This window comes from Malus domestica, chromosome 04, assembly GCF_042453785.1.
Source record: "Malus domestica chromosome 04, GDT2T_hap1".
Lineage (NCBI taxonomy): Eukaryota > Viridiplantae > Streptophyta > Magnoliopsida > Rosales > Rosaceae > Malus > Malus domestica.
In genome coordinates this window covers 1,911,697-2,054,350 of record NC_091664.1, presented here as the reverse complement: position 1 = coordinate 2,054,350, position 142,654 = coordinate 1,911,697, and the positions used below count along the sequence as shown (strand labels likewise).

The following is a 142,654-nucleotide window of genomic DNA, read 5'->3' as shown; positions in this document are numbered from 1 at the left end:
CTCGGCGGCGAGGTGGCACACCCGCATCAACCACAAAAAGGACGTAGTTAATTCTTAGTTACTTGGCATGCACGTCACGTAAGTTTGATAATTTTTAGAATCAACAGCAATACAAGAAAAGGGAGCAATAGCCACAAAGCAAGCGTGTTGTTGCTAGAGTAGCTATTACTAAAATCGTGACAACGGTCATGCCACACTTTTTGTACTTTTTGGCATGCTCACCTCTCCTATAAATACGTCATCAATCGTTGTTATCAAACGAAAGTTAGTGTGATGCAGCTAGACCAATCAATTTTAGTGTGATGCAGCTAGACCAATCAAACTCGGCATATGATAAACGGGGCCCTAGGCCCTTAACTGGAGAAATCACAAATTTGTATGTGTGTATTAATCAGTTTGTGGTTACCAAATTCGCTCGTCTCTCTGACCACGTCAAACCTACTAGTCCAGGTTATGTACTATGAACTTTATGAGAAATAGAAAGTGAATTCATGCACTCATCATGCATGCTTGACTGAAGTCAATACTACAACCATCTAGCTTAATTAGGGAAGTTAGTCTGACTAGGAATCTTACCAGGATTAAGAATTTAGGATAATGTACTTATAAGATGAAAGATATCTAAAGCAATAGATTATATAAAATAGAGTATGAGTCCCACGGTTGAGGTATTTCATATTCCATTTCACCAAAACTATTTGGTTGCTTATTATTTTGCGCTTCATATCGCCTTGTCAAATTATAAAAAATAGGGGATGAAGATCAACTTCCAGCAATATCGATATTGTCTCAAACTTGTTAATTAGCACTTGCACAGTTTAATGTGTGAGGTTTTTATCACAAAAAAACCTCAATATTAATTGGAGTAAAATTATGATATTTGAACTCTTATTTTCTCCTTCATTGTGTCGATGTAATAACATATTTCAACACGCCTCCTTTCGGCTTAGGACCACAAAAAAAAAAAATTGGTCCTTTTAGTTTTAGGACTTTAGTTTTAGGGTGCGGAAGCGTGCCACCATCAGATCGTGTCTTGGTCCTGAGTTTTTTTCTAGTATTGAGGACAAGACCTCAAGGTGAAGTTGCTCACATCTATGATGAACCGCATAGGCTCCTTTGTAGGAACCCAATTATTCATGGCCTCGCTGACGATTACGAAGCCTAACTTAACGAGGCCTAACATTATTCATGGTCAAGTTACTCACATGTGTATTTATCAGTTTTTCGGTGATAGATTAATATGTATATTATACCACATTAGATTGGATTTAGTCCATGTGATGTGCTATGAAGTTTAATGAAACCAATTTTAAAAAAGTAATGTTAGGTAAACTAATTTTTTAGACTAAATTTGTACATTATGTGAGGTGTAATTATAAAAAATAATCACGAAAATTAACGCTTAAGTAATAATCAAATCATCAACAATTACATCATATGATTTACAAAATATGATATAAATAAGAATAATGCTACACTTACCACATTTTGTATAATCTCTCAAAAGATAGGATCCACAAGAACATGTGGATCTCATCATTATTATAAAAATAATACAAATGATGGTATAAATATGTAGTGAGAGTATTATTACCCATAATATTATATGCATGCATCGAGATGACCACAAATTACAATTGTCCTTCTCATCTTTGCTTTGTCTCCAGCGCCTTCAATTCGTCAGCACAAACGTAACATTTCTGCCCCCAAGCCCCTATTTAAGCCTTACCATCCTCTCACCGCATTCCCCACCTTGAATACGTACTCCCACAAGAATTTCTACTTCACTAAGCTAATAAGCCCACAGCACCAAATTTTCCACCAGTAAACTAGGTACCTACTTATTCTACTTCCAACAACTCCACGCTCCACCGCGCACCTCCGCAATCGCATACGCTGCCATGGTGCAACACCGCTTTCTACTTGTCACATATCCGGCTCAAGGCCACATCAACCCTTCCCTCCAATTCGCCAAGCGCCTTATCAACACTACAGGTGCGCACGTCACCTTCGTTACCAGTTTCTCAGCCCATCATCGCATAGGCAATGGCTCAATTCCAGATGGATTGACTTATGCGCCCTTCTCTGATGGGTACGACGACGGGTTTAAGCCCGGCGACAACATCGACCACTACTGGTCGGAGTTGCGGCGCCGCGGAGCACAAGCCATCACCGACCTTGTAGTCTCAAGTGCAAACGAGGGTCACCCTTATACTTGCCTAGTCTACACAATACTTCTCCCTTGGGCCGCGGACGTGGCACATGAACTTCACCTCCCAAATGTGCTGCTTTGGATTCAACCAGCCACGGTTTTCGACATCTACTACTATTACTTTAACGGGTACAAAGATCTCATCCGGGATAATACTAGTTCTGGTACGAACGATGCCCTTCCATGTGCAATAGAGTTACCAGGTTTGCCATTATCTCTTACAAGCCAAGACCTTCCCTCCTTCATGGTGGATACAAATCCGTACACTTTCGTCCTCCCGTTGCTTCAAGAACATATGGATCTGCTGGAGAGAGAAACCCACCCGACCATTCTAGTGAACACGTTCGATGCACTAGAGCCGGAAGCCTTAAAAGCAATTGAAAAGTACAATTTGATTGGAGTCGGGCCATTGATTCCGACCACTTTCTTGGACGGCAAGGATCCATCGGACAAGTCATCTGGAGGCGATCTTTTCCAAAAATCAAAGGACTCTCCGTACCTGGAGTGGCTGAACTTGAAGCCGGAAGGGTCGGTGATTTATGTGTCCTTCGGAAGCATTTCTGTGTTGGAAAAGGCCCAAATGGAGGAAATCGCCAAAGGGTTGTTGGATTGCGGCCGTCCGTTCTTGTGGGTTATTAGAGAAAAAGTCGATAAGAAGGGAGACGATAATGAGTCGAAGGAAGAAGAAGAGATGTTGAGTTGCAGAGAGGAATTGGAAAAGCTAGGGAGGATAGTGCCGTGGTGTAGTCAAGTGGAGGTTCTGTCAAGTCCTTCGTTGGGTTGCTTTGTGACACATTGTGGGTGGAATTCAAGTTTGGAAAGCATGGCTTCGGGGGTGCCAGTCGTGGCGTTTCCTCAGTGGACGGACCAAGGAACGAATGCCAAGTTGATAGAGGACGCTTGGAAGACAGGAGTGAGGGTGACACCAAATGAGAAGGGGATTGTTACGGGTGAGGAGCTCAAAAGGTGTTTGGAGTTGGTCATGGGAAGTGGGGAGATTGGTGAAGAGATGAGAAGGAATGCTAAGAAATGGAAAGATTTGGCAAGAGAGGCTGTGAGTGAAGGTGGGTCTTCGGACAAGAATCTAAGGGCTTTCTTGGATCGGATAGATTGACGTTATCCTAACGAATGGCTATTCTTTTTTCTGTTTCTTGGTTTGGTAGTAGCTTTTATATCTTTATATATAAAGCCAATGGCTCGATGAATAGGATTTTTTTTGGTATCACAAGATTCATAAAAATTAATTGGATAGAAATGCCCCTCAAACAAAAAAACTTCAAAAACAACCCAAAATAATGCATTAAATGTTGAAGAGGTATTATGTCATTTTAGCAGTATTTTTTTAATAATTATTTTTTTGTATAATTTTTTTTTTAATAATTAGTACCTCACAATATACTAGCAATAATGTGATTCAATCAGTTGTTCATTAAATATTATTTTCTCTATTTTTAAACATGTTCAAAACATCTTAAGAGGAGTGTAATGCCGGTTATAAAAAGTGTTTTTCTCACACGGATAATAATGTGATTAAATTAGTTATCAAATGATTTTTTTTAACAAACGATATTATCTACAATAAGAGGAAGGGGGTGAGCTTAGCCTCACAATGATCAAGCAATAATATGATTCAATCAGTTATTTATTAAATATTATTTTCTCTATTCTTAATCTAAATTCGTAGAGGCCGATTTTATTATGTGGATTCAGCTGTTTTAATTGGATTATGAGGTGGAGCATGATCTAAGATTATTTTCTTTATTTTTAATGTAATTCAATCAGTTGTTCATTAAATATTATTTTCTTTATTTTTAAACATGTTCAATGTCACATCCTGGCGCTGGCCCCCACCTCATCCCTGGCTCGACTCCGCCGTAGCATGATATTGTCCATTTTGGGTCCCGACCATGCCCACGAGAACTTCCCAGTGGGTCGCCCATTATGGGATTGCTCTCGCGCGAACTCGCTTAACTTCGGAGTTTCGATGGAACCCAAAGCCAGTGAGCTCCCAAAAGGTCTCGTGCTAGGTAGAGATGAGAATATACATATAAGACTTACAGGATCCATTTCCCTGGGCGATGTGAGATGTTCCATTCAAACCATTTAAGAGGCATGTAATACAGTTATAAAAAATGTCTTTCGCACGTGCATAATAATGTGATTAAATTAGTTGTTAGATGATTTTTTTTTTTGAACAAACAATATTATCTACACTAAAGGGATGAGCTTAGCCTCACAATGAGCTAGCAATAATGTGATTCAATCAGTTATTTTTTAAATATTATTTTCTCTATTCTTAATGTAAATTTAATAGAATGTAGATGGAAATTGAAAGACCGATTTTATTATGTGAATTCAGCTGCTTTGATTGGTTTGTAAGGGGTAATGTTGGTTATAAAAAAGGTTTTTCGCACACGCATAATAATGTGATTAAATTAGTTGTCAAATGATTTTTTTTTTAACAAACGATATTATCTACACTAAGTCGGTTGGCTTAGCCTCACAATGGGCTAGCAATAATATGATTCAATCAATTGTTTATTAAATATTATTTTCTATTATGTGAATTCAACTATTTTAATTGGTTTGTAGGGATTTTTTCTAGCATGATATAAGATTATTCATTTACTTCAGATATTTGACTTTCCTTTTGTCAATTCACACATATAAATACATTTAAAATTTATAAGTAACGTGTAGCACGTCGTAATTCAAAAAAATGTTTTATGCACAAGCATGAGTATGTGCATGAAGGCTAGTATGTAGAATTTTAGACAGATACGTAAACACAACTGCTCAACTTTTGGAATTGTAATGTCATATATGAACAATACTTGGCTACTCAAAGATAAGTAGAAACTCCTACTTAAAATTTCTCAAAATTATTCATTGTCAATTTATAGAACTTTGTATTTATAATCATAACCGTTCATATTATAAATCACTATATAAAGATTGTCTGCAAAAAATCAATTAAAACTAAGGTCGTTTAGTCATCAAATTGTTTAAAAACAAATGAACGGTATTGGTAAAAGCATTATGAACCGTCTATGTATTTGCTACAATAAATTGACTAAACGATCTTAATTTTAAGTTATTTTTTGCAGAGATGATTTTCACAATGTGAAATGAAATTGATATAGTGAAATACGAATAAATAAAAACCAAACTGACTAAGAGTACTAGGTAAGATAAAGTGCAAGTGACGAGATTTAGCGTAATTACACATAATCAGAGCATAAGTAGCCTAAGTGCAGTCCGACAAGACAAGTACTAATTATATAATACCCAAAGGTGATCCTACATTGGTGATAATCTGTCAGAACCTCCGTCAAATCCTCGTAAGCCACCAACACGCACTCTTACCTAAAACCTAGAGGGGCGCAAATCAGAAAGTGTGAGTGGGCAAAAACAAAGCTTTTCTAAACCATTTCAATTATCAAAGGTAGTAACCCCTCGCAGTAAAACCCGTATAATTTCCCAGAAAATAAAATATATAAACATAACTCAATACCATGCTCAGAAAACTATATTCATAAATATGCCATGTCAAATATCTCAAAACAACAGGGTAAGTAACTCAGGTGAAATAAATTCATGAGAAATAATATATCAGCCGGATCCACCTAAAGTGCATGTACGGCTGAATCTATAGATCAACAAGTATGCATGCACACGAGTCTGAACTACCTATAGTGGTCTGTACGACAAGACTAGGTGTAAATAGATACGCTCAAGTGCTACGATCACGTGAAGACTGTGCGAATAATCGCGGGTTACCTACGAGTCGGAACCACCTAAAGTGGTATGTACGACAAGTCTGTGCACCTAACTTGGATCCATGATGAGCATATGGTGCGGGAGGTGAACATCACGTGAAGAACTGTGCCCTAACCACGGGCTAGAGCACTAACACCGGGGTGCAGGTTTATGAGCTCTCAATGCATCTCTAAATAATCATCAACTCACATTAACAATCTACAACTCACCTAGCACTTACCTGAGCATCCACCGCTTCGAACATAGATATATGCAATTACAATACTAATTCATAATCTAAGTATAAATCAATAGGCATGGCACTTCAAAACATAATTTCATTTAAACACGCTTTCTGGAAAAAATACTAAGTATATAAGTATATACTGAAAACCAAAAGCCCACTCACTGATATGTGGAAGGGTCGTAGCCCAAGTCTCGCTTGATTGCGCTTGTCCTCTGGATAGGTCTCACCTATATGCGAAACAATTATTTAAACGTTATTTTAAGCACATAACCAAAACTAAGTAATAACTTCTCACACATTGCTCAATTAGGGTGTTTGAATATACCAACATGATCTACTTAACCCCACGAACATCCCCATATTTGTAGAAAAAATTTCCGATGTCCCACGCGCCATCACGCGCAGGCACGTGCCTGGCACACCAAACGGAATCCCTAACGGCGTTAGGGAATATTCCGTTAAAAATCAACATATACCATTAAAGATACCTGACGCCATTAGAATATTTCGTCAACTTTGACAGAATATTCTCCTCCTTCTTCCTTGGTTCACCAAAGTCTGGTGCCGGTCACCTCTGCGACTGTCAGATTCTGGAAAATTTTCAAATCTTAATATCTTCTTCATTTCAACACCAAATTTCATGAAATTTGTACCAAAATGAATCTTAGGATGAGAAGAACACATTCTTATCACTTTGGGGTCCTAAATCCAACGAAATCTCGCCAGAAAAAATCAAGGAACCGGCCAACCCTGCAACTTACTTAACCCGAGTATTTCTACGTCAAAACTCTTCCAAAATTAATCCAAATTGCTAGAAAAGCAAGAATAGAACCTTCTTAAGTCTCAAAACTACATGAAATCTTCGTGATCACGTCGAGTGAATAGTGCACCTCACCGGAGCTTTTAGCTTCAAAGGTTTCCGAAGTCCTCACGTCCAACCAAGGGTAGGAATCAACTCCTGGGCATGCAAGGAACATGAAAACACCCTCCACAGCCTTGATCTGTGAGTGATGAAGCTCGTTGAGAGTTTGACCGTACAATTGTACAGATAAGGGAAAAATCCAAGAGGGAGAGGAAGAGAGAGGGTCAACGGTTTGAGGTGTGTGTGTGAGTGTGTGGTCCAGGTTGCAACCAACCAAAAACAAGGAAAACTTAGTTCTAATTGGGTCCAAACATTTAGGATTTAACATATTTGGTCCACATCCAAAACTCAAACCACACAACCCCACACAACGCTTAAGGGTAAAATCGTCATTCCATGCTATTGAAGATAAAATAGATTATTTTTTGGGACGGGCTGTCACATGAACGGTTTTGATCATAAGCACAAAGCTCCGCGATTAAAACACTAAGAATTTTGAGTAGGAGTTTCTACTCATCTTTGAGTATCCAAGTATTGTTTGTCATGTATATTGCATGCACTTGACTTTTTTTTATTTTTCTTTTAAAATGAGCAGTTGTCTCCTTTGTTATTGCAAATAAGAATATTAGTCAGAATAATGTGTACTCCCTTCTACACTCAAGTTCAAATTTTTATTAAAAAAAAAAATTATGGTGTAACTTTGTTTTAATGTAACTTGCAATAAAAATGCTAGGAATGACTCGAAACCCACATTTATGTAAGAGAATTTTCTTTATGAAAATCCAGTTGTGGAGAAATTTTAAAGTGTGCCGAAAACACGACCTAATATACCAAGAAAATTAGCAAAGCCTTTAAATAATGATGCCAAATGCATATAGCAACACCTGATCAAGAACTCACACTTGAAGAAAATTCTCAAATGCTTCCTATCTGGCTCAAAGCTCTTAGTTTTGGACGTAATAAAACACAAGAACATATGTAAACCTACAACCCTTTCTAACCAACAAAACAACACTATAACTCAAAGTATATATACTATAGGAAGTCGAACTCACAAACCAACCCATTCGACTCACATGCACTCTTACATATATCTCTAGTGATTTAGGAACACATGCAGAAATAAATCTGGGAGATGCAGAAGGTTAATGATTGTTGTTATTAGTATATATAATGCCACCAGAGAAGCAAGAAGTATACGAAATCATGTTTGGCTGATCAACTTTCATAACACAGACATGTGACCAAGTCAGACTTCCAGTTGAAAACAAACTCTCCAGTTTGTTATCAGTCCTTATCCAAGATGAAGTCTGTTAGGTCTTGTTTAAATTCAAATGTTTGTTACCTGTGGTGTTTGAAATTCAAATGTGTTGATACCCAACGTGTAAATAGAGTTTTGAAAACCTGTTGTAATGCTGATGTAATCTATACAGTATAAATACATCAAGTGAAATATTTCCCGAGTGTTCTAAGTTTTACATGGTATTAGAGCCCTTTGTCTAACAACATAACGATCCTACAATTTTTTCTCAGCCCATCGCCTTCAACCATGTCTGACAACAACAACATCATCATTGTTGAAGTGTAAGCATTGTTGCAGATGGAATGAAGAATCGAAGGCCGAAGAATTTTGGTTTTCTGGATTTCTTAGCTCAAGTTGTTCATACTTTGTAATTGTTCTTAGTTGTAATAGACGGCTAGGATTAAAACAATTGTAATCGTTAGATGTACGATCGTTATCATAGCAGCTGAAGTGTTTAAGGCCATCTCCAACCTAAGAAGGGCCAAATGGTCATATTTAGCGTTATAGCCTTACAAGAAATTATATTTTAATGAATAGTATCAGATCATATTTTTTTACTATCTCCAACTGCGGGGGCCAAAGGGCCATAGGCCAAATATAGCTCTTTCGCAAAAAAAGCATCTCCAACCGAGAGGGCCTAAGGGACATAGGCCAAACATAATTAATATACATTTTATTATTTTAATTGAATTAATATGGTTAATTAAATTAAACTACCATATTAAAATAAGGTTTTCGAACATATTTTGAGTGTCACTTGTTACTAAATGAATAAGCCTCTGGATTTCTTATATTTATATAATCTCAATAATTTTTCAAATAGGATTTCGGGTCACACATGTCGATAACATGAGTAACTCTTCAGATTTCTTATCTTTATGTAATCTCAATAATTTTTCGGATAAGACTTCAAGTGACACATGTCGTTAAAGTGAGTAACTCTCCAAATTTCTTATTTTTATGTAATCTTAATCATTTTTCAGATAGGATTTTGAGTGCCACGTGTCGAGATGTAATTGGTTGTGCAAATTTTAGATATGATTCTTATCTACGTGGCACTTCTTATCTTCAGCTTCCAATGTTAATAAATTTGTTGGATATTGGGATAGAATTCACACACCTTCATCTTTGCCCTCTCCAATATCTCTTTCAATTCAAGTTTGCAATGAATTCTAACTTTGGATTCTCTTCGCATTCCAAATGGGGGCCTCATCCAATTCTAAATTGGAAGATAAATGGGCGTAAATTAGACGAGAAGATGAGGAGTTCGATGAAGAAGATGAAGCATGGGGCAACACAACATATATGACAGTAATGGCTAGGGTCATGGTGTGTGAGGAAACTGAAGAACAACCTCAATGGGGTGGCTCTATTGCTGGTCGCTCTTATAAACCACGAAATAGAGAGATTGCTCATCAGACTCTGATGAACAACTACTTCAACTCCAACTCGGTGTACACATAAGAGAATTTCAGACGTCGCTTCCAAATGAGGCATCATGTCTTCAAGCGTTTACTTCATGATGTCCAACATGTCAATCCATACTTTCGACATAAGATGGATAGAGCAGGCCGCCCTGGTGTCTCACCTCACCAAAAGGTTACTATTGCACTCTGAATGCCGGACTGATCCTTCCCAGCTGATGCGATGGATGATACATATGGTATGTCTGAGTTTACATTCCTTGATAATCTTGTTGAATTCTGTCACACACTGTTACACAGTTGTTCAAATTTACAAAGAGGAGTATCTCCATGAACCAAATTAAGCAGATTTGGCTCGGCTCTTTTGCAAAGCTAAAGATCGTGGCTTTCCAAGCATGATAAGGTCTTTAGATTGCATGCGTTGGTAGTGGAAGAACTGTCCCACCGGATGGCAATAAGGATTTAGCGGAAGATTGAGAAAGCCAACTATTATGTTAGAGACGGTTTCCTCGTTTGACACATGGATCTGACATGCTTTCTTTGGAGTCTCAAGATCCCAAAATGACATTACAGTACTCGGGCGTTCACCCTTCTTTAATAACCCGATGAAGGGTAAATCACCTCAACTTGACTACTACATCAACGAGCGTCAGTACAATATGGGGTATTACCTGGTAGATGACATCTACCCAAAGTGGGCGACACTTGTCCAAGCAATTGCAAACCTTGTGGATGACGCCTAAATATGGTTTACCATACACCAAGATGCGTACCGGAAAGATGTTGAGAGAGCTTTCGGTATTCTACAAGCACAGTGGAAGATCATTAAGGAACCAACAAGAAGGTAGAGTCGAGATAAATTGAACTTTCATCATGATGTCGTGCATCATATCACACAACATGATTGTGGATGATGAGTGAGATGGCTATATTGATGGAGAGTCTGATGACGACCAAGAAGATCCAAATAGGTCAAGGAGGGCTCGTGCGTAAATATATGATGGGTCTAATTTGTCTTTGGATCCAATAACTGGTAATATCTCTTTAAACAAGTACATAGGCCTCATAGGATGATACGTTCGTGTGCCACAAACAAGTACCTACAACAGGATCTTGTTGCACATCTTTGGGCCAAAAGAACAATGGAGTAGGCGTTTAAGTTTTACGTTGTTAAATGTTTTGTTTAATGTTGTTTAAGTTTGAATAACTCCCTCAAGTAGTACTAGGGTGGAGATTGTGTTGTTTAATGTTGTTTAAGTTTGATATTGTTAAATATTTTTTAACTTCAATTTAATGACTCAAATATTAAAAAGTACAACAACTTAAATATTAAAGAGTACAACTTAAATTTAAAGATTCAACAACTTCAAGTTAAAGATTCAACAACTTCAATTTAAAGATTCAACAACTTAAATTTAAAGATTCAACAACTTAAATTTAAAAACTACAACTTAAATTTAAAGACTAGAACTTCAATTTAAAGACTACAACAACTTAAATTTAAAAACTACAACTTAAATATTAAAGACTACAACAACTTAAATTTAAAGACCATAATCATCATCTTCATCCCCCATTGTAGGAGCATAGTCGGATGTAAACAACTCCCGTCGAGCCATAATTTCTCTCTTTTTCCTATCAAAATATGCCTTACTCATTGGAGTGTACTCCAAAATGTTCCTTTGCATGTTCCTATCATCCATCTCTTCTTGTATTTGTTTTGCCCGTTCTTCGTGCCTACGCTTCCTTTCTTCCATGACAATGACATTTTGCTCTGTCATTAATCGCAATGAGGACGCCATTTCCTCTCGAAAGGCTAAATCCTCCTTTGCCTTGCCCTTTTCCTTCAATTTTCGGGCCTTGTTTTGTCCCGTAGTTCTAGGTATGGAAGATTGACCTAGAGACATATTTTCTACCCTTGTTTCTTGAATGATAGGAGATCCTTGTTCATCCCCAACTGCATTTATGGAAACATTCTGAACACCGGCGTAGGACCAAATCTTTCTTAAGGTGGATCTTGAAATAACACTCACCCTTTACAAATTTCCCAACAACCGTGATGAGTAAAGGGTTTTTTCATGTCCTCCATATACAATTTCACCACTTGGCGTACCTAGAAAATATAATTACAAAAATTAAAGGAAATTAATTTATGAAATTAAATGTAATATAATTAAATATTTAAAATAACTTGTGAAAACACTTACTTCGTCGTAGCACCTTCACTTGTTTGAGAACTACCCTTGACACTATCTTCCGAGACCCATTTATAAGCCTTACAAAGAGCCTCATCTTCTTTTCAGGTCCAAACCCTTGCTTTCATTGCAGATGTGACCATCTAAAAATTATTGAAAAAAATTAAAGGAAAGATTATTGGAAGAGGTAAGAGAATAGAATGTGAAGAATTGAAATAAAATGAGGTAAGATAGTATGGAATGGTGAAAAGTATGTGAGAAATGGTGTAGGAATGACTTAGGTATTTATAGAAAAAAATATTAGAATTTTTTTTTTTTTTAAATCCGTCCAAAAAAAAAATTCAAATTCCAACGGCTACTTAGCGTCAGCATGATGCCAGCTATCAACAACTAGCTGACGTCAGGTTACTGTTGGAGTGCAAGTGGGCTGGGCTCATCGGGCTGGCGACTGGCTAGAAATGGCCAGCCCGCTGGCCTGATTTGGTGGTTTTGGCCTGGTGGGGCCCACTAGCCCTTTGGTCGGGTCGATTAGAGATGGCCTAAGTTATCCATGTTCAACTCACTTCTCTAGCCTTAGCTAAGGTGTGAGCTAGCAACGCTTATTTCACACACATTTCTTGTGTTTGTTTAACTAAATGCAAGATAATCTAACGAAGATTCAGATAATCGTTTTCGATTTTGCTTTCTCCTTTCTTCTTCAACCCATCTTCTGCAACTTGAAGATCAAATTCTCTTTGATTTTCTTTAGCTAACAACCACTCAAATTTTAAATACACAGACTCAAATACACTAACATGGTTTCAGAGCTTGGTTCGATTTTAATCAAGGGCGTGGATATGTGATTTTGTTTTATGGGTTTTCAACGAAGAACTCAGTTGAATTGAAGGAAGAAATGGTTGGTCTGGAGTTGAGCTTCGAGTTCCGATCTTTACTGGAATCAAATCTATCAGGAATTTACACAACCACATGTACTAGCAACACATAAATTTTTAAAGTTATACGGGAGATTTTTCAGTTTCTCCTCTTCGATTTGGGAGGTTGCTGCAATATATTCTCTTAATTTATATCTTATTATGGTTTTGAAAAATTTCAAAATCAAAACAATTTCACAAATTTTTAGAAGTCAAAAGATGAATAATTTCGACCAATAGATAAAACAATCAAAGTGTTTAAAAATGTATAACAGATTGATAATTATAAACTTACATATTGAATTGATTTGTGATGGCAGTTTAGGTAGTAAAGTTAGGTTTAAAAAGATATTGGTAGTTTAATTAAAAATTACTAGTATATGCCTACACATAAAGTATGTGAAAGTTTTTTCTTTTGGTTTTAAAATTGAAGGAGAGAGGAAGAGAGTGAGAGAGAACGTGGGAGTAGGGAGAGAGGTTGTTGCCCCTAAAAACTACTTAGCCTACGTGGCGCACAGGCTGAATAACTAATAAGCTAACAATGTCCTTCGGCTGAATGCTGGGTGTGCTAACTCGTTGGCCAAGCTTGGTCAAGGAGTGAATGAATGTTGATATGGCATTGAACGCGTTGATGTCTTCTGAATCTTGTGATTGTAGCCGAGAAAGGAACACGTCTTGGCCTTAGGGTTTTAGAGTCTAAAGACAAGACTGCTAGTTCTAAGAAGTTCAATATCAAATTTGGCTTTTAGTGTGTCAAATGTCATAATTTAGTAACACCTCACTTCACCAAGAAGGTTGATGAGATGACCTCTTCTAACAAGGATTCAAAGATTCCTTGCTGGCCAAAACTTTGATAGATAACCAATTGGTCTCGAAGCAGTGCTACTTATCCAAATTGAAAATGCTCCTCAGTTGGTTGTGTGAAATCCCCGTTCCTGGATTTCATTATTATAATCTACGTATTGGTATTATAGAGATTTTATATTATTTTTCGGGAAATTAATTATTTAAATTCTGTAGACCATTCGAGGTCACCATTTATATTGTTGAATAGATATCGAGATCATGAACGCATAGGCGAAAGCCGTTTGCGAGTCTGGATTATAACAATATAGTTACGGACGTTTGAAGTTGTTGCTAAAAAATGAAGAAAAGAAAAGAGAAGAAAAAGCCACAGGAGTGGCTGAAAAAAGAAAGGAAGGAAAGAAAGCCACATAGGTGGTGAGAGAAAAGAAGAAAAAAAAAGGGAACGGACCCCCTCTCCGCACACACATACCCATTCCGTCGAACCGGTTAATTCCGGTGGATTTCTAGCTATTGTCAAATGAATTTCACCTAATCATCACCTGAAATCACCACCACACTCCTTCTCATTTGATATTCATTCAAGATTGGACGAAAATTGGGTTAAATTTGGTGAAACTCGCACCGGTGGGTGCAAGGATTCCTTGTCTTCAATCCGCCATTTTGGAAACAATTTCCTTCGATCTCCACCGCCATTGGACTTCCCTTGAGCCTTGGAACAAAGAATCAGTTGTAGGGGCAACGAAACATCAAGGAGGTCAAATTGAAGCACATTCAATTTTTAAGGTTCTGGCGGGTTCGTTGTGAATTGAGGTGTTTCTCGGCCAAATTGACCTGAGTCACAATTATGAAACTTCATCTACTCTTCATAATCTTCAAGTTGGTATGCTTGGTTCGTGCTTTCGTATTCATTTTAGTGTTAAGTGTTTAGAATCGTAGAAATCCGGTTTTCTCCGGTGAATTTGGACGGTTTCCGGTTAGAATTTATCGTCGGCCTAGTTGTGAAAAATGTTTCCCTTGTTAAGCTCTAGCTACCACGTAAGTTTGAGCTCATTTAGTTAATATTGAAAATTCGGGTTTTCAAAACCCTCCATCTTGGCTACCACCGCGTGTGGCGGTGCGTGGGACCGTCCACGAGTGTTGTCTAAGTACTAAATACCTTCTAGTGACCCTATGAAGCTATGTCTATCTCGGTTTCCCGAAATTCAATTGTTTGATGTGGTGATCAAATTGGACCACCACTTGTTTGTATGATTGATGATAATCCGATCATTGGATGGTCGAACAATTTTGTGAGCACCTTAGTTATCAGTTGTTGGACCTTTAAGAACTTACGGATCAGAAATCCTATGTGCGGATCTTCCCATTTGAATAACCTTAAATTGTTGATCTTAATGGACCTACCTTATCGATGGTTGACGTTCTAATCAACGTGCTATACTCTAGAGTGTCGTTTATCTCTAGTTTGTTGTTGAGGCTTGATGGAACTTAGTTGGCTCATCACGATGACGTGTCATTCTCGGTTGACATGTGTCTCGATATATGTATTAGTGGCATCATATTGAGTTATACTTGTTAATTAAATGTGCTTTCTATTGAAGTGTTATTTTATTTTTAGCATTGATTTATGTTTATTAATTGTGATTCAACTGTAGCTTGGGAACGTTTATGAAATGTGGTTAGATATGTATGATCAGTATGATGTGTATGATTGTTTTTAGGATGATGTGAACCCAAAATCTTATGAGAAGTATTATGTATAACTTTCATGCTTGTATGATAAGATAGTTAGTGGTCTTGAGAAGTTGATAGTGCAAGTGATTCCATTGAGTGATGGTCCAGAATCGTGTCCTTGTTTGGATTCCGTTGAGTGATGGTTCGGAATCCCTTCTATTTCGCGATTCCATTGAGTGATGGTCTGAAATCGTTTCCTGGTTTAGATTCTGTTAAGTGGTCCAAAGTTGCATCACTTGACTTGTTGGTTTCTTAGATTTGATATCAGCTTCAGAGATGTAAGCTTGGCTTAACTGTGTCACTCTAGCCTTAGTTTTAGAATATTTGTGAGCAATGGTTTTAAGAATCTTGTGAATTGAATTAGAAAAGATGTTGGACGTTTGGGTGACTCCTTCAGGATTTTCTATGATTCGATTATGATTTCATAAAGTATGAATTTAGAAGATATGGTTATAGTTGTTATTATTTTGGGCAAATTAGTTAATTAATGTGGCTAGAGAATTGTATTGTGCTTTGTCGGTTCCTTGATATGATATATGTTGTGAATTGCGGTATCTTGTTGCGACATAATGACTTATATAGAAGATGGAAGGGAAATCATGATTTTCATATGGGTTTGTTATGTAACCCTGGGTCTAGTAATTTCATGATATTGATTGAGAAACATTATGCCTTTCGGCTTAAATGGACTGTGACATATGTCAATTATAGTGCATGACGAACTATGAATGACTTTATCCCTATTTAAGGTACGTAGGCAGTCTAACGAGGAGGTTAGATGCAGCCATAAAGCATACGAAAAATTACTGTGTGATTCGATTATCGAATTGTGCTCTGCCCATATCTCGAAGGCGGGGTATGATAGATACGGGTATTAGGTGACATCACGTGTCGATCCTAGACGTATGTCGGGATTGGGGTGTGACATGCTGATTTTATGGCTCCAATGCTATTTACCCAAACCAAAGGTGTTACCGGTTGCCAACACAGTAATGTTTATCTAAACAGAAGGTATGTTGGTGGGAAAAAAGGCAATAAAAATCTCAAGATGTTTGAGAGGTTTCACGTAGAGCGAGAGTTTGAGCAGGGTAATTCTGTGTGTTGATTTGGGGAGACTTGAATGATGTACTCTTCTATCTATTTATAGTAGTGATTCCTCACAGTCGAAGTAGAACCCTACTCGGACCTCAATTCCTTGATTAAATCCAAATGGGCTTCGGTCAGTCCTGGTTCATGTGGGATTCTAAATCTAGCTTTATTATCACCCAAATTGAACCCTTGATTCTTGACATCTTTTCCTATTTAGAGCATAACTGGTCTATAAGGATTCTTTATTATACTAGGACTCGGCCACTCACCCTTATCCAAATGAAACCATTTCCTAATAGAACTCGACCGTATCCCTATTGGGCGGGGCCTTTGGTGAGAATATCCTGAAATTCATAACACCTTTCTTATTGGACCGAAAGTGATTATGGGCTCAACCCAAAAACGTCATTTTGGGCCCAAACAGAGGTTTTATTTATTTATTATTTTATTCATTATTTTTAAATAGAGATGATCAAATCAATTGTAGGCGAGGTTTAAAAAAAAACCAACATTTTATTCTTTAAAATTACGTTACTGTCCTTAACATTTTTGTCGTGATAGAAGACAAAAATGTCTTTTGACTCTCTTTTGGTTGACAAATAGAGTTTCAATAATATGTAGTTTAGATATGAGTGTTGAGAATAAGTTGGCATAGAAAAAGGTTCAATAAAATTCCTACACTTTCTATCAATGGCAGAGCTAGCATGGAGTCTATGGTTATTCTTGACCCCAACACTTCAAATGCCCCATGTATTTTATTTGTGTATTATGTTTGACTTCTATAAATAACTAAGACAAATTAAATTACAACTTCCTCCTATTTCTTATATTTTATTCTATCATATTTGGCTTTCTTTTCTCTTTTATTGTGTGTGACTTTATTAAGTGCATCATATGCTCGATAAAATGCCTTATTTGACAAGTCTTGACAATCTTTAACATTACTTTATAGTATTCTGCATTCACCCTTGACAAGCCTTTATAAATAATAGTAGTTGTCGACATATGTTAGCATAAGTTTTCGACATATATTAGCATGAATTGACAAGTGTCTAGTAGGTGCTCAACGAAATTACTCAATGAAGTATTTTTGGTTAGTATTATGACCTATTATTTGAAAATCATGACTCCACCGCTCTGTTTTTATACAGGATCGTACTTTCAGCTCACTAAAAGAATTCTCAAAAAATGAGAAGCTTGGGCTTTACGTGAAGTTCAAACGAGCAATCCGCAAATGGCGTTAATTAACGCGAAACTTCGGAAATAATAAACCATCGGTGTGATGACGGAGGGATCGTATTTTCTGCCGTTTTGGTGAACTTGAAACGGTGGGAGGTCCACGCGTTATCAGTGAAGCACCAGCTCATTCTCACGTGGGGGACCCACTACCACTTCAAGTCCAGAGTGTATCAGTTTGCGTCTGTGGGCCTCTCATCTACAATCTACATGTACATATATATGACCCACATCAACCTTTTTTCTCTTTTCCTTTTTTTTTCTTTCTAAAAGCAAAAAGCTTCAATTTTTTTAGAGCTTATTATTATGGAAGATCGAAAATTGCTCTCTAATATACAATAATATTTCTTATTCTTCTTGTAGACTCGTTTTGACTTTATTTTTAAAATTGTTGAAAGTATTTTAAAAAAAATTAATTTTAGGTTCTTAAAGCATTTCAAGTATTTTCAGAAAAAAATACCATATATGTGCTTCTTAGAGAGATATACTTAAATTTTTACTAATAATTGATTTCAAAAACATTTTACCAAAAAACACTTTCATTCATCTCTCAACGCGCTTTCAAACAATGCGCTTTCAAACAAGCTCTTTATAGTAAGAGAATAATTTAACTTCAAATTCATCATCCATGAAATCTGAACCTAACCCCTCTTGTTTTTACTAAGCGGCTACATTTCTCATTCATGAAGGGATTAATTGAAAATGGGTATTTATATACATTCTATAATACAAATTTAAAAAAGAAAAGAAGATTGATAAAGGAAATAAAAAGTAAAAAATTAAAAAAGAAGAAAACCTAAGGCTTCAACAGCCGTAGCGAACAGAGGCAGCATCCTTCCTTTCGTCGTCTTTCTGTACAAAACGCCTCCCTCTCTAAACCAAAAACAGAAACACCAAACCAAAAAACCAGACCCCCTCTCTCTCTCTCTCTCTTTCTCTCTCTAGAAACCCAGAAATGGGTAAGCAGAAAATCCTACAAGCTCTCATTCTAGCTCTCTCTCTCCTTCGCCTGATCGCCACCGCCCCCACCGCCGCCGACGACTCCGACGTCATGTCAAAACTCACAGCAAGCCTCAACCCCGCACCCAAAGGCTGGTCAACAAGCACCGCCTACTGCAGCTGGGACGGTGTCAACTGCGACACTTCAAAGAGAGTCACCTCCATCAACTTAGCCTCCAAAGGTCTCTCCGGCTCTCTCCCTTCAAATCTCAACTCTCTCTCCCAGCTCACCACTCTCTCTCTCCAGAGCAACTCTCTCTCCGGCGCCTTTCCTTCTTTGGCCAACCTCTCTTCCCTCCAAGAAGTCTACCTCGACACCAACAACTTCACCTCCATTCCCGCCGGCTGCTTCACGGGCCTCTCGAGCTTGCAGATTTTGAGCATGAGCCAGAACATCAATCTCGACTCTTGGGTTTTCCCCTCGGAGCTCACTGAAGCTTCCAGCTTGGTCACTTTCGCTGCAGGTAATGTGAATTTATATGGGTCGTTGCCTGATGTGTTCGATTCGTTTCCGAACTTGCAAAACCTGAGGCTTTCTTACAATAACTTTACTGGTCCTTTGCCCAAAACGTTTTCTGGATCTGGGATTCAGAACCTCTGGCTTAACAATCAGCTACTTGGGTTGTCTGGCTCCATTGAAGTCTTAGCAAACATGACCCAGTTGTCCCAGGTTTGGCTTCAAAACAACCAATTCACTGGTCCGATCCCAGATCTCTCAAAGTGTGTAACTTTGTTCGATCTTCAGCTCCGCGATAACCAGTTTACGGGCATTGTGCCCGCCACATTGATGTCCATATCTTCTTTGAAGAACGTTTCTTTGGACAACAACAAGCTGCAGGGTCCAATGCCGGCTTTCAGGTCCACCGTGGAGAAATCCACAGTTGATGGTAATAGCTTTTGTCAAACGACTCCAGGGACTTGTGATCCGCTGGTCACCACGCTGCTTGAGGTTGCAGGGGCTTTCGGATATCCGGTTTTGCTTGCTGATTCTTGGACAGGAAACAAGCCTTGCAGTGGATGGAGCTTCATTGTTTGTGATCCACAGGGAAAGGTTTTCACAGTGAATTTTGACAACAAGCATTTCAATGGGACCATTTCGCCTGCTTTTGCCAATCTGACATCTTTGAAAAATTTGGTGTTGAGTCGTAACAATTTGGTTGGGTCGATACCGGATAGCTTGTTAAGCTTGACTCAGCTTCAGCTTCTTGATGTTTCCAACAACAATCTAAGTGGGGTAATTCCGAAATTTCCATCTACGGTGAAGTTAGTTACAACTGGTAATGTGTTGATTGGGACAACTCCGAGCACTGGAGGTGGAGGAGGTACTCCGTCGGGTACTGGTTCTAATGGAACTACTCCTAGTGGGAGTCCGGCTCAGGCATCAAATGGTCCTTCGGTATCCCCTGGTATGATTGCTGGTATAGTTATTGCCGTTGTCATTTTCATTGTGGTAGTATTGTTTGTGTCCTACAAATGTTATGCTGGTAAAAAGCATAAGAAATTTGGAAGGGTGGCTAATCCATTAACTGGGATAGAAATTGCTAAGAGTGATGTTATGAGTAGCGCAAATGGGTACAATGGAGTTACAAGTGAACTGCAAAGCCAGAGCAGTGGTGACCTTCATGTTTTTGAGGGTGGAAATGTTGCGATTTCGATCCAAGTTCTAAGACAAGTGACAAACAATTTTAGCGAGGACAACATATTAGGCAGAGGAGGATTTGGAATTGTTTATAAAGGCGAATTGCATGATGGGACTAAAATTGCCGTCAAACGGATGGAATCTGTGGCCGTAGGCACTAAGGGATTGAACGAGTTTCAGGCAGAAATTGCGGTCCTTACTAAGGTCAGGCATAGGCATTTGGTTGCGCTTTTGGGATCCTGTATCAATGGCAATGAGAGACTTTTGGTCTATGAGTACATGCCACAAGGGACTTTAACACAGCATTTATTTGAATGGCGCGAGATTGGTGTGCCTCCACTGACTTGGAAGCAGAGAGTAACAATAGCATTGGATGTGGCACGAGGAGTGGAATATTTGCACAGCTTGGCTCAACAAAGTTTCATTCACCGAGATTTAAAGCCCTCAAACATACTTCTGGGCGATGACATGAGGGCCAAGGTTGCTGACTTCGGACTGGTTAAAAACGCGCCTGACGGGAAGTATTCGGTTGAGACAAGGTTGGCAGGGACATTCGGGTATCTCGCACCAGAATATGCAGGTAAGAGAAACCCTCTAATTTTTAGATATTCATCTATTAATTGAACAATCATGCATGTACCTAAGCTTCAATCATTCCAGACTTACAGCATATCAAGCTAACTTATATATGTATGCAGACCTGCAAGTTAATATTGCCACTGAATTGCATTGAACATGTCAACCAATTCCTTTGGAGGAGGAAATAGTATTTGTCTCCACTGCATGTTTTGTTTTGTTTTGTTTTGACTAGATTCTAGAACTCAAAAAGAGCAAGGAAAAGAGACAATATAATACCCTTACGTAATTTGTTGAACTGGACTTTTGAATTCACTGGGAACAGATGCTACGATTTAAGGGTTTAGTAAATTTGTTGTTCACTTTGAAATTGTGAAATTACGTTTTTCTCTATGATTTAATTGTCGTTGTGTCGTTATTCTAGAACGTTGATGTGATTTGTGTTCCTATAATCAGCTACTGGCAGAGTCACTACAAAAGTAGATGTTTATGCGTTCGGAGTGGTTTTGATGGAGTTGATAAGCGGTAGAAAAGCTCTAGATGATACAATGCCAGATGAACGGTCTCATTTGGTCTCATGGTTCCGCAGAGTCCTTGTCAACAAAGAAAACATTCCGAAGGCTATTGACCAAACTCTTGACCCCGATGAGGAGACAATGGAGAGCATATACAAAGTTGCTGAGCTGGCAGGACACTGCACTGCTCGTGAGCCGTACCAGAGACCAGACATGGGACATGCTGTCAACATCCTGGGTCCTCTTGTTGAGCACTGGAAACCTACCACCCATGAAGAAGAAAACTCTGGCATCGACCTGCACATGAGCCTTCCGCAAGCGTTGCAAAGATGGCAAGCCAATGAAGGTACTTCTAGGATGTTTGATGATATGTCCTTCTCTCAAACTCAATCAAGCATCCCTTCAAAACCTTCCGGATTTGCTGACTCATTTGATTCAATGGATTGTCGATGATAAAAAAAGAAATAGACTATAACATTTTGGAACCAAGAAAAAGAAACTTGAAAGAGTTGGGATGGGGAAGATATGATCAAGTAAAGCAGCAGGTATCACAAATTTATTGTATTTATTGTTTTTTTTCTCGTTCTTTCCGCGATCTTTATGTCACTAAATCTCATGCGTGCCTGAACCTTCAGTTATTGATCCTTGTATTGCTAACAGCTTGATTGAGTTGCTACCGATCGTGAGAAAGAAAAAAATTAAAGAAATTAAAGAATGTTTGTTGTATGATATTTCACATACTCATTAGTGATTGTTTAATGATATTCCTCTTTCCGTTTTGCTTTCTTCTTTTGACAATTCATTCATTGTGTTTGGTATAAGGCTTTGTTGGCGTTTGTTGGCGTTCTGGGATTCATAAATCCGACCCTATTTAGTGGGATAAGACTTTGTTGATGTTATATTCAGTGTGTTGGGTATATCTGTTTAGTTGATGCCCTAGGCTGTAGAACAACATGGCTGCTTAGGATTCTGGTCATTATGCTTGCAAGATTTAATCAAAATAAACAAAGATTTTGGTTATTAATGGGGTAGGTTGATATGATTGGATTTAAAGCTGGAAGAGAGAGAGAGAGAGATCTTGATAGAGACAATTGCACATGGAAGAGAGCAAGTTAGATGGAAACATGTTAGGTTGGTTGTAAGGGTGGACCTTTTGTTTGAAAGTGACTTTTGTAGTGCTGCACATGTATTAGGAAAGTGACGGGGATGAGTAGTGGAGTCCACGCTACATCTAACTTCATCTATTTAAACTATCTATTTTTCAAATTGCACCTCTTACATGATTCTTGCAAAATATTAGCTAAATTGTAAATATTTGAGGCATCTAATTGAGTTCAAAGAAATTGACAATCACTATGATCTAAGAAATATTAAAATTTCATCGTGACAATTGAATGAGTAAATTGTTTCGAATTGAATTGATTTTTGCAAAGATGACCTATGAATTGAGATTTATAATATAGATAGTTTGAATAGTTGGAATTTGATATGAAATGGGTCCCGCAATTAATCCTCGTTCTTTCTTTTTTCAAAATTGTAGATCCCTCCCCTAAAAGGCTTGTGTACATACAAAACATACATCTATATACATACATACATCTATATACATATATATATATATATATATATATATTCTTTCATGTTTACCAATTGTTAATAATTTAGAAACGTAAGGAGGAGACGGAGACCATAAAACCAATCTGATTGATTGTTTACGTGGAAAGATAGTGAACGATTTTATATACGGTTGAATGTCAAAGCCGCATTAGGAGGTCATGTAATTCAAATTGCAGTTGTTACAGCTAGATGATAGGCCGGGCAAGGTGCCATCTTCTATGTTCTTGCTCAAGTTGTAATAACTAGTGTTAGGTGCTTCGAGTGGTAGTGTTGTCTTTGAGTGTAATGGCCCCCTCGAAAAACGTAACCACTTTGACGATGTGAAAAAAGTGCACACATACTGAAGAAAAACCGGCTGTTGTGTAGTATCAGTTGATGAGCAAACAGAGAGATGCGAAAAATCACTTCAAACACTACTACAAGTAGGTTCGTGCTCTTAAACATGTCCCTTCACGACTAACATCTCTCTAAGTCAAATACATAATTAAGCAACCACCACGGGTGACTCTGTGGTTTGCGATGAATTTACGGCCATATTCTGGGCTTGATTTTTTGTGCTGGTGAAGCACACGATGGTGGCTAAAGAATGAAATGCCTCTGTGAGTCTTTCCAACTCCCTAAAGAGTGGACCGCTGTGGCGAAGTCACCAGCTAGTTCTTTAAAAATATATATAATTAAGCAACCCATGCATAATAGCATGCTTCATTAGGTGATGTTGAAGCACGTACGGTGTGGTCCCTCAATACGTAAATAGCATATTATAACGTGATCATCCTAACATGTTTTTAAAACTATAATGCAAGACTTAATTTCCGTTATACAGAGGATACTAGTGTGGACATGTATTGAAGAAAATTTGTACAACAGCGGATAACAGCTCATAGAGTTAGTTTATTCGGTAGTTAGGATTGTTGATTTATTGGTTAGATTGGTAAGCTAAGTTGATAAGCTGTCACAATTAATTAGTACTTGGTGAAAAATGTAAACATCTGTGTTTTCTTTTAGGCTTTTTAGTTAAAATGTTTTTTAAGATTTGTATAACACATCACTTTGGTTCCTGAGATTAAAAATCAATAGAAATGGTCCCTAAGATTGTCCACCATCCATTATTTTGGTCATTCCGTTGAAAACTCTGTTAAGTGTCCCGGAGTTCTTGGCCGAAAGTTTTGGCAATTTTCAAAGTTTCGTAACTCAATCGTTTCTTAACCAAATTCGGCCCATAATATATCAAAATGAAGATAAGAAAGTGTAGAACAAGATTAATAACCTGAAAAGTGACTATTCCGTGAGAAAACTGGAAAACTCGTCGGAAACTGAGTAAACTTTAAACGTTCATAACTTCTTCAATACTCAACGAAATCGAGTTAGCCATTTTGGAGCTGTTTTCTGGCCAAGCCACAATGAATTAGACATTGAGAAAGGTACCATTCTCTTTGTCTCGTTGAGAAGTATGATTTTCGATTTTGAATTACTCGATTTCGTTGAGTATTGAAGAAGTTGTGAACGTTTAAAGTTTACCCAGTTTCTGGTGAGTTTTCCAGTTTTCCCACGGATCAGTCACCTTTCAGGCTATTTTTCGACCATCTTTGGCAACCACTGGGCTTACAAATAGGTATAATCTTATTCTACACTTTACTATCTTCATTTTGATATATTATGAGTTGAATTTAGTTAAGAAACGATTGAGTTACGAAACTTTGAAAACTGCTCAAACTTCCGGCCAAAAGCTCCAGGACACTCAACGGAGTTTTTAACGGAATGACCGAAATAATGGATGGTGGACAATATCAGGTACCATTTCTATTGATTTTCAATATTAGGGATCAAAGTGATCTGTTATGCAAATCACAAGGACCATTTTGACTATAAAGCCTTTCTTTTATAATAATACATAATAATTGTTTCATTTACTAACCTTATAATTGATGTTGGATTAGATACAAATCTAACAATAAGAGCTCATTTTGGGATGCTTTTAGAATAGCTAAAAGCGTTTCTCGTGAAAATGTTTTTGAAATCAATTCTTAGTAAAATACAAGTGAATTCTAGGGGAAAAAAAAACACTTAAATTGCTTTTTACCCCTTTTTTTTTTTTTTACTGATGTTTCTTGCAAGAAGCACTTCAAGTGCTTTTTAGAACCTAAAAATATTTTTGGTAAAAGTAATTTCAATCATTTTAGAAAGACTTCCAAAAGAATTCTAAATCAACATCCTAACCACAGACATGTTATTATGGATAATACTTAAGTACTCACTCGTGAGTACCATATATACACATTTTTTATTTAACTTGATCAAAATATAACACGTGTTTCTTGTTTTAAAAATGTAAGAAAAATTAAATAACACGTGAACTATTTTTTAAAACAATAAAACATATGTTAAAATATTTTTAGGTCAAATCTAAAAAGTAAGTATATAAGATACTCACTAGTAAGCAACTATGTATTATAATGTTATTATTATTATTTTTTTTTAAACGAATTATAATGTTATTATTAGTCACCCAATAACTTTTACCATAACTTTGTTCTTTATGGTTTATTTGTTGTTAGATTGTTGATTTATGGTTGATTTATCATAAAGTTGAGAACTTTCATGAAAATGGCTTGGGCTAAGTTTATTTTAACAAAAAATCATGTATAACTTTATTTAATGAAAAAGATTTAAATTTTATGGAAAAACTCTTAAATTTTAATAAAAAAGGAAAAAAAACTTAAATTTTAATGAAAAAGACATAATTTTAATATTAAAAAAATTTAAAAAAAAACTGACGGTACTACACTATTTATGAAACTTAACAGTACTACATTGTTTATGAAACTTAACAGTATTACACTGTTTATGAAACTTAACAGTATTACATTGTATATATATGTCCAGAGCGTCCTCACACATACTGTTTATGAAACTTAACAGTATTACACTGTATATATATGTCCCGCGCGTCATCACACATATTGTTTATGAAACTTACTATACTATTTATGAAATTTAATGGTACTACACTGTTTATGAAATGTAACGGTACTACACTGTGTATATATGTATATTATTTCTTTTGCCTTAAGTAGGTACAAGTGAAATCTACATATATCACTCATATATATTATTTATTATATACATGAAAATACACCTTAAGAGATTATAGTATCAGACATGTGTTTGTGTTGTCTTGCTTTGTCAAAGGCCAAAAAATAGGAGTCATCATTGTTATAGTTAGCTAATTCATACATAATATAAAATGTATGTGTATTGATGAGTCGATATTATACTTTATATTTTACCCTCATCTTAGTTATAATTTAATGGTTATTTTGGTAAAACTTTGATACTTTGTTATGTATTTTCAATGTAGGACATTCGACTTCCTCTTAAGCAAAAAGTGATCAAACAGATGAATTTTTGAGTGATTCCAATTGGAGGATTTCATGAGTGTTTCAAAATTCTAGATTTTTCTACCAAGCCGTTTGACTATGGCAATGAAATACAACCCCAGCGTGCAAATTTCCCAGATTAACGTTTATGGATGTTTTGGGTATTTAGAAAGTCAAGATGGCATATTTTAAGGAAGATTCCTTCTGATGATTTGTTAGGGACGTCTCAAGCTTTAAAAATAATCATTTTGGGACCAAATCCGAGTTGATTTGGTCGGTCAAAAGTCTGATTTTCTAAGAAGTCCGAATTTCAGTTTAAATATGAATGTATTTTCTAGTTATCTTATTCTATTATGTTTCCTAGTTTTTAGAAGACATTTTTTAGGCAGAATTTTATTTTTCTAGTAGTATAAATAAGGCTTATTAGCCATTAGGGGGAAAGAACGCATTACTTTAGAGAGCGCACTACTTTAGAGCTTTTGACGATTCAAGTTTATTTTCAAGGTGTTTTATGTCCTTGTTCTTAATAATATTTTGTTTTATGATTGTTCATAACTAATTTCGTTTGCTAGGGTGAGGCCACGAGCCTTAGCAATAATATGTAGTTTTTTTTCAATTTGCTTATGATATTATGCATGTAAGTTTTGAATTATTAATCACCGTATTTGAACCTATCTAATTGTCTTGATGATTGGCCATCATTAGGGTATTTAGAAAAAAAAACTAACGAAAAGTCCAAAAAAGACTTTAGTTTTAATGAAAAATGACAAATAAAGGTGTAATGAATAGTAATAGGAAAAGGTAAAAATGTGATTTTTCATTAAAACGTGAACAGTACCAGGAGTGTTTCGTTAAAACTCCCTATTTAGAAAAGTAATTTGATGCAATTTTGGCGAATGACTGTCCTAGAAATTGACTAAGGCTTCTTGTGGTTAATATGTGTAACTTCTTAGGATGGATGACAAGTCTTAAGGATTATATGGTTTTTCAAAAGGATTTCACAAAACTTAATGAGTCTTGCATGTTCATATTCAATCTGGACACCACGGATGAACTGACACACCCCGATCCGGGATGTCCACTATAACTTCGAATCGAGTTGTGCTGGCCGACACCTAGAAGGTGACGAAGCCATAAAGTATGATGATGTGGAAAAATATGAATAAATTTAACCTAAGAGTGCGTTGGTGAGTGAGAATGAACTCACTTCACACGTGACGTTAAAGCATAAGTAAGTACAGTATAGTGGATTAAGAATCATACGCTCAAAAGAAATCTCTAATACTAAGATTTGCCACGAATCATCGACGATAAGAAAGCTCAGCTAATAAAACCTGGAGGGTGAAAACAAAACAAGGTTGAGTGGCCCTATAGATAAAATTTTAATAAAAACCTTCTAAATCGTTATAACCCCTCGCTGCAACACTTGTATAGTTTCCAAAAAATCATACTACGTATCAATTTGAAGTCAACAGTATATCAATAGTAAATCCATAATTAAACCACGACACAGCATCTCATTAGCAATATAAATAATCATGTGCTCAATAATCTATATTAGCACGCAAGTCGGAGTCACCTAATGTGACCTGTACGACTGCACCCATAGCTCATCAATCAATGCTAGCACATAAGTCAGAGTCACATATAGTGACATATACGACTGCACCCATAACGCATCAATCAATGCTAGCATATAAGTCGGAGTCACCTATAGTGACTTGTACGACTTATCCATATCTCATTAATCAATATCCCAGTAATATGTCAGCCGGATCCACCTCTTGTGGCCTATACGGCTAAACTCATAGCTCATCACATATCCCTACACACAAGTCGGAACTACCTTTAGTGATCCGTACGACAGGCTGTGTGTAAATAATTACGCTCAAGTGCTACAATCACGTGAAGACTGTGTGAAGTATTGCAAGTTACCTACGAGTCGGAACCACCTAATGTAGTCTGTACGATAGGTTGGTACCTACCTTGAATCCAAGGTGAGTGTGTGGTGTGGGAGATGAACGATCACGTGAAGGCTAGGCCCTGTCCTTAGGCGAGAGCACGAACACCGGGGTGCAGGGTTATGAGCTCTAAATGCATCTAATATGGCATGTACGATTTATAGACAACCTGTACGACAATGTCGGAGTTGCCTCTATTGCAACGTGTACGACAAGGTCAGATTTGCCTAAAACATACATGTAGTCATGCCATAACTCCAATCATTTCAACTAATACCATAACTCACATGAACTTACCTAGGTGTCCTGCGTTCACCTTTGCACTTCAAAGCGTTACAATAATTATGTGCAGGTAATATACTTATAGATAAACCATGATGCAATTTAATACTCAACCATGTTATAGCATTTTCAATTATATACATATATATAATATGGCATAAAAATGCATAAGTTGTAACGCCCTATTCCCGAACTATTTATTTTCAGGAATAATTATCGGTGATAAACCCAACTAGACACTAGTTTAATTAACTATCATTACTTACGTTTCCTTACTTCAAATTCTTGATTCTTCACACATTGATTTATGACTAACATTTAACCACCAAATCATAAGGTTAAATCTCACATTTTCCACCAATGTCCCTCACATTACTCAATTCCCTGAACAAGGCTATTGTCTCAATTAATTAGTCTCATTTATTGCATGGATGCATCTAACGTCTCATTATACTACCTACGTACCCTAAACAAGGATCAAGTCATTCGTAGTTCACAATAATTATTTCAAAGCATTCACAGTAATCGTAAGCAATAATCAACTTATAAACGTTTGTGGAATTATCAATCATATAATATATATATACACACACACACGATAAAAAGGAAAAGACCCACTTACCTGAGGTCCGTGCTATGACTCCCTAGCACGAATATCAAGACATCACGAACCATCGTCGCCTGTGACCAAGTCCAATTTGGCCGGAAAAGGCTCCAATTTCACTCAAACCCGTCGGAACCTTAAAATGAGTGAACTTCTATTCTCCTTCCTTGATGTGCCAATGCACCTAAGGCTGTTTGGGCTTTGCTCTAGTTCTCAAGGGAAGTCTAATGGTTGTGGTAATTGGAGGAAAACGTTTCACAATTGATGGATTTCAACAAGGTTTACCGCCGCACCCGTGGTGGGTTTTTCACCAAACTACAATCGTTTTTCTTCTGATTTTGGATGGAGAATGGTAGAGAGGAGGTTGTGGGTGAGGTTACAGGTGATGGATAGGTGAAAATCGCTTGAAAAACGGTTGAGAACCGTCGGAAAACATCTTAGGTCGAAACCAGGTTGTGTGTATATGGATTGTCACAGCCCATCTCGAGATTCTATTCTCTAGGTTGTGAAATGACGAAACTGCCCTGGCGGTTACTAAGGTATGGGTGTGACATATTATGAATAATATATATTCTTCCCTAAATTTTGGAAAAATTGGAATTTGATTAAAGGATATGTGTATATTTGTGTGGTTAGGGAATTAAAGAGTGGAATTTTTTTAGGGACCACACACACACACACGGGACACCCTGTCCCTTTCCCCGTGCCCTCTATCTCTCTCCCCCTCTCAGTTCTTCCTCTCTCCCTCTCGACTCGTACGGACGAGGCACCAAAACCCTCCAACCTTCACGGATCGACGGCAAAAAGGTAAGTTTGTGAATCCTTGCAAGCTTGTGAGTTCATTGGTGCAATTTTTAGAACTTGGAACCCTCGATATCACGTGAAATCTGAAACCCATTTTGAGTTCACTATTCATGCACACGTGAATTGTTGGATTTCAGGAAATTTTAAGCTTATGGTGAGCTTAGTGAGGTCCTAAGGAAGCTCGGAGTGCTTAGTTTGAAGGTTTTGGACATCGGGATCATTGAGTTCAAAGTTGGCCGGTTTTCTTGGAATTTTTCCGGTGAGATTTCGTTATTTTTAGAGCCTTAAATTAGTCTAACGTGATTCTACATGTTGAGGGCTTCAAATTGATATAAAATACGAAGAAATTGGTTGAGAAATGACAGAGAACAAGGAGATTGAAAAATCTCCAGTTTTCCAGCCATCGGAAAAACCAGTCCGGCGAGCCCAAGGTAGGAGACGCGCGTGGGGGCGCGTGGACCCGTTCCTGTCCAAGCGCGTGGGGGTGCGTGACAAGCCCAAAATTTTTTCTAAAAATATGTCGACGTTCGTAACGTCGAGTAGGTCACTATGGTATATTCATATACCCAAATTGAGCACCGTATGAGAAGTTATTTCAAATTGTCGGTTATGTGCTTTAATTAACGTTTTTATAGTTGTTTCGCATATAGGTGACACCTATCCCGAGGACGAGCGCATCCAGGGACATCACGGAGGTTACAACCCATCGACTTACCAGTGAGTGGGCAGTATTTTCTGTTTATACCTATATACTATTGATTTTCCCAAAAATTGAATTTAAATGATAGTATGTTTTAAAATGCCATGCATGCATATTGTGAATTATATGAATTGATATTTGATGCATATATATATATATGAATTGGTGTTGTGGGCGCACAAATGAGTATCAAGTGAGTTTTCTGTTATTCATGTGAATTATTGATGATGTGAATTGTGTTGAGAGCTCATAACCTGCACCCTTGGTGATAGTGCTTATAGTATTCACCGCACCGCACGCTCACCTTGGATCCAAGTAGGTGCATGTCGTACAGACCATGAGAGGGTTCCGACATGCTAGTCGTACAGATCACTAGAGGTGGTTCCGACTGGTAGGTGACCTTAGATTATGCGTGTAGATGATTGATGAGAGAAGCACTAAAGCGTATTATTTCACCATTCTTGTCTTACAAACTACTTCAGGTAGTTCTGACTTATGTGCAGAGTAGCGCCGTACAGGTCACCATGGTGACTCCGGCTGGATTGGATAGTGAGCTATAGAATTAATCGTACAGGACCAACTACAGGGTCTCCGGTTGATTCATTATGTCACCTGTTATATTGATGCATCCATATTCTGTCATTAACATTATTGCATAGCATACTTGCTGGATTTTGGTAAAGATTAATGTTTTTGAGAGATTTGAACAAATATTATGCTATTATGTTATTTTATGGGAAAGTATACAGGTTTTACAGTGAGGGGTTATAATTGTTTTAAATGAAATGTTTTGGAAAACTTTGGTTTTACTGACCTACTCAATTTTGTTTTGCGCCCCTCCAGGTTCTAGTTAGCAGTTGGTGGCTCACGAGGTTTTCTTCAGCGTTCTGACAGACTTCCTGGATGTAGGACTCACCTGCGGGTGTTGTAATTTAATTATAGTCCTACTTGACTGCACCTAGTATTTATGCTCTGAAATTGTGTACTGCACACTTAAACTCACTCTAGCATGCTAGTTGGATATTATTGCTAGTAATTGGTTTTTTTTATTCCTTCGTATTTCTCATATCTTTTGCTTCCGCATCGTACTTTTGGTTACATCACGCTCACGTGACGGCCAACACGCCTTGATTCTAGGATCGGGGTGTGTCAGTTTGATATCAGAGTCTAGGTTGCAATCCTATATAAATTGTTAATGCTCTAATGATCTTTTGATGTTTTCTGTCAGAATTATGCCGCTTCGTAGGGAATCACGTCGTGCTTCTGAGCCTAATTTCCCTGATATAACTCAATTAAGGGAAGCGATGGTCCATGCCTTTCAGAATGCAATCCATCATCCTCCTTTTCAAAGGACACCCCTGGAGACTATGTATAATTTGAAACTGGACCGTTTCATGGGTAATGAGGGTCATGAAGGGGCAGAAAAGTGGTTAGACCATATTGAGAAGACTTTCCAGGTGATGCAGAGTCAAGGGAATTTTCCTGCTAGTAGATGGGTGGAGGCCACTACTTGGTTTTTGGGGTGGGAGCTAGCAGCTTGGTGGGTAAATCAGGCTGAGTTTATGTCCCCTGAGATGGCAGCTGATTGGGAAGTATTCAAAGAGAATTTTAAGAAAAGATTTGTCCCTCCGGAGTACATTGATTGCAAGAAGTAGGAGTTCACTCGATTGAAGCAAAAGAATATGTTGGCGAATGAGTATTACTGGAAGTTTACATATTTGTCTCGTTATGACCCTGATACAGCTGGTAATCAGGTAGAGATGTCTCGCCGTTTTAAGCTGGGAACTAAGAGGAAATAGTGGACTTTTGCTAGTGCACTTCATTACACCGATTATCATGAGTTTTTTGAGATTTTGGTTCGGATGGAGGATTCCGACAACCTTCCTAGTGACCGTGAGGATGATGAGGACAAGAATGATAATCAGAAGAAAGACGATAAGGGCAAAGGTATCTCCATTCAGGGACTCCGTAAGACACAGAATTTCAAGAAAAGTGGAGCGAGTTCGAGTTCTTCCAGTGGAAGATTTAGTGTCACAGGCCAGATGAGAGGTGGAAGATTTATTGGTGGACCCAGGTTTTAGAGGCAGAGAAATTTTGGTGGTGCTGGTGGTTCTGGTGCTCCGTTGTGCCATCGTTGTAATTTCAGACATCATGGAGAGTGTAGGAGAAGTGGTGGTGGTGGTGCTTGCTACACTTGTGGAAAGATGGGACATAGGGTTGCCCAGTGTCCCCAGAGTCAACAGAGATCTCAGCGGTCTACTATGCCATCTCCAGCGCCGATTCAGTAGAACTTTGGATCAGGCAGTTATGGTTAGACGGGTCGTGATGGTGCTTACCACTATCAGGGTGATGTTGCTCCCTATGCACCTAGACAATATCAGTATTCCCGGGATCCTTATTTTCAGACTGGGTATTCTCAAGATCCTGGAGGTTATACTTCATATCCTTCTATGCCAGCTAGTGGATCTAGTGGATCTCAGTGGTATCAGGGGGATCAACCCCGATAGGGAGATGTGGCTGCTAGCAGTGCAGGTCGTGCTAAGCAGTCTAGTCAGTCAGGACATGGACGTACTTCTCAGGGGTGAGGTAACCAAGGCAATAGAGGTCATGGTGGACGACAGCAAGCTTAGGGACGTGTTAATCACGTATCACTGCAAGATGCTCAGAACCATCCAGATTTGATTATGGGTACGTTAAATATTCTTGGTCATTTTGCTAGAGTCTTGATTGATTATGGTGCTACACATTCTGTGATTTCTCATACGTTTGCTCAAATGACTCAACCTCACCCGACACCTATAGGATTTGATTTAGAGTTTGCTATGCCTAGAGGGGACAAATGTTATGTTGATAGTGTTTATCCAAGGTGTCCAGTGATGGTAGATGGTGTAGCTATGCCAGCTAATCTTATCTCGTTAGATATTGTGGATTTTGATGTGATTCTAGGGGCAGATTGGTTGCATTTTAATCGTGCCCATATAGATTGTTACGGGAAATCTGTTACTTTTCATCATCCTGGATTTCCAGAGGTTACTTTTGTGGGTGAAAGCAATGGGGTGAGACATGGTGTTATTTCTGCCATGAAAGCAAAGAAGTTGTTATCGAAAGGTTGTCAAGGATACTTGGCACATGTGGTGTTAAATGATGTTGTTCCTAGCAGTGTGGAAGAAGTTAGAGTAGTCAGGCACTATCCTGATGTATTTCCAGACGATTTGCCTGGATTGCCGCCAGATAGAGATGTGGAGTTTTCTATTGATTTGCTTATAGGTACGGATCCTATATCGTTGACTCCATATAGAATGGCTCCAGTTGAATAGAGAGAATTGAAAATTCAGTTAAAGGAATTAATTGATAAGGGTTTCATTCAACCTAGTACTTCACCTTGGGGAGCTCCGGTGTTGTTTGTGAGAAAGAAAGATGGAACTTTGAGATTATGTATTGATTACAGGAAATTGAACCGGGTAACGATTAAGAACCGTTATCCCTTGCCTTGTATTGATGATTTGTTTGATCAGCTTAAAGGTGCGTGTGTGTTCTCTAAGATTGATTTGAAATCTGGTTATTATCAGTTGAAGATTAAAGATGATGATGTACCTAAGACGGCTTTCAGGACCCGTTCTGGACATTATGAATTTTTAGTAATGCCATTTGGATTGACTAATGCACCTGCGGCTTTCATGAGGCTAATGAATGAGGTATTCCAGCAATATCTTGATAGATCTGTCATTGTTTTTATCGATGATATTCTGGTATACTCTAAGTCTAACGCAGATCATATTCGACATCTTAACTTTGTATTAAAGAAATTGAGGGAGCACCGGTTGTATGCCAAGTTCAGTAAATGTCAGTTTTTGTTGAATGAAGTGGCATTTTGGGGGCATGTAGTATCGGCACAACGAATTCAAGTAGATCCTCAAAACATAGCAGCAGTGGAGAATTGGGAACAACCACGAACCGTCACTGAGGTACGGAGTTTTCTCGGTCTAGCAGGTTATTATCGACGATTTGTTCAAGATTTTCTATGATTGCTTTGCCATTAACGAAGTTAACCAGGAAGGATGTTAAGTTCGAGTGGGACGAGAATTGTGAGCAAAGCTTCCAGCAGTTGAAATATTGCCTCACTCATGCTCCAGTATTAGTACTTCCTGATAATAGCGGTAACTTTGAGATTTACAGTGATGCTTCTTTGAATGGTTTGGAATGTGTTTTGATGCAGCATAATAGAGTGATCGCCTATGCTTCTCGACAGTTGAAGATTCATGAAAGGAATTACCCTACTCACGATCTTGAGTTGGCAGTCATTGTCTTTGCTTTGAAAATTTGGAGGCATTATCTCTATGGTGAGAAGTGTAAGATCTTCATAGATCATAAGAGTCTTCAGTATCTTTTCACTCAGTATGATCTTAACCTTCGTCAGCGAAGGTGGATGGAATTACTAAGTGATTATGACTGCACTATTGAGTATCATCCGGGTCGTGCAAATGTGGTAGCTGATGCACTGAGTAGGAAATCTCAAGGTCGACTCAATGCTTTGTATGCTTGTCGTGTTCCTCTTCTTGCAAAATTGAGAGCTACTGGAGTAAAGTTGGAGTTAGAAGAACGAAGAGAAGCTTTTCTTGCTAGTTTTCAAGTTAGGCCAGTTTTGGTTGATCGTGTACTTGAAGCTCAGATGGTTGATGAAGAAATTCAAAAAATGATCCAATTGAGAAATGAAGGGAAAAAGAAATACCTCAGGATTCGAGAATCAGATGGCATGCTTATGCAAGATAACAGAATGTATGTGCCGAATAATGAGGAATTAAAGAAGGAAATTTTGGATAAAGCACATTGTTCGGCTTATGCGATGCATCCAGGAGGGACTAAGATGTACGATACCATTCAACCATTTTATTATTGGCCGAGTATGAAGAGAGAAATTGCAGAATATGTAAGTAGGTGTATTGTTTGTCAGCAAGTTAAAGTTGAAAGAAAGAAGTCTTTTGGTCGGATGCAACCACTTCCTGTTCCTCAGTGGAAATGGGAAAATATAACTATGGATTTCGTGTATAAGCTCCCTCGTACACGAAATGGATTTGATGGTGTTTGGGTGATTGTAGATCGGCTTACCAATTCATCACACTTCATTCCAGTGAGGGAAAAGTATCCTCTGAATAAATTGGCTAAATTGTTCATCACGAAGATTGTGAAGTATCACGGAGTTCCAGTGAATATTATTTCTAATCAAGATCCAAGATTTACTTCTAAGTTTTGGGTAGCTTTTCAGGAAGCTTTTGATACGAAATTGCTTTACAACACTGCTTATCATCCTCAAACTGATGGACAATAAAAAATGACTATTTAGACATTGGATGATATGTTGAAATCTTCAGTGTTACAGTTTGGTGATTCTTGGCATGATCGCCTAGATTTGATGGAATTTGCCTACAATAATAGTTTTCATTCGAGCATTGGTATGTCACCATTTGAGGCACTTTATGGTAGAGCTTGTCGGACACCATTGTGTTGGTCAGAGGTTGGCGAAAGAGTGTTAGAAGGCCCAAAGATTGTGGATGAGACTACTCAAAATATTCAGGTGATTAAGTCTAACCTGAAAGCGGCCCAAGATCGACAAAGGAGTTTAACTGATAGACATGCTACTGATCGAGTATATGATGTGGGTAATTTGGTATTCTTGAAATTGTAACCTTGGAAAGGTGTAGTGCGATTTGGAAAGAAGGGCAAGCTAAGTCCTAGGTACATAAGACCATATAAGATCACTGAGAAGATTGGTGAAGTTGCTTATAGATTGGAGTTGCCTCCGAAGTTATCTAAGGTACATAATGTATTTCATGTTTCGATGCTTTGACATTATGTTGCAGATCATTCACATGTGATTCTCCTCAACCATTGGAGATTAATCCGGATTTGACGTATGATGAGGAACCAGTGACTATCTTGGATTGGAAAGACAAGGTTTTAAGGAATAAGACAGCGAGCTTAGTAAAAGTATTGTGGAGGAACCATTCAGTGGAAGAAGCTACTTGGGAGACAGAAGATCGAATAAGATAGATGTATCCGAGGCTGTTTTATGAATATTAATGGATAATTTGGTTGAATGAATTTCGGGGACGAAATTCTATAAGGAGGGGAGATTGTCACATCTCGTCCCGAGATTCTATTCTCTAGGTTGTGAAACGACGAAACTGCCCTGGCAGTTACTAAGGTATGGGTGTGACATATTATGAATAATATATATTCTTCCCTAAGTTTTGGAAAAATTGGAATTTGATTAAAGGATATGTGTATATTTGTGTGGTTAGGGAATTAAAGAGTGGAATTTTTTGAGGGACCACACACACACACACACACACAAGACATTATGTCTCTTTCCCCATGCCCTCTATCTCTCTCCCCTTCTCAGTTCTTCCTCTCTCCCTCTCGACTCGTACGGACGAGGCACCAAAACCCTCCAACCTTCACGAATCAACGTCAAAAAGGTAAGTTTGTGAATCCTTGGAAGCTTGTGAGTTCATTGGTGCAATTTTTAGAACTTGGAACCCTCGATATCACGTGAAATCCGAAACCCATTTTGAGTTCACTGTTCATGCACATGTGAATTGTTGAATTTTAGGAAATTTTAAGCTTATAGTGAGCTTAGTGAGGTCCTAAGGAAGCTCGGAGTGCTTAGTTTGAAGGTTTTGGACATCGGGATCATTGAGTTCAAAGTTGGCCAGTTTTCTTGGAATTTTTCCGGTGAGATTTCGTTATTTTTAGAGCCTTAAATTAGTCTAACGTGATTCTACATGTTGAGGGCTTCAAATTGATATAAAATACGAAGAAATTGGTTGAGAAATGACGGAGAACAAGGAGATTGAAAAATCTCCAGTTTTCCAGCCACCGGAAAAACCAGTCCGGCGAGCCCAAGGTAGGAGACGCGCGTGGGGGCGTGTGGACCCGTGCCTGTCCAAGCGTGTGGGGGCGCGTGACAAGCCCAAAATTTTTTCTAAAAATATGTCGACATTCGTGACGTCGAGTAGGTCACTATGGTATATTCATATACCCAAATTGAGCACCGTATGAGAAGTTATTTCAAATTGTCGGTTATGTGCTTTAATTAACGTTTTTATAGTTGTTTCGCATATAGGTGACACCTATCCTGAGGACGAGCGCATCCAGGGACGTCACGGAGGTTACGACCCATCGACTTACCAGTGAGTGGGCAGTATTTTCTGTTTATACCTATATACTATTGATTTTCCCAAAAATTGAATTTAAATGATAGTATGTTTTAAAATGCCATGCATGCACATTGTGAATTATATGAATTGATATTTGATGCATATATATATATATATATATATATATATGAATTGGTGTTGTGGGTGCACAAGTGAGTATCAGGTGAGTTTTCTGTTATTCATGTGAATTATTGATGATGTGAATTGTGTTGAGAGCTCATAACATGCACCCTTGGTGATAGTGCTTATAGTATTCACCGCACCGCACCGCACGCTCACCTTGGATCCAAGTAGGTGCATGTCGTACAGACCATGAGAGGGTTCCGACATGCTAGTCGTACAGATCACTAGAGGTGGTTCCGACTGGTATGTGACCTTAGATTATGCGCGCAGATGATTGATGAGAGAAGCACTATAGCGTATTATTTCACCATTCTTGTCGTACAGACTACTTCAGGTAGTTCCGACTTATGTGCAGAGTAGCGTCGTACAGGTCACCGTGGTGACTCCGGCTGGATTGGATAGTGAGCTATAGAATTAACCGTACATGACCAACTACAGGGTCTCCGGTTGATTCATTATATCACCTGTTATATTGATGCATCCATATTCTGTCATTGACATTATTGCATAGCATACTTGCTGGATTTTAGTAAAGATTAATGTTTTTGAGAGATTTGAACAAATATTATGCTATTATGTTATTTTATGGGAAAGTATACAAGTTTTACAGTGAGGGGTTAGAATTGCTTTAAATGAAATGTTTTGGAAAACTTTGGTTTTACTGACCCACTCAATTTTGTTTTGCGCCCCTCCAGGTTCTAGTTAGCAGTTGGTGGCTCACGAGGTTTTCTTCGACTTTCTGACAGACTTCCTGCATGTATGACTCACCTGCGGGTGTTGTAATTTAATTATAGTCCTACTTGACTGCACCTAGTATTTATGCTCTGAAATTTTGTACTGCACACTTAAACTCACTCTAGCATGCTAGTTGGTTATTATTGCTAGTAGTTGGTTTTTTTTATTCCTTCGTATTTCTCATATCTTTTGCTTCCGCATCGCAATTTTGGTTACGTCACGCTCACGTGACGGCCAGCACGCTTTGATTCTAGGATCAGGGTGTGTCATGGATGGTCGACGGGAATGGGAGAAGGGAAATCAGTCTCTCTCTCCTCCCCTAATTGGTCCTCTCACTCCAACCTTTATTTCTGATTGGCCACAATAACACAACCTGATTGGGCTTCTTTCCCACAAAGTGGGAGTTTAATTATTTCCTAAACAAAAATTTGAGTAAACAATTTCAAACATCCGTAACTATACCGTTATAATCCGGACTCGCAACCGGTTTTCGCTTATGTGTTCGTACCAACGAGTACTACACAAATACGCTAAAATAATAAGTCTTACGTTTCTCTAGATGATGGTCAATGCAAGTCAAAGTCCTTGCCTCTAGGGTATTTTCGTCAATTTCCTCGGTTAAAATAAATAAAAACGTAAATTTAGGGACGGGTTGTCACAAGTGGCATGTTAGATATACGTTCTATGTTGGAGTTTCCACGTAGGGCATACTTTAGGAAAACCTAACCTTCAAAATATGCATGGGAAATTTATAAGTAATTGGAAGAACTACGTAGAATTGCTAAGGTGACGATGGAACCCTAGTGTTTAAATAGATTTTCAAAATTATTTTCTTTTGTTTTCTTTCCCAATTTATTTATTTATTTTTAATTAAATTTTTTTTTAATATTTTAAGTCATAAAATCACATTTTTCCAAACTTTGTTTTCAAATAATTAATTAAGAATTGGGTTTAACATAAATTATTCATTCAATCCCTGTGGAAAAAGATCTTACTTGAGCTGCAATACTATGATAACCTTATACTCTTGCAATTATAGATGGTTTTTGTTAAAATGCAAAGTTTTGAAACCTTTTTTATTAATTTTCCTAAAGATTAAACCAGCGAGAAAGTTAATCAAAATAAAAGGAGAAATGAAATACAGCATCAAAAATAAATTTCTCTTTTATCAAAACGACTTGGAAATCTTTAAAGTATATAAAAATAAAACTCCTAATTCTCTCCTCTAATCCAACCTCAGCTCGTCTAGCTCTTAGCCATTCTCGTTCCAAATCTGTAAAGTGAGCGAAACCACAATTCAATAGGGACATAAGTCTTATCAAAGATCATTGCCAAAGCTAAGCTCAGTGTCACAGTCATGTAATTCAATTATAGCATGTTATCAATCATCAAGGATACATATTATATTTCATAAATGTAGCTCAACTTCACAAACGGATCTGTGTGTCTCCTACCATGCAATTTATACCACTATAATAATGCTCTATTATACAAACTAACCCTTATAACTCAATAATCCTAATTTTCCCTTTTTTTTGCTAGTCATGTTATCTTATCATTGATCTCCAACCTAAATCACCCAATAATCCACAATTATTCGGACGATATCCTAATATAACGTGGTGTATCAGATACACAAGAATTTATTAATATGGTGGGGCCTACTTATTAGAGATGATTTTGTATTTATAAAGAAATAACTAGTAAACAAATCAATGGAACCAAGGGTAGGCAAGAAGGCTCCATGTCGTCTATATAATCTTTTATATCATAACCTTTGCCTTTTACTTTATCAATCAGTATTACTTGACTACTTATTTCTATGGTTTGCCCCCATCTTTGACCACATATTAAACAAGAGTACTAAGATTTCTTTTCCAAACCCTCACAAAGATCACTCAGCAAATATAGCAACCCAGAATATCTTGCATGGACCTTTAAACTATCCAATATTCTTAACTCCATTCTCTTCACATTCTCCATTCTCCAAGATATATATAAGAGAGATCATGCTGCAAAACAGCATATATCCCTGCAATTGCATTGATCGTAACATCAACAACTGAAATGGCACCTTTCCTTTTCTTTCTCTTCCCTCTCCTTGGTCTTTCATGTAAGTATACGAAACCATGCACGTAATTAGATCATCACCTTGCTATATAGTAATAAGTTAATAACCCTAAATTTCATGTTTCACTAACATTTTTTTTCTGTACTTGAGTACAGTTGCAGAGATCTCAAGCAAAATTGGCATAAACTATGGGCGGCTAGGCAACAATTTGCCGTCTGCAAACCGGTCTATCGAGCTCCTCAAGGCCATGAACGCAGGGCGTGTGAAACTCTATGACGCAGACCTGGAAATCCTAAAACTCTTATCTGGAACGAATCTCCAAGTCTCAATTATGGTCCCAAACAATGAAATCTCAACCATTGCATCAGATCAAACCAAAGCCGATGAATGGGTCCGAAACAATGTCCTCCCCTATTACCCCGAAACCATGATCCGGTACCTCCTCATAGGCAATGAAGTCCTTAGTTACAACTCCTCGGACCAAGATCGCCAAATGTGGTACGATCTAGTCCCTGCCATGAGTAAAATTAAGTCCTCCCTCAAATCACAAAACATCACAAACATCAAAGTAGGTACCCCATTGGCCATGGATGCGTTGCAATCAACATTTCCACCATCAAAAGCCACGTTTCGGGCTGATATATCCGATACGGTCATGGCCCCGATGCTGAGATTCTTGAACCGGACCAGGTCCTTTTTTTTCATTGATGTGTACCCTTTTTTCCCATGGTCTTCAAACCCTGGCAACATTAGCCTAGACTTCGCATTATTTAAAGGAAACAGTACCATGGAGTACACTGACCCGGGAACTGGGTTGGTCTACACTAACCTCCTAGACCAAATGCTTGATTCATTGATCTTTGCCATGACCAAGCTTGGGTACCCCAACATCCGGCTCCTGATCACGGAAACCGGCTGGCCTAGTTCTGGGGACATTGAACAACCCGGTGCTAATATACACAATGCCGCCACATATAACCGCAATTTGATACACAGAATGGTTGCAAAACCACCTCTTGGAACACCAGCTAGGCCTGGTGTTGTCATACCTACATTCATATTTTCATTGTTTGATGAAAATCAAAAGACAGGACCAGGGACGGAGAGGCACTGGGGCTTGTTGCATGCTGATGGAACTCCCATTTATGACGTTGACTTGACAGGCATGGTCCTCAAATTCCTCTAGTAAACCAATTTTTATATATGTTTTAAAGAAGTGATTTCCATACACCAACACTCTTGTTTATTTCTTGCATTTAGATTAAATAAATCAAACGAGAATGAAGAGAAAGAAATAAATATTGACGTGCAAAATGAAACCATCTTTACATTTCACTCAAAAGTTTGACGTACTTTCATTTTTTTGGTTCTATTTTACATACTTTCTTAAATGAAACTTTCAATCGCATGTCTAGTGTATACCCTTTCTCTAATAAAGGTGGAATAGATGAAATTTTTAGATTGTTTAGCTGATAAGGTACTACATTTTCAAACTTTTTGATATTTCTCTTTAACGACTTGATTAATATGTGTATATATATTGTAGGGAAGCGGGTGTTGGAGGACTACGAGCCCTTGCCGGAGGAGCAAAACAACAGGCCATACAAGGGCGCGGTGTGGTGCGTGGTGGCGAAGGGTGTGAGTGTGAATGACGAAGAACTGGGGTCGGCTGTAAACAATGCGTGCATTGCAGGGAATGCCAGTGGGACGTGTGACGCTCTTTCACCAGGAAAGGAGTGTTATGAACCGGTTTCGTTGACTTGGCATGCGAGCTTTGCTTTCAGCTCGTACTGGGCCAAGTTTAGGAGTCAGGGAGCTACTTGCCATTTCAATGGGCTGGCTGAGCAAACATCTCTGGACCCAAGTAAGTTTTTTTTTTGCTCTTCTCCAAAGGGAATGCCTATTAATACAAGAGTTTTTTGTTTTTTATTTTTTATTTACGCTGACGGGAATTGAACCATGAATTTATTCCAATTTTAATACATTACTCTACATCTGTGACTACTTGATTCGGGTTCAAATAAGATTTCCAACTAAACTTTTTCTCACACTATTTTCATGGGAATTAAGATTGATTAACTAGTATTCTTCTTGCAGGTCATGGATCTTGCAAGTTCCCAAGTGTGATTTTTTGAAGATTATCAGAAAATGCTTCTCTTAAAAATAAAAGCAGCTGATCAGGCTAAAACAATATTGCAAGAGATGGTGTCTCAATTGTTAGACTTGAAAGTATAACTGTAACAGATGAACGTTAATTTGCTTGTTATTTATATATAACTGAGAAAATGTTGCTTTTGTTCAATGCAACTCTTCAATTATCCGTTTTTGTTCAATGCTGATGGGAAGTGTCCCAGCCCCCAAGTGTCAAACACTCTAGTTTTGGTCTCTATGACGACACTATGCCTCTTTTGACTGCCGAGGACATACAAGTACGCTATGCTGAGGGTAGACCAATAGAACAAATTTTCATTTCCAACGTTAATACCAGTCGTGTTGGAAATAAAATATAAAGAAAAAGATAATAAGAGAGAATAGAGAGAAACAAGAGAAATGTTGAGAGGAGAAATAAAAAAAGCGTCATTTCTTCTCACTAGTATGTCTATATATATATATATATATATATATATATATAATTTACATGGAAATGATCGTAACTAATTAGATATGGGTGTTCCTAAAAAAAATAAAAAATTAGATATGGGTAGTGTTATTCACACATCTTTTTTTACTTCTCACATACTCTTATTAGTTTTTGTCTATTACTCTTCTTTAATTCATTTCATTATATGACCAAATATTCAAACAAATATGTAAAAAATAAAATTAAGTATGTGATTACAACCAGTCTTACATATTACGTACATTGGGCCCAGCCGCATATTGCGGACAACCACCACTACTCGTCTACTATATAATGATATATGAAAATCAATGGAGGATTAGTGGCCACAATTATTGTAATAACATCAATCAATCAATGAGTAATAAAACCATATATAATAGCATAATGTCACTTAGTATTATGGTTTCGTTGTATTTTTCTTCACTGGTAAATGAAAAGTTTTAAGTTCAATTCTTGTCAATAATGAATTTGAATTATATTATTGTTAGACCATTATAAGATTTAGCCCACTCTCCTTAGTGTAGTATCGATTGTCCAAAAGAAAATCAGAATGTGCTAGTCGAGTGGTTGGCAAAGGCCTAGTGCTCAGGTGTTTAGGCGAGAGACTAGGCAGTTTTTTAATTTATATACCGTATAAATAAATGTCTACTTATACTTAAATAAAAATACATAATTGTATTGAAGTAAATAAATTGCAAATAGAATGACATAAATATTATAAAGTATTAGAAAATATTGAAAATATGGGAAACAAGCATATAACAAGTGTTTATCTAAGTATTTAACAAATCTCTTACAATTTCTTAAAAAATAAATACAAAATAAAATTTATTTTCTATCTAAGTGAGAGTTGCTTGTGACTCAGCTAGTGTTTAAGCAGACTAAGCTAGCGTCTAATCATCTTTTTTTTTTTAATTTTTAAATGTTTAAGAATTAATTGAGGCATCGATCATCTGCCTAGCGCTTAAGCGACAGGACGTGAAAGTTGTGTTACTTTTTTTAGTAAATTGTAGCAATGGTCTCTCAACTTTAACTCAATTAGAGCAATAGTCCCTCAAATAAAAATCCATTAGCATTGATCCCTCAACTTATCAAAACGTACAGCTATAGTACCTCAACTAAAAATCTATTACCAGTAGTCCCTCGACTTTAATTTAATTGGAGAAATGGTCTTTCAACTTTAACCCAATTATAGCAATAGACCATCCAACATAACCAACTTTGGCAAAAAATTGATGAAGTTGACTATAGCTACACGTTTTGATAAGTTGAGGGACCAATGGTAATAAATTTTTAATTGAGAGATCATTACTCAAATTTGATTAAAATTGATACTGCTACAATTTACTCTATTTTTTTTAAATAAAATTTTGGCTGGTTTGGACTTGGGATAAAGAACGAAAAAGACATGCGTTTAATACCGTAGACAAAGGTACATGACAAAACGACCATCTAAGGGTGCAAGGTTTTGATAAAGTACGGCAATTAATGATCTTCTCACTATCAAAACCAGTTGTGTTGTTAAGGGTGAACACCTCAAAGATCCCATCGAATCCTCCCACTTTTTTAATACTTTGGTCGACTAAAGATCTCAACTTCCACACTCCGACAAACACTATGAAGCTCTTATCGTTGTTCTTGTCGCTGTGACATCTCTCGTTCACACTATCAGCATATTACGCATAAAATCTGTAGAAAGTCAGAGGCGCACGATAACAAAACACACAGATATCAGCTATGCTTTCTTCATCTGCTGCTTCTGCAAATCAAATTGGCGCCACCTTTTCCTTGAGGCCCAACTTGTTGTTGGCAAGCTCTTCTGATTGTGGGGGTGCCCTTCAATTCCTGTTTTCTAGCTACAGTTTCAGAAGCAGATGTGTTTTTCTTCGAACATGGCATGGAAGGCGAGGTGGGTTTCTTCCGAATCGCGGGTTTCGAGTGTTTTGCGAATCAAAGGTGATTCTTGAACACCCTTTTCTGAGAATTTCATGAATTTTTTAAATTTTGGTTGGTTTATGTTGAATTTATATATTCAATTTCTGCTCTTTTTAATATGTTTTTGTTCATAATGTTACTGCTTTTGTAATTCTATTAGTGCTGGTGAGCTTGTGACTGCATTTGATAGTATTCTGAGATAGGAGCTGTGTTGAGATTCTTAGACATGAAATCGCGTTTAGGATTTTAGTTTCGGTTATTCTGGTTCTGAATGCGTTACAATCTCAGGAGGCAATCATGTTCTGTGCTCATTAGTTAATAGTTTGAATTGTTTTGGTTTTGTTGCTGGTTGCACCACCGTTTGTGTGACATTCTTACCACTATTCCTAATTTCATGTTTTAAATAAGGAATCAGACACCGGTAGGTAATTCACCTTGCAATGCGGTCTAACGTTCCCGAGTATTTGGATTGAAACACAGCTAGAGGGTACTGAATACTGACATATATTTGTATCTGAAATATTCAGTTACAGACAGAGGAACTGCAGATAAGAAGGTATTCACCATTTCTAGAAAGTGCGTTCCTAAACAGGAATGGTGCTTCTGTATCTGATGAGTGGCAGGCAGTTCCTGACATTTGGAGATCTTCAGCCGAGAGATATGGTGATCGTGTAGCATTGACAGATCCATACCATGACCCGCCTTCAAGCATGACTTATAAACAGGTTAATTTTCTTTTCTGATTCTAATTCTCCCTTACATATTTGTTTTACCTTCACTGTTTGTTCCTTTATCTTCTTTTGCGTGCTTCATCCAATTGCCTCTATATCGGTTGGTTCAATTTTATCATTTCTTCTTCCGATGTTAATACGAAGAAATGATAGTACTATGTTTATAACTTTTGTTTTTATTCCAATTTTGAAATTGCAGCTGGAAGAGGAAATTTTGGATTTCTCTGAAGGCCTAAGAGTTGTTGGAGTAAAGCCTGAAGACAAAATTGCACTTTTTGCCAATAATTCATGTCGTTGGCTTGTAGCAGATCAGGGTACAGTTCCATTTTTGGCCTACCAAATGTGCTGCTAAATAAATTTTGTATTCTTCACTATGTATGATTTATGGATTTTAATTATCCTCATGTTTTATGTTGGTTTAGGTATAATGGCTACTGGAGCTATCAATGTGGTAAGAGGTTCAAGGTCTTCAGTGGAAGAGTTGTTACAAATATATGATCACTCTGAAAGGTGTGGACAAAGTGCCTTCTTACTTGCCTGTTCTGCTTATTCAAGTCAATTTCCACCACCTTTGTTATATTAATATATGAATTATGAGATGTATATTTTACATTATATTCACCGGTAAAATTCATTTCCAATCTTGACACTCAACATGGTTTGTCTCATCGGTTTCAATTTGATACTCTTCTCATAATTGTGCAGTTGCAACTTTTTATAGTAACATGATTTCACAGTCGATCTCTTTTCGAGCCTTAATGAGTGCAAATTTGTTCTTTCAAATAATCTAAAGCATTTTTAACACATGTTTCCTTCTCTTTTTGCCTTGATGACTCCATAAAATAATCTTAAGTTTCATCACGACTACAGTGTCGCACTTGCCGTGGACAGTCCTGAATTGTTCAATCAGATCGCAGAAGCATTCTCTTCCAAGGTTGTCACGAAATTTGTAATTCTGCTTTGGGGGGAGAAGTCAAGCCTGGCCAGTGAAGAGAAGACTCCTGTTTTTAACTACAAGGAGATTCTGGATCTGGGTCGAGAGAGTCGTAAGAGTATGCTCGACTTTAATGATGCCCGTATGTCATCCCTCTGTCTTTGCTAACAGTTTCTTTTTTTGCTTTAAGATAGTACCAAAGATCTATGATGCTAGGGCTGCAGTAACCATATTTTAAATAGTCTATTAGGAGACCTCGTATTCAGTCTATTACTAATTTCATGCCAGTAACCAGATTATAGAGTTTCTCTTGGGTGTCTTGCCGTTGAACTCAATCATAGTTGTTCCCAGTTTGATTTTATTTCTCTATTTCTGTTGTTTGTTTCTGGGAATTGTCTTCTATTCTGGTTTTCAATCAATGTAGCGGCTGGATGGCAGCTCATTACCACTGCCCTGCATCATAGTACTTTGGGATACATATGCTCTTTGATAGTATTTGTTTAACATGGAAATTGCACTGCTTATAATTTTTGTTTCGATGCACTTCTTTAGCCAATATAATATACCTCTCTTTGGGTAAATGAATGCAACGCCCATATGGCTTAATTTCAGGGGGAAAGTATACATATGAAACTATCAACTCAGATGATGTAGCTACACTAGTATATACAAGCGGAACAACTGGGAACCCGAAAGGTGTCATGCTAACTCATCGAAATCTGTTGCATCAGGTTTGTATGTTGAATAATCTTGGTATGATCAACAAAGCAATAGTATCTAGACTGTAACTTCACTGGATAAATTTATTGTCATTTAACCTTTTCTGTTTGATAGGTAAAACTGCACTGACGAAAACATGCATCTCCCTGTTATATCAAAAGTACTGCAAAAGCCATTTAAAGAATAAGAAAAAGGTCATATTTGATAATCAATTTGAACGTGCAATATATGGTGTACTACCGAAGAAGTTGGAAAAGCTACTAAGTACATAGATTTAGCTCGTTTTCAACTCATCTTGTCTTCTCTAGAACTCTAGAAATTCGAATACGTGATGAGCCCTACATCATATGAAGAATCTGACATTAAAATAAAATATACAGACCCAAACTCTAATAAAATGGGTACGTATAATTTGCAAACTTTGTGAGTGATATGGAACTTATATCATGGCCAGGAGGCCGTCCAACTTATGATGTATGACAAGATGCACTAATAACGCCTTTGTCTCTGGAGACTTCTAGGGTGTTGCAAAGATGGATTTTAGGTGCCTTCCTTTTATGTTTAATTTGAACTATAAATGATTGTTAGAGGTAGTTTAGTTCTTCCTTTGTTCCCTCTTCTTCCTTTGCATTTTGGATGACATTCCCCTGTTTCTTTTTGTTATAAATGGAGCCAATAGATGTCTATAATTGTTAACTTGAGGCTATTTTCTATGTGCTTTTTTCCCAGATAAAAAACCTATGGGATGTTGTGCCTGCTGAAGCTGGGGACAGATTTCTCAGCATGCTTCCACCTTGGCATGCCTATGAACGAGCTTGTGAGTATTTCACATTGACGTACGGAATCGAGCAAGTATACACAACTGTCAGGAACTTGAAGGTATTACTGTTTTGAATTGTTTATTTTCATGGATGTTAAGTTGCTCTGTTTCCAACTTTCCAGCATACTATACTCTGAAGAAATTTATTTCCAGAGCTGGACAATGTTCTCTCGAGAAAGTACATGATAGGGAAGTCATGCATGTGGCTTGCACGTTGCTCCAACCATTATTTTTTTCTCAAGGAATAACTTTACCTTAACCTTCTCCGGTGATTCAACAAATTACAAGAATATTGTTAGTGACAGAAAATGACATACTATTTGTTTCACATCCAGTTATTCGATACCTTTTCTTGCTTTTATGATGTACTAATTGATATGATTATTGGTTTATAGGAGGATTTGCTACAGTATCAACCAAATTTCATAATTTCTGTTCCTTTAGTGTATGAGACACTTTACAGGTATGTCCTTTTTCTTGGAAATTATGCTACTGCAGAGGTCTGGTTTTAATTAATGACAAAGTAGACAACTGTCTTATGAGTTTCCCTTTTTTTGTTGTTTGAACATGTGTCGATTTTTTTTTTCCTTGTTCGCTTTGTTTTGTTTGTAACATTGTAAAATTGGTTGTACAATGCATCAACTAGTTGAAATTTTAACCTTTTTTTTCTTCTTCTTTTTGTATTCGTTTGCAGAAATATTTTCAACATTTAGGGTTATCTGTTAGTCGTTATTGTTCATTCAGGGTTCTAAAGTAGTTTTCATATTTTCATCATGCAGTGGGATTCAGAAACAGATCTCTATGAGCTCTACTGCTCGTAAGTTTATTGCACTTACATTCATAAGGATCAGTTTGGCATACATGGAGTTAAAGAGGATTTACGAGGTTCAACCACTGAGTACCTTGTCTTGTTTATGCTATTTTCTATTTGCACAGGCCATAATATACTGATGAAAAAAAAGGCCTAAACGTAAACTGGATTTGTGCTTCTGCCTACTTTAACAACTTAGGCACCATGGGCCCAGTAGCTGAATGAGTTCATGTGCACCCACAATATAGACATCACATCTTCATAAATGACTTAAGTTCCGTGACGTGCCTCACTATATTAACAAATTAGGCATCACGTGTCTGAGACACAGCAACCGGCCTCAACACTTTTTGCTGTCAAAACAGAACATATAAAGGAGAACAGACCCTGTTGATAGAGAGCTTACACCCCGCCCTTTATAGTAGTGACAGGAATATCAATAGAAAAATTTTCAACGGCAATTTGATCATTTGGGTCCCACATCAGCTATGTGTTGAGATTTAGAGTAGTTTAAATACAGCCTAGGAATTCAAATCTCAGCTGGAGATAGCCCTTTTGGAGGATGTTGTAGAACCGAGGCTCTAATACATTAATGATAACCCTAGAAGGTCTAAATAGATTATTGATCATAACAGTAATATAATTCTTTTATATTTAAACTATTTGTTCATAATTTTGTTTACCATCCCATAAAAAATAGAGTTTTTCTTTGATTGAATGCATTAGAATCTTCTGGTAAAATTTTTTTTTGGAGGCATCTTGTTTTAATTGCCTTTCTTATCTCAAACTTATTAACAACTGATTTCACACTCAGTTATTGATCTTTTTATGTCTAAGGTGTTACTAGTTAACAACTCATTTCCCAGCCAAACTTATTGGATTGATTGATTTGAATTTCGTTTGTAGGGAACATATTTGACAAGGAACCAGAAGCAACCATCTTATCTTGCTTCACTGTATGATTGGCTATGGGCAAGAGTTGTTGCTGCGATATTATGGCCTTTGCATATGTTGGGAAAGAAGCTTGTCTATACTAAAATTCATTCTGCTGTCGGAATATCAAAGGTCATCTTTTTTCAAGTCATTTATTGTAGTCACAGCTTCTTTTTATTAGAATTTGACGGTGTGAAAAGTGGGTATTTAGTGGTTTTCTTTGGTGTATTGTGTGGTTTGGTTTGTAGATCATCGTTCACAAGCCAACTGAATACATTGGTTAATATATCTGAAGGATTGGTGTTTTAGTCAGGAAACTTTTAGAGTTCTTGTAACTACTTATTTTCTACATTTCTTTCTCATCTGCAAAAGTCCCTGTGTGTAAGAAGATTTAGATTGTCTTGTCATTTTTTTGGGTCTTCTAAGTATATCTCATGGATGCTTTTGACTGGAATGAAGTGAACTAAGGAAATCTTTCCTGGCTTCCTGCAGGCTGGTATTAGCGGAGGAGGTAGCTTGCCATCACATGTTGATAAGTTTTTTGAGGTTAGACTCTCACTCATATATTACTGCCAAAGAGAAGTTTTGGACAATCAGCTCTCATTCTAGCGATGTGCGCTTGCAGGCAATTGGTGTGAAAGTGCAAAATGGATATGGTTTAACAGAGACTTCTCCAGTTATTGCTGCTCGCCGGCCAAACAATAATGTAAGAACAGCAATCTAATTTACATATAAATAATTGATATGTACTTGTTGGTTAATGGAACCTATGACAGTGCATGTGATAGCAGAAAATAAAATAAACAGGTGATATTTTGGAAAAATTATTGTTGCTTTGTTAGAGCAAAGCTCAAGTTATAACCTATATGTAAGAAAAAGTTCAAGGAATTATGATGATAATGTAAAGTGTTTATATGTGATAAAAGGCCCAAGGTTTTTATATGTTTTTATTCAAGGCTGTGAGTTCCGTATGTGGTACATTGTATGATAACATCACAGATTTAAATTTTTGAAGGTTCTTGGTTCAGTTGGGCCTCCAATTCGACATACCGAGTTCAAAGTTGTTGATTTGGAAACTGGTGAAGTTCTCCCACCAGGATCAAGTGGCATTATAAATGTTCGGGGCCCACAAGTGATGAAAGGATACTATAAGGTAACATTTAACTTTTGTAGATCAGAATGAGCTTTTTAATTTTTGAGTCGCTGATAAGATAATGCTAAAATTTTATGGGCATTTTGTGGGTTTAAATAGTAAAATTTGATAAAAGGTGGTATGACTAAAGACATAAAACTTGTGGTACTGTAATATTGGTGAAGAAAAAAGGGTTATTAAAACTCATTTTCCCATTCTTCTCGAGACTTCCTTATAAATAGATTACACGAGTGTAATTTAGAACCATGGAAATCTTCAATAGATGTAAACTAGGCATTATTAATTGATTAGTGATCCTTATAACCAGGAACCGTCTTCTTAGCATCTTTATACTCACAGAAAAGATGCTCAAAACTTCTAGCTGACGGGCCCTTTCCCTTTGTATATTAGCGGAAATATTCTAGTATTTATTACGGAGCCACCCGTTAAATGTTTTAAAACTGCAACTTGTGAGGTACTGAACTGGTTAGTATTATCACATGGTAGGTGTCTGTAATGCACCAAATATTTGCAGGCATACATTACTTATATATTTACATTCATATGAGTGTATGTGTAGAGGCACCACTGTCGTTAAATTGAACCTACCCCATCAAGATATATCTTAAGTCCAAGCAGGGTTAGCACAGTGTTTCATACGCTCAGGATTTAACACAAGATTCCATATCATGATTGAATTGTTGGTTACCACTGTCCCAGACGCTTTTAAGAAGAAAAGCTTAGGTTATTATAATGTGAGCCCAATATTAGTTTATATTCCACATTAGCCTTAATTTTCCCCATATACTTGCAGACTTTCTGAACATATTTACTCTTGTAGAAACGTTACTTCTTCGTACTACTTATCCAAGTCCATAACATAGTATTTAATAGTTTTACTCTATTAATTTGGTGAAAATGTTGAGGTGCCCGCTAGTTCATGTGTGTAAGTGTTTGGAAAGTGTACTTGCTAATGTATCTTGGAGATTGGTGCCATTTTGCTGCTGCTTTCACCCAAAATAATCAGAATTCATATTATTTTTTCCTTGCGTAAGATGTCAATTGACCTTTGCATTCACATTTTGAACTAGAATCCAGCGGCTACAAAGCAAGTACTAGATGAGGATGGTTGGCTGAGTACTGGAGATATTGGTTGGATTGCTCCTCACCACTCAACAGGGCGAAGTCGTCGTTGTGGAGGTGTTATTGTCCTGGAAGGACGCGCAAAGGATACTATAGTCCTTTCAACAGGTATACAAACATATTTTAATTTTCTTCTACTACACCGCCATGTATCTTCTTGCTAAGAAGTGAAAGGAATAGTAGCAGATCGTTTAGGCCTATGGCCAATGGGGACACCCTCAGAGGCCAACCAGGTCCATTTCCGCTTCCCCATCCCCCACCTAGAATTACCAGCCATTTGATTTAACTTTTGGAATTTCTCTTCTTCAGCTTGTGGTAGTCATAATTGTTTGAACTCCTCTTATATTATTTATCTCATTTACATTTCAAATTAAGAGCTTTTAGTTGTTTACTTTATCATGCTGATCTTCAATTTCGTTGGCTTATCACTATTCCCTAAAGCGTAAGCTGTTTGGATGTGGGTCAGGTGAACTATATGCTTTTATATTCTAAAATCTAGTCTTTTAGTGAGAAACAAAAGGAGTAATGGGATTTTTGAAGATTATGTCGGTGTAAGGGTTGTGTGAAAATGTTTGTCGGCTCTTGGGGGCTTGAGTTTCCATTGAGTTTCGGGATTCTTCTTTGTCTGAAATCTAGAGAATTTGACAAACATCTTTATGCTAATTTGTTGTTAAAAAAGTCTCTTTATCATAAAAGAAAGGTAATATAGTGGATTCCGATTTTAGAACTTTGTAATAAATTTCTTCTCATCTCCTTTTCCCCTTTTTCTCCTCTTAATACCCTACTTGCCATCTTTTGTTCTTTAATTTTTATTTGCTTGAAAAATCAGGTGAAAATGTTGAACCAGTGGAGCTTGAGGAAGCTGCCATGAGAAGTAGTCTAATTCAACAAATTGTTGTGGTCGGCCAGGTCGAGTTTCAGCAGCTTTCTTTTGTTCTTTTTTCTTTTTCTGCATTGGACTTTCCAGAACTATAGTTATCTATATTCTGCTACATTTAAGAGGACATGTACTGATTTTGTGAGTCGTATGGCATATCTGTATGTAGGATCAACGACGACTTGGGGCAATAATTGTTCCAAACAAAGAAGAGGTTTTACTTGCAGCCAAAAAGTTGTCCATTGTAGATGTTAATGCCTCTGAGCTCAGTATGGATAAAATGAAAAACTTGGTATATGAAGATTTAAGAAGATGGTAAGATTTCTTTGTAAACTATCTTTTACATAGCGGATATGAATTAGTTACCACCGAAATAAAAACTCATGAAAGAAATTGTCATAATATCATCGTAATGACATGCCGTTGAAAACTTCAAGAAACATAAAAGGAATACAGCCTATGAGGACAACATCAGAGGCCATTACAATCTAATGTTTTCTTTTTCTTATAGTTCCCTATCTATTTCATGCAGGACTACAGGGTGTTCGTTTCAAATTGGACCGATTTTGATTGTGGATGAACCCTTCACGGTAAAGTATCTTTGCCTGCGTCGTCATTCAAGTTGCAGATGTGACTGGTAATTGTCTGGTTAGTAATACCTTCTATTGTGCAGATTGATAGTGGACTAATGACTCCAACTATGAAAATTCGAAGGGACCGAGTCGTAGCTCAGTTCAAGGAGCAAATAAATAACCTGTACAAGTAAACATCTTATCCCGAAATTCACAGAAGCAGTTTAAAGTGCATGTAATTTATAGGAAATAAGAATTGCAAGGCCTTGTGTGTAGCCAGTCCAATACTTTTTCGAGTCTCTGTAATGTAAGTTAAGTTCCTTGCTATCTCTTGAAACACAACACTATAAAGTTTGTATATTTGCATGTTGTATCCGAAAGAAGAGTATCTTGACCTGCCACCAGAGCCTTCTACGTTACGCTGGAAATATAATGCCATAATATGAAATTATTGATCTGCATGCAAGCCTAAATCTTCAAGTTCGTTAGATTCTACTCTACTTAATAATTTTTTTTCGATTTTGGTTTATGTAAATTTGTCGTTATAAGATCTACTGTGATACATATGTATAATTCATAATCTTTTTTTTTAGTAGAACAATAAGTAGTTGTTATGAGAAGGGAAATTAAGGGGGTTCGAACTAGCACGGTTTATTTTTTTATTGGCACCTCCATATTTTGTTGAACACGCTTCATTTAAAAACCTAATATTGAAGGGGATGAGAGTTAAAAAAAAACAATCATCATAAAAACCCTGGAGATTATCACTTTAATCGGTAATTACGTACTGTGCTAAACTGAACCACAGACTCGCACAAAACTTACTCGTTATAGAAGCTCCCACTCTGCATGCGCTGGGAAAATTACAACTATATAGTGTGTTTCTTTAGTTTAAGGCTTATTAGTTGAATTGTATCTGAAACTGCCACTATGTCTCAATTTACCTCTTAAAATTGGTTTTGTCTCACTTTATCCGTTGAAACCCATTTTAAACTCATTTGGTCTCACTTCACCTCATCTTGTTGAAAATGTAAAATTCAAACCCAATAAATCATTAAATTCCTTTCTTTTCTTTCTTGAACCCTAATTTGTTTTGTCAAGAAGATTAGTCAACTAAACCCAAGCATCAGATGGAGACAAAACAAAGAGTGGTTTAAAAAGTGAAATGTCTAAAATACCTTTGAATTTAAGGAAAACTAATGAAAAGAGCTTGAAAACTTTGAGTTTTAATGATAAGGACAAAATAAAGGGTAAAGTGAATAGTACCAGGATTGACTTTTTAGTGTAAAAATGTGGTTTTTCGTTAAAGTGAACAGTACTAGGTGCTTTTCGTTAAAGTTCCCTTGAATTTAACATTAGGTGAAGTGAGACCAAAAGAATTGAAATTGGAATTGGCAGTTTCAGAGGATAGAGTGAGACAAAATTAGTTTCAAATGATAACTTGATATGTGGAGACTAAATTACGGTTTTAGGGGAATTCAACTAATAAGCCTTAATTTAAAGGTTGTTTTATTGGCACCCCCCTATTGATGAATGCACCTCAGATAAAATTTAAATATCAAATGCCTTGTATGTTCTAAAATGAAATGACTTATATGCCCTAATTCATATTTCTCTCACCACTTTGGTTTTTGGGTTATTCTAATCATCCGTTTCTGAAAATTTGCCAACAATTTCATCCTGGTTTCGTTCAAGTTGATTAAAAAACCTGCTTAATTTTGGGAAATTTTGGTGTTTGAATATGTGGGGTGTTGTAAAAAATGATGACAATAAATTTGGGTTGTTGCAAGCATGGTCTACAATATCCATAATATCTCGATATTTCCATCGAAATTTCCGTATTTTTGGACTATCGATATTTCTGATATCATCGATATTTTAGACCTTGCTAAGTCACTCATGTATCTTACCATGCAATGTATAAAGTGTAAAATATTGTACTAATTCATTATATATAAATGATTATGGTGTGTTTAAACTTCTTTCATTAATTACTACATATATTCTACACTCACACTGTTTGCCAGCTCGCTATATAATCAACTTAAATCAGTTATATCTATCATGCAATGCATTTCCTTCCAATTTTTTTTGATAAACTAATAGATAATTGACTAAATAAACATCCTGTAAAGTTTCAATAAAAATTTTCAAGTTTTTCTTACAATTTCCATGGTTTTTATTCAATTTTTATCGATATCGATAATATCCCAATATTTCCATCAAAATTTCCGTATTTTTGGACTACCAATATTTTCGATATCATCGATATTTTATACCTTAGTTGCAAGTACTATGTATTGGACCATGTTAATGAAGCACTCGTGCATATAAAAAAGACAAGCCTCAATTTTTTTCCCAGAAGCTGCTCGATGTAATCCAACCCACTTGGAAAACAGAGTGGGAGAGCAAGACGGCTTTTCTCAAAGAAAGGGTTTTCAGGAGGCCTTGAGATGAGCAGCTTCTTAGTGCATTGTCTCCTGAGAGTAAGAAATTTTTCTTTGTAATCGGAACACAGGTGGTACATCGCGTGCTTTTATATAGGTGATGGAAATTTTATTTTTTTACGCTATTAACTTTTTAACACACATATCTTACCATTTGCATAGTGATACGTGGTGTATCCCCCTATGTTCCGATCACACTAAAAATTCTCTTCCTGAGAGTCAAGAGTGTAAGAGTTGCATTTCTCGTTTCGAAATGAGTTTCTCCTCAGATGATCTCTCATTTACAAATGAAAAGAAATACTACCATAGTAAAAAAAACCCTAATTTAATTGCTTTTATTTTCATAAATATTTAATTAAATGACTAGATAACATATGGTTAATAGACACGGTGACGTGGCCCAATTAATTATATAAGGATTAGGAGTAGTGCCACATCACGGTTAAGAGAAAATTTTTATGCATGAGATGGTACACTAGATGTTATTATATAAGTGGATGAAAATTTTATATTTTAAGTGTCGTTCTACTTATATGATGATATATATTGTATCATCTTGTGTTTCGAGTATGCTAAATAATCTCTACAGGTTAACTGGTGGAGCTAAAAATAAGCAGAGAATCCTCATCCGTAGCAAAAACGGACTCTTTTTCGTTTGTAGTTTTAAATCCATTCTAATACATATATATATGGCCTGAATCACTGAGAAAACAACAATTTTCTCCATACTTTCTTCTTCCTCTCCTCGCTCCAAAACAATCTACGGTCTCCGCAACTCAACGACACAACCAACCCTAAGTGGGGAGGTCATACTAATAAACACTTCTCCCTCCCTCTCTCTCGACGATGAAGAAAACTAAAGCGTGCTGCAGGCACCCACCAAGCAGCAGCGACGGATCCCTGAAACTAGAAGTTAATGAAGAAGAAGAGCACGATCATAAACCCTACATCCTTCAGTTACCAGACGATGTAACAGTGCAGATCTTCTGCAAACTCCCAATCAAAACGCTCGTCGAGTGCAACCGTACATGCAAGTCCTGGCGTCGTTTGCTATCGGACCCTCAGTTCACAGAAGACCTATTTTCACGAACGCCGGATTGCCTTTTGTTCAACGAACTGAATCACCCCAAATGGAAAGGCCAGTTTCTGGTCGACTTCGACAGGGCTTCAAACCGAAACCAGGTCGTGCTCAAGCGCTTCAGTAAAATCATCTACCCAAATGTCAAAGCTAAAGTACTTGAATATTCCCTTGTGGGTTCGTGCAACGGCTTCCTCTGCTACCGCGAATCTCTCGTGTACCCTGCGATGACAGAGGTCCATCGTTTTTACTTGTCTAATCCTGTCACCGGTGAGTCTTTAACTCTTCCAACACCTACCGAACCTGCAAAGAGAGATTGTTTAGGGTTTGGGTTTAGTCCCATTAGCAACCTCTATAAAGTAGTCCGGATTATGAGTCCGTTTGAAGGATCTTGTGATGTAATGGTTTTGAAAGTTGGCTCTGGGATTTGGAGAAAAACTGGAGAATCCTTCGACAGTTTCCATGGAAATTCTCTTGGGGTTTATCTCAATGGATTTCTTTATTGGATTGCTCAAAGTCATAACAGGGACCGTCCCGTTCTATATGCATATGGCATCCCTGTTTCTCCAAGTGCAGGTGCTCCCTTTCTATGTGCATTTGACGTCGAAAGAGAGTGCTTCCAACAGTTACCACTACCGCCTTGCTGTTTGCATCTGACAGTTGCTCAGCTCAAGCTCGGAGTCCTCAAAGGTAGTCTCTTCCTAATTCTTAGATCAACACCTAGTATGATTGAGATTTGGGTGATGAAGGAGTCTTGGACTAAAGAGCATGAGTTCACATACTCTTCTAAGTTTTGTGTTACTGATATATTGAAATTCACAAAGGAAGGGAAGATCTGGTTTACGCATGAGAATCGATTGTGGGCTTATACTCCTAAGATGATTGTAAGATTTGACCTTGATGGTTTACCTTCAAATCTTTCAGAAGGATTTCTCCATATTCCCAACTTCACACCGCTTTGGCCATCTTTACTAAACAGGAATCAGGTCAAGCAGGAAAGCGACAAGGAATCAGAATGAGCAGGAATCTCGATTCCCTTTCTGCATATTCCAAGCTTTTTTAGTAGGGTTTAGAGTTTGAGTTGACGACGTCTCATTACGAGATTTCGTATTTTAGTAGCTAATAGATATGTATTCTCTTGCTAGTAGAGGTTTGATTTTCTTCTGAGATGCATCGTCTTCTTTCTTGTTACCGTGTTTCTATTTCATATTCCGATCATAATCCTCAGAGTCGCAGTTTGCTCAGCTACCAGACACTTCTCGTTTGTTTGGTCACTGAGACAATGGGAATTAAATTAATGGTATTTTAAATTTTTTAACAGTAAGTCTTTAACAGAGCATGGCTTATAAAATTTTCAACCAATATTGCATATATATTGACATTACTTTTCCCTTCTTTATATGCTCTCACAGTGACAAATGAGCCTTTGAGGTTTCGTCTCGTATAGTCTTTCATTGTGTGGAAAGAATTCCTTCGTCGATTAGTCTGTTAGAATTTAGAGTGCAATTTTCTTACATGCGTGTTAATTTTTGAACACCATTTTGTTACGAGTTAAAGGTTTAAGATACAGAGCAGTTTTTTCTACGGAGTAATGCTAAGGAGGTTAAATTTATTGACAAAATTTTAGAAATTAAGGGATATGGAAATTGATAATCGAGTTATTACTTAAACGTTGATAAACGTACTCATTTCTATTGTTGACACATCGTTTAGTTTACTAATTTAGTCTCGAAACTTAGTCTCCCTAACATTACCCTTTTTTTGCATCATGCCATCCATGCTGTTGTTGACAAGTTTTACAATTTCTGCAACAAAAGAAAATTTGCGTTGTCTATCTATAGAACCTTAACATTTGAACCTTTCTTTTTCCTTTATTTTCGTGGATTATCGCGGCAGTAGAGGAGTTCGATTGAGCATCCTCGTCCGCTGAGTGAGCGTAGTGGTAAGGTCTGCAAAGAAAGAGCTTCCAGATGGCCGGAACCCCTAGTGGTCTGCTGTCGCACGTCTGCTAGTAGTGACGTGATACAATGCAGTAGAGCCGCTAGAGGCTGCAATGATGGGCCTAGGCACATGGAGCTGATGGTTGCTGCTCAGCAGGAGGCGACTGAACTGGTAGTGGGCTGTTTGACAGGAATCGGCTAAATGAGGTAGGGACGCTCTAATGGCGGTTGTTGTCGCTGCTGTTGCTGTTGTCGGGGCTGTTCAGGATGCTGCTGTTTTTGCTCGTGGAGATTCCTGACGGCAATTTGGGGCCTTCACGTAGCCACGTCAATCCCAATTCGCGGCGAAAGTGGCTCCGAGCCTCGGAAAAAGGCTGTGAAGGGTCGTTATCAATGAAAACTTTGGATCCACTTTCCTTGACCGTGGAGAATTCATGACAATCCCAGATTGAAGAATTGGCCGTTGTTGTTCTTGCTCGTGGTTCTTCACGTGTTCACCATTGTTACCCGATGTGAACAAGGATGATGAATGAAGGACAAAGAACGATGAAGAAAGATATTGAAATTTACTTTCTTCGCTTAGATCTCTAAGCACGCGTTCTATAACTCAATTTTACTCTCAATAAAAACACTAATTTGTGGATGTAAATTTCGTACACGGTTGACTAGACGAAATTTCACCTACAAGAGAGCTTACAAAAAATGAGAGGGTGTCCGCCAAAGGGCCTCCCCGATACGTAAGTTAGATAAGCAATTTGAGAGAAAATAAGAACTTGAAAAAGTTCTAAGTAGTAAGTGTCGATTATCGATTTTCTCATTTGACTTAGTTATTTATAGACCTGAACCCTAGCAGACGATTGATTTTCTCATTTGACTTAGTTATTTATAGACCTGAACCCTAGCAAACAGTTGTGATGAAAGGTTGCAAACCATACTAGGTAGACCTTAATGTTTTGCTAGTGATGGTACACAACAGTCTTTGTAGTGTTCCTGTTGGTATCATCGTCAGCGCACTTGACACTCAAGTGGAGACTTTGTAGAATCAGCTTCCCACAAACACTGGGTCAGGTATGGCCCGATGGCAGGACAATCATGGCCCAAAACACCTTTCATTTGTTGGTGGCCCAAAGGCCTAATACTCAGAGGTGAGACTGGTGCTACAGTCTATCATGTAGGATAGACAGATGCTACATTTCCTGAAGTGGTTTATGGTATGCTCACAACGTCAAGAGTAAAATCGTCATAACGAGCATATAATCCATGTATTCTTAATTCAATCGAATTACCCATCTAAATTTTGATACATTTTGTCTCTACGCATCATCTGTAAAGGGAAAACTATCATTTTGACACTAACGCTACTTTAGCATGGTAGTCCTAAAATGCGATTATATATAATTGGGAACCGCGGCAAAACCAGAAAACCACAAAAATGTCTCTTTATCTGATATATTTCTCACTGTCCATTTGTAATTTGTATAACTTGAGTTTATTTGAATAGTAGCCTTCTAATTTTGGACTAAGTAATCGTTTGAAAAATTAAGTGGTGTGGGGGTCGTAATTCGTGATGGGCATGGGCACTTTGTGGCGGCTAGTGCTTGGAGAAAGAAGGGCATTTCGTTTGTCGCACACGAAAGATTTTTTATTATTAACAGAACATGGGATACATCACGTGTTTTTATACAAATGGTGAAAATTTTTATTTTTTAAATTATTAATTTTTTTAATACACATATCCCACTATTTGTATAATGACACGTAATGTACCATTCCGTGTATCGATCACATTGAAAAATTTCTCGTCGCACACATCAAATTGCTAGAAACTTGGGAAGGTATCCGGTAGCAGAGCGTATGGGTGTACTGCGTCTGCGTACAACAGATTGTGGTCGAGAGTAATTTCACTCATGCTCTCGATGCGATTAACGACCAGCCTAGGGACATATCTGCTATTCGTATGATTGCGGAGGACGTGGTGTACTGGGCAGCTGTATTTTAATTTATACAGATCATGCCTAGAACTAGAAGTTGTAATGAGGTTGCCTATGAAGCTCAGTTTGCCGTGTTAATTGGCAACGAGATAGTTTGGTTCGAGGATCAACATGACACTATTTAGGATTCCCTCGAGGGAGTGTAATCAATTGAGAATTTGAGAGACTTTAATGGATTTATAAATCCATGAATTTTTATGGAATTTAGGGGGGTGTATTCAATTGAGATTTTGAGGGATTTTAATTCTTTTAATGAATTTAGGGGTATTCAATCAGAATTTTAAGTGATTCTCTGAAATTCAATGTGTATTCAATCAGAATTTTAAGATAGTTTATTAAAATCCTTAGAAATCCAAGTGTATTCAATTAGAATTTTAAAGAAGTTTATAACATTCTAGGTGTATTCAATTAGAATTAGAATTTAGAGAATTTGGAAAAGTTGAGGAATTAGAGGGAATTGGAGAGATTTTGTAGTGTATTTTAAGCATCCACAAATCTCACCTCTTCCCATGAGATTTCGAGGGAATTGAATCAAAATTTTACATAGAATCTCTACAAATCAGTTAAACTCCGTAAAAATCCATGGATTTATAAATCCATTAAAATCTCTCAAATTCCAAATTGAATACACCCCCCTTAATTGATTTGTAGAGATTCCATATAAAAGCTTGATTCAATTCCCTCGAAAATCTCATGAAAAGATGTGAGATTTGTGGATGTTTAAAATACACTACGAAATCTCTCCAATTCCCTTTAATTCCTTAACTTTCTCAAATTATTTAAAATCAATTTCTAATTGAATACATCTGGAATGTTATAAATTTCTTTAAAATCCTAATTGAATACACCCGGATTTCTAAGGATTTTAATAAATTATCTTAAAATCATGATTGAATACACCTTGAATTTCAAGGAATCACTTAGGGTGTATTCAATTGGGAATTTGAAATATTTTAATGGATTTATAAATCCATGGATTTTTATGGAGTTTAATTGATTTGTAGAGATTCCATGTAAAAATTTGATTCAATTCCATCGAAATCTTATGGGGAGAGGTGATATTTGTGATGCTTAAAATACACTACAAAATCTATCCAATTCCCTCTAATTCCTCAATTTTGCCAAATTCTTTAAATTCTAATTCTAATTGAATACATTTGAAATGTTATAAACTTCTTTAAAATTCTAATTGAATATACCGGATTTCTAAAGACTTTAATAAACTATCTTAAAATCCTAATTGAATATACATTGAATTTCAGAGAATCACTTAAAATCCTAATTGAATACGCCTAGATTCATTAAAAGAATTAAAATCCCTCCAAATTCCTATTGAATACATCATCCTTAAAATCCTAATTGAATACCTTAGATTTATTAAAAGAATTAAAATCTAGTAAAATCTCAATTCAATACACCCCTAGATTTGATGAAACTCTCATTTGAGGTCATTAATATATCGTTCTTTTAAAAAAAAATTCGTTTAAGAAATTAAGACTCCCTAATTAATTAAGCAAAGGAAAGATACCTCGTACCTCCCTCCTCCAATGCATCATCAATAACCTTAATAAAAGTAAAAGTAACAAAAAATAATAATAAATAAATATATACCATTATCTCCTCAAATTCATGTTCTTGGTCCGACGTGAACAACTTCCATCGACTCGGCACAGAAAACGTTGTCTTGTAACTCTTTGCTCGCATTCTTTCACACGACTTTTGCATTTCCTTCACGGCTTCACCTTCTTTTCAACTTCCTGCAATCAATCTCCCACACTCCTCTCTCTCTGTGTCGATAAATACATTAAAAGGGAGACGCACAGAAGAAGCTGTTCTGGGAGCTCTGATGAACCCAATTTCCGTAGTTTCTGCTTCTGCTTCTGCTTCTGTCATCCAAATGGCCACCTTTTTCTTAGCGCCAAACTACGTCCTGGGCAGCTCTTCTGATTGCGGGCACACCCTTCAGTTCCGTTCCAACAATAATTCCAGAAGCGGACAACTTTATCATAGAAAATGGCACGGAAGCCGAGGTGGGATTTCTGTCAGTCGTGGATTTAGAGTGTTATGCCAGTCCAAGGTGATTCCTCAACACCCTTTCGAGAGTTCTATATGTTTTCTTTGAAAATGGATTCCTTAGTGGGGGTATCCGTAATTATTCGTACTATTCAGTTTATAGTTTTGTGTTCATAGTATGTTAGTATTGCCTGTAACTTTAGTATGTCTTCGATTCTATCATTAGTGGTGAGAATTTATGGTTCCACGAAAACATGATGAGACGGTATTCTGAAATTGGCTGTTTTGACGATCCTGGACTTCTTCTTTTTGACAAGACGATATTCTCAACTACTCTTATCTACGACGAGTGGTATTGGAACTTGGGGTGCAAGAGATTGGGCACACAGTCTCATCCACCTGACCTAACCCACGTCTGTGACATTCATGGAATTGACTTTTCGTTTGTGTGGAATATATTGTATTTTAAATTCTCATAAAAGTGCTAGGTAATCAAGTTAATTTGTTGATCATCTTTGGCTTCATAAGGTTTTTGTATTCTATGCATTAGTTTTTGTTCCCATGAGTTTTTCTGTAGGGGAATGATTTTGCACACTCTTTTTCACATCCTGCAAAGCCCTCTCCTTTTTCAGCCATTGGATTGAACAATCAAAGGAGAATCAAGGGCTGGAATTAAGGGGACGGGGTGTAGAAGGTGAAAAAAGGTGTGAAGAAATCACTCTTCTTTATGATGTTATAGTATGGATTCTTCTTGATTACCAGAGTTCTTATTCATATTGGGCCAGAGTTTTGAATTGGAGAAAAAAGTTTTATTGGCTTTGAATTTGAATTTGAATTCTTACTGAAAAGCTGCTACCTTGGTTATGCTTTCAATTTCAAATACTAGATGTCACCTCCAGGCTCCGACTAATACACAACTGTGTCTGTAGACACCTGAACAAAAGCTGTATATGCCCATCATCTTCGTTCTTCACTCTTTTGCATATTTCTTTTCAAATATGGAATTAGAACCTGATATATGCATGCTTCCACAGTTTATAGGGCTAGTATTTTTCCGGCTAGAGGATTTGGTCTGTACTCTTATTCCTCTATCTGCTTGATTGCTAAAGATCATGCCACATCCATATAGCTAGTGTGTATCGTCTTCTAACTTCATCACCTCATATTTGGAACTATCAAAGACTTTTGATCTTGTTGTGATGGTCTTATTGAGTATATATTATAAAGTCTGTGTTTGTTTTCTCTTTAGCTGTAGAAGCCTTGGAATGTCTGATATACAGATGGTCACGCCTATTTGTATTTGCCAAAAAAAACTATGTTACAGACAGAAGAAAAGCAGATACGAAGGCATTCACCTTTCCTGGAACGTGTGTTACTAGATGATAATGATGCTTCAGAATCTGATAGGTGGAAAGCAGTTCCTGATATTTGGAGATCTTCAGCTGCGAAATATGGTGACCTAGTAGCATTGGTGGATCCCTATCATGACCCACCTTCGAGTATAACTTATAAACAGGTTAGTTTTCTTTTCCATTTCTGACTTATCACTTTCATACTTATTTTATCATGGCTACTTTGCTCTTTTTGTTGGTCACTGATTCATCACGATGGGAACTTAATGCTTTTATTAAGGGTTCATGTTTGTTACTAGTAGATGTAGTTGGAGACTAGGAGGACAATGAACAGAAAACAAAATTCCTCTCTTCTTTGTTGGGTTTAACAATATTCTTCGTTGATTTTAAAAATTAACTTTCATTGAATAAAAAAGATTACCACCAATGTTGTTGAGTCTACGCTACTTTTCTACTACAACTTTTTTCTTTCATTGTTTTGTTAAGTCGTCTCTGGTTTTGTACCAGTAAGCATCAAATTTGTTCTTTCATAGGTTTCTGTTGCTGAGTCTACATTGGGGTTTTCACTTTCAGATTTTGATTTTGGGTGCTGTCTAACTTAACAGTTGACACTTTCAATTTGAAAAGCGTTTGAGTGTTGTAATTTGAAACCTTCCTGGCCATCAACTTGGTTGATTATATCAATTTGTTCTTGTATAATTTTTATGATCTCACTTAATCTATTTTTTGTGTTTAGAGTTTTACAGTTCCATTGAGTGTCTTTCTTTCGCTTTCTTCAAAATTGCAGCTTGAGCAGGAAATTTTGGACTTTGCTGAAGGGATGAGAGTTGTTGGAGTAAAGCCAGACGAAAAAATTGCACTGTTTGCTGATAATTCATGCCGTTGGCTTGTTGCTGATCAAGGTATGCAATTTTTATTCACATTGAGTCATTCTTCATAGCCATCTTGTAGTGGCTTTTCTAGGATGTGGTATGCTCATTTTCTATATGGCCATGCTATTTCTCTGATAGCGTCACTTTTGCTATTCAGGTTTGTTGCTTCACATCCTGCTATTTACTCTTCGATTATAAACTAAGCACGTTTTTTATAGTAAATCAAGTGTATATCCTATTCATAGCAAAATATCGTTGAAAAATTCTACAGATAAAATACATTGCCTGACACGGCCATGCTTATTACTTGTAAAGGAATTATATTCTTTCTCTTAACTTCTGCCACTGCTGATAGATCCTCCACCGACTGTATATTGTATACCCCTCTTTTATCGATATGTTGACAATGCTTACCTGATCAATGTTAATTTTGGGGCGAAGTCATTGAAAAATGTTAATCTGCTGCACATGATTCGGTTTGTGTTAATTTATCGATTTATCTCATTGGGGGGGGTTCCTGTAAAATTTTTAAAGCTGACTGTTTTGATTTATTTTGATTAGGTATAATGGCCACTGGAGCAATCAATGTGGTGAGAGGTTCGAGGTCATCAGTCGAAGAGTTACTGCAAATATACAATCATTCTGATAGGTTCGGGTCTACACTCATCTTATTTAAAGTATATTACCAATGTCTATATAACTATATGATTGATAAACCTTAATTACTGTTTGATAATACATCTTAAATCTGAAATTTCCATTCTATGAAGTTAGTAGCGGGGTTTGGTTAAGATCATTGAAAGTACTTGGTCCATAAAAACATGAATTTATTTATTTACAAAAGCATGTTTTCCTTTGTATCTTAATGAATCATGGAATAATGTTTTACTTCATTGCTCCGACAGTGTTGCGCTTGCTGTGGACAGTCCTGAGTTGTTCAATCGGATATCAGAAGAATTTTGTTCCAAGGCGATGAAATTTATTGTTCTGCTATGGGGGGAGAAGTCAAGCCTGAAAAATGAAGGAAAGGTTCCTATTTTCGACTACAAGGAGATTCTAGATTTGGGACGAGAGAGTCGCAAGAGTTTGCTTGATTCTGATGATAAACGTATGTCAACTATCTGTTTGCGTTATGTATGAAGTTCCTTTTTCGTTTTACAGGAATATGTGTGCACTCCCTCTCTTAATTCTGTCCATTAATTGTTCAATCTTCTTTCTGTGAATGGACTACAAAATGCTTGGTGCGTTTGCAGCCTCTGATGTAAATATTCTGATTGCAGAACAGTCTGATACGTATGAAGTTATTAAATCGGATGATGTTGCTACATTAGTATATACGAGTGGAACAAGTGGCAACCCAAAAGGTGTCATGCTCACACATAGGAATTTGTTGCATCAGGTTGGTTTTGTTTGTATTGTTTTTCACGTATTTTCCTTTCATAACTCAAAGAGTGTTATGAAAATGGTTTTTTGAAGAAGCTGTTCTAGCATCTATCTTTTGTTTTCTGCTCTGCTTACTTGCGTTACAGTTTAACCAACTGTTTTTTGCACCTCGGAAGGTCTTCGTTAGCTTCTTTTTGTTAAAACTGAATTCACTACTTGCCTCCATTATATTGAACTCATTTTTGCAGTTATTTGCATTTTGTTTCTCAGATAAAGAACCTAGGGGATGCTGTACCTTGTGTAGGTGGCGACAAATTTCTTAGCATGCTTCCACCATGGCATTGCTATGAACGAGCTTGTGAGTATTTCGCTTTTACGTGTGGAGTTGAGCAATTTTACACCAGTGTGCGGAAAATGAAGGTATTATTATCTCAACAGCAAACGATTTTTTTATCTTTCAAAATGAACTTTATACTATTCTCCGGTGATTTTGAAGAAGAATTGAAAGAATTGTTGGCCGGAAATGGAGAACCTATTTGCATCGCATCTGTTTATTTTCCATCTTGTTTGATTTTACATGTTCAAATTGATCAGTGTTATTTGACAATTTTCGTTTATTTGATAGGATGATTTGCGAAAATATCAGCCAACCTATATAATTTCAGTTCCTTTAGTGTATGAGTCACTTTACAGGTATGCCTTTTCTTCATGTTGTCTATTTGTCCTCTTTTTAGGTATTAACGTACTTATTTCTCTTTGCAGCGGTATTCAGAAACAAATTTCATCCGCGTCTACTGTTCGTAAGCTTATTGTGCTTACATTCATAAGGATCAGTATGGCGTACATGGAGTTTAAGAGGATCTATGAGGTTCATTTACTGTGAATTTATTCTCTGAATAGTTCTGTTATTTTCTATGTTCATCTCCAAACTGGAATACACTGCATACAGTGATTATATGAATGCGGCAATGGATTTTGTTGTTTCTGTTGTGTTTTGTTGTAACACCTACCGTACCACCTAAGCTTATAGCGTTATCAATATTCATTTATAGGGAACGTATCTGACGAGGAACCAGAAGCAACCTTCGTATCTTGTTTCAGTAGCAGATTGGTTATGGGCGCGAATAATTGCTGCGTTATTATGGCCTTTGCATGTGCTGGGAAAGAAACTAGTCTACAGTAAAATTCAATCCGCCATTGGAATATCAAAGGTCATCTTATTTCCAAGTTATTATTTGTGTCTTCTTTGTTCTGTGACGACTTTTGTTTATTACGTTGATTAGAAAGAGCGGGACTAATTAGGAAATTCTCTGGCTTCCTGCAGGCCGGCATCAGTGGAGGAGGTTGTCTGCCTTCACATGTTGATAAATTTTTCGAGGTTGGATTCTCACACGTACTTTCCTCGCCAAGTAGGATCTTTAGATAATCAGTTCTCATTGTGCTGTTGTATGCTTGCAGGCAATTGACGTGAAACTGCAGAATGGATATGGTTTAACAGAGACTTCTCCTGTTGTTGCTTCTCGACGATCAAATTTTAATGTAAGAAATATAATTTAAATTGTTTGTTAGCTTGTATTTTTGAGTTGTGCTTGACATACCCCGGTTGGTATATACCTCAAGAACAATAGCAAACTAAATAAATGAACTAGTGATGATGCTATTATGTTTAAATTACGACTAGAACGATTCTATAGCTATTGCAAAGTTATTGCTTATTGACCATGTATCGACTTTATCTATCCTGACAGACATTTCTTTCCTACTTTTCTGAAGGTTATTGGTTCTGTTGGGATACCAATTCGACATACTGAGTTCAAAGTCGTAGATTCTGAAACCGGTGAAGTTCTTTCTCCTGGTTTGAGCGGAATTCTGAAAGTTAGGGGACCTCAAGTGATGAAGGGATACTACAAGGTACCATATATTGTGTTCATCAAATGTTCTTTCTAATTTTTAAATTATTGAAAGATCTGCCAAAACCATTTGCACTCATTTTGTGTATCTGCCACAAAAATTCAGTATCGAAGGGTCTCTTAGTTATCATCCTTGTATTTCGCTTCTATTTTATGTTTACGTTGTACAATTTTGAATTCGATTTTTAATATTACTACCAGAATTCAGCATTTCCATTGCCTAATGATATGCTTGTGACTTTTTCTGTTCATGTTTGGACTAGAATCCAGGCGCTACAAAGAAAGCATTGGATGACGATGGGTGGCTAGACACTGGAGACATTGGTTGGATTGCTCCTCACCATTCAATAGGGCGAAGTCGTTGTTGTGGAGGGGTGGTTGTTCTTGAAGGACGTGCCAAGGACACTATCGTTCTTTTAACAGGTATACCAAAAGCTTAATTTTCTTCTGCAACATTGTCATGGATCCGCTAGCTAACAACTTGAAATGTCTTCCTAGTTTCAGTTCCATGGACTATGTAATTAAACACTGCGCTAAAGAAACGTTTCTTGTCACAAAACTAGTGAGCCCAAACTACCAGGTTGAGGGACATGTATTTAATCGAATCTTGCCAAACATCTCGATCATATGAGTTTATACACATGTGTCTTTATTTTCTGTTGAAATCTACTCCTATGTGTCTGAATGTAATTTCATTTCCCTAACGCTGTGCAAGTCGGCATTTTTTACAAGGGGAAAACGTTGAACCGGTAGAGATTGAGGAAGCTGCCTTGAGAAGTAGTCTAATTCAACAAATTGTTGTCATCGGCCAGGTTCTGCCGCAGTTCATTTCCCTTATATCTGTCTACATTCCGCCATTTTACAACTGATGTACTGATTCTGCATGTGTTTGCATTCATATATGTAGGATCAGCGACGCCTTGGGGCAATTGTTGTTCCAAACAAAGAAGAGGCTTTACTCGCAGCCAAAAAGTTGGCTGCTGTAGATGCTGCTGATGCCTCCGGCCTAAGCAACGATAGATTGACAAGATTGGTTTATGAAGAGCTGAGAAAATGGTAAAAATTCTTTATAGGTCAACAAATTGTTGTAGATGTTCTTGGGAATTACCGGGTTTCAATGATCGATAAATTTAAACTTCGCACGAGGCCTTTAAGATTCAGTTGTCTCAACAATGGTATCTGTTTGCTACAATGCGACTGTCTCTCATGATCCGTCGTCCATCTTTTGCAGGACTTCAGGGTGTTCATTTCAAATCGGACCGATCATAATCGCGGACGAACCCTTTACGGTAAAACATCCATCCATCCATCCCAGTAGTTCCATCAGCACTGCCTTCGGCTTTACAGATGTGAATGGCTGACAAATTATACTTTCCTGTTGCAGATTGACAGTGGCCTAATGACTCCAACCATGAAAATTCGACGGGACCGAGTCGTGGCTCAATACAAAGAACAAATAGACAACCTTTTCAAGTAAACCAACACACTTGTATCGATTTTTCCATGCGCATGGATCACATTTATCATAGTAAAAAAACTCTTCATCAAAATTGTGTTGCTTTTATAAGATAGAAATTCTTTCAAATAATGAAGGGTGGTTCCACAAGATTCCCCATGATACACCTTTGACTCACGGCAATGATAGAGGTCATAGATAGGCCACACGTAAAATGGGTGCACAAGATTTCGTTTTTCTTTTATGCACGACAAGTAAAGCATTGGACTGATTAGAGATAGACTCATTAATGGAGCGGATTTTGATGGGAGTTTTTAAAATTAATAGGATATTCAGTAAAAAAAATTCAATACGATATAGATGATATTTCAAATTCAATAATCTAATTAGTAAGATAAGGTTTGATTGTTGTGTTATTTCCAACAGCATCCTCTTCAGATTCTTTTGGTGATGATTCTAGGGATTCGTAAATCATGTTTGTTCATTGTACATCATGCGGTCAGTTTTTATCAAGTACTGTTTGTATTTAATTTTAAAATAAAAATATTTAAAATAATTTCTGACCATACGGTGTACGATGAACATGTATAATTCACAGATCTCTAAGATCCTCACAAAAGAATACGGCAAGAATCCGGATTCGTGTTATTTAGTTTGGTTGCTATTTTAGCAAATTAAATATGAATTTTTGTCATTTCGTCCAAATGGAGTACCCTACTAGCTTTTCTGCACGAGACATCCTCATCGGTGAATTATGGGTCCAGTTGTAAAATGACGAAATTACGCATGCCACGACTTCAATTTTGACAAAATATTAGATTTGAGTTAATAAAATATTAGATTGAGTTAACGGCACGAGGTAAAGTAAAAAACATTAAACATCAGTCAAGGGAAAAGTATGTCACTGAAACCTTCAGAGAGCAAATTGATATTGACCATAGTTTATCAGGGATTTGGATCCTCTCCTGAGCAGGAGATCAGGATCCTCGGGATCAAACAACATGGGCTGTTGGATTTTAATCCAACGGCTACAATTATTATAACTTTTAGAGGGCCCCCTGTTTGTAGCCGTTGGATCAAAATCCAACGGCCCATGTTGTTTGATCCCGAGGATCCTGATCTCCTGCTCAGGAGAGGATCCAAATCCGTTTATCAGCACATTAACGAACAAGCCTAAGAACTTCTCTAACACAAGCTGTACAACAACAAAAAAGCATTTTCCTATTAAGTGGGGTTGGTTATATGAATTCTAGAACGCCATTGCGCTCAGTTCTGTGTTATGTCCTCCGTTAGATCCAAGTACTCTAAATCTTTTCTTATAGTCTCTTCCAAAGTTTTCATAGGTCTTCCTCTATCCTTTCGGCCCTGAACCTCTGTCTCGTAGTCGCATCTTCTAACCAGAGCGTCAGTAGGCTTTCTTTGCACATGTCCAAACCACCGTAACCAATTTTCTCTCACATTTCCTTCAATTTCGGCTACTCCTACTTTACTTCGGATATTCTCATTCCTAATCTTATCATTTCTCGTGTGCCCACACATCCAACGAAGCATCCTCATCTCCGCTACACCCATTTTATATATGTGTTGATGCTTCACAAGCTGTAAAATCACTAAAATTTTATTTTAAAAAACCAGACTATAAGTGATTCTATATATGATAGCAAAGTGAATGGCTCTCTTTAAATTGAGTCACTATTCATATGCTAAATGTTAAAAAATTAGTAAAACTCAATGATGGACCGATGACCAATAAGAAAAGAAAGCGAGAAGAGCAGACGGTTTTGAAAAATGGAGCTTTACCTATTAAGACAAAAACACAAAAGACATGTTATAGAAATTCACTATCTTTGAATCATTTCAAGAGAGACAAAACTCAAATCGCAACAAACCTAACTAAAAAACAAGCAAACCAAATTAATATCTGACCCCGTTTGTAAAAATTTCAAACTAATTTTGCATCCACAATAACTAATATCTACACTTTTGTAAGTTCACAATTCATGCACTTCGCAAGATCGAACTTTAAAATTTTATGCACTTCTGCAAGGTCAATTCACAATCTATGCACTTCTGCACGAACGGTTTCAAAATTTCAATATTTATACAAGATTAGTTTCAAATTTTTATACATTTCTGCAATATCAGTTTCACAATTCATGAACTTTTACAAGATCAGTTTCAAAATTCTGACACTTTTGTAAGAACAAGTTTAAAATCCTAGCATCTCTACAATATTATTTTTAGAATGCTAGGGAGGCCAAATTTCTAAACCAAATGATGTGTCTCCAATAGAAAATAAGAGGAAGAGATCCCGTCCAGATTTCTCCCACCAAAACCCACCAATCAATTAATCCGAACTCTTGAAATTTGATCAAACCGTTACAAATAGGGGGTCCATTTAAAAGTTATAATAATTTTAGCAGTTGGATCAAATTTCAAGGATCCGGATTAATTGATTGGTGGGCTTTGGTGGGAAAAATCCGGAAGGGATCTCTTCACGAAAATAAGTGTATTAATCAATACTTAAGTAACAATCTAATAATCACAAACTTACCACATCATTTGGTTTATTAAATTTAGTCTTAAAATTTGGTATTCCTAACATTACCCATTCACATTTTAGTTTGTTAAATATATAATTTATTGGAGATGAAAAGTTAAATAAGTAGTTAAAATAATTTTTTTACGCTGTTCGCTTTTTAGAACTCTAACGAACACGGTGGGGCTTGTATAGAACTAGGTGATGAATGCCAGCGTCTCACTTCCTACACCAACTGCAACTCTGCGCCCGACGCCGCGTGCCTTTTACCGCCAAAAACCTCCACGCCCAAATCATCAAAACAGGCCTCCATCTATGCGTGCCCTTACCCAACACCCTCTTGGATGCCTACGGGAAATGCGGTCTAGTCGAAGAAGCGCGCCGGGTGTTCGACGAAATGCCTCAACGAGACCTTGTCTCATGGGCTTCAATTTTTACCGCCCACAACCTAGCCAACGTCCCCCACCGAACCCTCGCCATGCTCCCTGCAATGTTCGAGTCTGATGGTTTGCAGCCGGACCATTTTGTGTTTGCTTGCATTGTCAAGGCCTGCTCTGGTTTGGAAGCTGTTAGACAAGGCAAGCAAGTGCATGGCCGATTTTTGGTGTCCCCGTTTCGCTATGATGATGTGGTTAAGTCGTCCCTGGTTGATATGTATGCGAAATGTGGATTGCCTGATAATGCTCGTGCGGTTTTTGATTCAATTGTGTCCAGAAGTCCGGTTTCTTGGACTGCTCTGATTTCGGGGTATGCCAGGAGTGGAAGGAAATCAGATGCTATCGAAATGTTTGAGAGGTTACCTCTTAAGAATTTGTTTTGTTGGACTGCTTTGATATCTGGGTTGGTACAGAGTGGACACGGCGTTGATGCATTTTATTTGTTTATTGAAATGAGGAGAGACGGGGTTGATATAGTGGACCCATTAGTTCTCTCCAGCATTGTTGGAGCTTCTGCTAATTTGGCAGTGTTGGAGCTTGGAAAGCAGGTTCATGGTCTAGTTATTGGTCTTGGCTATGAGTCTTGCTTGTTTATTAGTAATGCACTAGTTGATATGTATGCAAAATGTAGTGACATTTTAGCTGCTAAGGGTATTTTTGCTCGAATGCATCGAAGAGATGTAGTTTCTTGGACTTCTATAATTGTTGGGGCAGCTCAGCACGGGCGAGCTGAGGAAGCTTTGACTTTATATGATCAGATGATTGCAGCCGGAATAAGGCCAAATCAAGTTACCTTTGTTGGATTGATTTATGCGTGTAGCCATGTTGGTTTAGTTAGCAAAGGACGTGCTCTTTTCAGATCTATGATTGAGGATTACGGGATTAGCCCCTCCCTGCAGCACTATACATGCTTTTTGGATCTTCTTAGTCGCTCGGGGCACCTTGATGAAGCTTCGAATGTTATTGATTCAATGCCGTTTGAGCCGGATGAACCCACTTGGGCAGCTTTGTTAAGTGCTTGCAGACATCATGGAGAAACCCAAATGGGAATCAGGGTTGCCGATCATCTTTTAAGCTTAAAACCAGAAGACCCTTCAAGTTACATACTGTTGTCTAATGTCTATGCCGGTGCACGTATGTGGGAAAACGTAGCAGAAGTGAGAAAGTTGATGGTTGCTAGAGAAGTTAAGAAGAAGCCTGGTTATAGTTCCATTGGCATTGGAAAGGAAAGCCAAGTCTTTTACGCTGGAGAGACATCTCATCCTATGAAGGATGAGATTTTCGGTTTGCTCAAGGGGTTAGATGCAGAGATGAGGAGAAGAGGCTATGTGCCTGACAGTAGCTTTGTTTTACATGAAATGGAGGACCAAGAGAAGGAAAGGCAGCTCTTTTGGCACAGCGAGAGGTTGGCTGTGGCGTATGGGCTGCTTAAGGCTGTTCCGGGGACTGCTATTCGGATAGTAAAAAATCTTCGTGTCTGCGGAGATTGTCATACTGTATTGAATTTCATAAGCAGCATTGTGAAGAGGGACATCATTGTTCGAGATGCCAGCCGATACCATCATTTTACTGACGGGAAATGTTCGTGCAATGACTTCTGGTAACTCTATATATTTTTGGTTTCCCTTTCCTTTACAAAATTCTGCATTCTAATCAAAGAAGGTAGACCGAAGGTGTGGAGATTGAAGCTGCTTTCGCTTTTGCTTAAGTACTTAATTGAAAAGCCTTCGAGTTATAATTTAGAACATGTTCGGTGTTTGCTGTGGTTATCGTACCAGAAAAAAAAAACTTCAATACAAAACTTCGGTTTGTGTCTCGTTTTACACTTCTAAAGAAAAATTGACTTGCTAAGCGTCCCCTAAATCATGATTTTAAGGGACGATAATCACATACTTTTTTCCTCCTTCTATACTCGTGTTTAATTTTGACCGTTGTTTTGGTTTTATTTTTTTAATTCAATGAAAAAGAAGAGCGTTTATGAGGAAAAAATAGTTTGTCTTGTTATTGAGTATTGTTATTGGCACTCTGAAATAATTTTGTGCACTCTAATTTTTTTATATTTGGAAAGAAAAATACAGTGCACAATAAAATTTTTGAAGGATTAATAACATTACTCTTACTATTTATGTAATGAACCAATTAATAGATGGGTGCCTGGTGAATCCACACGATTCAACCTCAGAACCCTACGTGCCTAAAATTCAAGGGCTTCACTTTGCGAGTCGGGAATGACATCATTTATTAGTAAGTGCTAGCGTTATTTTATTGCAATGTAGGTCTTTCGTTGAATTTCATGTAAACTAGTATTATGAGTGAAATTTAGAATATTTAGGCAGAGTTAGATGGAAGACCTAATTGCAACAAATTATAATTTAGGGAACTTTGACGAAAAATTTTCGGTACGGTTCACTTTAACGAAAAATCACATTTTTACACTAAAAAATCAATCTTTGTACTATTTACTTTACCTTTATTTTATATTTATCGTTAAAACTCAAAGTTTTTAAGTTGTTTTCATTAGTTTTTCTTGTAATTTATGAATCATTTGCTTTTGCATCATTTTAATATTTTCGACATAGCGATCTTAATTTATGGAACATGGGCCTTAGCATCATCTTTTTCTTATTTTTTGGACAGTGTGATCTTCACAGCTAGGACTTTGAGATGTGTGGTTATCTGGTGCTTAATAAAATAAGAATAGTCGGAAGGCTTAACAAATTTTCTAATGCAATCCCAGTCCCACTTCGGTCCTATCTTCAGGATAAGGACGGATCCTCTTTGTGGTAATTGAAAATCAATCAATCGTGTCCGTTCATCGTATATCTTGCGGTTAATTTTCGTTAGATATTATTTATATTTAATTTAAAATTAAAATTTTAAAATAATTTATAACCACACAACATACGATAAACGGACACGATTAATTGATCATCCGGATCCCTACAAAGAGGATCCGAAGAGGATCATATTCCCTATCTTCATACACTCCACATCACCTTCGTGCAATTCGTTCAGATCTCTAGATCTGTTGACTTCGGATTTCGAGATTTGAATTTGCGATGTGTGGCTTATAAGAGTCTGTGTGATATTCAAATTAAATCTTTCTTTTTTTAACTCAAAATTAGTATTTGAGTCTCAAACCAAAAAATTTTGTTTGGTAGAATTATTTTGAAAAGCAATTTTTGAGTCTAAGCCTAAAATTTTTGTTTGGTAAGACTATTTTGAAAAACTAAATTTTTTTTAACAAATGATACGCTAAAAGGGAAGGAGGGGTACGCTAAGACTTAACCTCACAATAGGCTAATAATAATGTGATTCAAATTCTTTTTTGACGATAATCGAATCTAAAACATCTCCCTTACAAGCGAAGATGAATTTAAAACTAATTTGAAAATATAGCTTACTTCATGAAAACATAAAAAGTCTGTTTTTAAAATTTTTAAAACTAAAGGCCCCAGTCTTATCCTCTTTCTTTCTAGATCATTTTTTCTTCATCCTCTCTCCTGTGTCTCGTCTCTCTCTCTCCCTTTTCTCCCTCTCTTTCTTATGAAGAGATTCGGCAGCAAAGACCCCTGCGATATCTTCCAATCGCTTCTATCTCTCTCTCCCTTCTATCTTTCTCTCTTATCTCATCTCTTCAGGTCTCGATCTCCCTTCTCCGGATCCAATAAGGAGTTGCTGGGCAGAGAGCTATGTTTTTCTTTTGAAAAGAACTTGTGAACACTTCAAAACAATTTTGTGTTATACCAAACAAGTTTTTAAATTTTATGAAAAACTGTTCTTAAGAGAAAATTATTTTCGGTAGGGTACCAAACGGGCCATAAAATTCGTACTTAACTAATTTTACAATCCAATTCCGTTCTCACGTTGTTATCTTATCTTCATACCACCCATCCCCTCCACCAAGTTCGTCAAAATTCCCAATACCCTAACACAACACACTCGTTGACTCCTTGACATAACAACAAATCTCGTTGTAACCAAAGTCTGGCTTTTACTTTTCCAAGTACGCAATTTGGTCATGCACACGGCATGGGACAAGGATTGTCTGTCTTCTTGTTCGTATCCTCTCATGCTTTTGTATGGTCACGGTTAAGCCATGTCAACATTTTATATTACTATTTATTTTTGTCTTATTATCTCTATAAAAAATAATATAAAATGTTGACGTGGCTTAACCGTGACCACACAAAACAGGAAGGCACGGGAGAGCACGGGAACAAGGAGGGCAGACAATCTTTGTCCCACGACATGTACTCTTGTCACTAATTCATCTCATAATTATTTGGATAATTTTAAATACTCGTTTAAAAATATTTTTAAAATAATTAAAAATACTTTTAAAAGTTTTTACTAACGAGCCTTAAGGGTGCGTTTGGTACGCAGACGGAACGGAACGGGATCGGACGGGACGGGACGGAACGGGACGGGACGGGACGGAACGAAGGTGTAATTTTTGAAAAAGACATGGGGTATATTTGTCTTAAAATGGTAAAACATTGTGTTCCACAGACGTGGAACAAACCCGTTCCAAGGGGGAGGTGGGACGCAAAAACATCCAAAATCTGTCCCGTGAAACAGCCCGTTCCACCCATTTTTGGCGCACCAAACGCGGGACGGAACACCTCGTCCCGTTCCGTCCCGTCCCGTCCCACGTACCAAACGCACCCTAAGAGAATTGACAACAAAAGTGATTTACCTCTTGTATATGTAACAAATATTTATTTCAAATGTGACTATTATGGTAAACAATTTATTTGATATGAGTACAGAGCAAGGTATTAAATATCGGTAATGTTGATGCACAAAATCAGCGAAGACTTTGGTACAACAGAAAGTGTCAGATTTTATGACCTTCGCTTGGTTGCTTCGGTCACTAGTGAGGATAAGTACGTAAATGAATAGAGACAGAGAAGCAAACACAGGATGTACGTGGTTCACCCAGATTGGCTACGTCCACGGAGTAGAGGAGTTCTTATTAGTAGTGAAGGGCTTACACAAGTACAAAGGATCAAGCTCTCAATTTAGTGAGTTCTTGTGAATGATTTAACACAAATGGCATTAGGCAATATTGTGGGGGAATGACCCCTATTTATAGAAAAACTTGTAGCTTTGTCACATTGACATGTGTCATGTTATGATTGGTTCTTGATGTCGACACGTGCTGCGCTCTGATTGGCTTCTAATCTTGACACGTGTCGAGTAGTGATTGGCCTCCTAGTCGGAGGGGAACTCTTCTGGGTCCTTGACAGTATAGCGTTGGCCGGTGCTCGGTAGTTTCGGGATTGGTCAAGTATGGTACAAACAGTGCTCCCCTAAGTTCCCGAGTGAGGAAAACTCCTCGGTTGGGGACTTGCAAGATCCAATCCCTTGAGTAATCACGAAACTTCTAAGTACCGAAGTGTGGTCTGATCTTCATCTGCCCTTCTCTGGAAGTACCTTTCCTCCATCCGGGAATGGTGTATTTAGCTGATGTTGACGCACAAGGTAATGTATCAATTTCACTTGAAGCTTAGTTGTAGTTTCGGGCTTAGTCAAGTGTGATACAAACCCTATAGTAGAAGTCCCCCAAGTTGCCGAGCTAGGAGATCTGCCGAAAGAGGTGACAGACAAGGTAAGCAGTCAAACTTCCAAGTAAGCAACCCAGGATCAGAGGTTTGACTTCGGCTTCCGGTTGATTGTTCTCCTTCTCCTTGTCTCTCATTCAACTGCCAGGATAAGGAGAAGCAAATGGATAAGAGATGATATGAGATACTTTTGCTTTTGAAGAAGTAACTTTCCACAGGCTTATTCTTGAACTGTGCTGGAGGGTTTTCTGGTGCCCTTCAGAGTATAAGGCCGACTCAAAAATTTGAGGGTCAAAACAAGTCCATCAAATCTAGAGTACGTTCGACCTTGATGATATGGGATACTTTTGCTGTTGACGGAATAATGAATGTGGTATGGAAATGTGTCGTGCTGTAGTGATCTGTTTCAGCTCACCGTTGAACCTTCTGCTTCAATCTTTTGCATGGCAGAAGTGGTGTGCAACCTTTGCATTTAAATGGTCATTCAGAACATTCCTTCATAGTGACTCATCCACGCTTGGCAGCTTCAGTGTAAAGAGCCAATATCTGATCAACTGTCATGAGGTATTTGCCGGTGGAATTCGTGACCTTGACATCAGTTGAGGATGAGTACTCGAGAGCAATGCTAAGTAAGCAACCAGGCAGAGGCTCCAGGCAGTCAGTTCCAAATTGGAGGTTTGATTTCAGGTTCCGACTGACTGCTCTCTTTCTCCTTGTCCTGCAGGTGTGGACAAGGACAAAGACAAAGATAGGGAGAAAGCATGATATGGGATACTCTTGCTTTCGACCCTGATGATATGAGATACTCTTGTTCTTGGTGTGGCTTATTTGCTGAGGTATTATCGGGGGGAAATAAAGCTGAGTATTTCGAAAGGTTATGTTGAGGGTGCCTTTTCGAATGCGAGAAAGGGTTGAGCATTTTTGCAGGTTTGCCTGTCCGTTGAGGAGGGAGGTCAATGTATATAGGGATTTCCCAATAACAAGTAGTAATGCTATTCCTTTACCCTTCTTGGTCACAGCAATGTAGTGGGAGCTGCCAGCTTCACGTGTTTTAATTTTGTCAGAGCACTTTGAAAAAGTGGTATGTGGTATCTGGAAAGCTGATGTTACGTGTGAAGATTACAGACAAGCTTTATCTAAGGAAATCTGGCTCTCGAAGTTCTGAGAGTTGTGCCTCTTCGGTTTTCGAACAAGCAATCCCGTCGAGGATCTGACTCTCGAGATTCGGAAAGCGGTGCTACTCCGGTTTTTGAGAAAGTAATTATGTTGGGAGTCTTTTCTCGAATGTGAGTAAAGGTTGGACGTTCTTGCCAACCTGTCTTGCCGCAAAACACGGAGGTCGACACACATAGGGACTTTCCAGTTGTCAAGCAGTGGTGCTGTTCCTTTACCCTTATGGGTAATAGTAGGGTAGCTGGAACTTCGAAATTCTCGTGCCTAAACTTTGTCAGAGATCTTTGATAAAGTTATATGTGGTACCCGAGGAGTTGATGGTGCATATGGAGAGCGGTGATTGAACAGTAAGATTCACGTGCTTTCTACTTCACCAGAAATCTTCGACAGATTGCCCGTAATTTCCGCAAAGCTGAGTGTGCATGTGACAGGTGCTGACGAGGCTGAAAAAGCAGGTGCTTCTTCGATTTCTGAGATCGGCCCTCGTGGTCTCTGAGCAGCCCAGCTTTTGAGAAAGCAAACGCCTCTTCGATTTCTGAGATCGGCCCTCGTGGTCTCTGAGCAGCCCAGCTTTTGAGAAAGCAAACGCCTCTTCGATTTCTGAAGCTCCGTCGAGTGCAGATTTTTATAGAGGCTGGCATTAAGTTCCACAGCACACCTGAATCTCTACCAGTAGAAGCTCATTTCTTGCACTTCTAAGATCTTGATTTGTCTGACCTCTTCCTTCTTCAACACATTTGAAAATGTCTGGACCCTCCGACCGTCGTTTTGACCTGAACCTTGGAAAAGAGACAGCCACGCCTTCTCCAGACAACATATGGCGCCCATCCTTCATATCCCCTACTGGTCCTCTTACCGTTGGGGATTCTGTGATGAAGAATGATATGACCGCTGCAGTGGTGGCCAAGAACCTTCTCACTCCCAAAGATAACAGACTACTTTCCAAACGGTCTGATGAGTTGGCTGTTAAGGACTCTCTGGCTCTTAGTGTTCAGTGTGCAGGTTCTGTGTCTAATATGGCCCAACGCCTATTTGCTAGAACCCGCCAAGTTGAATCATTGGCTGCTGAAGTGATGAGTCTCAAACAGGAGATTAGAGGGCTCAAGCATGAGAATAAGCAGTTGCACCGGCTCGCCCATGACTATGCTACAAACATGAAGAGGAAGCTTGACCAGATGAAGGAATCTGATGGTAAGGTTTTACTTGATCATCAGCGGTTTGTGGGTTTGTTCCAAAGGCATTTATTGCATTCGTCCTCTGGGGCTGTACCTGGTAATGAAGCTTCAAATGATGAACCTCCAATGCCTCCTCCTTCTGGGGTTTTGTCAAGTACTGAGGCTCCGGATAACCACCCTCCGGTGCTTTCTCTTTCTGGGGCTCTACCGACTGCTGAGACTTCCCCTAAGCAACCTTTGTGAAGGCTCCCTTTTGTTTGTTTATTTTGACTCATGTATATGTACATATTTGTGGCTTATCGAAAATATTAATAAATAAGCTTTGCTTCATTTCAATATATTGTGTTAAATACACCAAAGCCTTCTTCATAAAGTTCTTTGAATTTTTGCTTTTGTTGAAACCTGTATTGTTGAAGCTTTGTGAGTGAAGCATGTAGTTTGAGGTAGTGTTCCCTTAATTTCCCGAGTGAGGAAAACTTCTCGGTTGGAGACTTGAAAAATCCAAGTCACTGAGTGGTTGTGAGACTGCCGAGTATTAAGGTGCAGTAGCATATGGTGGGAGTCCCCCAAGTCTTTAGGCGAAGAGAGTTGCCGAATGAGGTGTCTCGCTTGTTACTAATTTGTCAAAGTAACGAATCCTTGTTTCGATGTCACACATTCGCATATGCCTTGTCTAAAAATATTTCCAACTTTTGTGTGTTTGATGCTGCATGCTATTGACTAGACAAGATCAAGTGCAATTAGTAGCTTTTCTCTCTTTTTCATCTTTTTCTTTGGTGGAATTGCTTTTCGTTTCCACTAATCAGCCTGAGTGGATGCAAGATAACACCATTCTCTATAGCTCAGATCGCAAAGTCGTCTTCATGAAAGTTGTTCCTTATCTTGTGAACTACAACATCTCCAAATTTGAGATCCATCGGAGTAGTACAACTCCAGAAATTCAGGTATGATGAGTAACTGTTCATCAATTTTCTGTTAACCCGTCAGACTTGTTGTGAGCTTCTAAACTCCATTTTTTCTTGTTCATCTCAACATACTTTCTTCATCGAAGTTGTTCCTTAACTTGTGAACTACAACATATCCAAATTTGAGGTCCCTCGGAGCAGTATAACTCCAGAAATCCAGGTATGATGAGTGACTGTTTATCATTTATCTGTCAACCCGTCAGATTTGTTGTGAGCTTTGAAACTCTATTTTCTCTTGCTCAGATCAGCATGCTTTCTTCATTGAAGTTGTTCCTCAGCTTATGAACTACAACATATCCAAATTTGAGATCCCTCGGAGCTGTATAACTCAAGAAATTTAGGTATGATGAATGACTGGTTATTATTTTTCTGTCAACCCGTCAGATTTGTTGTGAGCTTCGAAACTCCATTTTCTATTGTTCAGATCAGCATGCTTTCTTCATTGAAGTTGTGCCTCATCGTCTCTTTCATAACATATCAAAAATTCAGAATGAACTAATGGTTAAATATTTCCAGATCTTCGAAACATCATAGCAGCTTCGAAATTTGCAAGAATCCGACTGTCATGTTTGGAGCTTCAACACTTTAATTTCCGTCGCTCAAACAGAAATGGTTCCTTCTTGAAAGTTGTTCATATGCTCAAAAACTATAGGGTGTTCAAAATTCAGCTCCATTGGAGAAGAGCAGAAGTTGCAGAAATTTGATAGATGAAAGGAGGCGAAAGAGGGAGAGAGAGAAAAAGTCTCTTTGGTTGGATTTCTATTTTGGGGCAGATTCCAAGTTTTGTAGCACCTTCATTATTGATGAATTGCTTGTACTTTTGTCCATTATGAAACTTGGGACTTTGGCTTGTTGTTGGATCTATTATAATATGTTTGGGAACATATATAAGTGAATAAATAAGAAGGAAAATTTTGGGCCCTTGTGGGTGTAAAACAAAAAATGTTTATGTTTACCCAAGTGTTTTTGTACAAGTTCAAGGGCATCTTGGGTTTTGTGAACAAAATTTGTTTATTTGGAGCAAGGTTTTGTGTTGAAGCTTTGTAGATGAAGCTTTCGAGGTGAAGCTTTGATGGTGAAGCTTTGTAGGTGAAAGTATGTAGAGGGAGCTTTCTAGGTGAAGCTTTTTTAGGTGAAGCTGTGTAGGTGAAGCTTTTTTAAGTGAAGCTTTTCGGGTGAAGTTTTTTGGGTGAAGCTTTGTGGGTGAAGCTTTTTAGGTGAAGCTTTGTGGGTGAAGCTTTTTTAGGTGAAGCTGTTTGGGTGAAGCTTTTTAGGTGAAGCTTTGTGGGTGAAGCTTTTTTAGGTGAAACTGTTTGGGTGAAGCTTTTTGGAGGTGAAGTTTTTTTTTTTTTTTTTTTTTTTTGGGTGAAGCTTTTTTAGGTGAAGCTTTTTGGGTGAAACTTTTTGGATGAAGCTTTTTGGGTGAAGTTTTGTGGGTGAAGCTTTTTGGGTGAAGCTTTGTGGGTAAAGCTGTTTAGGTGAAGCTTTGTGGGTGAAGCTTTTTTAGGTGAAGCTGTTTGGGTGAAGCTTTTTGGAGGTGAAGTTTTTTTTTTTTTTTTGGGTGAAGCTTTTTTAGGTGAAGCTTTTTGGGTGAAACTTTTTGGATGAAGCTTTTTGGGTGAAGTTTTGGAGGTGAAGCTTTTCGGGTGAAGCTGTTTTTTTTTTTTTTTTTTTTTTGGCGCTTGACACGGTTTTGATCATGCATGTAGTGATAGAATTTGTTTCTTCTTATTGTAGATGTCAGAGCCTGGAAGTTCTAGTGATGAGGGCTCTTCTAGCTTTAGCTCTAAGTCTGAGTCTGCAATGTCGGAGTCTTCGGGGTCTTTGTTAGAGTCCTGTACTAGAGAAACATTGGATGATCTTCCCAACCGTCAAACTTTAGCTATTGCTAGTTCTTCCTCCATGGCGTTGGGTGAGGGGGTTTCTCCTGATATGTCTTTGCCTCGGCGGAGGCATGGTTATAAGCCTGCGCCATCACCTCAGAGTAAGTCTTCCAAGTATTGGCATTGATCATGTATTTAAAGAAACAATCACGTAGGCCTGCCGTGAAGGCTTTGAGGGCAGTCTTGTCGTCTGCCTCGGCACACCGGGAGTATTCATGGCTGAAGCGGCCAGCATACATACGTAATGACTCGTCTGGCCTCTGGCGGATAGTGTACAGGTCATCTGCAGAGTGCAAGCGATCGGTTTGGAAAATGTGTTGGGAAACAAATAGTTTCCTCAATTCCTCAAATGAGTCTACCGTCTCAGGTGTAAGACGACAATACCAATTTAGAGCTCCGCCAGAGAGGGTGGAGGGGAAGAGAAGACATCGTTCTTCGTCGGTGTGCATCCGGTATGCCATGGTGGACTCAAAGAGGTTAAGGTGCTCAATCGGGTCCTCTTTTCCAGTATAAAGTTGCAAGCCAAGCTTCTGCTTTGTCTTTGCTTGAAGGGGGGTGTTGAGGATCCTCCTTGTAAGAGGGCCAGGCCTGGGTTGGTTCCAGTCAGGTATTTCAGCCTGACGTTCAGCCTTCAACTTGTTTACTTCCTCAAGAAGTTGTAGGACAAGAGGGTCCTGAACGGAGTTATGTGCCACTGGAGCTTTCTTTCGTAAATCTCCATCTCCTCTTGGAATTAGGAAGGTTTGATCAAGGGCATGTGATTTTTCCCTGGACTCGCTGTACTGGCTTCCAGGGTATGTCTGTCGGAACACCTCTGAGTCCCCTGTACCCTCATGTCTCTCTAGGACTTGTTGCACCTTCCCCAAGTTGGTGGCCGGCTCGGGCCGTGGCAGGGGACCGAGTCTCTCAGAAATCCTTGGGTCATTGATCTTTGAGCTTATATGGATGGAATTCTCTCGACGTTGCTTCAGGAAATCCCGACAATCGCGAAAGACGGCTTTCGATCCTTCTGCCCCTTCAGCAAAGAGGTGTCTCCCTCCGCTTCTCATGGTTCGGGTCGAAGCAACTGGGTTAAGAGAAGCCTCATGTTGATTATCAAATCGAGGGGTAATTTGTTCCCTATCAGGGATATCTATGTCGAATGCATGTGACCCTCCATGTTGGAGGGCACCCAGTTGATGGTTGACTTCCACGGGGGCAACAAGCTCGCGTGTCTGAGCTTGCCTAGCTTCGTGAAGTGTCTCGAAGAGCTTCTCATATTGCTCCTGGAGGACCTCATTCCTCATTGCTATCTTGTTGTTCTGAGCTTCCAACTCATTGACTTTAGCTTGAAGAAGAACTCGTTTTCCTTCCTTCTTTCGTTGTTTCGCACTATGTGCAAGGGGGGTGTCATTCTGTGTGCTGTGGCTTCCTTCGCTTCCCATGCTGGAGAGGGATGCCTGATCAAAAGAAAGTGTACGAATGATAGAAACCAGCTTGACACAGCTGAAGAGAGTAGGAATAAGTGTCGTTTCCCACAGACGGCGCCAAATGTTGATGCACAAAATCAGCGAAGACTTTGGTACAACAGAAAGTGTCAAGTTTTATGACCTTCGCTTGGTTGCTTCGGTCACTAGTGAGGATAAGTACGTAAATGAATAGAGACAGAGAAGCAAACACAGGATGTACGTGGTTCACCCAGATTGGCTACGTCCACGGAGTAGAGGAGTTCTTATTAGTAGTGAAGGGCTTACACAAGTACAAAGGATCAAGCTCTCAATTTAGTGAGTTCTTATGAATGATTTAACACAAATGGCATTAGGCAATATTGTGGGGGAATGACCCCTATTTATAGAAAAACTTGTAGCTTTGTCACATTGACATGTGTCATGTTATGATTGGTTCTTGATGTCGACACGTGCTGCGCTCTGATTGGCTTCTAATCTTGACACGTGTCGAGTAGTGATTGGCCTCCTGGTCGGAGGGGAACTCTTCTGGGTCCTTGACAGTATAGCGTTGGCCGGTGCTCGGTAGTTTCGGGATTGGTCAAGTATGGTACAAACAGGTAATATCGGAAATATCGGTAGTCCGAAAACACGGAAATATCGACGGAAATATCGATAAAATATCGATATCGATAAAAATTACATGGAAACCACGGAAATTGTAAGAAAAACTTGGAAATTTTTATTGAAACTTTGCAGGATGTTTATTTAGTCAATTATCTATTAGTTTATCACAAAAAATTGGAAGGAAATGCATTGCATGATGGATTTAACATTATCAAGTTGATTATATAGCGAGCTGACAAACATTGTGAGTGTAGAAAATATGTAGTAATTAATCATTTATATATGTAGTAATTAATGAAAGAAGTTTAAACACACCATAATCATTTATATATAATGAATTAGTACAATATTTTACACTTTATATATTGCATGGTAAGATACATGAGTGACTTATTCTTATAACGGGTACATATCAATTTTTTTTTATAAAAATTAATGGGTACAAACTTATTCTTATTCTTATTTTTTATATATTTGAAATGTTTGAATTGAAAATTAATTAGGAGTTTAATAAGGATGTGAGTATTAAAACTCTAAATAAATTACTAATTATTGTTCATATGTGCTAGTTTGGTTTCCCTCGTTAGCCCACAAATAAATCGAATGATAAAATGTAAAAAGAATATCCAACAAATCTATAATTTAAAAATACATTAAGTCATATAACTTAAGATATTTTGAATGGTTATATTTAACTTTTTAAAATTAAAAGTAAAAATCATGGTTGGGTGGGTGGTTGAAATTGAAACTTTGAAAAGGTGCAGCATGCTTCCCCATTTCAGCACCACGTGTGTGGTGTGACCTCCCCTCCATCCCGATTCCCCATCCTTCACATCTATCTTCTCTCTCAGTCCTCTCTTTCTCTCCACTTTCCCAGGCTCTCCCTTTCTCTGCTTCTCTCCCTCAGTCTCTTATTCTCTGCAAAACACGCACAGACCACACACGCACACACCACACACGCAGTCTCTCCTTCTCTCCCTCAGTCTCTCCGTCGTCCGTCCATCCTTCTCCCTCAGCCTCGATCTCGATCCTTCTCTCCCTCAGTCTCTCCGTCCGTCTATCCTTCTCCTTCAGCCTCGATCTCGATCCTTCTCCCTCAGTCTCTCCGTCCATCCTTCTCCCTCAGTCTCTCCATCCTTCTTCTTCTCCCTCAGTCGTCTCTGGTGGTGCGCCGCTGAGCAAGGAGTTGGCCCAGTCATCGATATTTCAGGTGAGATTCCATTGAAACCCTAAGCCCTAAACCGATATCACATATGTTGAATCGTTGATGCATGCGTGAAATTTGGAGTATATATGTGAAATTTAAGTTAAAATTCGTGTTTTTGCAAGGTTTTTGGGACGAAATGGGCTCGGGAACAGGCACACCATCTCCGGCGTTCTTCTCCGGCGTCCGATATCGGAATCCGATTGCACCATTCAACGAAATTTCTCGATATTTCCAAAATATCGCGATATTATCGATAATATCGATAATATCACGATATTTGGACGAAAACTACACGGAAACCAGTTTAAATATCCATTACCCGAAAAATCGATATTATCGGCGATATTTCGCCGATAATATCGATATTTAAATCCATGGTACAGAGTAGTAGAATACTCATGTGGTTATTATTCTCTATCCAATTCTCTTATGACACGTGGTGTGGTTGTTACCGTACTAATCGAAACTGGGCAGTGAAATACGGAAAAGGGATCCTCGTCGGATCTCTTTCTCCTAATTCACCAAATTAAAGGATTCGTATCATTGAAATTTGATCAAACAGCTACAAATAAAAACTTATTTTAAAAGTTATAATAACTTAAATCGTTAGATTAATTTTCAACTATACGAATCCTCTAATTTAGTAAATTAGAATGAATGAATTAGAAGAAAATCCATTTCCGTGAAATACCATGCGCATCAAGACAAAAATGTGGACCACATACAGATAAAACCGGTTTATAGAACTCTGCCACGTCATCAAAGAGATGTATACCATGCGCATCAAGACAAAAATGTAGACCACATACAGATAAAACCGGCTTATTGAACTCTGCCACGTCATCAGAAGAGTTGTATATGTATTTTGCCCATCCCAATGGCTTTGTTCACTCCGTGATTATTCTGTTCATCTTCTTCATCTGATCAGAGCCAGAGAGAGAGACAGAGAAAGCGCGCGTTTTAGAGAGAGAGAGAGAGAGATGGCAACGGACGTGGCGGTGCTGCAACACGGAACGGTAGGGAAGAGCCTGGGCAATGGAGGAGCGTGCTGCAAAAGTGGGCCCGGGTACGCCACCCCGCTCGACGCCATGGCTGGTCCGAGAGAGGCTCTCATCTATGTAACTGCCGTTTACTCAGGTACCCGATTGCACTTTTTCCCTCATCACAAATATTCAAGCCTTCATTTCTTCTCCGTTGAATCATGGGTAGAAACTTACTCCCCCACCCTCGTTGTACATACATCTTGCATAAAATAAAATTAACAAACAAATTATCTTCTGTGATTTGGGTTTTTAATTTTTAATTTGTTCTCTGTTTTTTTTTTTTCTGAATTTATAGTAAAATCTTAAATTGGTTAGGTTACAAGTAAAAGATTTGAACTTTGAAGGGATTTATGAACTTTATCTCCTTAATTTTGTTGAATCCCACATCGACATAGTAAAAGAAAAGTAATAAGTTTAAATATTCTAATTTCATTTTAACTAATATTGATGTTTTTTGTGATAAAACCTTTCACCTAATGAATTAGACAAATGGTAATTATCAAGTTGACGATAATATCGATGTTGTTAGAGGTGAGTCTTTGATCCGTCTCTTTAATAATTCTATAAAGGCAATGATTGTGGGTCCTTGGATCCCTTGGCCCCACATGCCTTGGCTCCACGTGGCGATGATGGTGGGTCCTTTGGTCCCTTGGCTCGGCGTGCCTTGTTCCACGTGATTGTCAATGTATGGAACTCATTAATTGGATTTCATGGGAGAGGGCGTGTTTGATTATAGTAAAAGCAAATTTAATAGTTTAAATATTCTAACTTCACTCTAATTAACACTGTGGCTTTTATGATAAAATCTTACCCCTAATGGATTGGGCAAGTGGTAATTATTAAGTTGGGATAGTATCGGTGTTTGTTGGAAGTGGGTTTTTGGCCCGTTTCTCTGATAATTCTACAAATTTTATTGTTTCTTTAAATTATTGCTTATAAAGAATTATATACATGGACTGTTTTTCTGCTTGCATTTGGCAATGAAGATGTAAAATTGATGTTAATTCTTCGAAATGCTATTGCAAATTAGGAACGGGAATAGAGAAGCCGGATTACCTTGCCACGGTTGATGTCGATCCAAGTTCGCCTACTTATTCCAAAGTAATCCACAGGCTGCCCGTGCCGCATTTAGGTGATGAACTGCATCACACTGGCTGGAACTCGTGCAGCTCTTGCCATGGAGATCCATCTGCAGAACGGCGTTTCCTTGTACTACCTGCATTAATGTAAGATACTAAATTTCATGTTGCATGGACTGTTATACTGTTTGGTCTTAATTGAAAAAGTAGTTCTTATGAAGTTAAGCAAGTGAAATTTCTTGTTAGGCAGCCAGTCTGAAATGGTTAAGGATAAACGAAAAGAAATTTGAGAAGAATCCGCACAGATCAAAATTTTCAAGCTGGAACCTCCTCGATCTGAAAATGTTTATTAAAAGCACAATTGATGTATGTTGATGTGGTGCAACCTTGGTGAAAGGAAAGATCGCAAATAGTTTGGAGTATCACTTATTTTTCATGATGTTGCGATTCACTATGCTTAATTTCATCTAAAACTGAGGCTTTACATGTAATCGAGCAGTTGAAGCTGTTCTACTGAACATTTTGTCTTCTGCTACCTGTGATTTCTTTACCATTTCTCATAGTACAGGAGATACGAATTTCATTAGCTGATTAAGTATTTGGAGCATTTTTAAGATTGTTTGTCTAGGAATGACATCCTTGGTTGAAGTTTTGAAATTTCCCTCGAAACAAACATAAGCATTTCGATCATCATGTTTGGCCTGACCGGAGTGTCAAAATCAACTATCCGAAAGTTTAAAAAATCAGCATCTTCTTACACAGAGACCAATGTTGTGAATTGATGGAACATATAGTAATATAAGTGACATCAATTAATGTTTATATATACTTGCTACTCCCTATTATTTGACAAGTTCTGCATGCTTTAAATATCACTTAAGCATTACCGGCTCTTTTCTGTAAGATTCTGAGTGAGGTCTTTCAAGCTTGTATATATGTGTAGGCCAAAGTATTGCACTTCTTATTAATCCTATTTTATCTTTCAGATCTGGTCGTATATATGTGATAGACACAAAAACAAACCCGAAGGCTCCCTCTTTGCATAAAGTTGTTGACCCTGCAGATATTGTTCAGAAGACTGGATTGGCATATCCACACACATCCCATTGCCTTGCTTCGGGCGATCTACTGGTTTCTTGCCTAGGAGATAAAGATGGCAATGCTGTAGGAAATGGATTTCTTCTCCTTGACTCTGAGTTTAATGTGAAGGGCAGGTATGACCTTCCGCTGGAAACCTCAATTCATTTATTGTAGATTTTGAAGAAACTGTCATATAACACCATGTGGAATTGACTGATTCCCACACACATCAATATCGTAAAATTTGAGTTTATATGTTGACAATATAAACATGGAACATGAGATTGATCATACCTAACATTTATGTGCATCCTTATTAAACATTTGAAAGAGATCGAACCCCACTTCTCTGGGCTTGGTTGCATGGTAGCCTTGGTAGGTTGAAGACATCTGCCACTTCCACAGTTTTGATTACATATAGATATCCTAACATCTGACAGGTGGGAGAAACCAGGGCACAGTCCACTTTTTGGCTATGATTTCTGGTACCAGCCGCGACACAAGACAATGATAAGCACATCATGGGGTGCCCCTGCTGCTTTCACTAAAGGTTTCAACCCTCAGCATGTCTCGGATGGACTGTATGGGAGGCATCTTCATGTATACAGCTGGCCAGAAGGTGAATTGAAACAAACATTGGATCTTGGAAATACAGGACTCTTACCCTTGGAGGCGAGTTGTATAAACTTAATCAACATTCAGCAGTACTCGTTTTCACAGTTTATTTTCCTATATAAAGACATCAGGCGACTCTGGATCTGTTTTATAACTGAATCTCACTGTTTGCAGATAAGGTTCCTGCATGATCCTTCTAAGGACACTGGATTTGTTGGGTGTGCCTTGACAAGTAACATGGTGCGATTCTTCAAGACAGATGATGGTTCGTGGAGCCATGAGGTAATTCGATTCATTCTTACTGTCTTTTGAATCCTTATTTTCTTTTATGTTTTGGAAAAAATTAAAGTACTAGGTCCGGAGTACCCAATAAATCCTAATACATTTTTCCAGGTTGCAATATCAGTGAAACCATTGAAGGTGCAGAACTGGATTCTTCCGGAGATGCCTGGGCTTATAACTGATTTTCTGATCTCACTTGATGATCGTTTTCTATACTTTGTGAACTGGCTTCATGGAGATGTGAGACAGTATAACATTGAGGACCCCAAAAATCCTAAGCTGACGGGCCAAATATGGGTTGGGGGGCTAATCCAAAAGGGATGCCCAGTTGTTGCTGAGGCTGAAGATGGTACAACAAAGCAGTTTGACGTCCCAGAGATCCAGGTCTGTGCGATCTTCTTCTGATAACTTTCGGTATCAATTAGTATTCCTTACTATCACTTTTAAGTCTTTTTTTTCTGTGGATTAAGAGTTGGTTTGCCTGCTGTATCTTAGCAGTCCTGTACCAAAATTTTGCTCACCATTTTACATGCTATTGTCTAATAAAAGGCATCAGAATATTCTTCTCAAAAAAAAAAAAAAGGCATCAGAATATTGTTGATATAGTCACTCTCCTGTCCAATGTAGAGTGTAATTGCTAAGAAAATAAGATGTACTCAAGATCCTAGGTTAATGTCTTTCCGCACCAACTCTCTCGGTTTTCAGTTTTGAACCGAGTAAGGGGTGAATAGCGGGTGTGAATTATAGTGCATAGCCTTGACATGAAATGTTATCATCTCTTTGCAGCATTTCCCATGCATCACATGTTCTATCTTCTTCTCATGTACAAGTCTCATTCACCACATGATTGTAGTATAAAAAGATAGATACATCTAGCTTTTATGAGGCATAAGTACATTCATAGTTGCCATGCTTGATAGTAGTTCTCAAAGATATTTCATGCCGGAAATTTCGTTTTACTGTTTAACATTGATTGATGAGTTCATGTCTTCCATTCAGGGGAAAAAGTTGAGAGGTGGACCTCAGATGATCCAGTTAAGTTTGGATGGGAAGCGGCTTTATGTCACCAACTCCCTTTTCAGTACATGGGATCGCCAATTTTACCCCGACCTTCTGGAGAAAGGATCTCACATGCTACAGCTTGATGTTGACACTGAGAAGGGTGGTCTTGCATTAAACCCGAACTTTTTCGTCGACTTTGGAGCTGAACCGGATGGTCCTTCCCTAGCCCATGAAATGAGATATCCTGGTGGTGACTGCACTTCAGATATTTGGGTTTAATCATTAAAGTTTCTCTTTGCAATTGCTGTCTAATTTTATCCATCTGGTACTGAAAATAATGTAGTATGAACTTATCTTTTAAAATAAATAAAATAAAACCATCCGGTGTGTGAATTATGACATCATATGTATGGCATGACCGCGATATCCATCTCTTTTTACAAGCACAGTATTGCTAGCCTCTTCGCACGCTCTCATGCACGAGCTAGTTGGCTGTCTCTCGTTTTCATCAGCTGTGTATGTTCTTTTATTACTGTCAAAATTGAACCTTCTTTTGGTACAACAATCAACATCCATTTTTGGAGTGAGATTATACTAATTGTTTCATGATAAGGAGATCTTATTGTAGAGGCGAAATTTGGTGCCCTCTTCTTTATCCTATGGAGTTGCTTTCAACATTGTAATCTGTCGAGATTAAGAGTCAACAAGGAAACGAAATCAAATGGGAAACTAACCTTAAGGTTCTATTTATTGTGCATAAGATTCAAATAGGTAATTAACAAAATTTTTGCATCTTTGTGGCTCTGCGACTGTTGTTGATTCTGAAGTCTTCCACTATTTTCCTAAATCTTATTTAATGTGCCTTAAATGGTTAAATTTACTTTGGTGTGGAGATGGTGGTGGATTGAATTGAAAAGTTTTATAATTTAACTAGCCTATAAAAAAACCACATACTAAATTAGAAAAACCTCATTTTATTTTCGTCTTAGGATTAAGTTTGCATTGAGACGGCTCTGCAATTTAGATTATGTACTTGCCGCATGTGGCGCGCTGTGTGGCCCGAGCACAGTGTTAAGTGAGCAAGGGTGTATCTCCATCGGCACCCGGATGCAGTGTTAAATGAGCAAGGGGGCCATAGAAACTTCTTTTCGAACGACTCCACTCAAAGTTGTTTGGGAGCATATGCTCCTATCAACTTTACACAGGACACACAAAAGAAGTACTTTAATCCTATTAGACGAGGGAGGGTGAAGAAGCTAGGACAGAATGGTAGAGTTCAAGAGAGTAGAATGCGTTTAGGAACGTGGAATATAGGAACCTTAACGGGAAAATCTATGGAAGTAGTGGAAGTTATGGTGAGGAGAAGGATAAATATTATGTGCCTAGAAGAAACTAAGTGGGTTGGTCTTAAGGCAAAGGATCTAGAAAACTCAGGGTTTAAACTTTGGTATTCGGGCACAAATAGAACGAGAAACGGTGTTGGCATCATCGTGGACAAGACCCTGACACAAGATGTTGTAGATGTCAAGAGGGTAGGAGATAGAATCATGGCAATCAAGATTGTAATAGGACAAGAACTCATCAATGTGATTAGTGCGTACGCACCTCAAGTAGGGTTGGATACGAGTTCGAAAGAGAAATTTTGGGAAGACCTTGGAGACATGGTGCAAGGAATTGCCCAGATGGAGAAGTTATTTATATGAAGAGATTTAAATGGACACGTGGGCAGGGAGACAGGCAACTATGGCGGTTTTCATGGTGGCCATGGTTTTGGGGAGAGAAACGAGGATGGGGAAGCTATCTTGGATTTTGCAATGGCATACGATCTCTTTTTAGCCAACACCTTCTTTAAGAAGAGAGAAGAACATGTGATCACCTACAAGAGTGGGTCGTCAAAAACACAAATAGATTTTCTTCTAATGAGGAAAGGGGATCGTAAAACTTGTAAGGATTGCAAAGTTATACCGGGAGAGAGCTTGGCTAATCAACATCGCTTGTTGGTGATGGATGTACATATCAAAAGAGTGAGAAAAAAGAACAAGACTTGGAAGTGCCAAAGGACTAGATGGTGGAATCTAAAAGGAGAAAAACAAGCCATTTTCAAAGAGAAAGTAATCACCCAGTGTGTGTGGGATAGAGAGGGGGACGCTAGCCAGAGGTAGGATTCCATGGCTAGTTGTATCCGAAAAGTAGCAAAAGAGGTATTAGGAGAGTCCAAGGGCTTTGCTCCACACCAAAAGGAATCTTGGTGGTGGAATGAGGAGGTACAAACAAAGGTGAAGGCTAAGACGGAATGTTGTAAAGCCCTATACAAGGATAGGACCGATGAAAATGGTGAAAGGTATAGAAAAGCAAAGCAAGAGGCGAAGAAAGTTGTGAGAGAAGCTAAGTTAGTGGCTTATGACGATATGTATAAGCGATTAGACACCAAAGAAGGAGAGTTGGATATCTATAAACTAGCTAGATTAAGGGAAAAGAAGACAAGAGACCTAAACCAAGTGCGGTGCATCAAGGATAAGGATGGAAAGGTTCTTGCTACAGAGAACGCAGTCAAAGACAGATGGAGGGGTTATTTTCATAATCTTTTCAATGAAGGACATGAAAAGAGTACTTCTTTAGGGGAGTTGAGTAACTCAGAAGAGTGTAGAAACTTCTCATTTTATCGTCGAATCAGGAAGGAAAAGGTGATTGTTTCTTTGAAGAAGATGAAGCATAGAAAAGCAGTGGGCCCAGACGATATACCGATCGAAGTGTGGAAAGGCTTGGGAGAGACAGGTATAACATGGCTCACTGACCTTTTTAATAGGATTTTGAAAACGAAGAAGATGCCAAATGAGTGGCGAAAGAGCACTTTGGTGCCTATTTACAAGAATAAGGGTGACGTACAAAATTGCATGAACTATAGGGGTATTAAGCTAATGAGTCATACAATGAAGCTCTGGGAGAGAGTCATTGAACATAGATTGAGGCAAGAGACACGGGTTTCGGACAACCAATTTGGGTTCATGCCAGGGCGCTCAACCATGGAGGCAATATATCTCTTACGAAGATTGATGGAAAGATATAGAGATGGAAAAAAGGATTTACACATGGTTTTTATAGATTTGGAAAAAGCGTATGATAGGGTCCCAAGAGACATTCTTTGGAGGATTTTAGAGGAGAAAGAAGTACGAGTAGCATATATCCAAGCTCTAAAGGATATGTATGAAGGAGTAAAGACTGCCGTAAGAACTCATGAAGGACAAACCGAAAGCTTCCCCATAACTGTAGGATTACATCAAGGCTCATCCTTAAGTCCTTACCTTTTTGCGTTGGTAATGGATGAGTTAACAAGACATATTCAAGATGATATTCCTTGGTGTATGCTTTTTGCAGACGATATAGTGTTGATAGATGAAACTCAAGAAGGGGTAAATGCGAAGCTTAACCTTTGGAGAGAAGTGTTGGAATCTAAAGGTCTTCGCCTAAGCCGATCAAAGACAGAATATATGGAGTGCAAGTTCAGTGCAAATGGAGGCCAAAATGAGTTAGGGGTGATGATCGGTGATCAGGAAATACCAAAGAGCGACCGTTTTCGCTACCTAGGATCTATCTTGCAAAAGAACGGAGAATTAGATGGAGATCTCAACCATAGAATACAAGCTGGATGGATGAAGTGGAATAGTGCATCCGGCGTGTTGTGTGACCGCCGTATGTCACTGAAGCTCAAGGGAAAATTTTATAGGACCGCGATAAGGCCGGCGATGCTGTATGGCACAGAATGTTGGGCGGTGAAGCATCAACACGTACACAAAATGGGTGTAGCGGAAATGAGGATGTTGCGTTGGATGTGTGGGCACATGAGAAAGGATAAGATTAGGAATGAGGATATCCGAGGTAAAGTAGGAGTAGCCGAAATTGGAGGAAAGATGCGAGAAAATCGGTTACAGTGGTTTGGACATGTGCAAAGAAGGCCTACTGACGCTCCGGTTAGAAGATGCGACTACGGGACAGAGGTTCAGGGCCGAAGGGGTAGAGGAAGACCTAGGAAAACTTTGGAAGAGACTCTAAGAAAAGACTTAGAGTACTTGGATCTAACAGAGGACATGACACAGGACCGAGCACAATGGCGTTCTAAGATTCATATAGTTGGATGATTGCATACGACAACCCAAAACATTCCCTACAAGTTCCCTACATGAATTGCATAATAAAGATACAAGCAATAATCATTAAGTTTTATGAAAAACATAAGCATATACACAAATTAGTTTTTATACGAACGGATAAGTAAATTGAATTCACAACTTATGAATCGCAGCATATACACAAATCAATTTTTATACGAACGAATAAGTAAATTGAATTCACAACTTATGAATCACAACTGGATGTGATTTTTTGACTTTCCACAGCTTTGATCTTGAATTGAAGCTTCTCGAGTTCTTCATTTCAGACTTCTTCTGCTGGATTGATTGCGCATACTGTATTTCCTTATCTGTTCTCCTAGCCTTACTCTTGAGTACTCATCTTTATCATCTTATGCTTCCTCTTCGTCTACCACATCTGCCTGTGGAAGACGAGTACTCGAGAGCAATACCATGTAAGCAATCAGGAAGGGGTTCCAAGCAGTCGGTTCCAGATCAGAAGATTGATACCAAGTGCTGGCTGATTGCTTTCCTTCTCCTTGTCCTACAGGTTAGAACAAAGACAAGGAAAAGGACACGGAGAATGCATGATATGAGATACTCTTGCTTTCTACCTTCATGATATGAAATACTTTTGCTTTTGAAGATGTGTTTGCAGAGGTATCCCATGGGATAAAGAACACTGAGTGAGTCGAGAGGGTTTGTTGGAAAGCCATTTCTCGGAGATGACGGAATGTTATGTATGTCTGCCTTGTCATGGAGCGTGAAGGTCGACATTTGTAGGAAATAATAACCGGTACTGTTCTTTCACTCCTGTCGGCAATCGTTGGATGATTAAACAGTAAACTTCACGTGTTTTCTACTTTAACAGAAATCGTCGACAGATTGCCCGTGATTTCCTCAAAGCTTTCTCTGCATGTGATAAGTGCTGACGAGGCTGAGAGAGACAGGCGGTTGGAATCGGCTATTCGACAAACTTTCCGTGATTTTCGCAAAGCTGACGAGGCTGAGAAAGACAGATGGTTTGGAATCGGCGCTTCGACAAACTTTCCGTGATTTTCGCAAAGCTGACGAGGCTGAGAAAGACAGGCGCATCTTCGCTATCTGAGATCGATGCTTCGACAACTTTTCTGTGATTTTCGCAAAGCTGAGTTTGCGTGCGACGGGTGCTGACGAGTGCTGACAAAGCTGACACTTCTTCGATTTCTGATATCAGCCCGTGATTCCGGAGTAGGCCTAGCTTTGGAGAAAGCAGACGCTTCTTCGATCTTTGAACTCGCCTCTTCGATCTCTAAAATCCTATCGCGTGCTGTTTTTTATAGAGGTACGCAGGATGTTCAAAGCACATATGAATTTCTGCCTGTGAAAACTCCCTTCTTGCACTTCGACGATCTTGACTTGTCTGACCTCTTCTTTCTTTAACACCTCTGAAAATGTCTGGCCCCTCCGACCGTCGTATTGACTTGAATATCGAAGAAGATATTGACCTCTCTTCTCCAGGTAACATTTGGCAACCATCCTTCATATCCTCCAACGGTCCTCTTACAGTTGGGGACACTGTGATGAGAAATGATGCAACAGCTGCAGTGGTTGCTAGAAATCTTCTCATTCCACGAGACAGTAGGATGCTATCTAAGCGGTCTGATGAGCAGGCTATTCATGATTCTTTAGCTTTCAGCGTCTAGTGTGCAGGCTCAGTATCAAACATGGGCCAACGCCTTCTTGCTCGATCTCGTCAAGTTGAGTCGTTGATGGCTGAAGTGGCTAGCCTTCGGCAAGAGGTCAAAACGCTTAGGCATGAAAATAAAGAGTTGCACATGCTCGCAACTAGTTACTCAACGAGCATGAAGATGAAGTTGGACCAGCTGCAGGAGGCTGAAGTTCGGGCCCGGAGTGATCATCAAAGGTTTATGGCTTTACTCCCGAGGCAACTTCTGTCTTCATCATCTGGTGCTTCACCAAGTGCTCCGGACAATCAAGCTCTGACACTTCGTCTTTCTGATGTTCCTTCAACTGCTGTTACACCTCCTGACCAATGAAAACTCCTTCTTGTTTGTGTAATTTTCTGCTTAATGTTCCTTTTTTTTTCATGAAAATGAATGTAAGAATACCTTGCAGATCTGTCAATGTTTCAAAAATAAACCCACACCCAAAAATAATTAAATAAACAACAAAAATTAAATAAATAAATAAAAAAAAATGACAATCAAGGCAAAATAGAAATGCAGAAAATGGAAGGTTTTTAGAAACGCAAAACTGATTGTGAAGCGATTCAAAAATCTTCCTTATTTGAATACATGGGTTGCCTTCCAAGAAGCGCTGACTTTAACGTCCTTCAACCGGACGAAACTTCCTTCTAAACTTAAATAGGGCCCATAGCACGGAATTGATCCTTAAATGGAAGGTGATACTTGATTCTTTCCTTGTAGTGGCCTTGTTACTCTCCTCTTCTTCGAGCAGCAGCTGTTCACCCATGTTTTGGCTTAGTTTGGACGTCTTGGGTTCACCTCCAACCTCCATAGCACTTCCCAAAGTGATAGCATCATGGATTTCAAAATCTCCCTTCAAATTTTCAACAGTTGAGTTGGAGAGTTCACTTTGCTCTTGAATTTGTGCCGTGAACTCCATAATTTGCCCAAATTGCTTTTCCAATTCGCCCGTCTTCTTGGCTTGATTTTGCACCTCTTTGTTTCGGATTTCTACATCCTGGTTCAAAGAGGTGAGTAACTTATTAAACATATCATTATCCAAAGATGTACCCGAATGGAATTGGGCAGATTGTTCATATGACCAGTGATAGAACTCCTCTTCTTGCTGCCAATATCCATCTTGTTGGAATTGTTGCGGTTCTCCACACATGTAATCTAAATAATCTCTCCAATCCGAATTGTAAGCGTTGGAAAACATGTTGTCCCTTGATTGGCTATGGCCTTGATAACCCCAAGCATCTTCATTCGTAGCGAATTGAGAACATTGATGAGTTGGATATCCTTGCCCATAGGACACACCATCTGTAGGGACACTTTGCATTGTGGTCCCTTCGGCATATTGTGACAATTGAGAAGTAAGTTTCGCCAATTGAGCTTGAATGGTAGCAAAATCCATGTCTTACTTCTCTAGTACTTGAAATCAAGGAAACAAAACTAAATCAAATATCATAAGTAAAAATAAAAGACACAAATAGAAACAAAGTCAGTAACTAAAAAAAAAAAAAAACATGAAAAAGAAACAACGGGGGATTAGCAAATCTTGCAAAAGAACGGAGAATTCGATAGAGATCTCAACCATAGAATACAAGCTGGATGGATGAAGTGGGAGAGTGCATCCGACGTGTTGTGTGACCATCATAGGCCACTGAAGGCGGTGAAACATCAACACGTACACAAAATGGGTGTAGCGGAGATGAGGATGCTTCATTGGATGTGTGGGCACACGAGAAAAGATAAGATTAGGAATATGGATATCCGAGGTAAAGTAAGAGTAGCCGAAATTGAAAGAAAGATGAGAGAAAATCGGTTACGGTGGTTTGGACATGCGTAAAGAAGGCCTACTGACGCGCCGGTTCGAAGATGTGACTATGGGATAGAGGTTCAAGGCCGAAGGGGTAGAGGAAGACCTAGGAAAACTTTGGAAGACCCTAAGAAAAGACTTAGAGTACTTGGATCTAACGGAGGACATGACACAAAACCGAGCGCAATGACGTTCTAGGATTCATATAGCCGACCCCACTTAGTGGGAAAAAGGCTTTGTTGTTGTTGTTGTTGTTGTGGTACTGAAAATAATGTAGTATGAACTTATCTTTTAAAATAAATAAAATAAAACCATCCGGTGTGTGAATTATGACATCATATGTATGGCATGACCGCGATATCCATCTCTTTTTACAAGCACAGTATTGCTAGCCTCTTCGCACGCTCTCATGCACGAGCTAGTTAGCTGTCTCTCGTTTTCATCAGCTGTGTATGTTCTTTTATTACTGTCAAAATTGAACCTTCTTTTGGTACAACAATCAACATCCATTTTTGGAGTGAGATTATACTAATTGTTTCATGATAAGGAGATCTTATTGTAGAGGCGAAATTTGGTGCCCTCTTCTTTATCCTATGGAGTTGCTTTCAACATTGTAATCTATCGAGATTAAGAGTCAACAAGGAAACGAAATCAAATGGGAAACTAACCTTAAGGTTCTATTTATTGTGCATAAGATTCAAATAGGTAATTAACAAAATTTTTGCATCTTTGTGGCTCTGCGACTGTTGTTGATTATGAAGTCTTCCACTATTTTCCTAAATCTTATTTAATGTGCCTTAAATGGTTAAATTTACTTTGGTGTGGAGATGGTGGTGGATTGAATTGAAAAGTTTTATAATTTAACTAGCCTATAAAAAAACCACATACTAAATTAGAAAAACCTCATTTTATTTTCGTCTTAGGATTAAGTTTGCATTGAGACGGCTCTGCAATTTAGATTATGTACTTACCGCATGCATGTAGTTTTTCTTCAAACATAAGAAAAAAATGTTATGTTTGCTATGCAATTACCTCTTTCCTCCTTGGAAAATCAACATGCAGAGACATTTATTGGGAACCCGATGGGCACGGGGGTAGTTGTCTGCAATTTTCAGTCTCAATCAAAATTAGAGACGGATAAATGAAGAACCTGAAGAGAAATAGAGACAATGAAGATTGTAATCAACAACTGCGGGGCACAATCGTGCCTGATACCATGAAAAGAATGAAAAAACCGAACTGATGAGAGTGTTTGGATACAGAGAAAACTACGAAGTCAGTGAGACGTTAACGTAATCAAAATAATTCCACTGCTGACTTGCTTATGTGGCCCACTAAACTGAGGACACCTGTGTTCTAAGAATTCTCTTAAACACAACCATACACTTTTTAAAAAAAAAAAATTTTTTTGTAGAGACGGATTAGGTGAGATTAGCTCTTCGTCAACAGTTGCGTACGAGGCACCAATCCTCTTCCAAAAGAGAAAGGACCGTTGCACCCAGAAACCCCCCACCCGTCCCCCTCTACAAGATTTTATTAATAATATGAAGAAAAAAAAAAAATAAAACTAACACGGGGAAAGGGCCGGGGGGGGGGGTCTAGGCGAATACCCGCTAAAAACAATTAACGAAAATAATATGGACTAATTTAAGACTACTTAGCTTCGGTCACCTGAAATTGATTTCCCATAATTCACACAACCATACACCTTGAAACACACAACCAAACACCTCGTTTCTTCTTCCCTGCAACTTTTTCACTCTTTTTCCTTCATCTTCCTTCGCCCATTCCAATCACCACCATGGCTGCCATTCATCATAATTGCAAATTTAAATAAAAAATGATTTCTTTTCAAGATGAACAAAATAAGACCCATATGGAGATGGGAGTCGCCATCTTTGTTGTCTTTTGCACCTTCGACAACCGTCCTCACCCACCACCAACAGCCACCGTCGTTCATCAGCTTTAGAACCGATGATTAATTGTATCTTATGAAATCGTTGAGTAATCGAATTCATGGCACCTGTAAGAATTGGTTTTGGTTGGTGCACTGGTTTTGTCGAATTTGCAGAGAAAGGGCGATAGTTTGGTTGGGTTTGCAGAGGAATAACGATGACGGAGGAGAGAGGTTGGGATTGACGGAGCGGCTGCCACAGGGAAGGGAGGAAGAAGATAGGTGTTTGGTTATCAGGATAGCAAGAATTTGGATGTGAGTTTTAAAGACAGGTGGTGGACAAGGGGTGGATTTTTTTGCTAAATTGCTGTACCAACCGAATTGCCAACCGGTACAATACCGATTTTATGCCAAAATTTTTGTTCCAATCGGTAATGGTACGGTATTATACCGTACCAAAATTTCATGGTACGGTATTGGTAATGGATACCATTACCACGGTATTACCGTACCATACCGAAAATGTAATACAATTTATAATTTATAAATTATATAATAGATAATTATATAACACATATTTATAATATTCCAATAATTTGAAAATAAAACCCTACTTATATTAGCATTGTTGTGTGTGACTTTGATCTCTTGAAATTGTGGAAAGAAATCAAACACAAAAGAGTTCCTAATTCTTTCACAAATAGCCATAATATCTTTGTAACCCCCACTTCTACTATTGCTGGTGAAAATGCATTTAGCCTAGGGAGGAGGGTTGTGGACCCTTTTAGGGTATCTTTGACTCTTAAAATAATGGAGGCACTAGTGCGTACTAGTGGTTGGCTTAAGGGCAAATGAAGTAAACTTCTACAAGGAACCAACAGATGATATGCTTCGATTTTACAAAGAAATGGAAGAAGAGAAAACAAGAAAGATATGCTTTAATTTTTTTAGTAAATTTGTTATTAAATGGTCTTCAACTTTAATTCTTCTTGCTACTAATTAATATGTTTTTTTAGTTTGTAATGTAGGCTTGACACAAATTCAATCTTCTACAAGTTCAATGCCTTCTCCAAAAGCTTCGACATCCCAAACTTGAATAAATGATCAATGAATTCTCCTTTTTGAAGTTTACTTCCAATTTTCATTTGGTTTGAAACTTTAATTTCTATTTGGATTGTTAACTTCTATTTGGATTGTAAGCTTAATTTTCATGATGAATCTTGATGCATCATTTGAATTATTATGTATGTGAATTGTGAATGATGAATAATAGATGAATTTAATCTATAATGTATGAGATAAAGATACAAAAAAAAAGTTTTGCCCTTGAATTGGGTTAAAAAAACAAAAACAGATTTTGTCCTAAAACAAAATGGCAAAGGCAATTACCATTGCCATACCATGCCAACCGAACTTTTGGCAATACCGAACTTCATTATACCAAAAGTTTGGTACGATAATGGTAATAGATTTTACCAAACCGAAAGTTTGGTACGGTAATTGGTACAAGAATTTTGGTACGGTAACCATACCGAACTCACCCTTAGACAATTATTGGGCCATCTAATAAGTCAGTCTGGTACTGACAAGACAGTACCCAAGTTTTATCCCCTTTGTTATATAGAAAAGTTAATGTTTTGTCTAACAGACTAACTAATTAAACGAAATCATAATAACTACAAAAATGCTACTTTTATCACGTAGTTCTATCATCATTTATACTATTTTGTTAATAGAAATGAGACCTACATGTGTTGGCGGGCCTTATCTCTATTAGAGAGATGAGACATATATACGTTGGTGGATTCCTATCTCTATTAAAAAAATGATATAAATAATTGTACAACTAGCGGTAAGTATAGCATTACTCAACTACCACACTCATCTAAATAGCAATTGGCGCCTGGTGCTAGGCGGCGTAAAGTGACAAATTCTCGTCAACCGGAAAATGACCCTCTCCGATTCTATTTGTATTTATTTCTTTGAACTAGCAAAAGCCCAGTTACGAGCAACATCCATATTTGGATTCAGGGCATTTCCACGGATCCAAATTATTAACCCTGGTTCGTTGACATCCTAAATTAGGGGTGGTACGGATTGGTATGATTCAGTTTGACATAAGAAAAAAAAAAGCCGATTCAATTAGTTCTCAAAGGTTCAGTTTGGTTCTGTACCTCCAATACCGTCATTAAAACTACACCAAACCTAACCATAGTTAATTAGCTTGACTCGGTTTAGTTTGGTCGGTCTAAATCTATTCAACACAAATAAAAAAGTTCAAGATTTCAAGAGTTTTAACCTCTAAACATTCATATATCTCACGCATTCTAATTCAATTGAATGGTTTAAGTTTTTCAGAACATAAAAAGTTCATCAAGTGGGATATAAATTAGTTTCAATTAAATAAAGAGTAAATTGTAGCTATGGTCCCTTAACTTTAACTCAATTGGAGCAATGGTCCTTCAACTACAAATCCATTACCATTGGTCCTTCAACTCATCAAAACGTGCAGCTATGGTCCCTCAACTAAAAATTCATTACCTTTGGTCTCTCAACTTTAATTCAACTGGAGAAATGGTCTCTTAACTTCAACCTAATTGTAGCAATGGTCCTTCCAACATAACTCATTTTGACAAAAAAATTTACGTAGTTGACGAAAAGGACCATAATTACACACTTTGATGAGTTGAGGGACCTTAATTATATAAATGGTTATTACATATTTTGACAAAATTTTGAAGAAATTGATGAAAAAGACTATAGCTACACATTTTGATAAGTTGAGAGACCAATAGTAATGGATTTTTAGTTGAGGGACCATTGCTCCCATTTGATTAAAGTTCATGGACCATTGCTACAATTTACTCTTAAATAAAAGGGTGATTTTGTATAAAATCAATAAAAAGTTACAATATTGACAATATATCAACAATATTTATGTTATTGGTACGATACTTAAATACATTTAAAAAAAGTTCATCATGTATTATGATACTTAAATGCATTTAAAAAAAATAAAAATTACAAAATTTGCCACTGCAACTGTTACGACCTTCAACTAACACTAAGGGTGGTATTGGTACGATTATTGTACCAAAACCCATGTACCAATTACCATACCAAACTTTTGGTATGACAAAACCTATTACCTTTACTGTGCCAAACTTTTGGTATACCGAATTTTGGCATGCCAAATAGTTATGTTGGCATGCCAAATAGTTATGTTGGCATGGTATGGTAATGGTAATTACGACTTTGTTTTGGGTCACTCTTTTCGCCCAAAATTTTGGAAATTTTTCCAACCCAATTCAAGGCGCAAACGTATTTTTTGTGATAACTCATCCCTAATTTTATGTTTTTATAAATTTTAAATGAGTGAATTAACGAAAATGCCCTTAGAGGCGAGATCGTTGACTCCAGTTGACCATCATTTCGTGAAGCGTATGGGCTATTATTTATCATATTCTTGAAGTACTCAACGATACGGACGCGTAGGCGCAAGCGGAAGCGAATATAGAGTTACGGTTAAAATTTTACAGAACTACAAATTCGAAAAAGTACCCTTGTAAAGATTACTATTTATTATCTTATATATTTCTCATAATTATTATATTATTATTTTGAAATTGTTTTGTTATCATATTATTATTATTTTATTATTAGTTGAGAGAAAAGAGTGGGAGTATTGGCCAACCGGAAAGAGAATGAGAGGAAAAAGATGCCTGCTGCCCAATTGGAAGAGAATGGCGGGAGAGAGGGAGAGCAACCATAGAAGGGGGAAAACATCATGTTGTTATAGAAGAAATAAAATTGCATAAAAGAAATAAGGACTTCGCTCAAAAGCGAAACAAAATGGGGGACACTATCAGGTATGCCTGACAGAGAGAATCGCTTGCAACGCAACTACAAGCCCAGATGCACAAATGAAAAGAATAGACAAGCTTTTAGCTCGAGAAGGCATCTTTTGATCGTTGAACTTTCACGCTCATATAGCGAGAAACTATTCCAATCGGGAAAAAGGAAGAAAAATGAGTGACCAATCAGAAATAAGGAAAGGATGGAAGGGAGAGAAGAGATGAGACCACCCAACTCGGACCCTCACCTGACCCGGGTTTTGACCAAGTTTCTATTGACTTTTCCGTTGCTTTTTTTGTCGGATTTCCGGCATGTTGAAGCCATCCAACACCATCACCTAACTCATCGATCTTCCCTCTTCAATTCCCACCCAAACTCGACAGCTTATAGCCCTAGTTTCATGAGGAACCGAGTGAGTGGCGCCGAGGGTCTCACGGCAGCGATCAACCATTTCTGAAACAAACTCCGTCGACCACCACCATGGGTTGAATTCTCTTGAACCTAGGAACAGTCTCAAGGCTTGGTTGGAGCAGCGGAGCACCGAAGAAGCCGAATCGACAACCACCATTTTCTAGGGTTTCCGGCGGGTTCGTGGAGATTTGAAGCTTTTTCCGGCCAAATTGGACTTGGCCACAGGTATAAAACTTGATCTACTCATTGAGATTTTCATTCTAGTAAAATTTTAGAATTTTTAGAATTAGTTGAATTTTCCGGCGAGTCGGGGTGGCCGACCGCCATGTACGGCAGAGCATGGCTAGTGGGCTGACGCTGCCTTTTTGAGTCAAATTTTATGTCAATTTGATAACCGTTTGTTATAGTTTGATAGTTTGAACCTAGTATGGAATACTACGTCACTTGACCATTTATGATTCGACGATTTGACCGTTGGATCATCACCAAACTTTAATACGTTATAGTACATAATATTTGAAGATATTAGAAACTTACGGATCGGGAATCCTACGTATGGATCTTCCCGAATTGGATTTGTAAGTTCGTAAAATAAAACGTCAACTGCCACTTTATTTTAGCGATTGGCGAAGATCCAACCATTAGATCGTTCCGAAACTTTAGGATGTTGTTTTGGAAGCTTATTGAAACTCTTGGGAAGTTACGGATTGGAAATTCAGGGTGCGGATCTTCCTGATCGAGTTACCTAGGGTTGTGGACCCTACCTTCTACCTTTGACCGATGGTTCACTTTTGGTCAATGGGTTAGCAATCATTCTAGAATTCTGTTTGGATGCATTTTATGTAAGTTACGTGTTCTATAGATAATAATTCTGAGACATGATTTGATCATTGTTCTAGGCGCCGATTGTTCGAGACATCTCGATATTCGTGCTAGGGAGTTGTAACGCAGACTTCAGGTGAGTGGGTCTTTTCCTTTTTATAGTATATATATGATTGATAGTTTCCAATTATGCATTTGAAAAAGAATTTCTTACCTATGCCTGGATTAGACTAAAGTTTATAAAAATTAGCGAAATGACGGAATTTATGAAACGTGTTACATCCTACGAGATGCATAGGTATGCTTATAATCTTTGATGCCATAATTATATCTACGGCTATGAATGTTATTATGTTGATTAGAATTATTGCATCATTATGGCATGCTTATATTCATGTAGTCTGCTCATCATTGCTGCCCCTCGGTGTTAGTGCTCGCCTCGGGCCAGAGCAAGTGCTTCACATGTATGTTCACCTCCCGCATTGCACACTCACCTTGGATCCAAGTAGGTGTCAGTCATGTCTTACAGGTCGCATTAGGCGACTCCGACTCGTAGGTGACCGCGCATAGCGCCAGTCTTCACGTGATCGTAGCACTAGAGCGTATATTATGATTACACCAAACTCTGTCGTACATGTTGCATTAGGCGACTTCGACTCATGTGCTAGCATAGATTGATGAGCAATAGGTTCAATCGTACAAGTCCCATTAGGCGACTTTGACTAGTGTGGTAGCATAGGTTATTGAACACTTGATTTTACTTATATTACTGTTTAAATTTATATTTATTTCAAACCCTAATAGATTAGTGAATCTGAATTTTTGTTTAATTGATATAAGATTATAGGGTAATACATTATATGGTTATTGATTATAAATTATTTATATGAATACTATGATGATTATTGATTTTTTTTTTTTGAAGTACATAAAAGAGGATATATATATATATATATATATATATATATATATAGGAACTTGAATACACACATGGTCTAGCAAGAAAAAAAACAGCTGAACATGGTGAAGACATTTACATCATATTTATATTAACATAATAAACCCCAACTCAACCAACTAAAACCCTAAATAAAATGCAGCTTTGCAAATGACAAAAAATTGATTACCGTAACCACTATAAACCCTAATCAACTTACTCAATTACTTAAAAGACCCTAATGACCAGTTGTTGTTTAGAATAAAAATTGAATTCTTGATTATTCATATGATTGTTGGAATTGATTAATTAAATTCTTGGTTTGATTATATATTACTTTATAGTCTACTCTAGGATTAAGAGTCTAAGATATATTTTTTTTCTTTCATTATACAATTACGTAATGGAACGATGCTATAAAAAACAGTGTTTAAATCCTTCTCCAAATATTCTGGATAGTCCTCCTCTTCCTTCAAATATTCCGGGTAGTCCTCCTCCACCTTCAAATATTTCGAGCAGTCCTCCTCCGAGTAGTCATCCTTTGGGTATTTTGGGTAGTCCTCTTCCTTTGTATTGATTAATTATAGAAGACATTACTATATAAAAAGATTTGTTTATTGTCATTTTTCTTTAATCTTGCACTCTTTTAAGTTCGCCCCTTCCTCCGAGAATTCCTGGCTTCGCCATTGAGTAGCTGTGAAATTTGTAATCCAGAAATGAAGAATAATAAGTAATAATATTGTGGAATATTCCACTGCTGTGTGAGTCTTCAAATCATAATTCCTTAGCCTAACCCCCTCATGCACGATAACTTGCAGCCTTTAGGCCCGTCCATCACGGCAGTGTTGTTGACCATATAAAGTTTGGCATTTTATGGGAATTCAATTATGAAGCCATACCAGCTGTGTTTTGACAATGAAAGTTCTCTGGTGACGTAGAATGGTAGCAATGATATCAGCAAATACCGACATCGGTTGTTTTACAGTTTCAATAACCGAGAATCACATCGTTACTGTAAATTATTTAGCTTGTTGTTTTCTTTGTTTTTAGAAGGCGTATTACCTTTATTCACGTAATCGAAAATTCCCAAATATCACCTTCAAGCTCAACCTACAACCATTGAAACTCCATTCCTGCGTTTATATTCAAACCCACCAACAGAGCATATCATGATCAACACTAATACTATTTACTTCAAAATCTAAATTTCAAACATATGGAACCCAATGATTTAACAGGTATTGAATTGGATCGAAAATGAACCTAATGTAAGTTGTAGTTAATTTAACATAAATTTAACTGATGCTTAACAGATCTGAAATTTTCAATAGACTAGTTACTTGTTTGGAATATTTAAAAAGGTTGGGACTACTTTGAAATGACACTAAAAGATTGAGGAGTTCTAGGTACTTAATCCTTATATTTTTTTATAAGAAATAAGCTTTATCCTGACGCTTCCTGAAACTCAAGTTCATTCTCATTTTACCCTGTAAACTCAAATTGTCCCACTTAACTCCTGTTTGGCATTTTTGCGGAGAAATGTCTTGGGTTGAATGAGGAAATAGCTTGCTAGGGGTCAGTCCAGGGACCAAATACGCCTAATAAAGCCATAATTAAGACAAGTCGTCTCATCACTTATTAGTGGTAACGTGGATCCTCATGTAGCAGACATGCAAAAATAAAAAAGTCTAAAGTTAGGTATGCGCTTATGCCTATAAAACCAAAGGCCCATCGGTTCCCAACTTCATCATTTCATCACCAAATTAATTTGGCAGCAAATTGAAGAAGTGATTGCTTAATCATGATGAACAACCAAGTAATCCTCAGTCTCACCTTAGCCATCTTCTTCGCAGGTAAACAAATTGACTTGTTCTGTTCTTTTTGTTTACGGTTATTTGTATGTGATCTGGTACGTGTCATGATTCATGAAAAATGTTATATCGATCGTTAAACTGTTAGACATGAAATTTTAAACTGATGATTTTTGTTTTGTTTGAACGTTATTAATTTGTGTTCAAATTGATCCATAGTTGGTAACATCATCATAGACACATATATAGAGATATAGAGATATTTTTTTGTTAACATAATGGTTATATGATTATTCGTTTACAATTGGCATGTAGGTGCACATGCAGCTACGATCACCTTCACCAACAGTTGCCCCTATACCGTATGGCCAGGGTCCCTAACCTCCGATCAACAACCACAACTATCCTCCACAGGGTTCGAGTTAGCATCCGGCGCTAGCAGTTCCTTGACCACTCCAGTCCCATGGAAAGGCCGCTTCTGGGGCCGAACCGGATGCTCCACTGACGCCTCAGGAAAGTTCAGTTGTGCCACAGCAGAGTGTAGCTCTGGCCAAGTCACATGCAACGGTAACGGAGCAGTTCCACCAGCAAGCCTAGTCGAAATAAATATTGTCGCAAACGGAGGCCAAGATTTCTACGACGTAAGTCTTGTTGATGGCTTCAACTTGCCCGTGTCTGTTGCCCCACAAGGCGGCACGGGCGACTGCCAGACCTCTTCTTGCCCCGCCAACGTCAACGCTGTTTGCCCAGCTGAGCTGCAAGTGAAGGGGTCCGATGGGAGCGTAATTGCATGCAAGAGTGCGTGTACACAATTTAATCAACCACAATACTGCTGCACTCCTCCTAATGACACACCAGCTACATGTCCACCCACAGACTACTCTAAGATCTTTGAGGACCAGTGCCCTCAGGCTTATAGCTACGCTTATGATGATGTCAACAGCACCTTTACATGCAGCGGTGGACCAAACTACGTTATTACATTCTGTCCATCACCCTAAAAATAGAACTAGAAAGGATATTATGTAATATCCCTTTATATCATACTAAAGGAGAAATAAACTTTATGAATTTTGACGCTTAGTATTGTCATGAATTTGTAATAATTTCAATGAAATAAATAAAGAATAATACTCTTGCATTCCCCTCTTCGGGGATGAGCTATTCATGACTACTTGCAAATACGTATTTTTACCATAGAAAATTTATAATTAGAACCGTTCAATTTCTTAATCTTTCTTTAAATATTATCTTGACAAAAAATCATTTGAATAAAAAATTATTTTATTTTTTAAATGTATCAAATAAATTAACCATGCATCAAATAAGTCAACAGCCTCTTTACATATTAGCCTAAAAATATAGGTACTTGAAAGGACAAAATTCCCTTTATACAATAGGACAAATAAACCCTATTAATTTTAACACATAGGTATTGTCATGAATATGAAATATTTCTATGAAATAAGATGTTGTCCAAGGACTACGTAGCTAATGCGCTGTTTCTAGCTAGCATTAGTGCAAGAACCGACGTGTTTAAATTTTTAACCCAAAAAATTTAGGGTTTAACCTAGAAATATGTTTTCTGCTCTAACTCTTATGGGTTAAATTTTTAGTCCGAGATTATTAAAAAATGAATTTAGGATTCTTAAAGTAACTTTAAATATATATATATATATATATATATTTGTAGACTATCCTAATTTAATTTTATGAACATTTTAACCTAAAAATATTTAGATTCCGACAAATATTGAAAAATTACTAAACTGACACCATGAAACTCATCAGACACTATGAAAGAATATGAAAAAACAATTGTTTTTAATTATTTTAGCCGTTGGGTCTAAATTTGGAGAGTTAAATCTTTTTTTTTTTTTTTACAATTAGATTTGATCATATTAGATCTTAACGGTTAGATTTAATGAATTTATAAATAAAAAACTAAAAAAAAATACATATATTTGGTGGGTCAACCCTACTAACCCAAAGGGAATCCTGGCCTAAATTTGCCCCAGAAATGAGTTATGGGTTACAACTCATATTTACCCTATGGGTTGGAGCAAATTGGGGTAGGTTTAGAACCTAAAATTTGAATTTTACTCTAAGGGTTGGAGTAGATCTAAAAGGGGTAAAATCTACATCTCAACGGAAAATGGTACATTTGCCAATTTTTCAGTAGTTTAGGACTACTTGGAAAATGAATGAAGTTTGATTCCAAAATTTTATTTTATTTTATTTAAAAAATGGACTAACTGGTGGTTTCACCACGACAATCCTCTCTTCCAAGGGCCGAGAAGACTTTCAGTCTTCTCCTGACCACCATCATATGATTCACCAATACTAGGAATTATTACTATAGTTTAAAATTGAGGGGAGTTTGGCATTGTTCATAAGCACTGTCAAATTGGCTACGTTTCCATTTATTTCCATTTAATTACAAAACTACCACTCTTCTGAAAACAATTAAAAGGAGTTGGGTTTATGCAATTTTGGCCTGGAATTGGGTTGTGCCGTGTAGGCCAGGCCAGTTTATAAAGAGGGCGATTTCTAAGGTGCAAACGGAGCTTTGCGGACAGTGTGTGCAGATGGGATGTAGACCATAGGATTAAATTTGAACGGTTGAAAATGAATTCATCAGAAAGGGTTTAGTGTGAAACTGGGTTAAAAAAGACTCGTGAGTTAATGAAAACGGTATCTGTGAAAATTCAAAAAATAGGAAATTGAACTCTCCCCCCTATCTACACGACAACAATTGAAACCATAAGCAACAGTTGAGACTCTATATAGAATTATAGTCACCCTTTTAAGTTTATGATAATTATAATTAAAAGTTGATATGAAAGTATTTGTATACTCTTAAAATGAGTTTTCTTATCACAACCAAAAAAAAAATCCTACAAAAACACTCAAACGTTGATAGTTTTCATTCTTAGGATTGAAAATACGAGTAAGAACGCAAAATCCAACTGTCCATATATGTGTGTTTTAGATTCCCAGAGTTTCTCAGCAACCAAACAGAGTATAACAAGGACCCTAAAGTCATATTAGTTGATATCTCTTCTCTCAATTTGTGTTATGTGGATTTTTTATTTGATAGTTTTCCTGCTTTTACTTGTTTGTTCACATTTCAGTCCCTAATGCACTGCGTCAAGGGATGATAAGCCTTTCTCAAGCTTCTACAAATGCAGCAATTCTACTTTTCTGGTGCAAATGAGAAGAGAAAAAAAAAAGCACACATGCATAAAGATTTGTATGCACTAGAGAGAGAGAGAGAGAGAGAGAGAGTTACAAAGACGGTGGTGGGCTGGGCACTAGCTTCGGTTGAGATGACGATGGTTGCGGAGTTGATAGTGTCAACGATGCTATCCATGATTGCTTGTGTGATCCTATAAAGCTCGTTGATTTGCTTTGCTTTTGGAGCTAAATTCCTCTTCTTTTTTTTCTCAAATAAACAACTTTGGCAAGGATTGACTATATGGGTTTCGAATTCCCTGCTATGTGACCGGAGAACGACAGTTTTCTGGCTAGATTCGACCAACATGGCATATTCAATCTGAATGAACATTTCTTGAGCTTGAATTTTAAATTTTTTTCATTTTGGTTATATGGGAAAACTCATTTTAAGCGTATGTTAGTAATTTCATGTAAAATTTTGGTTATAATGATCCTTAACTTAAAACGGTGGCAATAATTCAATATATAGGGTCTAAAATTTGGTTAATTTTGCAAATTTCCCTAACAAACCTTCAAAAGAAGAAGATAAAGAAACATGAGAAGAAACCCCACATTGTACATTCCGCAATTTCCAGCCACACAATAATAGAGATCTCAACCAAGACGCTCACCCAATGCAGACGAGTGTCCACTGGCTCTCAGACCGCCACTTCACCATGTCCCTATTTTCACAAGCACCGGCTTGCATTTTGCTCCATTGCTTCAACGCCCCTTGTGCCAAGTCGATAGGTCACTTCGTGGTTGGCCTCGACGAGCACTCTAACCCAACACAGCGATGTCGTGAGGCTTTCTAGAGACTCCAGTATTGAGTACGGGTTCGCAGTCGAAATTGTGGGTTCTTGCAATGGCTTCTTGTGCCTATACGATGGTAGACCTAACTTCGGCCATTTTTTGTTTATCTAATCCCATTTACTGGTGAATCTTTGGCACTTCCTGTTGGAAAATATTATTATTTAGATTTATTTTAATGTTTGGTATTTTGGGCTTAGCCCGTTAGTATTAGGGTTTCGTTTCCTTGCCTATTAGGGTTAGGTTAGTTTTCTATATATATGATACTTTGTAACTCTATAGAATAATCAAGTTAGTCACAATGTAGCATCTTAGGGTTTTGTAGCCGTTTCGGCATTCTCGTTTGTTTAATAATATTCTTATTCTTGTTAGTCTTGTTCGTTGCGCACTCTGATATTCAACTTGGTATTAGAGCAGGTTTGATCCTTCGGGATTTAATCTGCTTCTGTTTGCTCGTATCAGTTTGTTTGTTTTTGGATTTCAATATTAGTTGTTGGTAGTCTAAACTGCATCTGGAGCATCTGCACCCTTCATGTTCCTGCACTCTGCATCGTTGCACTCTTGTGTTTTGCAGGTTCTTTGCGGAGAAGACTGTAAAAAAAAAAAAAAAAAAAAAAAAAGGAAAAACGAAACAGGAAAAGGAGGAGGAAAAAGACAAAAGGGAAATAGAAGAAAATGCTTTGTTTTTTGAGGTTTTGACTTTGTGCCCACACGGGCAAGAAAGAAGTATTGATATTGGTATTGGTATTGGTATTGGTATTGGCATGGATATTGGTATTGATATTGGTATTCGGATTGGCATTGGTATTGGCATCGGCATCGGTATTGGCATCGGCATCGGCATTGGCATTGGCATTGGAATTTGGAGTCTTGCATCCACATCTACTTTGGCAAACCCATGTCGTGTACCGCCATGAGTTTGACGGGGGTGTTGGAAAATATTATTATTTAGATTTATTTTAATGTTTGGTATTTTGGGCTTAGCCCGTTAGTATTAGGGTTTCGTTTCCTTGCCTATTAGGGTTAGATTAGTTTTCTATATATATGGTACTTTGTAACTCTATAGAATAATCAAGTTAGTCACAATGTAGCATCTTAGGGTTTTGTAGCCGTTTTGGCATTCTCGTTTGTTTAATAATATTTTTATTCTTGTTAGTCTTGTTCGTTGCGCACTCTGATATTCAACTCTTCCAAGTTCCAACACCTACTTAAAATGAAGAAATTGGTCCTTCTGTTTGTGGGTTGGGTTTAGTCCCATCAGTGGTGTCTTTAAAGTTGTTCGGTTTAGCAATCCAAACAAAGCATTTGATGGAGAATTTGGTGAGCGGAGGTAATGGTTTTGACTATTGGCTCTGGGAATTGGAGTCTTGAGAGGTTCTCTCTCTAATTGTTCCTACACATTATAAATTGTAGATGTTAGGGTGATGAAGGAATATGGTGTTAAGGAGTCTTGGACCAAAGAGCTTGAAATTATCGACTGTTTGATTATCATATTCATCGAGTGGTGAAATTTACAGTGGAAGGAAAAATCTTCTTCTTATGTGATTTTAACTGACAGAATTATATTCCTTGAAAATTTGGCTCTCTATGTGTCAAGGTTGATGGAATGCCATTCAAGCTTCCATTGACCTCAATCATGCATGTGTCCATATTCCAAGCTTTGTCTCGCTCGGAGATGTCATCATGGGTTAGAGCTTTTTAAGGCTAGTTAAGCATTTTGTCTTTCAAGCTATGTCCAATTTCAAACTTCTAAGTCATTTTTGTTACTGATAAGGATGCTTAGTTAATGTATAGATTAGAACTACTATTTTTCACAATGAGTTGTAAATCATCCTTTACATTAATCCGTCTTTGTTCAATGTACATATTTTTTTTTTCGTACATATTGGATTTCTATGAAATTATAAGGCAAGCCCCTTCATAAACAAATGTTGCAAAAGGATGGGTGATTAGAAACCCTTATCGTGAAATGACGGGTTGACAAATGGTGAATTCAAATATACAAAGCTGTCTATTTTTGTTGTGGTAAATACATGTTTTTATAGTCAAATATTTACCTAATATACACTAAGATGAACAAGAACCTATACTAGCTATAGCTTTAGTCAGTAGTTAACATTTTTATTGTTGTTTCTCAAATTTATATTTGGTATCTGCTAGGATTCTTGAATGCAAGAGAACATTTCTGGTTTTTCGGAGGTATAGGCACACGTTCCTTTGTTGTACTTAATCGATAATCGAAGTTCTCATGTAGATAAATTTTATTTGCAGATTGATGAGTTTAGTTATGTCTTTGATTCAGGGAATTGGCAAATGATCCAGTTAAGTTACGGGAAGCGAGTTTCGATCGATCATGACCTCACATTCCCAAACATGTTGAGCTTGATGTGCTGAGAACGGTGATCTTGCAAATGAGCACATATTTGGGTATGGACTTAGCAGCTGAAAACGACGGGACTTTTTTTCTGTAGCTCATGAAATGAGAGTTGTGTGTGTGTGTGGATTTGAGCCTCAAAGTTCCTCTTCCAGGTACTGTCTTCTACCTGGTTTTTAAAATATTCAAGTGACTCGATACAGTGTGTTCCTTTGACATCATGTATATGGTTGGGTCAGGAGTGCGTAGGTTGGGCATGATTCTCAAGTGCCCTTTCCTGTGCCTCCGTTGGTCTTCTTTGGGTCCTTTTGATCCTGTTCTGCTAGCTAGCCAAATGATAAATCCGAGGCCTTGAGTTTTCATAATGCTATTCCTTAAGAGCAACTCCAGCGTTGCAAAGGTCCCCTAGGACAACTCACTATTGAATCCACCCGGTGAACAATAACTACCTTTAATGAACATTAACCGTATTTTGCATATCCACCCCTAAATTGAACAGCTATGACAATAGGCAATAAAATATTAATATTTTTTCCACACCCAATCCATACACCCCATCACCCTTTCTCATTTTCCCCTCATTTGACCGGTTCTTCCTCTCTCTCCCTCTCTCTCTCTCTTTTCTTTCTCTCTCTTCCTTTTTCTTTCTCTCTCCCTCTTTTCTAGCTCACTATCGTGAGCTCTCTTCCTCCTTCCTCTTCAAACCTTTAACAAATCAAGCTCAAAAACAATATTTTTAGAATCCCTGGAACGCAAGGAACCCAACCATGGCCTTGCATGCGGCATCGGTGCATGGTGCGAGGTCCTACCATTGAAGCCGAGAGCTTGAGCTCTCAATCTCGAACCCAGGTGATGTTTCTATCACTATCTTGTGTTCTTGAGCTTTAAATCATGTTGTGCTGCAATTCTTGTGGTTTAATTCGATGGCTTAATTCCCTGGATGCATCCCATTCTTTTTCCAGATTCCAACAAAGGAAAATAGACCAATTCGAGCCGGGTCACCTTGAGGTTAGCCACACATCACACAGCCATCAGGCTCTCGGGCGATGGATTCCTGCTTGGCCTGTCCACCGGGCCTCCCCTGAGCTTCATTGCCCGCATGCGCTGGAGCTAGTTGCTGGGGCAATTGGGTGATTGGAATCACCGGTCAATCGGGCTAAAGAGCACGCTGGAGTTGCTCTAAGCAGGTACTCTTCTAAAAGCCAAAACACTTCTAACTACGTACTGGTTTGGTACTGAGGTGTTTTTATAAAAAGTGGGTATAAAAAAAACTGAACTTAAAAAGGTGTTTGATAAACACTTAAAAATAGCTTATTTTCATAGTTTTGGGTGAAAAAAAAAAGTTGAAAACGTGAAACAGCATAAATGTTGGATTATATGTTGAACATTGGATTATGATTTCTTGTTAAACGTTGGATTATATGTTTAAGATAAAGTTTATAAATATTTTTCTTTTAAAAATAAAGCATATTTAGTAATTCACCTTTATTTGTTAAGAAAATTAAATTAATGGCACATCTAGTATTATACCAGTTTTAATCATTTTACACAATCACAACTGTTTTACATAAAAGTTTACCAAACACTACAATACTGTTTTTTTTTTTTCAAAAGCATTTTTACAAAAAAGTTTATCAAACACTCTACAGCTTTATTTCACAGCTGCTTATTCTCACAAAACAGCAGAAGCAGTTTTTTTTTCAAAACACAACAATACCAAACCAGCCCAGTAGAAAAAGTTAGAAAAGTTTTTTATTCATATAAGTGCTTTTTGGAGAAGCTTCTTAATAAAGCACTTTCAAGTACATTTTAAGGAAAACTTCGGCTTTTAATAAGAATTTTAACGCCAATTAGGTCTAGTAATATTCCTTTAACTCTTAAACGACAGTCCGACATCAATTTCTGTCAACATGAGAGTATCTCTAAAGGAGATGTCAAAATGTCCACATAAGTTATAACAGTAATAAATGGCTACACTAGTATTCTCCAACAGAAATGTCAATTTCTATGTGGCGCTGACATGGATTGGCAACAAAGAGGTTGCTGTCAAATTTGATAGCAGCTTCAAATATTTTTTTTATTAATTTTTTTATTGGAAACGCTGAAACTGAAAGCAAACGAAGAAGCCAGAAAGACCGAAGCTTGAATTTTGGAAAACCAGAGAGAGAACAGAGAGAAGAAAAGCAGAAAGCTTGCAGGAGGGAAGCTTGCAGAGCTTCCATGGCTGAAGGTAGTTCGAACTGGGTGTGAGGGACTTGCGGGAGGGAAGCTTGCAGAGCTTCCATGGCTGAAGGTGTGAAATGAAGAAATTCGGGTTTTGAAAGATGTCGAAATGGGTAATAAAATAATAGTTTAATAAAAAAAAAGCTAAAAAAAAGTGTAATAAAATAATATTTAATTTGACATATCGGATGAAGAGCAAAATTTTGAAAAATATCAAAATGACACATAAACCGTCAAATTTAAATTTTATATTTAAAATTTGATATTTCGTTTGGAGATGATCTGAGTCCTTCTAATCCCTCTTAAAATGTGTAACATGTGAATCCATGCCCCAGTCAATAGAAAAGTCCAGGTATGGCTCCCCTGTCCAACCATTGCCCCTCTCTTTTTGTCTATTTCCTCTTGATTATTAGCTCCTGTGGGCTGTGGCGATGACTCGGTCGTATTCTTCCGTCGCTTTATGTTTCTTGCCGGTTGGGTTTTCTTGGATTTTTTAGGATAAATTACATAAAATTACTTTAATTATAGATCGAACCACAATCTTATATCTTATATTTTAAAATTTACAATATTGTATCTTATTTTATGAATTTGTTACAATGTTAGACTTCTGTTAATTTTTCTATCAATTTCTTTAAAGAGGGCCCACTCTTTATCCCAACTAGATTAAAAAAATTAAGGGTAAAGTACAAAAAACTATCTTAATTATTGGTGTCATGACACTTTCATACCTTATCTTTTAAAATTGACAATGTCATACCTCATTTTTAGAATTTGGTCCAATGTTATACCTTCCGTTACTTGGCCGTTAACTTTTCAGTTAAATGCTGATGTGGCTTAATTCAGAACCCACTTTCTATTAAAAAATCATTAAAAATGATTAAAAACGATTAAAAACTAAAAAAAAATTATTTAATATTATTTAAATATTAAAATAATAAAGATAAGTATATATAAAAAAAATTTTAAAAAAAACCTCTCGTCCCTCCCCCTCCACATCTTCCTGCAACCCAAAAAGAAGAAGAATGAGGAAGAAGAAGAAGAAAAAGAAAAAGAAAAAAACCTTTGTTGGTCCCTCCTCTCCCCATCTTCCTGCAATCCAGAAAGAAGGAGGAGGAAGAAGAGGAAAAAAAAACCCTATGTTCGTCCCTCCCCCTCCCATCTTCCTGCAACCCAGAAAGAAGAAGAAGGATAAAAAAAAATAAAAAAACTATTCGTCCCTGCAACCCAGAAAGAAGACGGACGAAGAAGAAGGACGAAGAAGAAGAAGAAGGAAAAAAAAAAAATCAACCCAACCCAGTTCACCCCTGCTCACCACAAACCCAACCCGAAGAAGAAGAAGAGAATGAGAAGAGGAAGAAGGAGAAAAGAAAAAATAAATAAAAATAAAATAAAATAAACCCAGTTCGTCCATCCCCCAGGTGGGGAGGTTGGGTGCGGAGAGTGGGTGTGGGGAGAAAAGGGGGTAGGGAGGGGGGAAGACAAATTAGTTTTTTTTTTCTCTTTTTTTTTTTTTTGGTTTGCAGGAATGGTGAAGAAGATGAAGATGGGGAGAAGAGAGAGAAGTTGGGGGGGGGGGGGAGGGACATCGGAAAGGGGACTGAAAGTTGTTTTTTTATTTTTATTTATTTATAACTTTTTTATTATTTTAATATTTTAAAAAATATTAAATAATTTTTTTTTGTTTTTAATAATTTTTTAATAGAAAATGGGTCAAGGATCAAGCCACGTCAGCAGTTAACTGAGAAATTCACGCCAAGGTAACGAAAGGTATAACATTGGCACAAATTCGTAAGATGAGGTATGCCATTGTCAATTTTAAAAGTTGAGGTATGAAAGTGTCATGACACCAATAGTTGAGGTAGTTTTTTGTACTTTACTCAAAAATTAATTAAGGGGGTGTATTCAATTGAGAATATGAGAGATTTTAATGGATTTATAAATTTATGGATTTTTATGGAGTTTAATTGATTTGTGGAGATTTCATATAAAATTTTGATTCAATTTCCTCGAAATCTTAAGGGAAAAATGTGAGATTTGTAGATGCTTAAAATACACTACAAAATCTCTTCAATTCCTTCTAATTCCCCAACTTTCCCAAATTCTTTAAAATCAATTTTTAATTGAATACAACTGGAATGTTATAAATTTCTTTAAAACCCTAATTGAATGCACCCGGATTTCTAAGGATTTTAATAAACTATCTTAAAATTCTAATTGAATACACCTTGAATTTCAGAGAATCACTTAAAATCTTGATTGAACACCTCTAGATTTATTAAAAGAATTAAAATCTCTAAAAATCCCAATTGAATACACCTCCTTAAATATTAAAAAATTAAATATGGGACCCACTCCCTACAACCCATCTGGGTTCTACGTCCCTCCCAGAACCCTAGCCCATATCAACATCCAGTTCATTGAGGTTCACCACCGAGAGCCGCCATGGAGAAAGGACCTAGATACAAAGCCTACGCGGAACTCAGAGAATCGCGGCTAAGGAGGAAGTACATGATCCTAGAGGAGCTCGAAGAATCCGAATCGAAATTGACCCCATTGAAGAAACAAGTCAAATTTAAGACCCATCTGACCAATTCGCGAAAAGGGTATTCCGTTCTCGCTCAATCGGTGCCCAATTTCTCAGCCGTGTTACGAAAAGAGAACCGCAAGCCGCCGTCAAGGTTTCCGTTGATGCAGGAGATGACCATGCCGACAAAGAGTCTGGCGAAAGCAGCGTACGGGATATTGTCGAATTCGATAGGGAGTAAGTCGGTGAGCGCGGGGGAGGAGAGGTACAACAATAGCGGAGGGATCACGGCGAGGAAGAGCTACGCGAGTATGGAGGAGTTGAAGGGTTTGTCGTCAATGTCAATGGTGGAAGGGAATGCCAATGGCAATGGCAGAGCAATACCAAAGACTCATTTGGGATACAGACAGTTCTGAAAGTTTGGTTCTTTTGGGGGTATTTTTCTCTTTTCATTCTTTCTACACCACATAAACAAAATAATTCAAGTGAAAGTGAGTGAGCGGCGGATAGTGGTAAATGGAGTAGGATTAATTCAAACTTAAATCATGTTAATATCTTATATTAATTTTTTTATAAAAATATAAAGATAAAATGAAGAAGGTAAGAGAAAGGAATGAAAGAGGATTAAAAAATAAAGGGAGAAAATCCTACTCCATGAAAAATAATTAAACTTGGTGGGTGGTGAAAAATAATTAAACTTGGTGGGTGGACTGCTTTCAGTCTTGAAAGGAAAATCATAACCAAACATCTTTTTTCTATTCTTACACATAATTCAAGTGAACGTGAGTGAGCAACGAATAGTGGGAAATAATTAAACTTGGTGGGTGGACTGTTCACTTTTGAAAGGAAAATCATAACCAAACATCTTTTTTTCTATTCTTACACATTCTTGTTTAAACGTTATTTTCTTTTGATTGTTGTTTTTTATTTGACTTATTTAATAAGATTGTGAGAAATAAAGATAAGTGTTTGGTGTTGAATAAAGTAAAAAATTTTACATCAATCATCTCACAAAACAAATTACAACTTATATCAAATTGTTCCCATTTCTAATTGCATCAAGATTTTTTGTTTGAGAAAAAATCCTGTTGATGCACAAAATCAGCGAAGACTTTGGTACAACAGAAAGTGTCAGGTTTTGTGACCTTCGCTTGGTTGCTTCGGTCACTAGTGAGGATAAGTACGTAAATGAATAGAGACAGAGAAGCAAACACAGGATGTACGTGGTTCACCCAGATTGGCTACGTCCACGGAGTAGAGGAGTTCTTATTAGTAGTGAAGGGCTTACACAAGTACAAAGGATCAAGCTCTCAATTTAGTGAGTTCTTGTGAATGATTTAACACAAATGGCATTAGCCAATATTGTGGGGGAATGGCCCCTATTTATAGAAAAACTTGTAGCTTTGTCACATTGACATGTGTCATGTTATGATTGGTTCTTGATGTCGACACGTGCTGCGCTCTGATTGGCTTCTAATCTTGACACGTGTCGAGTAGTGATTGGCCTCCTGGTCGGAGGGGAACTCTTCTGGGTCCTTGACAGTATAGCGTTGGCCGGTGCTCGGTAGTTTCGGGATTGGTCAAGTATGGTACAAACAGTGCTCCCCTAAGTTCCCGAGTGAGGGAAACTCCTCGGTTGGGGACTTGCAAGATCCAATCCCTTGAGTAATCACGAAACTTCTAAGTACCGAAGTATGGTCTGATCTTCATCTGCCCTTCTCTGGAAGTACCTTTCCTCCATCCGGGAATGGTGTACTTAGCTGATGTTGACGCACAAGGTAATGTATCAATTTCACTTAAAGCTTAGTTGTAGTTTCGGGCTTAGTCAAGTGTGATACAAACCCTATAGTAGGAGTCCCCCAAGTCGCCGAGCTAGGAGATCTGCCGAAAGAGGTGACAGACAAGGTAAGCAGTCAAACTTCCAAGTAAGCAACCCAGGATCAGAGGTTTGACTTCGGCTTCCGGTTGATTGTTCTCCTTCTCCTTGTCTCTCATTCAACTGCCAGGATAAGGAGAAGCAAATGGATAAGAGATGATATGAGATACTTTTGCTTTTGAAGAAGTAACTTTCCACAAGCTTATTCTTGAACTGTGCTGGAGGGTTTTCTGGTGCCCTTCAGAGTATAAGGCCGACTCAAAAATTTGAGGGTCAAAACAAGTCCATCAAATCTAGAGTACGTTCGACCTTGATGATATGGGATACTTTTGCTGTTGACGGAATAATGAATGTGGTATGGAAAGGTGTCGTGCTGTAGTGATCTGTTTCAGCTCACCGTTGAACCTTCTGCTTCAATCTTTTGCATGGCAGAAGTGGTGTGCAACCTTTGCATTTTAATGGTCCTTCAGAACATTCCTTCATAGTGACTCATCCACGCTTGGCAGCTTTAGTGTAAAGAGCCAATATCTGATCAACTGTCATGAGGTATTTGCCGGTGGAATTCGTGACCTTGACAGCAGTTGAGGATGAGTACTCGAGAGCAATGCTAAGGAAGCAACCAGGCAAAGGCTCCAGGCAGTCAGTTCCAAATTGGAGGTTCGATTTCAGGTTCCGACTGACTGCTCTCTTTCTCCTTGTCCTGCAGGTGTGGACAAGGACAAAGACAAAGATAGGGAGAAAGCATGATATGGGATACTCTTGCTTTCGACCCTGATGATATGAGATACTCTTGTTCTTGGTGTGGCTTATTTGCTGAGGTATTATCGGGGGGAAATAAAGCTGAGTATTTCGAGAGGTTATGTTGAGGGTGCCTTTTCGAATGCGAGAAAGGGTTGAGCATTTTTGCAGGTTTGCCTGTCCGTTGAGGAGGGAGGTCAATGTATATAGGGATTTCCCAATAACAAGTAGTAATGCTATTCCTTTACCCTTCTTGGTCACAGCAATGTAGTGGGAGTTGCCAGCTTCACGTGTTTTAATTTTGTCAGAGCACTTTGAAAAAGTGGTATGTGGTATCTGGAAAGCTGATATTACGTGTGAAGATTACAGACAAGCTTTATCTAAGGAAATCTGGCTCTTGAAGTTCTGAGAGTTGTGCCTCTTCGGTTTTCGAACAAGCAATCCCGTCGAGGATCTGACTCTCGAGATTCGGAAAGCGGTGCTACTCCGGTTTTTGAGAAAGTAATTATGTTGGGAGTCTTTTCTCGAATGTGAGTAAAGGTTGGACGTTCTTGCCAACCTGTCTTGCCTCAAAACACGGAGGTCGACACACATAGGGACTTTCCAGTTGTCAAGCAGTGGTGCTGTTCCTTTACCCTTATGGGTAATAGTAGGGTAGCTGGAACTTCGAAATTCTCGTGCCTAAACTTTGTTAGAGATCTTTGACAAAGTTATATGTGGTACCCAAAGAGTTGATGGTGCATATGGAGAGCGGTGATTGAACAGTAAGATTCACGTGCTTTTTACTTCACCAGAAATCTTCGACAGATTGCCCGTAATTTCCGCAAAGCTGATTGTGCATGTGACAGGTGCTGACGAGGCTGAAAAAGCAGGTGCTTCTTCGATTTCTGAGATCGGCCCTCGTGGTCTCTGAGCAGCCCAGCTTTTGAGAAAGCAAACGCCTCTTCGATTTCTGAGATCGGCCCTCGTGGTCTCTGAGCAGCCCAGCTTTTGAGAAAGCAAACGCCTCTTCGATTTCTGAAGCTCCGTCGAGTGCAGATTTTTATAGAGGCTGGCATTAAGTTCCACAGCACACCTGAATCTCTACCAGTAGAAGCTCATTTCTTGCACTTCTAAGATCTTGATTTGTCTGACCTCTTCCTTCTTCAACACATTTGAAAATGTCTGGACCCTCCGACCGTCGTTTTGACCTGAACCTTGGAGAAGAGACAGCCACGCCTTCTCCAGACAACATATGGCGCCCATCCTTCATATCCCCTACTGGTCCTCTTACCGTTGGGGATTCTGTGATGAAGAATGATATGACCGCTGCAGTGGTGGCCAGGAACCTTCTCACTCCCAAAGATAACAGACTACTTTCCAAACGGTCTGATGAGTTGGCTGTTAAGGACTCTCTGGCTCTTAGTGTTCAGTGTGCAGGTTCTGTGTCTAATATGGCCCAACGCCTATTTGCTAGAACCCGCCAAGTTGAATCATTGGCTGCTGAAGTGATGAGTCTCAAACAGGAGATTAGAGGGCTCAAGCATGAGAATAAGCAGTTGCACCGGCTCGCCCATGACTATGCTACAAACATGAAGAGGAAGCTTGACCAGATGAAGGAATCTGATGGTAAGGTTTTACTTGATCATCAGCGGTTTGTGGGTTTGTTCCAAAGGCATTTATTGCCTTCGTCCTCTGGGGCTGTACCTGGTAATGAAGCTTCAAATGATGAACCTCCAATGCCTCCTCCTTCTGGGGTTTTGTCAAGTACTGAGGCTCCGGATAACCACCCTCCGGTGCTTTCTCTTTCTGGGGCTCTACCGACTGCTGAGACTTCCCCTAAGCAACCTTTGTGAAGGCTCCCTTTTGTTTGTTTATTTTGACTCATGTATATGTACATATTTGTGGCTTATCGAAAATATTAATAAATAAGCTTTGCTTCATTTCAATATATTGTGTTAAATACACCAAAGCCTTCTTCATAAAGTTCTTTGAATTTTTTCTTTTGTTGAAACCTGTATTGTTGAAGCTTTGTGAGTGAAGCATGTAGTTTGAGGTAGTGTTCCCTTAATTTCCCGAGTGAGGAAAACTTCTCGGTTGGAGACTTGAAAAATCCAAGTCACTGAGTGGTTGTGAGACTGCCGAGTATTAAGGTGCAGTAGCATATGGTGGGAGTCCCCCAAGTCTTCAGGCGAAGAGAGTTGCCGAATGAGGTGTCTCGCTTGTTACTAATTTGTCAAAGTAACGAATCCTTGTTTCGATGTCACACATTCGCATATGCCTTGTCTAAAAATATTTCCAACTTTTGTGTGTTTGATGCTGCATGCTATTGACTAGACAAGATCAAGTGCAATTAGTAGCTTTTCTCTCTTTTTCATCTTTTCTTTGGTGGAATTGCTTTTCGTTTCCACTAATCAGCCTGAGTGGATGCAAGATAACACCATTCTCTATAGCTCAGATCGCAAAGTCGTCTTCATGAAAGTTGTTCCTTATCTTGTGAACTACAACATCTCCAAATTTGAGATCCATCGGAGTAGTACAACTCCAGAAATTCAGGTATGATGAGTAACTGTTCATCAATTTTCTGTTAACCCGTCAGACTTGTTGTGAGCTTCTAAACTCCATTTTTTCTTGTTCATCTCAACATACTTTCTTCATCGAAGTTGTTCCTTAACTTGTGAACTACAACATATCCAAATTTGAGGTCCCTCGGAGCAGTATAACTCCAGAAATCCAGGTATGATGAGTGACTGTTTATCATTTGTCTGTCAACCCGTCAGATTTGTTGTGAGCTTTGAAACTCTATTTTCTCTTGCTCAGATCAGCATGCTTTCTTCATTGAAGTTGTTCCTCAGCTTGTGAACTACAACATATCCAAATTTGAGATCCCTCGGAGCTGTATAACTCAAGAAATTTAGGTATGATGAATGACTGGTTATTATTTTTCTGTCAACCCGTCAGATTTGTTGTGAGCTTCGAAACTCCATTTTCTATTGTTCAGATCAGCATGCTTTCTTCATTGAAGTTGTGCCTCATCGTCTCTTTCATAACATATCAAAAATTCAGAATGAACTAATGGTTAAATATTTCCAGATCTTCGAAACATCATAGCAGCTTCGAAATCTGCAAGAATCCGACTGTCATGTTTGGAGCTTCAACACTTTAATTTCCGTCGCTCAAACAGAAATGGTTCCTTCTTGAAAGTTGTTCATATGCTCAAAAACTATAGGGTGTCCAAAATTTAGCTCCATTGGAGAAGAGCAGAGGTTGCAGAAATTTGATAGATGAAAGGAGGCGGAAGAGGGAGAGAGAGAAAAAGTCTCTTGGGTTGGATTTCTATTTTGGGGCAGATTCCAAGTTTTGTAGCACCTTCATTATTGATGAATTGCTTGTACTTTTGTCCATTATGAAACTTGGGACTTTGGCTTGTTGTTGGATCTATTATAATATGTTTGGGAACATATATAAGTGAATAAATAAGAAGGAAAATTTTGGGCCCTTGTGGGTGTAAAACAAAAAATGTTTATGTTTACCCAAGTGTTTTTGTACAAGTTCAAGGGCATCTTGGGTTTTGTGAACAAAATTTGTTTATTTGGAGCAAGGTTTTGTGTTGAAGCTTTGTAGGTGAAGCTTTGGAGGTGAAGCTTTGATGGTGAAGCTTTGTAGATGAAGCTTTCTGGGTGAAGCTTTGTAGATGAAGCTTTCTGGGTGAAGCTATGTAGGTGAAGCTTTCTAGGTGAAGCTTTTTTAGGTGAAGCTTTGTAGGTGAAGCTTTTTTAAGTGAAGCTTTTCGGGTGAAGTTTTTTGGGTGAAGCTTTGTGGGTGAAGCTTTTTTAGGTGAAGCTGTTTGAGTGAAGCTTTTTGGAGGTGAAGTTTTTTTTGGGTGAAGATTTTTTAGGTGAAGCTTTTTGGGTGAAGCTTTGATGGTGAAGCTTTGTAGATGAAGCTTTCGAGGTGAAGCTTTGATGGTGAAGCTTTGTAGGTGAAAGTATGTAGAGGGGGCTTTCTAGGTGAAGCTTTTTTAGGTGAAGCTGTGTAGGTGAAGCTTTTTTAAGTGAAGCTTTTCGGGTGAAGTTTTTTGGGTGAAGCTTTGTGGGTGAAGCTTTTTAGGTGAAGCTTTGTGGGTGAAGCTTTTTTAGGTGAAGCTGTTTGGGTGAAGCTTTTTAGGTGAAGCTTTGTGGGTGAAGCTTTTTTAGGTGAAGCTGTTTGGGTGAACCTTTTGGAGGTGAAGTTTTTTTTTTTTTTTTTTTGGGTGAAGCTTTTTTAGGTGAAGCTTTTTGGGTGAAACTTTTTGGATGAAGCTTTTTGGGTGAAGTTTTGGAGGTGAAGCTTTTTGGGTGAAGCTTTGTGGGTGAAGCTTTTTAGGTGAAGCTTTGTGGGTGAAGCTTTTTTAGGTGAAGCTGTTTGGGTGAAGCTTTTTGGAGGTGAAGTTTTTTTTTTTTTGGGTGAAGCTTTTTTAGGTGAAGCTTTTTGGGTGAAACTTTTTGGATGAAGCTTTTTGGGTGAAGTTTTGGAGGTGAAGCTTTTCGGGTGAAGCTGTTTTTTTTTTTTTTTTTTTTTTTTTTTTTTGGCGCTTGACACGGTTTTGATCATGCATGTAGTGATAGAATTTGTTTCTTCTTATTGTAGATGTCAGAGCCTGGAAGTTCTAGTGATGAGGGCTCTTCTAGCTTTAGCTCTAAGTCTGAGTCTGCAATGTCGGAGTCTTCAGGGTCTTTGTTAGAGTCCTGTACTAGAGAAACATTGGATGATCTTCCCAACCGTCAAACTTTAGCTATTGCTAGTTCTTCCTCCATGGCGTTGGGTGAGGGGGTTTCTCTCCTGATATGTCTTTGCCTCGGCGGAGGCATGGTTATAAGCCTGCGCCATCACCTCAGAGTAAGTCTTCCAAGTATTGGCATTGATCATGTATTTAAAGAAACAATCACGTAGGCCTGCCGTGAAGGCTTTGAGGGCAGTCTTGTCGTCTGCCTCGGCACACCGGGAGTATTCATGGCTGAAGCGGCCAGCATACATACGTAATGACTCGTCTGGCCTCTGGCGGATAGTGTACAGGTCATCTGCAGAGTGCAAGCGATCGGTTTGGAAAATGTGTTGGGAAACAAATAGTTTCCTCAATTCCTCAAATGAGTCTACCGTCTCAGGTGTAAGACGACAATACCAATTTAGAGCTCCGCCAGAGAAGGTGGAGGGGAAGAGAAGACATCGCTCTTCGTCGGTGTGCATCCGGTATGCCATGGTGGACTCAAAGAGGTTAAGGTGCTCAATCGGGTCCTCTTTTCCAGTATAAAGTTGCAAGCCAAGCTTCTGCTTTGTCTTTGCTTGAAGGGGGGTGTTGAGGATCCTCCTTGTAAGAGGGCCAGGCCTGGGTTGGTTCCAGTCAGGTATTTCAGCCTGACGTTCAGCCTTCAACTTGTTTACTTCCTCAAGAAGTTGTAGGACAAGGGGGTCCTGAGCGGAGTTATGTGCCACTGGAGCTTTCTTTCGTAAATCTCCATCTCCTCTTGGAATTAGGAAGGTTTGATCAAGGGCATGTGATTTTTCCCTGGACTCGCTGTACTGGCTTCCAGGGTATGTCTGTCGGAACACCTCTGAGTCCCCTGTACCCTCATGTCTCTCTAGGACTTGTTGCACCTTCCCCAAGTTGGTGGCCGGCTCGGGCCGTGGCAGGGGACCGAGTCTCTCAGAAATCCTTGGGTCATTGATCTTTGAGCTTATATGGATGGAATTCTCTCGACGTTGCTTCAGGAAATCCCGACAATCGCGAAAGACGGCTTTCGATCCTTCTGCCCCTTCAGCAAAGAGGTGTCTCCCTCCGCTTCTCATGGTTCGGGTCGAAGCAACTGGGTTAAGAGAAGCCTCATGTTGATTATCAAATCGAGGGGTAATTTGTTCCCTATCAGGGATATTTATGTCGAATGCATGTGACCCTCCATGTTGGAGGGCACCCAGTTCATGGTTAACTTCCACGGGGGCAACAAGCTCGCGTGTCTGAGCTTGCCTAGCTTCGTGGAGTGTCTCGAAGAGCTTCTCATATTGCTCCTGGAGGACCTCATTCCTCATTGCTATCTTGTTGTTCTGAGCTTCCAACTCATCGACTTTAGCTTGAAGAAGAACTCGTTTTCCTTCCTTCTTTCATTGTTTCGCACTATGTGCAAGGGGGGTGTCATTCTGTGTGATGTGGCTTCCTTCGCTTCCCATGCTGGAGAGGGATGCCTGATCAAAAGAAAGTGTACGAATGATAGAAACCAGCTTGACACAGCTGAAGAGAGTAGGAATAAGTGTCGTTTCCCACAGACGGCGCCAAATGTTGATGCACAAAATCAGCGAAGACTTTGGTACAACAGAAAGTGTCAGGTTTTGTGACCTTCGCTTGGTTGCTTCGGTCACTAGTGAGGATAAGTACGTAAATGAATAGAGACAGAGAAGCAAACACAGGATGTACGTGGTTCACCCAGATTGGCTACGTCCACGGAGTAGAGGAGTTCTTATTAGTAGTGAAGGGCTTACACAAGTACAAAGGATCAAGCTCTCAATTTAGTGAGTTCTTGTGAATGATTTAACACAAATGGCATTAGCCAATATTGTGGGGGAATGGCCCCTATTTATAGAAAAACTTGTAGCTTTGTCACATTGACATGTGTCATGTTATGATTGGTTCTTGATGTCGACACGTGCTGCGCTCTGATTGGCTTCTAATCTTGACACGTGTCGAGTAGTGATTGGCCTCCTGGTCGGAGGGGAACTCTTCTGGGTCCTTGACAGTATAGCGTTGGCCGGTGCTCGGTAGTTTCGGGATTGGTCAAGTGTGATACAAGTGTGATACTATCAATGCAATTAACATGGTAGACTAACGATTATGTGAATAAAATATTTTGTGGTTATCATCTCCCTTCTTTTAAGTTTTTTAACCATGAATTTATGTTCATACAGATACAGGTTCCTCTATAAATGTTGAAGTCACTTGCTCTTGTGTCGCACCATACATGAGATATAAGTTCTCAAGTTTTCATATATACTTTCAATTTCAGTCCTAATGGCATTTCATCTCCCATTCTTCTTCTCTCTTCTCAATGTAAGCTCTGAGATTTGAGTTTTTATAATGAATAAGTGATTTTAATACTCATATTTTACCGTGAGTCTAGAAAAAATTATAAAATATTCGGTTTAAAACGCAAATGGTTATCTATATATACATTATATATCTAAACCCTACACACACACACACACATATATATATATATATATATATATATATATATATCTCACTCTTGTCTACATATATATGGAACAGTTTGTTGCTACGTTGATTTAATTATCCCTGCTTTAACTAATTAAATAATCACTAGAGTGAAAATGTTGCAGATGGCAGTGGTGGTGGCACTGGCAAGCCAAGATGCTCATCCACCGTTACCTCATGAACTCTACTGGAACTCGGTCTTGCCAAACACACAAATGCCAAAAGCTATCAGTCAACTTCTCCAACCTGGTTTGTATTAACGACATAATTTTAGAGAGTTTTTCTTCTATCTACCATAATATCGATGATAGGATTTCATGTTAAAAGTTGTTTTATCTTTTGGCAAATATAATTTTGAAGGAAGGGGCTGGAGTATGCCACCACTAGGTACAGAAAAACCGAACTAAATACCAGGCCGAAAGTTGGTCTGGTTTTGCTAAAATTACAGGAAAATTTGATATCAACCCACTAATTACAGAAGTTCTTACTGAAATGCATCAAAATTTTTAATAATACAATAATGCCAGCTAGACTAAATGTACAGACTAAATTTTGTAAAAAAAATAACATGGAAGTTGATGATTAGATTATTACTTAAATGTTGATTAACGTGCTTATTTCTTATTAATAACACATTATTTACTTTGCAAATTTAGTCTACAAATTTGATCTCTCTAACATTACCCTTAATAAAAATGCAACTTGTTGATGCACAAAATCAGCGAAGACTTTGGTACAACAGAAAGTGTCAGGTTTTATGACCTTCGCTTGGTTGCTTCGGTCACTAGTGAGGATAAGTACGTAAATGAATAGAGACAGAGAAGCAAACACAGGATGTACGTGGTTCACCCAGATTGGCTACGTCCACGGAGTAGAGGAGTTCTTATTAGTAGTGAAGGACTTACACAAGTACAAAGGATCAAGCTCTCAATTTAGTGAGTTCTTGTGAATGATTTAACACAAAATGGCATTAGCCAATATTGTGGGGGAATGACCCCTATTTATAGAAAAACTTGTAGCTTTGTCACATTGACATGTGTCATGTTATGATTGGTTCTTGATGTCGACACGTGCTGCGCTCTGATTGGCTTCTAATCTTGACACGTGTCGAGTAGTGATTGGCCTCCTGGTCGGAGGGGAACTCTTCTGGGTCCTTGACAGTATAGCGTTGGCCGGTGCTCGGTAGTTTCGGGATTGGTCAAGTATGGTACAAACACAACTGATCCTAGAAAAGCACTTGAAGTGCTTCCTAAAAGAAGCACAAGCACTGTTAGGTGTTTTTGGAACCCAGCACCATTAATTTTCTCTGAAAATGCTTTTAGTCTTTTTAAAAACAATTCCAAACGAGCATAAACTGCCAATATTACAAATGTTTATAGGGAATAACAATTGGCATCCCAAAAATCTCATTTTATACTTTAGACTTTCTACAATTAAAAAGAAAAATACACTTATAAAAAATGTAGAACGAATTTTTTAGAATCTTAATAACAGTTCATTAGTTATATACATTTACCGTATTTGAATACATAGGGAGCTTTCTGATCAGAAGACGCGTGTCAGCGTGTGGTCATAAGCCAGGTCGTTTATTCTTGGTCTTTCATTTGATTAAAGATTTGTCCATATAAAAATAATCAGTCAAATCGAATTTTTTTTTTTTTTTTTTTTTGGAAGAAATCGAAAACTATTTTGTAATCTAACTGGAATAAAGCAAGACGAACAAAATTTTTCCAGCAAACATAGAAGTAATCAATAACGAGAATCAAATGGATGATATCTGATCTGCTATACTTCTGTATATATGAAGAATTCTTCACTCGGGATCTGAAACAAATCATATCTCGAGTGGCCGAGCAACCAATTTGATCCCTTACAATAAATCTTAAGAACCACCACATATATATTGCAACACAAATTCTTTGATGCAATACATATGCAAGAGTCAACGTGATCAATCAATGGTTGAAATTTATATCTGTTCCTCCCAGTTTCTTCATTTTTATTAAATCATTTGACATGGTCGATTATTTAGAGTGTTGAATTAATCACTCTTAAAATAGTTTAATGCGGGCATTAAACTATTGTGAATATCACTTATGTATCGCTCTCATTTTTTACGTTGTTGCTAAACTAATTTGCAGACTTCATGATTAAAGAAGATATGAGAATCGCTGTCGAACTAGGGAAGGGTTCTTGTTTCGACCTCATTGCAGGAGAAGAAAACCCTAGACCTGCTGGAGGCACAAATGTCGATCTTGTTGGAAAAGATGGAACGAAACCTGCATATGTTGGAGTAGCACAAGAACGAGTCCCATTTCTTTACCGTTATCATGCACATGCCACTCATGAGAATCATCAACTCCATAAAGATGACAACCCACAGGCAACTCTATTCTTCTTGGACAAGGGCATGCGTCCTGGGACAACAATGAACTTGAACTTCACTAGAAATTCGAATACGGCGAATTTCCTACTGCGCAAAACAGCAGAGTTGATCCCCTTCTCGTCGAACGAATTACCTGAAATTTTCAACCAATTTTCAGTGAAATCGGAATCTGTGGAAGCCAATATAATTAAGCAAACTATTGAAGAGTGCGAAGCTCCAGGCATAAGAGGAGAGGAAAAATATTGTGCCACCTCGTTAGAATCAATGATTGATTTCACCACTTCGAAGCTCGGAAGAAACGTTCAGGCATTCTCGACGGAGGTGTTGGAGAAAGGAGGAACCATGTCCATAATTTCTGTAAAGAAGCTTGCAGGTCACGAAGCCGTTGTGTGCCATAAGCAGAACTATCCGTACGCAGTGTTTTACTGCCATGCAACAAAACCTACAAGAGCTTACGTGGTGCCCCTGAGAGGTTCTGATGGGGTGAAAGCTAAAGCAGTAGCAATCTGCCATGTGGACACATCAGCATGGGACCCACAGAATTTGGCCTTCCAAGTGCTCAAGGTTAAGCCCGGAACCATTCCCATCTGCCACTTCCTTCCTAGTGATCATGTTGTTTGGGTTCCAACCCCCAAATCTACATTAGTAGTTGAACCCATCAGTTCTACTTGATTATCCCTGACTGGCGTCTGAGAAAGCTTTAATTTGGAGGTAATTGGTTGTCTAAATAAAGAGGCTCTCAGTTCGATTGTCGATTCCCGGTTCTTTGTTCGTTTATTTGTTTGTCTTTGGCCTTCATTTTATCTATTTCACGAAGAGTTTTCATCGTGGTATGGAGGATGTAAGCTTGATATCTATATTGTGATTATTAATCTGTAATATACAGCTTTTTAAGACCTAAAGAGCGGTGGTAATGCTGCATTAGTTAATGATACTGGGTAACAATGAACTTCGAATGTTTGAAAAAAAATGTCACGTTTGATAAACCTATATATGTGGTACTTTGCCTCGAACAATTTCCTCATCAATGAATTGTTTTTCACTTTCAAGGATAACACAATGGTTAGCGAGGGCTCTAGTCTAAGCGAGTCACCCTAGTCTCATTTACCTTCGTTACGCGTCTTTAACTCAGTAGCCTAAGTCATCGAGCGAGCATCATTTGTCATATGATGAGTACCATCAGTATCCGGATACCATGTTGGATAAGAGGGAGAAGCAATATGCATACCTGCAAAAGCACAAGAAGAATCATCATCTGAACGAGTAGCTTGAGGACACAATGCACCAATGTGGTTGCAGGCCCAACACTGAGGCCCACGGTTGACAGGGGCTGGCTCAAGAATACCATGGCGTTGTTGCTGCACAGCACGACGCTGACCATATCGCCCACTACCACCATGCTGATTGGAACGTCCACCACCATTATTGCGAGGAGCCTGATTGTAACCAGAAGCACCATTGTGTCGAGAAGACTGACCATCACGTCCATTAGACGAACCACCAACAGAATTACGGGTAGAATAGAAAACAAAAGGAGACGAAGCAGCCGCCTGATTCATAGTGTGCTGGATTCAAAGACCAGGAGACGAGTACGTAAATCATTAAACGATGGCAATGGTGAAAAGTTGGCCAGTGCCACTCAGGCCCCAAACCGTGAAGCACATACGTCACCAGATCTTCATTCTGAACAGGTTGACCAATGGAAGCCAACTGATCTGCCAAATGCTGGGTCAGACCCAGGTACTTCGAAATCGTTTTGTTCCCTTTCTGAAGAGAAAGCAACTGAAACCCATTATGGGTAGAATTGGCAAGGGATTGTTGAGAAAAAATTCTGACGAAGATACTCTCAAATCTCACGACAAGTAGAAAGCCCAACAATAAAAGAAAGAACGGGCTCAGTAAGCGTAGCACTCAACATGCTCACTAGTGTCTGATCAGTTTGGTACCACACAAGGTAGTCGGGATTAAGAGTCGTAGTGACCAGAAGAGGAACCATTGTAGAAACAACATTATAATCAACAAAAGCAGCATGAGAGGCAGTAGTCGTAGTGCTGGTGGTAGAAGGAGGGGGACATAGATGAGTTCTATAGACAAAACGGCAAAAGTTTTGGCCAATCAGGAAAGGCTTAACCTAACTTTCCCAAGGAAGATAGTTGTTTCAGAAAGCTTAACATAAACCAGAGTAGAGATATTGGGGATTGAAGAGGTAGAATATGAAGTTGCGGAAGTAGGGGTGATGGTGGTGTCGGCGGTGAAGGTTGTGGTGGCGGCTGGTGCTGGTGCTGGTGCTGGTGACAGCCATGGTGGTGATAGGTGGTGGTAGTGGCAGAGACTGTGGCAGCAACGACAATTGTGGATGGGATGCTGGTTTTGATGACCATGGTGGTGGTGACATACCTGATCACTTTCTTTCTCATCAAAACTCTAACTTTGTTCTGTACCTATGTTGTGTTCTCTATTTTTGTGGATTGTGTTCATGGGAAAGTGAAACACATGAAACATCAATTTGACGTTTTATAGACCATAGGTTAAATATTGTAATTTTAATTTTTTTCATTTTTGGAGTTTCTCCTTTAAAAGAAACCTACCAAATGCATTTAACACATTTTGGTATTTGTAAAATGAAATTTTCAGTGCAAATGTCACCAAACAAGCCCTTAATTCTAGAAAGATTTGAAAAAACAAAATGATAAATACTTGTTTGGTAACAATATATGAAAATACAAAAGAGAATTGTTATTGGCACTCCAAAAAACTCACTTTGCACTCCAAATTTCCTATAATTAGAAAGAAAAATACACTTGTGAGGAGTGTAGAATAAGATTTTTGGAGTGCTAATAACAGTTCCCATACAAAATAGTAATATCAGTAAAAATTTAGTGGCAATGGTGATGGTGGTAAGAGTGTTGGCGGTAGCCATTATGGTGGTAAGGGAGAGCTAGTGACAATGTTGGTGGGAGTGGTAGTGATGTCAATGATGGAGGTGGCGGGAGAGGGATCAGGATCCTCTCCTGAGCAGATGGAGAGGATCCTCTTGACCAGGCTCATCGGGCCGTTCAATTTTTATCTAACGGCTACAAACAGGGGGCCCCTCTAAAAGTTATAATAATTATTGCCGTTAGATAAAAATTGAACGGCCCGATGGGCCTAGTCAGGAGGATCCTCTCCATCTGTTCAGGAGAGGATCATGATCCGCGGGAGAGTGATAGATCATGTCTATTTTTTGGGATTGTATATAATATTGCAAAACACCAAAAACATCAATTTCACTTTTTTTTATAAAACTTAGGTTACTGATTTTTGTGTCCATCTCTTGTGGTTTTCATTTTTTAATTTTTTTTTAAATTTTTAAAAATAGTACCAAATGCATTTTATACTTGTTTCTGTATTTGAAAAATGAAAATTATTTTCAAAGTCGTGATCTTACTAAAGTGGACTCTTGACTATCTGCTATTTCATGTTTTTAACACAATATTTTTTAACGTTTGACATGAGAATTAACGTTAAAAAGTTAGGTGATAGGTAGTCCATGTAGAGTCAAACTTTAAGAGAGTTCCCTTAACACAAATGTATTTAACACATTTTGGTATTTGTAAAATGAAATTTTCAGTGCAAATGTCACCAAACAAGCCCTTAATTCTAGAAAGATCTGAAAAAAAAAACAAAATGATAAATACTTGTTTGGTAACAATATATGAAAATACAAAAGGGAATTATTATTGGCACTCCAAAAAAATCACTTTACACTCCAAACTTTCTATAATTAGAAAGAAAAATACACTTGTGAGGAATGTATAATAAGATTTTTGGAGTGTTAATAACAGTTCCCATACAAAATAGTAATATCAGTAAAAATTTAGTGGCAATGGTGATGGTGGTAAGAGTGTTGGTGGCAGCCATTCTGGTGGTAAGGGAAAGCTAGTGACAATGTCGGTGGGAGTGGTGGTGATGTCAATGATGGGGGTGGCGGGAGAGTGATAGATCATGTCTATTTTTTGGGATTGTATATAATATTGAGAAACACCAAAAACATCAATTTCACTTTTTTTATAAAACTTAGGTTACTAGTTTTTGTGTCCATCTCTTGTGGCTTTCATCTTTTAATTTTTTTTTTAATTTTTAAAAATAGTACCAAATGCATTTTATACTTGTTTCTGTATTTGAAAAATGAAAATTATTTTCAAAGTCGTGATCTTACTAAAGTGGACTCTCGACTATCTGCTATCTCATGTTTTTAACACAATATTTTTTAACATTTGACATGAGAATTAACGTTAAAAAGTTAGGTGACATATAGTCCATGTAGAGTCAAACTTTAAGAGAGTTCCCTTAACACAATATAAAAGTGTTTAGGGTTTGAATTGTATGTTTATTCTTCTCTCTAGGAGGTAAATATATAGTTGTACAATATCCCACATAACAGGAAATAAGAATCCCAATTATACAAGGAATAAATTATAGGATTACATTCCTAAACTAAATGGTTAACTCATGCCAACACTCCCCCTCAAGTTGGTGCATAAATATCTCATAAGCCCAACTTGTCAAGTGAGTCTTGAAACACCATTGCGGAAACCGCATGAGTTAACACATCTGCTAATTGTTCTTCAGACCTCACGTATGGAATATCAATCAATTTGACATCTAACTTCTCTTTGATGAAGTGTCTATCTATCTCGACATGCTTTGTACGATCATGCTGAACGAAATTATTGGCTATTTCTCTCGCAGCTTGATTGTTGCAGTATAATAACATAGCTCCCTGAGGTTTGAACCCAATCTCAGTGAGAGGAATCCTGAGCCATAACAACTCACAAATTCCATGTGCCATCCCTCTGTACTTTGCCTCGGCCGTGGATTTAGCCACTACATTTTGATTCTTGATTCTCTAAGTTACCAAATTTCCTGCTACGAATGTGGAGCAACGATCACTAATGTTTCCTGCCCAATCAGCATCTGTATACCCATTTACCTCCATATGTCCATGCTTCCTGAAGATCAGTCATTTACCAGGTGCATATTTCAGATAACTTAGTATATGCATCACTGCTGCTATGTGATCCTCACTAGGAGCATGCATGAATTGACTTACAACACTAACTGCATACGCAATATCCGGACGTGTAAGTAATAGGTAAATCAATTGTCCTACCAATCTCTGATATCTTTCTTTATTGGTAGGAACTTGATCCTGGTATATCGTCAGGTGATGATTCTGCACAATGGGAGTTTCAACTGGTTTATAAGCCACCATTCTAGTTTCAGAGAGAAGATCAAGAACATACTTCCGCTGAGACAAGTAAATACCATCATCAGAACGAGCAACTTCAATACCCAAGAAGTATTTCAAGCCTCCTAGATCTTTCATCTCAAATTCTGGTGAAAGATACCCCTGCAGCCTTTTTATCTCTTCTGTGTCATCACCAGTAACTACCATATCATCCATATAGATAATTAACAAAGTAACTTTACCTCCCATTCGTTTGATGAACAGGGTGTGGTCCGCATTTCCCTGTCTATAGCTATACTTTTTCATTGCTTCAGTGAACCTTCCAAACCATGCTCTGGGTGATTGTTTGAGTCCGTAGAGAGCCTTTCAGAGTCTACATATTTTCCCTGCTTCATTCAGTGTTTCATATCCTGGTGGAAAATCCATGTATACTTCTTCTTCCAGATCTCCATGTAAGAAAGCATTCTTCACATAGAACTGTTTCAAAGGCCAGTCCAGGTTAGCTTCTAAAGATAAAAGAACTCGAATAGTGTTCATTTTTGCTACTGGAGTAAACGTTTCTTGGTAGTCAACTTCAAATGTCTGTATGTACCCTTTAGCTACCAATTTTGCCTTGTATCTGTCAATGGATCCATCCACCTTGTGTTTTATGGTGAACACCCATTTACATCCCACTGGTATCTTCCTTTGTGGTAGTGACACTACATTCCACGTTCCGTTTCTTTGTAAGGCTTCCATTTCTACTCACATGGCTTCTACCCAATGGGGGTCTCGCAAACCTTCTTCCACTTTTGTTAGAATTTTAATATCAGCCATTTGATTCACCATGGCTTGGTACTTGGGTGATAGTCAATGAGTGGACATATACTGTGCAATTGCATATCTCACTTTTCCTTCCAAAGAAAACATGTCAGGTGGTTTCCCACGATTTTGCCTAGGAGGTAAAATATAGGAATTTTCAACAATATCTGAAGTATGAGAACGTACCTCTTGGATATCCGCGGGACATGAGCATGGACTAGTGGAGGAGAATGAGGGTTATTTTTTGTTTGCACAGTCTCGGTATCACTCGCGGACCCATTACCTTCTACTAAATCCATAAATGGTGTAGGCCTATTATTCGATATTGCATGAGCTATCTCTTGGTCAAGGATTTCACGGTCAAAATCTACTAGGCTTTGGCTTGTTGTGTCGTTGGCCACTACTGGGTTCTGAACTGCAATGTCATGGCCTACCTTCGGGCTTTAAATTGATGTGTCGCGACCCTCTAGTAAGGCGCGGTCAGGTGGGTTGCTTATAACACCTAAGTCTTCAGTCTCGGTCTCCCATGTACTACTATGACCATGCCAACTGTCTCGTTCATGTGGAACATCAAACCAACTGTAGTCTTCGTATTTATTATTCAACTCCCCCTTAAGAGTACAGTAGGTTTGATCAAAGATGAAGAACATCTCGGTTTCGGAGAACGTGACATCCATGGTGACATAGAAATGCTTAGTAGGTGGATGGTAACATCAATATCCCTTTTGTTGGCTATTAAATCTCAGAAATACACAACGAACACCACACGAATCCAATTTACTCCGTTGATTCTTGTGAAGATGCACATAAGCCACACATCCAAATATGCGAGGTGATAATTGAAGAGAAGATGGTAGAGTGACATACTCCGTCGAGACTTCCATAGGAGTTCGGAAGTTGTGAACTCGAGAGGGCATTCGATTAAGAAGATAAATGGAACACGTAATTGCATTTGCCCAATGGGCATGAGGAGTATAAGCCCCAATTAGAAGAGCCCGTGTAGTTTCCAATATATGTTTGTTCTTACGTTCTACCACACCATTTTGTTGAGGAGTTTGAGGACAAGTAGTCTCATGAAGTATGCCGTGCTCTGCGAAAAATTGTGATAGTTCAGAATTAAGATATTCTCCACCATTATCGGATCTCAGGACTTTGATAGGAAGAGAAAATTGATTTCCAATCATCTAATAAAATTGTTGGAAAATTTGCCCAACGTTACTCTTCTATTTCATGGTATAAAGCCAAGTCATTCTGGTGCAATCATCTACAAAGGTACCATGGAGCGCCGCTATTAGTGATGGACCTCATACATCAAAGTGAATTAACTCAAAGGGCACTGATCTTTTATTGAGACTCAAGTGGTAAGAAGTACGATGACTTTTTGCAAGAATGCAATCCTGACACTGAAAATCAGAGTCTGAAACGCCATTAGATAAAGACGGAAGTAATTTTCTTAAAGAACCAAAAGATGCATGTCCTAGTCGACGATGCCATAACCAAATTCTCTTAACCTTGTTGTTGTGACCACTGCTCACTTGGTTGACTCGGCCCGGTACCACATCATCCACATAATATAACCCTCTCATCTTAGTACCACGCCCAATAATTGCCCGTGTTTGGATATCCTATAGTAGGCAAAAACTAGGAAACATGAGTACAACACAATCTAATTGTTCCGTAACTTGACCAACATAAAGTAAATGATTCGATAGTGAAGAAACAAGAAGAGTGTTATGCAGTGATAGAGAGGGAGTAAGGGCGATGGAACCCGCTCCTGTAACTGGAGTAGTTTCACCGTTTACTGTGATAACATTCTCCTTGGGTGGCACGGTTAAGTGGTAAAACAAGGATTCATTATATGTCATATGGTCTGTAGCCCCATAGTCAATTATCCAACCAGAATCTCGGTTAGCGGATGTTGTGAATGCAATATCAATTTTACTTGGATCATCAAATTGTTCTTGGGACGAAATCAAATTCAATAATGAAAGCTGCTGGCCCATACTGTCTAGGTCCAAACTGTTTTCCAAAGGGTTGTCTCATGATGGGCTCGGCATGCCCACATGGCTGTTCTTGTACACAACGAATTGTTGCTCGGTTGGACTCACACCGAATTTGTTGCTTATGTCCATGCTTGATTGATGCACTGTTGAACATTGGGCTCCAGGCACTGCAAGCCCAGCCCGCTGGAGATCACTGCCACAAGGAATCATGCCATGGTGCTTGTCGGCCATGGAAGCAATGGTCTATTTGTGATTTAGATTTCTAGGTATTTTCAGTGGATGGTTCTCTTGCTTTGAGACCATTGGGGTTTTGTAATTTAGGTTTCTAGGTTTTTTTTTCTATTCCCGTAGGTGGTTCTCTTACTTCGAGACCACGCTAGGATTTTTCTGGGTTTTTAGGGATCAGTAGCTAGGGTAAAAGGTTAGAGGAAAGAGACAGGTCGAAACCTGCTCTGATGCTAAGATAAAAGTGTTTAGGGTTTGAATTGTATGTTTATTCTTCTCTCTAGAAGGTAAATATATAGTTGTACAATATCTCATATAACAGGAAATAAAAATCTCAATTATACAAGGAATAAATTATAAGATTACATTTCTAAATTAATTAGTTAACTCACGTCAACATATTTCTCAATAATATATTATCAAACTCCGTATTCCACATGAGTTGCTTCCCACGTACAAGTCAAGAATACACTTATCCGAAAAGGATTTTTTTCAACACAAAGTTGGTGGTCCATATGAGAGAGAGCCCCTAATTTCAGTAACCAAATTATTAGCCAAGACTTTACCATCCTTTTTCATTTTTTTTATTCATTGAAGGTGTGGTCGAGAATAAGTAACACATGGAAAATAAAATACATGGCTGCCGCCGGACTCTATTGACAGGTTTGGTGAAGTGCGCATCCCACTACCATCGTCTCATAAGTAATTTTATAAGATAAATATGACATGACCCCCTATAAAGTTGTTCAAAGTGTGAAGAAAATATAACCCAAACACAAAATGCAAAGGCCTAACAGAGTGTTCCTTCTGCTAATCACCGGCCTTTGCTACCTCGCCTGCACAACTGCCTCGGGAACGAGCCCTACGTCCACATCGTGCAACGGTTCGATAG

At 38.2% G+C, this 142,654-nt stretch overlaps 12 protein-coding genes and 2 long non-coding RNA genes across 18 annotated transcripts; all 14 read left to right on the top strand.

The window, feature by feature from the left end:
• The first annotated feature begins 1,351 nt into the window (after positions 1 to 1,351).
• Positions 1,352 to 3,434, top strand: LOC103443398 (phloretin 4'-O-glucosyltransferase-like). The gene has a single exon (XM_008382234.4). It carries the CDS (start codon positions 1,902 to 1,904, stop codon positions 3,324 to 3,326), a length of 1,425 nt encoding a protein of 474 aa, XP_008380456.1. The 5' UTR covers positions 1,352 to 1,901; the 3' UTR covers positions 3,327 to 3,434.
• Positions 3,435 to 18,599: 15,165 nt separating this feature from the next.
• On the top strand, positions 18,600 to 22,284 carry LOC103443399 (receptor-like kinase TMK4). Its single transcript, XM_008382235.4, has 2 exons — positions 18,600 to 20,994; positions 21,447 to 22,284. Exons 1-2 carry the CDS (start codon positions 18,732 to 18,734, stop codon positions 21,956 to 21,958), a joined length of 2,775 nt encoding a protein of 924 aa, XP_008380457.3. The 5' UTR covers positions 18,600 to 18,731; the 3' UTR covers positions 21,959 to 22,284.
• An 18,611-nt stretch (positions 22,285 to 40,895) lies between these two features.
• Positions 40,896 to 43,314, top strand: LOC103443540 (probable glucan endo-1,3-beta-glucosidase A6). The gene is made up of 4 exons (XM_070820372.1): positions 40,896 to 41,038; positions 41,152 to 42,164; positions 42,548 to 42,860; positions 43,094 to 43,314. The coding sequence occupies exons 1-4, from the start codon at positions 40,993 to 40,995 to the stop codon at positions 43,129 to 43,131; spliced, it is 1,410 nt and encodes a 469-aa protein (XP_070676473.1). The 5' UTR covers positions 40,896 to 40,992; the 3' UTR covers positions 43,132 to 43,314.
• A 1,764-nt stretch (positions 43,315 to 45,078) lies between these two features.
• Positions 45,079 to 54,693, top strand: LOC103443403 (probable acyl-activating enzyme 16, chloroplastic). The gene is made up of 18 exons (XM_008382237.4): positions 45,079 to 45,575; positions 46,082 to 46,279; positions 46,485 to 46,599; positions 46,708 to 46,795; positions 47,156 to 47,361; positions 47,832 to 47,950; positions 48,669 to 48,818; positions 49,155 to 49,222; positions 49,539 to 49,644; positions 50,477 to 50,635; positions 50,996 to 51,049; positions 51,129 to 51,209; positions 51,519 to 51,656; positions 52,727 to 52,886; positions 53,608 to 53,687; positions 53,825 to 53,970; positions 54,188 to 54,245; positions 54,329 to 54,693. The coding sequence occupies exons 1-18, from the start codon at positions 45,357 to 45,359 to the stop codon at positions 54,419 to 54,421; spliced, it is 2,238 nt and encodes a 745-aa protein (XP_008380459.1). The 5' UTR covers positions 45,079 to 45,356; the 3' UTR covers positions 54,422 to 54,693.
• A 2,827-nt stretch (positions 54,694 to 57,520) lies between these two features.
• LOC103443539 (F-box protein At3g07870-like) lies at positions 57,521 to 58,771 on the top strand. The gene has a single exon (XM_008382413.1). The coding sequence runs from the start codon at positions 57,521 to 57,523 to the stop codon at positions 58,769 to 58,771; it is 1,251 nt and encodes a 416-aa protein (XP_008380635.1).
• Positions 58,772 to 63,284: 4,513 nt separating this feature from the next.
• On the top strand, positions 63,285 to 70,801 carry LOC103443401 (probable acyl-activating enzyme 16, chloroplastic). Of its 5 annotated transcripts, none has more exons than XM_029100811.2 (18): positions 63,285 to 63,760; positions 65,021 to 65,212; positions 65,836 to 65,950; positions 66,482 to 66,569; positions 66,826 to 67,028; positions 67,201 to 67,319; positions 67,574 to 67,723; positions 67,929 to 67,996; positions 68,066 to 68,171; positions 68,356 to 68,514; positions 68,628 to 68,681; positions 68,762 to 68,842; positions 69,077 to 69,214; positions 69,477 to 69,636; positions 69,946 to 70,025; positions 70,121 to 70,269; positions 70,445 to 70,502; positions 70,598 to 70,801. In XM_029100811.2, the coding sequence occupies exons 1-18, from the start codon at positions 63,530 to 63,532 to the stop codon at positions 70,688 to 70,690; spliced, it is 2,244 nt and encodes a 747-aa protein (XP_028956644.1). In that variant the 5' UTR covers positions 63,285 to 63,529; the 3' UTR covers positions 70,691 to 70,801. The 5 variants fall into 5 exon arrangements, 2 of the variants coding, with proteins under 2 accessions (XP_028956644.1, XP_070675964.1); XM_070819863.1 differs by having other exon boundaries at positions 63,509 to 63,760; positions 64,946 to 65,212; XR_003772500.2 differs by lacking the exons at positions 70,445 to 70,502; positions 70,598 to 70,801 and adding an exon at positions 69,718 to 69,793 and having other exon boundaries at positions 63,313 to 63,760; positions 70,121 to 70,267.
• A 2,534-nt stretch (positions 70,802 to 73,335) lies between these two features.
• Positions 73,336 to 75,461, top strand: LOC103443400 (pentatricopeptide repeat-containing protein At4g14050, mitochondrial). Its single transcript, XM_008382236.4, has one exon. The coding sequence runs from the start codon at positions 73,417 to 73,419 to the stop codon at positions 75,247 to 75,249; it is 1,833 nt and encodes a 610-aa protein (XP_008380458.1). The 5' UTR covers positions 73,336 to 73,416; the 3' UTR covers positions 75,250 to 75,461.
• Positions 75,462 to 82,361: 6,900 nt separating this feature from the next.
• LOC139194887 (uncharacterized) lies at positions 82,362 to 82,862 on the top strand. The gene is made up of 3 exons (XR_011579634.1): positions 82,362 to 82,504; positions 82,612 to 82,685; positions 82,769 to 82,862. It is a non-coding gene; the product is annotated as an uncharacterized lncRNA (long non-coding RNA).
• Positions 82,863 to 87,532: 4,670 nt separating this feature from the next.
• On the top strand, positions 87,533 to 87,903 carry LOC139194886 (uncharacterized). Its single transcript, XR_011579633.1, has 2 exons — positions 87,533 to 87,669; positions 87,789 to 87,903. It is a non-coding gene; the product is annotated as an uncharacterized lncRNA (long non-coding RNA).
• Positions 87,904 to 88,513: 610 nt separating this feature from the next.
• LOC103443404 (selenium-binding protein 2) lies at positions 88,514 to 93,171 on the top strand. The gene is made up of 7 exons (XM_008382238.4): positions 88,514 to 88,803; positions 89,740 to 89,935; positions 90,775 to 91,002; positions 91,309 to 91,540; positions 91,658 to 91,765; positions 91,877 to 92,149; positions 92,765 to 93,171. The coding sequence occupies exons 1-7, from the start codon at positions 88,647 to 88,649 to the stop codon at positions 93,044 to 93,046; spliced, it is 1,476 nt and encodes a 491-aa protein (XP_008380460.1). The 5' UTR covers positions 88,514 to 88,646; the 3' UTR covers positions 93,047 to 93,171.
• A 16,847-nt stretch (positions 93,172 to 110,018) lies between these two features.
• On the top strand, positions 110,019 to 111,302 carry LOC103443405 (thaumatin-like protein 1b). The gene is made up of 2 exons (XM_008382239.4): positions 110,019 to 110,176; positions 110,450 to 111,302. Exons 1-2 carry the CDS (start codon positions 110,125 to 110,127, stop codon positions 111,133 to 111,135), a joined length of 738 nt encoding a protein of 245 aa, XP_008380461.1. The 5' UTR covers positions 110,019 to 110,124; the 3' UTR covers positions 111,136 to 111,302.
• A 9,900-nt stretch (positions 111,303 to 121,202) lies between these two features.
• LOC103411567 (uncharacterized) lies at positions 121,203 to 121,700 on the top strand. Its single transcript, XM_008350197.2, has one exon. It carries the CDS (start codon positions 121,203 to 121,205, stop codon positions 121,698 to 121,700), a length of 498 nt encoding a protein of 165 aa, XP_008348419.1.
• Positions 121,701 to 124,869: 3,169 nt separating this feature from the next.
• Positions 124,870 to 127,375, top strand: LOC139194885 (uncharacterized). The gene is made up of 4 exons (XM_070819862.1): positions 124,870 to 126,433; positions 126,541 to 126,614; positions 126,698 to 126,795; positions 126,971 to 127,375. The coding sequence occupies exon 1, from the start codon at positions 125,059 to 125,061 to the stop codon at positions 125,731 to 125,733; it is 675 nt and encodes a 224-aa protein (XP_070675963.1). The 5' UTR covers positions 124,870 to 125,058; the 3' UTR covers positions 125,734 to 126,433; positions 126,541 to 126,614; positions 126,698 to 126,795; positions 126,971 to 127,375.
• Positions 127,376 to 130,826: 3,451 nt separating this feature from the next.
• On the top strand, positions 130,827 to 134,552 carry LOC103443406 (BURP domain protein RD22-like). Its single transcript, XM_070820371.1, has 3 exons — positions 130,827 to 130,952; positions 131,243 to 131,366; positions 133,259 to 134,552. The coding sequence occupies exons 1-3, from the start codon at positions 130,914 to 130,916 to the stop codon at positions 134,173 to 134,175; spliced, it is 1,080 nt and encodes a 359-aa protein (XP_070676472.1). The 5' UTR covers positions 130,827 to 130,913; the 3' UTR covers positions 134,176 to 134,552.
• The last annotated feature ends 8,102 nt before the right edge of the window (positions 134,553 to 142,654 follow it).

Bases quoted from the DNA above. Each gene is read 5' to 3' on its own strand.
- LOC103443398 (XM_008382234.4), top strand. From the start codon at position 1,902: ATGGTGCAACACCGCTTTCTACTTGTCACATATCCGGCTCAAGGCCAC.
- LOC103443399 (XM_008382235.4), top strand. From the start codon at position 18,732: ATGGGTAAGCAGAAAATCCTACAAGCTCTCATTCTAGCTCTCTCTCTC. The intron at 20,995-21,446 runs GTAAGAGAAACC...TCCTATAATCAG, and splicing joins TCTCGCACCAGAATATGCAG to CTACTGGCAGAGTCACTACA.
- LOC103443540 (XM_070820372.1), top strand. From the start codon at position 40,993: ATGGCACCTTTCCTTTTCTTTCTCTTCCCTCTCCTTGGTCTTTCAT. The intron at 41,039-41,151 runs GTAAGTATACGA...ACTTGAGTACAG, and splicing joins CCCTCTCCTTGGTCTTTCAT to TTGCAGAGATCTCAAGCAAA. The intron at 42,861-43,093 runs GTAAGTTTTTTT...TTCTTCTTGCAG, and splicing joins GCAAACATCTCTGGACCCAA to GTCATGGATCTTGCAAGTTC.
- LOC103443403 (XM_008382237.4), top strand. From the start codon at position 45,357: ATGCTTTCTTCATCTGCTGCTTCTGCAAATCAAATTGGCGCCACCTTT. The intron at 53,688-53,824 runs GTCGAGTTTCAG...ATCTGTATGTAG, and splicing joins AAATTGTTGTGGTCGGCCAG to GATCAACGACGACTTGGGGC. The intron at 53,971-54,187 runs GTAAGATTTCTT...TATTTCATGCAG, and splicing joins TATGAAGATTTAAGAAGATG to GACTACAGGGTGTTCGTTTC.
- LOC103443539 (XM_008382413.1), top strand. From the start codon at position 57,521: ATGAAGAAAACTAAAGCGTGCTGCAGGCACCCACCAAGCAGCAGCGAC.
- LOC103443401 (XM_029100811.2), top strand. From the start codon at position 63,530: ATGAACCCAATTTCCGTAGTTTCTGCTTCTGCTTCTGCTTCTGTCATC. The intron at 63,761-65,020 runs GTGATTCCTCAA...ACTATGTTACAG, and splicing joins GAGTGTTATGCCAGTCCAAG to ACAGAAGAAAAGCAGATACG. The intron at 67,029-67,200 runs GTATGTCAACTA...TTCTGATTGCAG, and splicing joins GCTTGATTCTGATGATAAAC to AACAGTCTGATACGTATGAA.
- LOC103443400 (XM_008382236.4), top strand. From the start codon at position 73,417: ATGCCAGCGTCTCACTTCCTACACCAACTGCAACTCTGCGCCCGACGC.
- LOC103443404 (XM_008382238.4), top strand. From the start codon at position 88,647: ATGGCAACGGACGTGGCGGTGCTGCAACACGGAACGGTAGGGAAGAGC. The intron at 91,003-91,308 runs GTATGACCTTCC...AACATCTGACAG, and splicing joins GAGTTTAATGTGAAGGGCAG to GTGGGAGAAACCAGGGCACA. The intron at 91,766-91,876 runs GTAATTCGATTC...ACATTTTTCCAG, and splicing joins ATGGTTCGTGGAGCCATGAG to GTTGCAATATCAGTGAAACC.
- LOC103443405 (XM_008382239.4), top strand. From the start codon at position 110,125: ATGATGAACAACCAAGTAATCCTCAGTCTCACCTTAGCCATCTTCTTC. The intron at 110,177-110,449 runs GTAAACAAATTG...ATTGGCATGTAG, and splicing joins CTTAGCCATCTTCTTCGCAG to GTGCACATGCAGCTACGATC.
- LOC103411567 (XM_008350197.2), top strand. From the start codon at position 121,203: ATGGAGAAAGGACCTAGATACAAAGCCTACGCGGAACTCAGAGAATCG.
- LOC139194885 (XM_070819862.1), top strand. From the start codon at position 125,059: ATGTCTGGACCCTCCGACCGTCGTTTTGACCTGAACCTTGGAGAAGAG.
- LOC103443406 (XM_070820371.1), top strand. From the start codon at position 130,914: ATGGCATTTCATCTCCCATTCTTCTTCTCTCTTCTCAAT. The intron at 130,953-131,242 runs GTAAGCTCTGAG...AAAATGTTGCAG, and splicing joins TCTTCTTCTCTCTTCTCAAT to ATGGCAGTGGTGGTGGCACT. The intron at 131,367-133,258 runs GTTTGTATTAAC...ACTAATTTGCAG, and splicing joins CAGTCAACTTCTCCAACCTG to ACTTCATGATTAAAGAAGAT.